Source organism: Poecilia mexicana, unplaced genomic scaffold (genome assembly GCF_051168715.1).
Source record: "Poecilia mexicana isolate PSO_F unplaced genomic scaffold, ASM5116871v1 scaffold_15, whole genome shotgun sequence".
In the NCBI taxonomy this organism is placed as follows: domain Eukaryota; kingdom Metazoa; phylum Chordata; class Actinopteri; order Cyprinodontiformes; family Poeciliidae; genus Poecilia; species Poecilia mexicana.
In genome coordinates, this window is record NW_028263384.1 from 5,096,075 (window position 1) to 5,204,515 (window position 108,441).

At 37.9% G+C, this 108,441-nt stretch overlaps 2 protein-coding genes and 1 long non-coding RNA gene across 5 annotated transcripts; 1 reads left to right on the plus strand and 2 right to left on the minus strand.

Annotated features, from left to right (window-relative positions):
• The first annotated feature begins 12,620 nt into the window (after nt 1-12,620).
• LOC148155269 (ADP-ribose glycohydrolase OARD1-like) lies at nt 12,621-13,774 on the plus strand. Its single transcript, XM_088012964.1, has 3 exons — nt 12,621-12,944; nt 13,091-13,149; nt 13,243-13,774. Exons 1-3 carry the CDS (start codon nt 12,758-12,760, stop codon nt 13,381-13,383), a joined length of 387 nt encoding a protein of 128 aa, XP_087869090.1. The 5' UTR covers nt 12,621-12,757; the 3' UTR covers nt 13,384-13,774.
• A 12,897-nt stretch (nt 13,775-26,671) lies between these two features.
• wipf1b (WAS/WASL interacting protein family, member 1b) lies at nt 26,672-79,817 on the minus strand. Of its 3 annotated transcripts, XM_014991125.2 has the most exons (10): nt 79,676-79,817; nt 52,144-52,251; nt 36,465-36,567; nt 34,483-34,612; nt 32,664-32,813; nt 31,844-32,573; nt 30,133-30,233; nt 29,790-30,008; nt 29,005-29,118; nt 26,672-27,923 (listed from the first exon to the last, which is right to left on the minus strand). In XM_014991125.2, the coding sequence occupies exons 3-10, from the start codon at nt 36,522-36,524 to the stop codon at nt 27,871-27,873; spliced, it is 1,557 nt and encodes a 518-aa protein (XP_014846611.2). In that variant the 5' UTR covers nt 36,525-36,567; nt 52,144-52,251; nt 79,676-79,817; the 3' UTR covers nt 26,672-27,870. The 3 variants fall into 3 exon arrangements, with proteins under 3 accessions (XP_014846611.2, XP_087868947.1, XP_087868946.1); XM_088012821.1 differs by lacking the exon at nt 52,144-52,251 and having other exon boundaries at nt 79,676-79,806; XM_088012820.1 differs by lacking the exon at nt 79,676-79,817 and having other exon boundaries at nt 52,144-52,436.
• Nucleotides 79,818-87,082: 7,265 nt separating this feature from the next.
• Nucleotides 87,083-89,788, minus strand: LOC148155270 (uncharacterized). The gene is made up of 2 exons (XR_015765402.1): nt 89,407-89,788; nt 87,083-89,330 (listed from the first exon to the last, which is right to left on the minus strand). It is a non-coding gene; the product is annotated as an uncharacterized LOC148155270 (long non-coding RNA).
• Nucleotides 89,789-108,441: the final 18,653 nt, after the last annotated feature.

The window sequence follows — 108,441 nt, forward strand, 5'->3', positions numbered from 1 at the left end:
AAATATTTACTTTTTTGTTCATAGAAATAGAATTAAAAAAAATCGGGGCCCTATCAATTACAAAATTAATCATATTGTATTTTCAAAGATTGTTTTTAGCAGTAAAAATTTAATGTTCCCACTCCCAGATCAAAAAACACACGTCCATATTTCCTATTTTATATTGTTTCTGAACTGTTCTTGCTTTGCTAGAGCAGCGGTGCAACAAAACATCGATCGCGGAAGGTTTTGTATCGATCTCGGCAGCAGGTAACAAATTGACGCTGGGACCAGCACGTCCTCCCCTGACTCGCTTAAAACGTTCGTAACTCTATTAAAGAACAAAAATATCAACAAAACGTGTTCAAATTAATGACCCAACAACAATTATAATCTCAGTGATTATTGTTTCAACAAGGTGTTGCGCAATTTTGTGCGTTTCGGTTCCATTACCAAAACTAGCAGAGCAGGAGTTTAAAATTTACTAATCAACCACCGCTGTGTTCAGGGGAGCGCTTATTAATGATAGCAAAATAAATATCAAGCCTGAAAACCTAATATCATAACGGACTGAATGTTTTTAACGTAATCTCTGGTCGGTTTATGGAGCGCAGGAGGTTGCCATGGCAACGGCTGTGCTTAAATGACAGAGAGACGGAGAATAAAAAGGTGCGAGTGGTTTAGAGTTGATAACCTGTTCGCGTTGTTTCACCTTTGCTGTGGCGCATCACAGCTTCTGTAATTTCTGAACGTTCAATAAACGACAAAACTTGGACTAATTACCACGAACAAACATCAAACACGGTAAATATGTTTCATTAAATGTTTAACAAACAAATGGCTTCTACCGTGATAATTATGTGAAATTAAATTAATTGTAAAAAAAAAAAATAGTTTGGTGCTGTCAGGCTCAGAGTCTGAGAGACTTTTCCTTGATCAAAATATTTATTTATTTATTTATGTATTTATTTATTTATCTATTGCCTCTTATTCAGTGGAAATATTGATGTTGATGAGACTTTCTCCTAAATAACCTTTTTTAACCTTTATAGCTCCACTGTTGAAAATGAGGCTCTAATATTCACAAATGACGGTGAAATAAAATCCAGTCCAACATCTGGTTTGAGGTGATTCCTCTGGAACCTGTTGGAGGAAAAATATCCCAACTTCAGAAGATGAGCTTTAACCTAACAGAGCTCTGTGGTTCCTCCTATTGAACCAGGGTGAGGAGGCACCATGTTAGGAAGATGAAGTGGAAGCTGCATCTTCAGAACAAAGAGGTCATGATGCAAGGTCTACTGATTATCTTTCTGTCTGGACACAGGATCAATAGAACCAGTTTGAAAGCTAAATGAATGGTTATATGCCAGACATGGAAAACTGGGATGCACTCCATGCCATGATGTTCAGAATTTAGATCTCATGGCATCTCAACGTGTCAACATTGCAGCCAGTGGGCTGAGGGAAATACAGCTCTATTCTGTAACAATGCAAGAGCTACCCAGCTTTTATCACTTCACAAAAAATTAATCAGCACAGAAACTCCAAAGAACACGAAGAAGCAATAACATTTTTTTTGTTATAGTACCCCCAAGAATTTAAAACTACTTTCACCCCTGGTTGTGACAGTATGGTATGAGAGGTAATCTGTGAAAAATGATTTCTTCTGCCTTCTCCCAGTGCTAGAAAGAACCAGTCAGTGGCAGGAGAGGTTTAGCGCTGTCAATCACAATCTCATGTGGTGCTGCTCATCCTTCCTCCACCTCGATTTGTGCTATGCTGCAGATAGCATAGCACAAAACTGTGAATGCTCAGTTTAGTTAGCATAGCTACCAATGATGGCAGACAAATGGTTTCTTGTAATGATTAGTTGTTTCTCCACCATTTAGCAGTGAGCAAATGAAGTTGATTGGCAGCACTAAGAGCGTCCTACTAATTCTGATTGGTTGTTTTGGTCAGGACTCCAGAACTCCAGTAATTGTAGTTCAGGAAGGAGGTGGAGGAGATTAATTGCTTTCACAGATTATCTGTCTCATAAATTGCTACGACATCGTGACAGCTTTAACAAATATGGAGAAAACATCGTTTTTATTAAAGTTATAGACTGCAGCTTGAATAAAATGCAACTACATAGAATTTTTGAGAAGTCTGGATTGCTTCATGTATATTTTGCATGTTGATTTTGACTGTTGCTCAAGGGGAGAGACATTTCAGTAATCTAATAGAAAAAAATTAAGCAACCTACTGGCATACTGGATGTGGACTGTTGGATGTTAAATCCATGAGCAGTAAATATTGTGCTAATTATCAGTATTGAACCAAAGAAGCAAGACAGATGCAAGCCTTTAAAATTGTGATGCTTTTTATGGATCAAATAGACTCAAAAAATTGTAACAGCAGCTGTGCAGGGGGGTCTAAACAAATTTTTTGTCAGGGGGCCCAAGATTCCTGGCGGCGTCCCTGCCCCTGCGTCTCCTCGCCACTCCGCACCGCCCAGGTGGCAAAGCATGCGTGCATGGCAAGCCGTTTTAACATAAATTCAGTTTTTACCGCCCTTACATTCCAAATATTTCAAATTGTTTTATGACTAGACTTTTTAGCGATTTAAGATATCTCCAGTTATATTTCGACTAGACAAAATACACATTTGAGATATCTCCAATTACATTCTGACTAGTCGAAAAGACATCAGATTTACCATTGACTTGTATGGAGATTTCAATTCAAGATATCTAAAATGAATTACTGACTATCTGAAATACACATTTCAGATATCTACAATTAAATTATGAATAGTCATAAAGTAAATTGAAGATATATTGATTTTGATTTTGTCTAGACATAATTTTAATTAAAGATATCTCGAATTACTCCATAATTCAAGATATCTTAAATGTATTTGTGGACAGGAGAAATGTAGTTTTGACTAGTGAAAACTAAATTATAGATATCTTAAAAGCAAATAATGACTAGACAAAACTAAATTAAAGATATCTTGAATTGTAATTTCGAATAGTCAAAATTCCTTTTAAGATATCTCTAAATGAATTTGAGATAAATTACACAGCTTTTCTATTTAAGATATCTTAAATTGACATTCTGATTAGTCAGAATGACATTACTGATATCTTTAATTAGTATTCTGTCTAGTCAAAACATCCCTGACTTACGTAGCAATTGTAAAGTTTAATAAAACAATGAAAAATAGAGAAAACGAAAAAAGATGTTTGAAAATCCACCACTTTCATGTTGAAAATGGTTTGACAATAGCAATTTTAGCATTTCAAAGCTGTTATGTGCATTCGGTGGTGGATGTAGCAATACCAAGTGATTACAACATCAGGAAAAAGGAGCACGAGAAACTGGAGAAATACCAGGGCCTCAGAGAGGAACTGGAAAAGGCCTGGAAGGTGAAGACCAAAGTGGTGCCTGTGGTCATCGGGGTCCTCAGGGCAGTCACCCCCAAACTGGAGCAGTGGCTAAATCAGATCCCAAGAACAACATCAGACATTTCAGTCCAGAAATGTGCACAGCCAAGATACTTCGCAGAACCCTCAAGCTCCCAGGCGTCTGGTAGAGGACCCGAGCTCAGAGGATGAGAGAGACCACCTGCAGAGGGTGAGAAGGGAATTTTATATATATGTGTATATACACACACACACACACACACACACACACGCACACACACACACACACACACACACACGCACGTTTGTTTTGCTATCTTTGTGGGGACTTTCCATTGACTTCCATTCATTTCTACTAATTTCTACAGCCTAACCCTTACCTTTACCCTTTTCCTAACCCTAACCATCACATACCTAACCCTAACCCTAACCAAAACTCAATTCATACCTTAGCCCTAACTCTGACCCCTGACCCAAAAACAGGGTTTCCCCTCGTGGGGACCAGGCTCAGGTCCCCACGAGGAGCGATTGGTCCCCACAACGTAGCATATGTCAGGAAAATCGTCCCCACAAGGTATTACAAACAAACGCACACACACACACACACACACACACACACACACACACAGTGTATCACACCTCACATTTCTGAAGATATTTAAGTTTATCTTTTCATGATTGGAGAGGAGCACTGACATGGACTGGTCGGGTCGCACATACCTGATGTGCGGAAACCACCTTACTGCTTGGAGGACGTTCTGACATGTATGTGATTCTGAACTTTCGCCAACTCTACTTTGGGTAATCTAATTGGCTTTGAGAATTTTGGGTATTTTCTTTTTATTCCTCTTTTGCTTATTTACTAAACATGACTGAATGTCCATTAACGGTATGCTTGACTGCATGCTTTTCACTTTAATTTTAATATCGAAATGGTTCAACTAATACAAGCCATCACTGTTAAAAGGTCATAGGCTCTTCACAGGTTAAAAGGAGAGGGTGTATCGGAAGGCTCAGGAGTTAGAAGAGCCTTCCGATATCAATACAACAAGCAGACATTTTTATTGTGAGTATTCTCAATACTCACCATAGACTGGCAGGCATAGGATATGTTTTGTTTGGGGCTAAAGGGAGATTTATTTTTATGAAGGTGTTATTGTTTTTTATGTTGTTGTTGTTTTCTATTGAACAGAGATTTCAGGGGCGGATCTAGAAAAATATTTATGGGGTGGCAAGAGGGGGGCAGGGATTTTTTCAGGGGTGGCAGCATATGCCAGTATCTATGTATCTAGCTATCTAGATAGATAGATACAGATACTGGCACATCATTCTCACATTTGGCTTACACAGACCTAACATTAGACTTAATGTACTTGTTGCAAACTGATGTTTGATAAATTCTCCATGATACAAATCTATAAACAGTTTGATTTCTGTTAGTTCTTTCAAGATGCAAAAGGGGAGGATTTGTCTTATGTTGGTCAGTCGTTTTATTTTAAAATGCTGTAGGAGCCGTAGTTTGACGACTGTTATAAATATCACCACGTTTTGAACAGAAGGGATTAGTTCAGTTTTTGTCACTTGTTTAACTTTTATTAATTGCAGCGGCTGCATCGCGCCACAATAAAGGTACAATAAAGCTGATAAACAGGTGAAGGACCAAAATAGACAGAACCACTTCGCCGCCTTTTCTCGCTCTGTGTGTCGACTTTACACGCGGACGCGTTGCCATGGCAACCGACAGACAACAGCTCAACGAACACATACAACAGAAATTACCGATCAGGGGAATCAACACCAAAACACACACACACACACGCGCGCACACACGCACACACACACACACACACACACACACACACACACACACACACAAAATTTCCCACACAAAAAAGTATCAAAAACTCCAAAATAGAACATTCAGTCTGTTACATTTTGTTGTCAGGCTTCAGTGATTCTTGAGAATAGGGACAAAACAGGTCCTATGGATAAAGCATGAAATTTGAATAAAATATACACAAAATATATTTTTTTCAAATATCTAACTAAACTAACCTGGGTCATGTGAGCACAACAATGTATATTTTCCTTTTTTTTGCTGAATATTTTTTTATTTTAAACATTGTAGTCGGTGGATGATGCCTGTAAAAGCCCTTGTCCAGGAGCAGAACTCAATACATTCTTATAGTTTAAAACAATTAAAGAAATACTAAAATTATATATTATGACAATTAAGTATAAGTAGTCATATAAATAACTATAAAAGTATTGATAAATTGAATTAAAAATAATTTTTAGATATTTTCCAACTCCGTTGAAATTTGTCCTTAGTTTTTGTCAACACCGTCAGAAATGAAAAGAATGTAAAAAAATCAGGCATTATTGGGGGGCACCAGAACTTCTGAGGACCCCATGACGTTTTCTCTTCCTTTGCTAGGAGGGCTAGTTAGCTCTGTTTTATTCCTAAGTTGCTTGTCACAACCATGATGTGTCAACTTCATAACTGACAATTTACAAAACTTTGATGAAATTTTGCGAAATAAAAGCTTAATTTTGGTATAATGTAAAGATTTCATGGAACTGACGAGCTACAATATGGCCTCCTTCAGAATAACATCATATAAATTGAGGTAGTTTGGCATTTCGTCAACTCCGTCAGATGTCAACTCCGTCAGAGTTTTTCTGACTCTTTCAGTGAAATTGTTGTCAAATCTCACTTAATTGTGCAACTAATTCATTTTAATGTATTTTACATGAATTGCATTACTTCACATGAGAGAGATATATATATACCCTTCTGTCAAATTTTAATCGGATGATTGATTGATGGCCTTAATTAATTGATATTAATTGATATCAAACCCCTCCCCCCATGGGAACTATGTGACCTCTTGACCTCCCCCCATGGGAACTATGTGACCTCTTGACCTCACCCCTCCCCCTCCTATGGAAACTATGTGACCTCTTGACCTCCCCCTCCCCCAGACATATGTCACATATATCATATGATGGGAAACTATGTGACCTTGTGACCCCCCCCACCGCCCCCCCCCAAAAAAAAAAAAAAATAAATAAATAAATAAATAAAAGTGAATATTGAATTAAATATATTCTAAACCATGTTGAATTAGATTAGGAATTTTGTAACTACCTCTGGTTTTAAACAGATTGTCTTCTTGATACACAGTGTTGGAATTAAATGCCTTTAACTCTTGTTCCAAAAGAGAGACACAGGCTGACAGAGAAACCAGAGACCTGCTGCATGTGGGTGCGTGTGTATCTGTCTTTAAAGAGGAGGGGGGCCTTGCAGAGCCGTTCTGCGTGTGCATGCATGTGTGTGCGTGTGTATCTATCCTCAAGGAGGAGAGTCTTACTGCTGCGTGTGTGCGCATGCATGTCTGTCCTCAACTATGCAAAATCCTAGATAGAACTGATCTTTGCAGTTATTTGGTATCAGACTATAGATAAATGCTGCATCATGATCTTTAACAGGACATGAGAAAAAACTTAGAGCATCTGTTCTTTGAGCCAACATACGGTGAAACCTGCCTCATACTCTTTAACAGGATATAAGATAACCCGTGGCTAGGTAAGAGGGGATGACATCTGACCCTGCAACCGTTGATGACTGCCTCAGGCAATTCTTCTGAAGGAAAACAACAGTTTAACTGTTTTACTGCAATATTTATGGTAGCACGACTAGTCAGTCCTGACTATGAGTTTGTAATTTCCTTCCTCCGTTCTGAAAACAGTCACTTAAATTTTAAACTCTACAGATACTTTTCTGTAACACCTGCTAGTGTGATATATTTCAGTAAAAGTTCCTCATCTGTAACTGTATTTCTTAAGGATATGTGTCAGGTACTAAACAGGCCTACATGAGGCTATTCAAATTTTACTTTTAGCTTTTCTACAGTTAAAGTGAAAGACAAACTCTAACATCGATCCCTTTCCAGAATTTGTCCTCACCTCATTGTGAATGCTACTTTGCTTCAGTCTTTTTTTTTTTCTGTTGTTGAATCAACACTGATCTTCTCAGTGCTTCATGGTTTCTCCAAAATAGTAAAGGTTGGTACATTTGAAACTCACAGATATTTTTTTTTTCTTCAACAATTGCTAGTGTGACACATTTCAGTAAAAGTTCCTCATCTGTAAATGTATTTCTTAAGAATATGTGACAGAGACTAAACAGGCCCAGGTGAGGCTGCTGCTCATATTTATCTTTCAGTTTTCCCCAAACTTTAAAGTTTTTTTTTTACAGTGCACAACCACACTCTTAAGAGTTGCTCCAACATGGTAAATTGTTTTGTTACCTTTAAAATTATCTACAGCTTTTGTTTCTGACTTATACGTTGTTTGCTTTTTTTTGGCCGTATTGATTATTTTACTCCACGTGTTATCTTACATGCTTAAGTGCACTAACAAAATATAGTTCACCTGTAGTTGTTAAGGTTCCATTACTAAAAAATTATAAATGATCAATGTGAACCATCAGTCTTAAAATATTTAGTACGATTTCTATTTATTTAGATTTGATGTTTTGATGTGAGCACTTGGATTTCTATCGATTTATTAAATGATGCTCTATGTAAATATTTATCAAACTGAATGGTCATTTAGGTTTTATATAGTTTTTTTTTCTTTTCATTCAATCTTTGTTGCAGAAATTCAAACGTATGCTGGCTATCGACCAACAATTCAATCAGTGAATCTTTGCTTTTTTTCTCAAGTAGCCCCTCTCACGGAGACTTACTTACATCTTCTGACACCTGGCCCAACTTATAATAACATTAGCCAAGTTTGCTGTTGGTACACTTACCTAAAGAATAAAACATGCTCGCTACACAACCAAGCTCCATGAGTTGGTCACAACATGGTAAATTGTTTTGTTACCTTTAAAATTATCTACAGCTTTATTTTTTCCTTTGTCCTAATGATGCTACCTGTTCATTAATGTTCACTAACAGACAGTACACCTCTTGTAACTGATAAGTGTATAAATGTGAAGCATCAGTATGCGTTCAAGAAGATCATATCAGTCAGATTTCGTAAAATATCATGAAACTCAAAGGAATCAAAATTATAGTTCACAGAAAGGTAATCTATCCTTTTTAGGGAGCTTTGACTGTGAAAGGAATGAATAAAATATACTATGAAAAAATTCAATTTGCAGAATCCTGATGACAAAACTTCAATTGTGAACTGAATGATTAGATTGTATCTAGACACAAAAGAATCAACTGTTAATTAGTAATAATACTGTGGAAATGACCACCAAGATCTGAACAAACAAGAAACTTGACTACCTCAAGAGATTTCACTCGTTGGAGAATGAACCGTCTGACTTTCTTTAGTCGACTAAATTTAATCTTACCAAATTTTTGCTGTAGAGCAAACAGGTACTGAGTTTGAAGTGGATCAGATGCCTCCAGCCGTCTGCTAAAGCTAGACTCCGGCCTTCCTCACTGTAAAATAAAACATTCTGCTTAATTAAAAAGTTCAAGTGAACATCACTTCATTCTCAACAACTTCTTGTTTGTACTCATCTTAAACAAGCGGCAGGAACTTTTGGATTTAAAAAAGAAAAAATAAAGATGCTTTATAAGTTAATCCATTTAAGTTGAGTCTGCAACAACTAGAATAAAATAAAAAGTGAACTATTTGAAAGTAGTGAGGATTTTGGGTGGTAAATGTTTAACATTTTAACATACACAGACACTACTCCATTTCTACTCAAGCAAACCAAAAGGTTTGGAACAGTACCACTATGTCAAGTAACGACATGCAGTAAATACATGCTGCTGCTGGCAGAAAGTAAAATTAATTTTGCAATGAATAATATTTTGGATGAGTTTAAGAATATTGTTTGCCAAAATTGCACAATGTAACTACACTTGTCTTTTACACGTTGCAGTAATTGAATCTTTTGAGACAATTGGTTTGCATAAATTTAAGTAACTACAACCTATTTTCCTGCTCCACATACTTGGCTAGCAATTTTCCAGTTAGCTTCCCAGTCTGAACTTCTGCACAACGTCTCGATTCAGTCAAATCTTCTATCCTGTATCTCCTGTACTCTGATATTCTACTACATCCACTCTGTGAATGCTTTGCTTGCTGGTCTTCTTCATGCTTTGAATGCAGCATCAGGTTTCGCTTACTTTAACCCGCCCAACATGCAGCTGATTGGCTTGTTAGCCTTTCCATTCCCTCCCAGTGAGGCGGTTCTTCACAAAGCAAACTGTTTGTCAAACTGTCGATCTCCCTCAGAAGATGAGAAGACATGGTGACTGAGTTTTAGACACTAGCAGCCAGGTCATACGGCTTTTTTTTTACTAAACGGCAGTCCTAAAAGTATATATCTTTATTTATGAATAAATACGTACAATTTCATAATTATTCGATCCAGCGGTTATAGAAGTTTGGTAATAATGCAATACAGGGATTGTTGTTTCTTAATGTCAGTGTTTCTGCTACTGGAGTGAGACAGTAAGAAGACAAGGAACAGGGTTAAACGAGGATTTAGAAATAAAACTACAAAGATGATAGTTGTATTTACTGGTAGAAAGACTATGACTAGTTATCAGGACAGAATGAGACCCGTAAAACTGTTGGGTCCAAATGATCCAATGCACGAACCGATCATCTTCTCCAACAATTTATTACCCTTTCGGAACTATGTTTGGACACCAGGAGCAGGAACATCACAACATCCTTATATCAAACATTTTTCATCCTTATATCAGTGATTTAAAACCATTTCTAATTTCTGATACCATACGGCAGGCTGCAAAGTTGTGCATGAATGTAAAAGTAATTTATTTTCTTCACTGATAGAAAAGTGTAACGTGTTTATTATGAGTAGGATTAACTGAGCTGAAGGAAAACAAAGAAAAAGGAGAAATATTCATTGATACAGAACCGAATCAGCAAATATGAACTTAGGAAACTATTGAAACCTTCAAGAACCTTATGTTGTGTAAGATATTTAAGAAAATAATAGTGAAACCGTCCCCATGAGTTACTTTATTTGGCTGTTATCTCTAAAATATGTTACTTTTTATGTTGAACACCAGACACATCTCACCTCTTTCCCACAGTTTTTCACTTAGTTCCACGACTGCAGTGGATTTTATAGTCAGTGTTAAAAGCAGCACAGAGTCTGAAGCGATGGAGGAAATTTACGTCAACATGGAACCTGTTGGACAAACTGCATCTAACCACACAGGTAAGAATAAAGTTACAGAGAAATCTAGTATGTATTTAAATAGATTTTGCTAAGGTTCAGGTTTTCGTTAAGGTTCGAACAGCTCCAAAGAGAGGCTCTGCCTCTGTGTGGCTTTGGGAATCCTGAATGTTTTACTTTTGGCTGAACTCATCGCCATCAGTGTACACAGTGAGTCTTCTTCAAGATGAGTAAATTTTAATACAGTAAATTTTATGTTTCTGTGATAAAAATGTCATCGGCTCTTCTGAAATCAAACTGACCAAATAACAAGGGTTTGAAAAGTATAAAGCTTGGTGACTCAAAGTGCTGCAGAGGTGAATCATTACACTGTGTTACGTGAGTTTGATTCATTTTGAGCATAGGATGCATTTGCAGCCATTTAGGTTAGCATGTCTTTAATATCTCCTCTTTTTCCACTATTTACCCAACAATTTATTGTTCAGTGTTACCTCAGTTTAAATTCTACAGCCATAACCAAAATCATAAAACTATTTTATAAGTCTTAAGTGAAAATTCGATGCGACTTTTATTTTTGCAAACATGCTTGTTGATTTTTTTTCCAGCTCATGACATGACAGCAGATTTTTCTGACATTAGTAACTTTCTGACTGAGCAGAACAGTGACAGCAAGTTTCCCTCCACAAACGATAACGTCACTGAAACGACTCCACGAGATGAAGAGACTTCAAGGTTTGTCAAAACTTTGAAAAAATTTGGATCTCATTAAAATGTCTAAAACCTTTTCCCCTCTGAATTGTAGAGTATAACTAATAACTTTCCTTTTGTGGCTAAATGAATATAATGTAAATGAACAACTTTTATTTTAATTTATTAAGTACTGTATCATTTGTGTGCTCTAAAAACAACAATGTAAAAGAAGCAAAACTTTTTTTTTCTTACAGAACGAACAAACATCAGTTGTTCCTGTTAATCCAGGGGCTGCAGAAGAAAAAAGGAGCAGATCCAGTAGAGATTTATGATTAGGATTTGTGTTCGGTGTGATATTATTTACCAACAATCATGTAGCTTATTATTAGTATGGTGTTACATAAAACCTAAAGATAAAATGTACACTTGTTGTGACTTATAAAGCAACAATTTTACCGGTTGTACTCTTTCTTGTTAAAAACTGACTTGATAAACAAACGTTGGAGGATGGTTGGTTGTGGGGAGAATCGGTTCAGCATGAGGCTTTCTGATTGTGTCTTAATGTGACTTTTACTACGAGACTTTATGGAACTCCATTGGTGCCCAGTAATAAAGAAACAAAGAAAGAAGGTAGCATACGTACATGTTGGTTCCCCTGAAAATATGGATAAAATCAGTCATTACAGGGTAAAAGTAATTTGAAGAGGGGGGAAGCATATAAACAAGTCAAGTCAATAACAAGTCAATAACATGATGCAATCCACATTTTTAACTCGGATAACTTAACTTTTTTTTTTACTGTCTTAAATAATACATTTAAATTGCTGCACTGATAAGTAGAATGGAAATGACTTTTTTGTAAATTGTCTTAAGATTACCTATTGTAAATTAGTGTTATATAAATCAATTTGTATTATGAAAGGTTTTAATTTGCCCAACGGACTGGACTGAAGAAAAATGATGAGCAATGGTTGATGAAAGCAAAAATTGGTATTTTTTGGTAACATCAAAAGTTCATTTTTGAGGTGAAACTAAAAATATGTACATTACTTTCCAATACATTTTTCCACATACCATGGCCTGGTGTCTGAGCAGATGAAGGTCATCCCTATTGTCAGAAACCGTGATGTTAAGTTTGACTTACGAACCAATTTTCAAAGACACTAGTCATAATATCCTGTTCGGCATAATTCACAGTACACAAAGTCTAAACAGTCTAAAAACAAACATAAGAATCACCATAAAGTCATGACCTAAAAACGCTTGTGAAAACATTCTTGCTCCTGAATCTGGCTCAGGAAAATTAAAATGTGGGGAAAAAAAATAAAAAATAAAAAAATGAGCTAAAGTGGGTGGTGCTTTAAGGTACAGAGTGACACAGCCAAGTGTTGGGGTAGATGGAGAGGAGTTAACCAAGGCTTTAGTAAGCGCTGTTACGAACTCGGTACTTTATTGTTATAGTTTTCTCCAAGTCCTGCTTGAAGAGAGTATCAACATGTGCAAAACTGAGAAACTCTATCGATCAACCAGCTGGACATTGAAGTATATCACTGGAGATTTGTTCTCCTGCCCTCGGGATGAATCCTTGGCCCACTGCATCAGTGAAGACTGTCGCATGGGAGTAGGCATAGCGGTGATGTTCAAGAAGAAGTTTGGCCGAGTCTCAGAGTTAAAGGATCAGAGTGAGTCAGACTAGTTACTCAAGTCTTTGTTTGGGAAAAAAGTGTTTCATGTTTATGCACTTCGTTGAAATGTCTGATTTCAACAGTAGGTATTAAGTCATATCCTTTTTTTTTTTTTTTTTTTTTTATTATGTATGTCCTAACAGAGAAGCTGCCAGGGCAGTGTGCTGTACTGGCACATGATCAACGTTTCATCTACTATCTGGTAAACATACCACGGTTAATTATACACTGCATAGGACCAGAGTTGGTTCATTATTCAATCTGGTAACTGTATCTTTCCTATTATGTGTCTCAGATCACAAAGAAAAAAGCCAGCCAGAAACCCACATATGACAGCCTGAGACAGAGTCTGGAAGACATGAAGTCTCACTGCTTACAAAATGGTGTCAATAGGATATCAATACCCCGGTTTGTAGGAACAACTGTGGATACATAACTGTGACATATATCCTTAAATCTTCTTCTATATTGGAAATAATTGTTTGTCTCGTGTCTACCCCTCAGAATCGGCTGTGGCCTGGACAAGCTGCAGTGGTCAGAGGTGTCAAAAATCCTGGAACAGGTCTTTAAAGACACAAATATCTCCATCACAGTGTACAGCCTGCCCATTTAACATCCCATTGATGTAAAATAAACAAATGAGGGTGGAATATGGGGGTAAATACAACATTATATATTTACAAGGTTCTAAATATAGAACCTCCTCCTGCAGCACTATTATCTAAGGAATAAAAGTTCTTCAAATAAAAGTACCATAATGACAACTCAGTTTCCTGCCATTGATTTAATGCAAAACTTATTGCAAACTTTGATGTTGCTACATGATGATCGCACTACATGATATTACTACTACTAGTACATCAAGCTACAAAAATGATCCAACAAAGAACACGGGGCAGACAGTTGATTTAATTTTCCTGAGCCAGATTCAGGAGCAAGAATGTTTTCACAAGCGTTTTTAGGTCATGACTTTATGGTGATTCTTATGTTTGTTTTTAGACTGTTTAGACTTTGTGTACTGTGAATTATGCCGAACAGGATATTATGACTAGTGTCTTTGAAAATTGGTTCGTAAGTCAAACTTAACATCACGGTTTCTGACAATAGGGATGACCTTCATCTGCTCAGACACCAGGCCATGGTATGTGGAAAAATGTATTGGAAAGTAATGTACATATTTTTAGTTTCACCTCAAAAATGAACTTTTGATGTTACCAAAAAATACCAATTTTTGCTTTCATCAACCATTGCTCATCATTTTTCTTCAGTCCAGTCCGTTGGGCAAATTAAAACCTTTCATAATACAAATTGATTTATATAACACTAATTTACAATAGGTAATCTTAAGACAATTTACAAAAAAGTCATTTCCATTCTACTTATCAGTGCAGCAATTTAAATGTATTATTTAAGACAGTAAAAAAAAAAAGTTAAGTTATCCGAGTTAAAAATGTGGATTGCATCATGTTATTGACTTGTTATTGACTTGACTTGTTTATATGCTTCCCCCCTCTTCAAATTACTTTTACCCTGTAATGACTGATTTTATCCATATTTTCAGGGGAACCAACATGTACGTATGCTACCTTCTTTCTTTGTTTCTTTATTACTGGGCACCAATGGAGTTCCATAAAGTCTCGTAGTAAAAGTCACATTAAGACACAATCAGAAAGCCTCATGCTGAACCGATTCTCCCCACAACCAACCATCCTCCAACGTTTGTTTATCAAGTCAGTTTTTAACAAGAAAGAGTACAACCGGTAAAATTGTTGCTTTATAAGTCACAACAAGTGTACATTTTATCTTTAGGTTTTATGTAACACCATACTAATAATAAGCTACATGATTGTTGGTAAATAATATCACACCGAACACAAATCCTAATCATAAATCTCTACTGGATCTGCTCCTTTTTTCTTCTGCAGCCCCTGGATTAACAGGAACAACTGATGTTTGTTCGTTCTGTAAGAAAAAAAAAGTTTTGCTTCTTTTACATTGTTGTTTTTAGAGCACACAAATGATACAGTACTTAATAAATTAAAATAAAAGTTGTTCATTTACATTATATTCATTTAGCCACAAAAGGAAAGTTATTAGTTATACTCTACAATTCAGAGGGGAAAAGGTTTTAGACATTTTAATGAGATCCAAATTTTTTCAAAGTTTTGACAAACCTTGAAGTCTCTTCATCTCGTGGAGTCGTTTCAGTGACGTTATCGTTTGTGGAGGGAAACTTGCTGTCACTGTTCTGCTCAGTCAGAAAGTTACTAATGTCAGAAAAATCTGCTGTCATGTCATGAGCTGGAAAAAAAATCAACAAGCATGTTTGCAAAAATAAAAGTCGCATCGAATTTTCACTTAAGACTTATAAAATAGTTTTATGATTTTGGTTATGGCTGTAGAATTTAAACTGAGGTAACACTGAACAATAAATTGTTGGGTAAATAGTGGAAAAAGAGGAGATATTAAAGACATGCTAACCTAAATGGCTGCAAATGCATCCTATGCTCAAAATGAATCAAACTCACGTAACACAGTGTAATGATTCACCTCTGCAGCACTTTGAGTCACCAAGCTTTATACTTTTCAAACCCTTGTTATTTGGTCAGTTTGATTTCAGAAGAGCCGATGACATTTTTATCACAGAAACATAAAATTTACTGTATTAAAATTTACTCATCTTGAAGAAGACTCACTGTGTACACTGATGGCGATGAGTTCAGCCAAAAGTAAAACATTCAGGATTCCCAAAGCCACACAGAGGCAGAGCCTCTCTTTGGAGCTGTTCGAACCTTAACGAAAACCTGAACCTTAGCAAAATCTATTTAAATACATACTAGATTTCTCTGTAACTTTATTCTTACCTGTGTGGTTAGATGCAGTTTGTCCAACAGGTTCCATGTTGACGTAAATTTCCTCCATCGCTTCAGACTCTGTGCTGCTTTTAACACTGACTATAAAATCCACTGCAGTCGTGGAACTAAGTGAAAAACTGTGGGAAAGAGGTGAGATGTGTCTGGTGTTCAACATAAAAAGTAACATATTTTAGAGATAACAGCCAAATAAAGTAACTCATGGGGACGGTTTCACTATTATTTTCTTAAATATCTTACACAACATAAGGTTCTTGAAGGTTTCAATAGTTTCCTAAGTTCATATTTGCTGATTCGGTTCTGTATCAATGAATATTTCTCCTTTTTCTTTGTTTTCCTTCAGCTCAGTTAATCCTACTCATAATAAACACGTTACACTTTTCTATCAGTGAAGAAAATAAATTACTTTTACATTCATGCACAACTTTGCAGCCTGCCGTATGGTATCAGAAATTAGAAATGGTTTTAAATCACTGATATAAGGATGAAAAATGTTTGATATAAGGATGTTGTGATGTTCCTGCTCCTGGTGTCCAAACATAGTTCCGAAAGGGTAATAAATTGTTGGAGAAGATGATCGGTTCGTGCATTGGATCATTTGGACCCAACAGTTTTACGGGTCTCATTCTGTCCTGATAACTAGTCATAGTCTTTCTACCAGTAAATACAACTATCATCTTTGTAGTTTTATTTCTAAATCCTCGTTTAACCCTGTTCCTTGTCTTCTTACTGTCTCACTCCAGTAGCAGAAACACTGACATTAAGAAACAACAATCCCTGTATTGCATTATTACCAAACTTCTATAACCGCTGGATCGAATAATTATGAAATTGTACGTATTTATTCATAAATAAAGATATATACTTTTAGGACTGCCGTTTAGTAAAAAAAAAGCCGTATGACCTGGCTGCTAGTGTCTAAAACTCAGTCACCATGTCTTCTCATCTTCTGAGGGAGATCGACAGTTTGACAAACAGTTTGCTTTGTGAAGAACCGCCTCACTGGGAGGGAATGGAAAGGCTAACAAGCCAATCAGCTGCATGTTGGGCGGGTTAAAGTAAGCGAAACCTGATGCTGCATTCAAAGCATGAAGAAGACCAGCAAGCAAAGCATTCACAGAGTGGATGTAGTAGAATATCAGAGTACAGGAGATACAGGATAGAAGATTTGACTGAATCGAGACGTTGTGCAGAAGTTCAGACTGGGAAGCTAACTGGAAAATTGCTAGCCAAGTATGTGGAGCAGGAAAATAGGTTGTAGTTACTTAAATTTATGCAAACCAATTGTCTCAAAAGATTCAATTACTGCAACGTGTAAAAGACAAGTGTAGTTACATTGTGCAATTTTGGCAAACAATATTCTTAAACTCATCCAAAATATTATTCATTGCAAAATTAATTTTACTTTCTGCCAGCAGCAGCATGTATTTACTGCATGTCGTTACTTGACATAGTGGTACTGTTCCAAACCTTTTGGTTTGCTTGAGTAGAAATGGAGTAGTGTCTGTGTATGTTAAAATGTTAAACATTTACCACCCAAAATCCTCACTACTTTCAAATAGTTCACTTTTTATTTTATTCTAGTTGTTGCAGACTCAACTTAAATGGATTAACTTATAAAGCATCTTTATTTTTTCTTTTTTAAATCCAAAAGTTCCTGCCGCTTGTTTAAGATGAGTACAAACAAGAAGTTGTTGAGAATGAAGTGATGTTCACTTGAACTTTTTAATTAAGCAGAATGTTTTATTTTACAGTGAGGAAGGCCGGAGTCTAGCTTTAGCAGACGGCTGGAGGCATCTGATCCACTTCAAACTCAGTACCTGTTTGCTCTACAGCAAAAATTTGGTAAGATTAAATTTAGTCGACTAAAGAAAGTCAGACGGTTCATTCTCCAACGAGTGAAATCTCTTGAGGTAGTCAAGTTTCTTGTTTGTTCAGATCTTGGTGGTCATTTCCACAGTATTATTACTAATTAACAGTTGATTCTTTTGTGTCTAGATACAATCTAATCATTCAGTTCACAATTGAAGTTTTGTCATCAGGATTCTGCAAATTGAATTTTTTCATAGTATATTTTATTCATTCCTTTCACAGTCAAAGCTCCCTAAAAAGGATAGATTACCTTTCTGTGAACTATAATTTTGATTCCTTTGAGTTTCATGATATTTTACGAAATCTGACTGATATGATCTTCTTGAACGCATACTGATGCTTCACATTTATACACTTATCAGTTACAAGAGGTGTACTGTCTGTTAGTGAACATTAATGAACAGGTAGCATCATTAGGACAAAGGAAAAAATAAAGCTGTAGATAATTTTAAAGGTAACAAAACAATTTACCATGTTGTGACCAACTCATGGAGCTTGGTTGTGTAGCGAGCATGTTTTATTCTTTAGGTAAGTGTACCAACAGCAAACTTGGCTAATGTTATTATAAGTTGGGCCAGGTGTCAGAAGATGTAAGTAAGTCTCCGTGAGAGGGGCTACTTGAGAAAAAAAGCAAAGATTCACTGATTGAATTGTTGGTCGATAGCCAGCATACGTTTGAATTTCTGCAACAAAGATTGAATGAAAAGAAAAAAAAACTATATAAAACCTAAATGACCATTCAGTTTGATAAATATTTACATAGAGCATCATTTAATAAATCGATAGAAATCCAAGTGCTCACATCAAAACATCAAATCTAAATAAATAGAAATCGTACTAAATATTTTAAGACTGATGGTTCACATTGATCATTTATAATTTTTTAGTAATGGAACCTTAACAACTACAGGTGAACTATATTTTGTTAGTGCACTTAAGCATGTAAGATAACACGTGGAGTAAAATAATCAATACGGCCAAAAAAAAGCAAACAACGTATAAGTCAGAAACAAAAGCTGTAGATAATTTTAAAGGTAACAAAACAATTTACCATGTTGGAGCAACTCTTAAGAGTGTGGTTGTGCACTGTAAAAAAAAAACTTTAAAGTTTGGGGAAAACTGAAAGATAAATATGAGCAGCAGCCTCACCTGGGCCTGTTTAGTCTCTGTCACATATTCTTAAGAAATACATTTACAGATGAGGAACTTTTACTGAAATGTGTCACACTAGCAATTGTTGAAGAAAAAAAAAATATCTGTGAGTTTCAAATGTACCAACCTTTACTATTTTGGAGAAACCATGAAGCACTGAGAAGATCAGTGTTGATTCAACAACAGAAAAAAAAAAAGACTGAAGCAAAGTAGCATTCACAATGAGGTGAGGACAAATTCTGGAAAGGGATCGATGTTAGAGTTTGTCTTTCACTTTAACTGTAGAAAAGCTAAAAGTAAAATTTGAATAGCCTCATGTAGGCCTGTTTAGTACCTGACACATATCCTTAAGAAATACAGTTACAGATGAGGAACTTTTACTGAAATATATCACACTAGCAGGTGTTACAGAAAAGTATCTGTAGAGTTTAAAATTTAAGTGACTGTTTTCAGAACGGAGGAAGGAAATTACAAACTCATAGTCAGGACTGACTAGTCGTGCTACCATAAATATTGCAGTAAAACAGTTAAACTGTTGTTTTCCTTCAGAAGAATTGCCTGAGGCAGTCATCAACGGTTGCAGGGTCAGATGTCATCCCCTCTTACCTAGCCACGGGTTATCTTATATCCTGTTAAAGAGTATGAGGCAGGTTTCACCGTATGTTGGCTCAAAGAACAGATGCTCTAAGTTTTTTCTCATGTCCTGTTAAAGATCATGATGCAGCATTTATCTATAGTCTGATACCAAATAACTGCAAAGATCAGTTCTATCTAGGATTTTGCATAGTTGAGGACAGACATGCATGCGCACACACGCAGCAGTAAGACTCTCCTCCTTGAGGATAGATACACACGCACACACATGCATGCACACGCAGAACGGCTCTGCAAGGCCCCCCTCCTCTTTAAAGACAGATACACACGCACCCACATGCAGCAGGTCTCTGGTTTCTCTGTCAGCCTGTGTCTCTCTTTTGGAACAAGAGTTAAAGGCATTTAATTCCAACACTGTGTATCAAGAAGACAATCTGTTTAAAACCAGAGGTAGTTACAAAATTCCTAATCTAATTCAACATGGTTTAGAATATATTTAATTCAATATTCACTTTTATTTATTTATTTATTTATTTTTTTTTTTTTTGGGGGGGGGCGGTGGGGGGGGTCACAAGGTCACATAGTTTCCCATCATATGATATATGTGACATATGTCTGGGGGAGGGGGAGGTCAAGAGGTCACATAGTTTCCATAGGAGGGGGAGGGGTGAGGTCAAGAGGTCACATAGTTCCCATGGAGGGAGGTCAAGAGGTCACATAGTTCCCATGGGGGGAGGGGTTTGATATCAATTAATATCAATTAATTAAGGCCATCAATCAATCATCCGATTAAAATTTGACAGAAGGGTATATATATATATCTCTCTCACATGTACCAAGTTTTTCATTTTACTCACTAGTTTGTCACCACCTTCAGTTCTGTGTCAACTCCGTCATGCACTGTCAACTCCATCAGATGGACTTTTTCTTGTTTTTTGTTTTAAATAATATTTATTTTATTTCTTGAGAAGCATTTGTCTGTAAATTGAGTAAAAATAACACTAATGGGGTATTTTAAAAATCATTTTAGATTTATTTTTGTCAGATGGTGATGACAAAGTTTTGGGTCAGGTCGATTAAAAATGTAATTTTTAAAAAAAAATTTGCATCTGGCAGCCTGTACCTTAGCATCTTCATATTTTCTAAACATTATTTGTCATATTTGCATACATAAGGTTGAGAAATAATAAAAAAAAAAAATATGGGAAAATTAAAACCCATTTTGTCCCTATTCTCAAGAATCATTGTCTTTATTCATAAGTTTTCGCCTGACCACCGCGGTGGTTGAACACCTGCTCTACTGATGACTTGGTGGGCGAGTTGTTTAGTGCTAACGGAACCAAAACACACCGAACTGCGCAGCACATGTTAAGGTTATCAAAATCAATAGCAGGCCAGCAACAGTTAGGCTAATATAACTCACCCATTGCTCACTTGGTCAATGTTTTCTTTAAATTAAAACTTTTTTCCTCACCTGTGAAATCTGAAGCCCTTGTTATCTATGGCTGTCATACCGTGGAATTAACCACTAAACATTCAATCAATCAATCAATCAAATTTTATTTGTATAGCACATTTCAGCAGCAAGGCATTTCAAAGTGCTTTACATAATTAAAATAAAAACACCATGTGACATTGCGCCCTTTTTTCTGATTCTTTGAGTGATTGTAGTATTTTCCTGACCACCGATATTCCTGACTCAATGGACAGCAATGACGATAAGTCACATAATGTCCAGTCCAGTAATGTATCCATCAATGCTGCCTCGCGCTCTGTCTCCCACACTTCCCGCTACTTAGCAGTGGGTGTCAGGTTAAATTGTGTTGCATTCAATGTTGTCGGAAAAAAGAGTTCCATGTGCTTAATCTCCGATTTGCCGTAACAATTTATTGAATTTATAGCCGCCAGCTGGGGTGGAAACAGGGGTGGCAAGGCTCTCGTTTGGCGTGGCAACTGCCGCCCTATGCCACCCCAGTAGATCCACCCCTGAGAGACTTTATACTGCTGTCTTATATTATTTAAGTTGTTTTTATTTGCTATCGACAGACGGGGTGCCCAACCTGCTTTTCATTTCTTAACATGTCATATGTTGCACAACATTGATAATGTCAGGGCAGATATAGGTGTAACTCCAACACGTTTCATTACCTGGAATGTGAAAGGAATGAATGGGCCTAACAAGAGAGCAAAGACTTTTTTCTCACTAAAGAGGCTAAACGCAGAAATAATATTTTTATAAGAAACCTATTTGAAAATAGCAGATCATATTAGGTTTAGGAGGAACTGGATTGGACAGAGTTTCCATTCTAGCTTTATAATAAGGCACGAGGGGCAGCCATTCTGATCCACAAAAAATATTGTTTACACCATCTCAGGCCATTTCTGACCCCCAGGGACGATTTGTGATAGTATCTGGGTCGTTGTTTAATTCTCCAGTAATTCTAGCTAGTATCCCAAACTGGGATGACGTTAGTTTTATACATAAACTCACCTCTCTTTTCCCAGACTTAAAGAGACATAGTCTTATTCTATCGGGTGACTTTAACACGGTTATGGACCCAGCTATGAACCGTTCTAGCCCTAGAACTTGGGCATGCTCTAAAATGTCACTTGCTCTTGGTGAGTTTGCTGATAAAGCAGGTTGGGTTGATCCATGGAGGTTCTTTAACCCTTGCAAAAAGGAATTCTCCTATTTTTCACATGTTCACCACACATACAGTTGCATTGATTTTTTCCTCATTGATAAGACACTTCTCCCTTTTACAAAAAGAATTGAATATAATACAATTGTCGAATTTGACCACGCACCGGTTTCCCTGGATATTTCGTTCTCTCAAAATGTCACACAACCAAGAGTTTGGAGATTAGATACATCCCTACTATCGGACAGTTACTTCTGTGAATTCATTGGTAAAGAAATAGACGAGTTTATATACTTCAACAGATCTGATTCCATATTCTCATCTACATTGTGGGAAACACTTAAAAGTAGTTATAAGAGGGAAGATCATTTCTTATTCTATTTCACGCAGTAAGGAAAGAAAACCAGAAGCAAACATGGAATCATAAGACAAATTGACCAATAATATTCTACCCCAATACCTGAGTTATATAAAGAAAGGGTTACACTTTCGACCTAATATGACCTATTGTCAACAGAAATAACTGAAAAACACCAACTTTGGTTAAAGGACAATATTATGAACATGGAGGTAAAGCAGGCCGTCTTTTGGCTTATCAGCTTAAATGTAAATCAGCATCTCATCTAATAGCCCAGATACGTAATACTTCACAATCCTTGACTGTAGACCCAATAGAGATGAACAATGCCTTTAGGGATTTCTATTCCAAACTATACACATCTTCTTCCCCGTAAGATAAATCAAAAATGATCACCTTCTTAGATAACATTGATATACCACAAGTAAATACAGTTGCCAAAGAAAGTCTTGAAGAAGCCATAAAGCTACAAGAGATTGTTGACTCCATTCATAAAATGCAGAGTGGCAAATCACCTGGACCAAAACGTTTTCTCTTCAACTTGCTCCCCTGTTACTTGAGATGTTTAATCACTCCTTTAATCAGAAACATTTGCCACAAACTCTAACAGAGGCTTCCATTTCACTTCTTTTAAAGCCAGGCAAGGAAGATATAGGCCGCTATGAGATATAGGCTCATAGCGGCCTATATCTTTGCTTAATGTTGATGTTAAAGTTTTAGCCAAACTGCTAGCATTGAAGCTAGAGAATGTTATACCCAATATCATCTCAGCAGAACAAACCAGTTTTATAAAGGGTCGTCAGTCCTTCACAAATATTCGCAAACTTTTAAATGTCATTTATTCTCCTGTGTCTGGGGAGACTCCTGAAGTAGTTGCCTATCTGGACGCGGAAAAAGCATTTGACAGAGTGAAATTTAGTTATTTATTTACTGTACTGGAAAAAATTTGGCTTCGGTTTAAATTTTATAACCTGGATACGTTTATTATATACATCACCCAAAGCATCAGTAATTACGAATAAGATATCTTCCCATCTATTTTCTCTCTCAAGAGGCACACGCCAGGGCTGCCCTCTTAGCCCACTTTTATTTGCATTAGCTCTATCAATAAAATTTAGGACAACCCCCAATATCTTTGGTATCCGTAGGTTCGAAACCGAACATAAAATCTCTTTATACGTCGACGACTTACTTTTGTATATTTCTGACCCAGTGTCATGAATTCCTAACATTGTCATTAAGGATATTTCCTTAATGACTTTGGGAGTTTCTCAGGTTACAAATTAAACTTCTCTAAGAGTGAATGTTTTCCACTTAATTATTCAGCCCTTCAGCTACCTGATAATGCGCTCCCCTTCCATATATCAAAGTCCAGATTTAAATATTTAAATCCGGACTATATTTAAATCCAGAGAAAGCACATCACCTGTGCTTTCTCCGATCTCTATGAAAAGAACTTCAAACCTCTCTTGCTTAAATTGGAGGCTGATTTTCAGAGATGGTCCAATCTCTGTTTGTCTCTCCCAGGTAGAGTCAGCTGTATGAAAATTAATATATTACCCCGTTTTTTGTATCTGTTTCAGTGTCTCCCAATATTCCTATTAGAGTTGTGCCGATGAGGTTTTTTCCCACCGATTCCGATTCCGATCACCCATGAGGGCCGATCACGGCCGATCACCGATACCGATCACATAATTCTTATTTTTTTAATCATAAGCACTAACGATTACATTATGTGGAAAAAGGAACCATGAATTCACCTTAATTTAGATAAAAACTTGTTTTTAATAACTTTTTCCAAGAAAAAAACAAAGCAGGCATTGTGAAAATTGTACTGCTATCGGTAATACTATCTTTAACAGACTGAAAACATATGAAGGTTCTGAAGAGGCTAAATAATGCAAAAAGTCAAAATAAAACCTCTCAAAATTGCCAAAAAATTCAAGTATAAAACTTTACATTCAAAGGCAAATACAAGTTCCATTATAATAAACAATCCTGAGTTACTGAATGAAAACTTCCCGATAGCATGGCGGCTAGCTAATTACTGCTTGTTCTGATTGTCTGTTTCTGACTGAGCGGAGTAATTATGCAGAACAGGGAGGAGGCAGAGGAGATCGATTATTTTTTCAGAGATTATTTGTCTCATGTTAGGACAGCAAAAGTTTTAATACGTATGTAAAAAAAAATTTAAGTTAGATGCTGCAGCTTTAAACAGAGGTTCGGTGTGAGAGTTCACTACCAGGTGGAACAGAAGCGGCGCTCCGTCTGTGAAATATTACTAGCTGTAGCGGTTCAACAGCGAGAGCAGAACCAGTGTCTTACACCGCTAGCTCTAATTTGCGGGTTATTTGTTTAGCTTTCTTACCGTCATGCTAATCCGAGTGAGTGTTTGTAGCTGTGCGCTGCTTTGCCTGCTATCTAATCGCTCCATATGTCTTTTTTACTGCAGTGAGCCTCGATGTAGCCAAACTCCGTCAAGTATGTCATTGCTTTTATGCCATATTAGATTCGTCGTGTTGATGCATTTTGACGTGCTTCACCCCACGTGCTTCAATTTTCAGCCGCAACACGCAAACTTCCCCATTCACTCAGTGCTTTATAGGATTTGTTGCTGCGCGTTTGCGCAGTGTGAAATAAAGAGGCAGGCAGCGAAACGAGAAGCAGGTGATCGGTTTGTGTGATCGGCAACATGAGACCGTGATCGGGCATCACCGATCATACACTTTTTCACGGAAATCGGCCGATTATGATCGGTGGCCGATCGATCGGCACACCTATAATTCCTATCTAAATCTTTTTTCCAGTCTTTAAATAATGTATTCTCTTCTTTTCTCTGGGCAAATAAAAATGCTAGAATTCGCAGATAATTTTTAGAAAGGCCTAGAGATAAAGGTGGCCTGGCTTTACCTAATATGAGAAACTATTACTGGGCATCTAATATTCAAAAAGTCAGATAATTTATCGGTTTAATCGTTTCTTCTTGCCGTTTTCTCTTTCTTTTAATAATACTGGATGAAAAAAGGCTCACCTCCAGTGCTCTTCATTTCCTTTCTCATTTCCTTAGCGTAAGGGAGGAGTGAACTATTGCATCATGTAGTCAGATATGCCCATCTTACCTGTCTAAATCTTGAAGGGCAATATAGTGTACTCTTTGGGTTGAATGTAGTTTTCATTTCCACTTTGGTTTTGTATTGTGTTTAGTTTTTATTCAAGTGCATTTTTTGTTAACAGAGACTGAGAGTCCATTTTATTCTTGTTTTTGGTTGTTTTATTTTGTTTACCTGTTCCAGTGTTAAGTGTTCTTTTGAAAATAAACTATTTTTGGCAGGATGTGCTTGGATTATTATGTCATTACCGTTACATCAGTTTAAAATGGTCTTCAAACGATATTATCATTTATCGCAATACTTTTTGAGACAATCACTCAGTAAAATTTGTTATTGTGACAGGCCTAAGTTTTATATATTTTTCTTTAGGCTAGAAATGCACCACAAACCTATGACATAAACTAAAACTTTCCATAAGAAGGAAAGAAGTAAAAAAAAAACAAAAAAAAACATCCAAACTATCTGGACTATTTCTGAGTTATCACATTATTCAATCAATTTTTCGTACCAAAGAGTTAAGAATAAACACGTTTTCACTGAGGCTCTTTAATGTATGTATATTTGAAATTTAAAATTGACATTTGTGACTGTATTCAAAATAGACCAACAAATATTGCAGTAAGCATATTGTGAGGGAACGCAAAAGTTTTGCGTGGTAACGCAAAAAAAAAAATCCCCATACCATCTAGAGGGCTCTGTAAGAAGCAGCTTGTAAATCAAGATATATTTGTGTTTGCATCACATATGCAATGTGAATCTTGTTTTGTGCATTTGTGGATTTCGTCCTGTGCATTTGTGAATTTTGAAACTGTTTTAGCTCCATTTTATGAAACTAAATACATTGGAACTAATATATTTAGGTCCAATAATCATTGGACCTAAATAATTATTTAGCTCCAAATTAATTATTTCAACTAAATATGTAGTTCAGAAATAACCAAGTGGAAAACCATCATAATTAACAGGAATAAAGACTGGAAAAACAAGTGTGTGTAAATAATCAACATGTCGTTTAGTGATAAAATTCCTAAAATAAGTGGACTTTTTAGTAATATTCTAAATTAAATGGATGTGTATTTTATGAGGAAATCATTTTACAATAAGTTTAAAAAAAATGCCACACTTTTGGTTACATTTATTGTCCTTTTTATTGCACATTTATGTAAATGAATAATACGGTTTATGTGGTAAAATATTGTTTATTTAATTGACTCTACAGCTCACTGTCCTTTTCTGTTCCTAAACGGTAATTGTTCAGGAATATCGGTATATAATTCAATAAAAGCGCTCCCCTTTTTCACCTAAAGTAAGCTTAAGTAAAGCATTTTAAACGCAAATAGTTTCCTTTCATATCATAGCCTCACAGAAAATATTTCTTTAAAACAAAACAAAGCAGAACATTATAGCGAACATAATACTGCAAACATAACTTATCCCATAGTTCAATGTTGGCTGATTACATCATACAGATACATACAGACTCTTTGCTGTGCATCAAGAGAATTTAACAAAACAATATTCAGTTAAATTTTTCACTCATGATGTTAAACTCTGCAGAAATGTCCATGAAAACACATCAAGCATCCTTGCAAAATTAAAACGTACCGCACCAGTGGTTGTAGCAGAAACAAACTGGTGAAAAAAAATAAGTCTACATTCATGCTGTAGAGGCATGTGTGGCTTTGGCAACATAAAGAGGCTGAGATCATTTAAACTTTGTCTTTGTCTGAATCTAAGGCACCTTGATTGATTTCCTGATGTGTTCACACAGTTACCACCTTTAATTTTACCATTTCAAGCAAAGTGAATGGGGAAGGAGGGTGGTGGGTGATGAACCAAAATGGATTTATCAATTTAAAAAAAGCCACCTGGACATAATTCCCTTTATATTTGTGATCAGAACAGAAAGACACAGCGTTCATATTCTCCTCAAAACGTTTGGCTTGTTTATAAAAATCTAAAACTTAGTTATGGCATCGACTGAAAACAGCAGAAATAGAATCATTACAAAAACAAAATTTAAGTATCAAAATCAATGAAGCCTTCTAGGAACAGTATGGTTGTAAATGTTAAAAAAAAAAATAATAATAATAATAATTTCCCCCAGAGCATAAATGTGCAACGATATAAAGAGATTTCAGGTCACCATTTCTCTACTATAGAGGCACATGGTGTGAACTCCACTGTGCTTTTATTTGAATTCCTGGAGCCTTGCCTCCTTGTGGTCCTCACATGAGGACTTCTGGTCAACTGAGAAAGAGAGAGATGAGAAGAGAGGAAGAGGTGGTAGGTCCAAGTGTTGTGGAGACAGCCATCTTTACTTCACCTGGGTATAGGGGGAAGGGGAGGAGCTCCTCGCTCTTTTTTACCAGAACCTGGAAAATACAGAATCAATTAACAGAATGTGTTTTTTAATATTACACAGAAAATGTTCTTCCACCAGATGGCACTGTGTCACAAATATGAAGACATTCATTTTTGAAAAGGTTTCATAGATTTAAAAAAATGAGACCATAATAATTCACTTCAACACTTTTTCCACATTTAATGTGACAAGTCCTGCATTATTCATATTAAAAAGAAACATCTGTTTTAGAAAGAAAAAAAAATCCTGGATGAATAAATGTACAAACCCTTAAAGTAATATTTTGATTCCATGTCAGCAGTTGGTCTTTTTGAGTTCACACCTTCCATCAGTTGTAGTGGGATTGGAACAAAGTGGAAGCAATTTGGAGTGACCATAAAGTGGCAATTTGTAAAATCAGTGAGAGGACAACACATGTTGAGAAATGTTGAGCAGAAATCACCAAATCTCTGCACTAAAAACTGTTTTCAAAAACAAGTTAAAAGGTTACATGTGTTTCTGCTGCTATGAAACTAAAGAATCCAAAAAGTGTTGCTGTTAAAAAAAACAAACTATTTTGTACCTAACATTTCTCAAAAATGTATGTGAAAACATACAAAGATATTTTGGACAATGAGAACAGTTTTGATTTTGAGTTTCCGGTCATATTTGTCTGGAAGTACCTCTTCTATGAACATGATCTCTATTTAGTTAGATATGGTGTACCTCAAGGTAAAATGTTGGGAACCTCTTGTTTTCACTGTCTACGTTACCCCCTGGGGTCAATTTTTGCACACTATAACTCCCTTTCAATGCTTTGCAGATTTATCTGCCCTTAAAAACAGGGAAAGACTTGGGCTTTTAGCTCACTGTCTTGAAGATGTTTAATAGTGAATGTCTATAATATTTTTTTACCTAAATGAAAACAAAACAGACATCATCATCATTAAGTAAGATAATTAAAGTGCATTGGGTCCTTTATCATCTTATTGCAAAAGAAATGTTTGGAACAGTCTGAAATTCGACATTATAAATTTGACATGTGACCAAGTGTTCAAATACTTTGTGAAAAACAAAAACAAAAAATATGTTTTTCGCGTTGTGTTGGTCACCTTTGCTCTCCGTCTTAGAGATCTTACTGGGGTAGGTTTTCTGCGAAGGCACATAGGGGTCGGGTGGAGGAAGGTCCGAAATGGGGTGAAAGGTGAACCTGTACTCAAAGTCATCTGTTGAAGGAAAGAAAACAGGGAAATGATCGCAATTAGACTGGATGATCTGACATGACACAAAACAAATGAAGCTGAACCAGTTTGTGTAAAGGTGTTGTGAATGGAATCAAGAACTCTCTGCTATTTTAGGCAAAACCTTTTTTGGCCCCATTGCCTTCCAAAATGAAGCCACCTCTGTGGTTGATTGACAAAAGACAATTGAATTGGAGGTCAGGGGGTTTTCTGCCTTACATGAAGCATGTGGTAAAAAAACAACAATGAGGGCAACAGGAATCAGTCTGAAAAATGCTCTAATGGACTTTTTTAAATCAGGTTTTCATAACGTGTACAGTGTCTTACAAAAGTATTCATGCCCTAAGGGTTCTGCTCACATTTTCTTACGGTTCAGCAACTAACCCTCTTCTGTCTTACCAGGACTTTAAATGAAATACCAACTCAAAGTAGCTTGTAATTGTGAAATGGACGTATGCATGCTTTTTAAGGTTTTTTGGTAAATAATCAAGAAAAAGTTATTGTGCATTGGATTTGTGACATAATATGAAGAGATTCTTGTGGTATCAGGAGTATTACACTGGAGTTATTCAACTTTGCTCTTCAATTTATGTTGCTCATTTTAATTTTTCAGTCTTTCTCCTAACTAAAGTTAGCACATTGACAGGTTTACAGACCTTGCATTTGGTTGTGGTGAGAGTTTTGGAAGCCGTTTCCCATCGGTGGTGGAGGTGGTAGTCCCCCAACGGGCCTGTCTGGTGGCAGGGGGGGCCTACCGCCAAGGCCGCCACGAGGAGGCTCCGGGCCCGGCCGACTGATGGGCGGGGCAGCTTGGGTTGCTCTTAGGCTGCCTCCACCCATGCTGCGACCTGAAGGAGGTGGTGGAGGAAGAGGACCTTTGGATGGAGAATGAATTTTATTCATTAAACATTAACAACAATTTTCTACAATATATCTTATCTATTGTTTGAAAAGAAGTGATCTATTATTTATGTAACCAAGTGACGACTGGTGGGTTACCTGTGCGTGGTGAAGACTGGTTTCTTCCAACAGATGGCGGTCTCTCGTTTGGAGGAGGAGGGAGGGGTCCTGATCGACCAGAAGGGGGTGCTGGAGTGTGGCTGTAGGAGATTAAAACGAAAAAAAGCATCCATTTTGATAATTTTTTCTTCATGGAGCAGTATTATGCGTTTCCAGGCATACAGTGACATAAAGTAACTATGCTACCTTGAGTGTTTACAAAAATGCTGTATTTATCAAATATGACTTAAAAGAAATTTGACTTCAATATTTAATACCTTGAAATTGGGTTTCTGTGTCTTTAATAACTCCTGCTCTTTCTGAAGTGCCGCCTTCAGGAAATCCTCCCAACATGGCTCCTCTATTAAACCTTTAACGTTTTTACCAGCATTGCTCTGAGAAGTAACTCAGCAGTTCCAGCAGGTGTCCGTTTATTGCAGCTGGCTAGTCTGAAGGGTAACACTTTATTTGAAGGGGGGTGAATAAGACTGTCATGACACTTTCATAAACATGACATAACACCTGTCATGAACATGAATAAGCCTTCATGAATATTTATGACTGTTGTCATAAAGCGTCATTCTGTAAATTATGACACTTTTAATACAAAGTTGACATTATTCAAAATGTCTTTGTTATGACAACTTGACATTAACCAAGAAATCATTACTGTTTAAACTTTATCTTTAATAACATAAAGTTACCTAATTTTTAAAGTGCAATCTTTTGTTACTTTTATAACAAATTTATATCAGTAATGATTTCTTGGTTAAAATTTAATTTACATGATACTGCCCCTTAAATACGAAACAAGCAAAAGTCTTTTGAATTTCTGGGATTATGACTTACACATCCAATTTTTACAAGAAGTCTAACTACTTTGTTTAAATTATTGTATGCTTAATTTATTGTTGAGAAGGTAAAGAAGGCTTTGATATCATTTTCAACTGTTTTAGACATTTCTTTCTGCAAGTAATTTTGACCCTATTTGGCCTATGTAACAAAAAGTTGGACACAACTGTGCTGTAATAGGTTTTTTTTAAATTAAATTTAAAATACTTCATTAATCCCAAAAGGAAATTAAATGTTGTTATAATGCATTAATTAAAAAAATTCAAAGAGTTATTGTAGATGACTATGGCTGTAGGCAGGAAGGATCTCCAGTAGCTGTCTGTATTGCAGTGAATCCGAAGAAGCCTCTGACTAAAGACACTTTGTTCTCCCAAGACACTCACGTGAAGAGGATGTTCAGGGTTGTCCATAATTTTTTGATCCTATGAAGAATCCTTCTTTGCATAATCATCTCCAGAGGTTCCACACTCGTCCCAGAAAAGAACCGGAACAGAACCAGCCTTTTTATCAGGCTGTTGAGCCTTTTTAGGTCCCTGGATCTGATGCTGCCACTCCAACATCTCTCTCCTCTATGCTCTTGCTCTCTATCCATAATGCCTCCTTTTCAACTCCTCTGTGATTTTATGGCTTCAGCTGTGGTACTATTTCAGCTTTTCCAAAGTTGATGAACAACATTGGAAAACAAATATTGTCCAAAAAAAACCAAGCCATTTTCCTCCAAAAAGACAGGAATGAATGTTTGAAAAAGAGAAAAATCTCAATGAGAGTACCGAGCTGCTCCAATGTGCTGCCACCCTCAGCGGCGCAATTCTAGAATTCAGTCCTAAGCATTTTCATCATCTATTTTCCCAAATCTTACCTGTTGAGTGAGCTGTTCCTCTGGGGCAGGCGGGGTGTGTTTTGGTCCTCTCCTCCTCCCTGGCCAGGCGGGATTGGAGGAGGGCCTGGTCGTCCTGGAGGCAGAGGGGGCACCCCGCTGCTGGCTGGGGAGCGACCCGTTGAGGAAGGCGAGGCAGAAGGTTTGGAGTTGACGGATGGGGGAGGAGGGGGCATGTCGCGGGGCATTGACGGTCGGTGACCTCCTACAGGAGCCGGCGGTGGCGGCGGCCGGTCGTCAGGAAGCGGAGGCCTCCCTCCTGGAGCTGGAGGTAACGGAGGTCGGCTGCTATTTGAAGGCGGAGGAGGGGGCACGGAGAAGCTCGACCGAGGCCCACCGGAGGAGCCCCCTGGTGGGGGAGGGGGGGGAAGAGACCCATGCCTCCCTGGTGGAACACTGGGGGGCACGGGGGAGCTGGCGTGACTGGGCCTGGGTCCTCCGGGGAGTGACGGCGGAGAGGGCCCCCCACGAGACGGGAGGCTCTGGGGTGGCCTGGGGCTGTTGGGTACTGGAGGAGGCGGTCCACCTGGAGTGTCCTGTCTGGAAGAGAAATTAGGACGGCTCTTTGGGAGATCAGGGGCGCCGCCACGAGGCACAGCGGGGATACCCGGCAGCTTAGGCGGACCGGATGGACTGCCACCGCCGCCAAAAGGGCTGGGTCCACCGGAACGGGAACCCGGAGGAAGAACGGGCCCACGACTGGGTCCCGAGTCTGGGAACGAAAATCAGAAACTGTTTTTGTCTTTAAACATAATGAGGACCTTTTTCTGTCATAGTTTTTGCTCTTCACATCTTTTCTTACCATTGTCTCGGTTTGCTGCAGACCTCAGTTTTGGCATTCCTCCTGCAAAGAGGCCTCCTAAACCAGCAGGAGACCCACCACCAAAACCCCCACCACCTCCACTTCCTCCTCCACCACCGCTTCCACCTCCTCCACTTCCTCCTTTGGGTTCTGAGAAGAAAGAAAAACTACCTTAATGCATGATAGTAGTGTCTGTTTCTATAAGGTTCAAACTGGACATATGGGGTAAAATAAGTGCACTAAAAGCCAACATAGGGAAGCAGTTGGTCATTTGTGCCATGCCATTGGTGATACCTTTGGGCTTTTTCAAATAAAAAGAAAGACATACTGTTTTATGCATCATAAAAGGTTGCACAAGGCTTCCTCCAGAAAACCTGCTGTGCCCAGTGGTGGGAGTGTTGGGGCAGTCCACCGTGTTTTTGTGTTGAAAAGTGTTCAAAGTTACAAAAATTTAGAGACATCATAATTTGGAATTAAGAGTTTGAGGCCAACAGGCAGCAAAGAAGAATACAGGGTGCGCAGCCCCTCATGCCCGGTTCAATGCATCAACTAGAAACCTAGCTTCATCCATGTCTCCTGTTGCTATTAATGATGCATAAAAAACTAACAAAAAAAAAAACCTATCTAAAACAAACTATGTTTAGTCTGGTGGCCCACCAAGCTTATGATGCACTGAGGGAAACTTGGTAGTTTGTCTAATTTCACTCCCAAGAACAGAAGCCAATGTCTTATCATGCAACAAAAAATGGCCACTTTTTACTTCATTGTCCTGAAGTCATTCTTAATGTGACATAAACTGCTTACTCAACACATTTTGCATGTTATTCATCTTTCTCCTGGTTCTTTATTCAGTTTCTGAGTTTTTCCATTTAATCTAGGGCTGTGCCAATAAATCAACCCTCGTTTCCTTAATTTTGGGGGATCGGTGATCAGCCGATACTTACATGTGAAGCTGATCTTTTCCTCTGATTTTATCTACCTCAGCAAAGGTCTGAACATCAGCCACTGTACTCTTCTGCTCTGCAGTGAGAAGTTTGACTGGCTGACAGACCCACCAGGTAATGTCTGCACGCTTGTAGTTAACAATAGTCACCCCACTATTACCGACTCAAGAACTTTCTTACTATATTTAGCAACATTTCAGACAAAAAAAATTGGCATCTGCCAAAATCGGAATTGGCAGGTCAGGCTTTTTAACCAGACATTGGTGCAGCCCTATTTTATACTCTTGTTTCAGGAAATGATCTATTCTAAAATAACCAATCTAGACAGCTTACCGTAGCAAATCCCAGACTGCTCTCCATGCTGAGCTCAGACACAGACAGCTGATCAGAATGCTAACATTAAAGTTTATGACGTTCAAAGAAAAGTGCTAGGTTCATGAAGTAGAAGATTGTTTTCATTATTCTTTTCTCACATACAGTTGAGCACAAAATTAGTCATACCCTGGCATGTCTTGATTTGAAATTATTTTTATTCAACCAACAAGTTTGTTTTTGATAGGAAATTATAGGAAATATGATTGGCGTCTCAAAAAATATGTTAAATGAGCATTCATTTAAAAAAAAAAAATTAAAATTACATCTGTCTAAGATCATTTATGCACTTCTCAATATGATGAATGACTAAAATGGTTCTAGGAAATGCACAAGTTAAAAAGCAATATTTGTGTTTCCATATAGAAATGCAAAGACTTTTTTTTTTACTTATTGAGCATCAGAATAAATAGTTTTTAATCTAGCAGACATGATGGAAATGAGTTGGTTTTTCCTTGGGATACAGCCATACATGTTGACGCCAATGAAATGCGCCGACTTACTTTCGAAAACAGGTCCACTGCGGTCATTTGTGACGGCTTTCTTTAGTCTGGTGCCTTTGCAAATGTCGGACAGAAGAGCACCGCGTCCCTGCTGCTCCGTTCGGCTCAGAGTTGGCTTCTCTGTGTTGGCCTGAAACACAAACAACCCAAAAGATTCAAAGGAAGAAATGACTAAAGCTGCAGAAAAAAAAATATTTAGAAAATTCTAATTAAAATTAAATTCATATCGGCATTGTTAAACTAATGGGAGTGGACAGAAGCACAAAATCTTGAAAGAGCCAGTATCAAGAGTTTTCCAGGCACAGTTACATTTTATAGGATAATCCAGCAATTATGTTGCTTTCAGTTATAAATTGCTATATGCATCAAATTGAACTTTGTGATTTAATACCCTATGATGGACTGGTGATCTTTCCAGGTGACCCCGCCCCTACCTGTTGACCTCTGGAGATATGCATCACTATCATTGTCTTCCATATAATTGTGTGGTAACACTTTATTTGAAGGGGGTGAATAAGACTGTCATGACACTGTCATAAACATGACATAACATGTCATGAACATGAATAAGCCTTCATGAATATTTATGACTGTTGTCATAAAGCGTCATTCGGTAAATTATGACACTTTTAATACACAGTTGACATTATTCAAAATATCTTTGTTATGACAACTTGACATTAACCAAAAAATCATTACTGATATAAATTTGTTATAAAAGTATTACTGATTGGACTTTAAAAATTAGGTAACTTTATGTTATTAAAGGTAAAGTTTAAACAGTAATGATTTATTGGTTAATGTCAAGTTGTCATAACAAAGACATTTTGAATAATGTCAACTTTGTATTAAAAGTGTTATAATTTACCGAATGACACTTTATGACAACAGTCAAAGTGAAGGCTTATTCATGTTCATGACAGGTGTTATGTCATGTTAATGACAGTGTTATGACAGTCTTATTCAACCCCCTTCAAATAAAGTGTTACCAATTGTGTCAAACATAATATAATAAGTTAATTAAAAATGTATATTTTCTAATTGATTTTATTCAATATTCCAATATTTTAAGAAACTGAACTTTGGATTTCTGTCCATCAGATATAATAATTCCAATTAATAGAAACCCAGAAGATACATCAGTGTGCATTTAAAATAAATCATATATGATTTCGAGTTAAATTATTATAATAAATAAACAGAACCAGACAGAAAAACACTCTCAATGTGTCACATTTTTACCGTTTTCACATCCAATCCTTGATATCGTCACCTTCATAAAATAATGGCCTTGCACATAAAAAAAAGTGTAATGGATAGTGAGCTATTTAAAATAAATGGTCTAAATTATTTACATTTGTAGACTATTTATTGTAAATTATTTAAAGTGAATTTTCTAAATTAAGGATGTTGCAGATTGTTTAATGATGTTTGTCTGTTTTGATGAGCACTGTTAGTGGTTTGTATTTTGTTTTGTTTAATTGTATTTGCACTTTGTAATGTCTGAGGTTCCTTTGTATGTACCTCACGGGATGCTGTAGCTAAAGAGGGCAGGCCCTTTAAAAGCTAGCAAAATCATTGTACCAATGAATGACTTGAACAACTGTCTAAAGATGCTTAGTGTTCCCCAGTGAAAGCAGCGAGGTACGTTTTATTTTGTTGTTTGTGTTGTAAGCTTATGTTTTGTATTCTAATGTTTGTATATGTTTTAGTTTTCACAATGACTGAGGTGACTGATGATCCACATCAAAGAAAATAAAAAACCTTGAAAATCATCCGTTGAGACTGCGCAAATTACTTCAAGTGCTGGGGAGCAGCTATACCCAGCTTCAACATTGAAGCTTTAATTTTTTTTTAGAAAATATATTTTTTTAGGATACAGCTGTTAAGTCCCAATCCATACACTGATTCTGCCATAAACTAGGTTTGTCCACTAGATGTCTCTGCTGAGCATGACATCTGAGAGGAACAGAGAAACTTACCAGAGCCAGAGTGGGAGGCGGTGGCGGCCCTGGGGGTGGAGGGGGAGGCGGGGCTGGCATCTTCTGCTCTTAGCTGGTCTCTATCTGTGTTGGATTCCTCAACCTGTCACAGAACATGCACATCGTCACCAAATGCTGCATTCAAATCACCACCAAGTTCAATTTTAAGGCGATCAAACTAGAGTTAAATCTAGAGTTAAATTCGTCTGATTAAAGAGTAGAGAGACACCTACTTCCAAGGTGCAGAAAAATGTGAAAACATCTGATAGAACAGAGGAAATCTCTTCAGACTCCACAGAATATCAGTCAGCATTTAAACAGAAACTAACTTCATTACAATATGTGGAAGTTTCCGTTCTTTACTTCTCATTTTGCTCTCATGTTTAATGGTAATGATGCATGTTTTTTTTCCCTGTTAATCCACCAAATCAACAAAAACACTGAAGGAGTTCTTCCTAAACTTAACATGTTCATTAAAGTCCTAAAAATTTGGAGAATTAGCTTTGGATTTATCTATAAATTTTATAATAATCAGGCTGGTGAAAAAAAGCAAAACACGTTCAAAAGATTGAAAAGTAAAGTGTGAATGAAGTGTGAGTGAGAACGCACATCAAGGTTTTAAAACCACTACAATGTTCCATCATACGGTTCCTCAGGTTACAATAATTTGAATGAAATGCCTGAGAAAACAATTATGTGAGCAGACTATATTACTGAGAGAAGACAGTCTTTTGTTTGTTGAACACTGAACAGCTGTTGGTTGAAAAATGGCTGCAACTGTCAGTCACTAACATGAAAGAGAACTGAAGCCATTTCAAATATTTCCACTCAACACTGATGGGCATGTTGTTACGACGGAGTACTAGGGACAGGCTGAGAAAAAAAATGTTATTATGAGAAAAAGGTCTGCTCATACTGCAATGAAGACAGAATTACATGAGAATAAACTCATAATATTACAAAAAAGAAGTCAGAATACAAGACAAAATTGTAAATGTACATGAATTTGCATGACAAAAAAAAGTAATATTACAAAAGTACATCTGTGAAAATCCAAGAAAACCCCCCCAATAATAATATGAAATATATTACTAGAATAAAGTCGTAATATAATGAGAATGAAGTTGTAATTTATAACTCCCACACAAAAAATAAAAGGTAAAATGAGGAATGCTGAGCATCTTGAGAAGCTTTGCTCTCATTAAAACAAATTTTTCTAATTTTACAACTTCTGATAGTGTCTTTCATCTATTATGACTTTATTCTTGCAATTAAAAATAAATCCATCTGACCCTAACACGTTTAAAGCTGCAGAAGGTGTTCTATAAATATTGTATATAGAATTGTGAGCAAATCACTGAGACTACAACTTAAGCAGCTGTTATATGCATCAAAATTCATGTATCAGATCAACTTATTTACGGCTACTTCAGATCAAATCAACAGTTTTAAATTGTTTTATTATTTACAGATTTTTCTGTCATTATTTTATGGTTTATTACGGTGAAGTATGCAGATGTTTTTTTTGTTTTGTTTTTTTTTTACTTTTACAGTGTTAATGTTCTGATTTGTCTGACCCATTAGCATGCCACGACTGTCATGAGACTGTCATTTAGCCACAGTCTTCAGTCACAGTGAATTTTCTGAAAGACTGACTGCTACTGGAGATTCTTCCTGCCCACAGCATCACCATCCACTACAACGCTTCAAAAAAACCAGAATGACAAATTAGACAATGTTTCATTTTCCTTTTGGTTAAACTTTTTTTTTTCACCTGAATTAACCTGCTAGAATGGAGGAAACCTGCAAGTTCTTTGCAACATCTCAGAGTTCAAGCTTGAGAACAACTTTTCTGCAGTTGTCACGACAGTTGCTTTCAGTTCCTTAAATGATTTTTAGCAACACATTAGAGGAAATGTCTGACAGAATGTAAACGAACATTTACAGGGCTTGCTGACTGACAGGAGTCCTGACAGTGGAATAGGTTCTAGGTTCCTGACAGTGGAACCTATATCACTGTCACTGAACCTAGGTTCCACTGTCAGGACTTCTGGAGATCCTTCCTGCCCACAGCAGTAGCAGTCAGCATTAAATTTATGTGACGTAGAAGCATCTTCGTTCAGCTTTTACTGTTTAATTTTACCCTCCCATTGAAAAAACAAATGATAGAATTAATTCTCAGCTGGAAAACTGCTTGCAATGCAATTCTCTTGAGATGCTTCATTCTTAGTTTCTAGTAAATTTATGGAGAAACTGCAGAGAAAAGATGTGAGCAAAGACTTTACTCAGGTAAAGTGTAAGATGACATAGGGTAATCAATGCAAACGGTTTAAAGTGGAGCTAACACAATGTAATATTCTGTTCAAGTGAGCAGGAACTTAAAGGATAAGTTCCCTAAAACCTGGTTCTCTCTACTTAGTCTGTAAATATTCTCAGTCTAGTTTCTGACAAACAGCTCTGGACTTGGATTTAAGATGAACCAATTATGTCATATTAACAATAAACATATCATATTCCTAACAAAAACCACAAATGTTAAAGTTTTAACCCCCTGTCTTTTGTCACACTAACCAGAATTGTTTAAAATTAGTTTTTAAATGATGATTTCACCTGCGGTGGTCTGGCGACCCTGCCTCTCCTCCACTGACAGCTGGAGATGGGCACCAGCACCCCTCCTGACCCCAATGGGATGAGGGTGTAAGAAAATGGATGGATGGATGATGTTTTCATTAAATGAAGTTAAAGAGCAATTTAAACCAACTTGACTGTGTGAAACAGTAATTGTTCCCTAAAGCTACTGACTAGTTGTGTCACCGTTGCTGCAACAAGTCAAGCTCTGTGATAGCTGGAAACTAGTGTCTTATATTTTTGCCCGCTCTTCCTTGCAGAGCTGCGTTAGGGTGAATTGACGTCAGCCATTTTTATTCCGCTTTAATCCAACTCTAATTTGTCTAGAAAGTCTGCTTTGTTTGGGTACGTGTGAATGCAAATCAAACTCTGATGTGGATCAAAAGAAAAGAAAAAACGATCTGCCTAAAACTCTCGGTCTGGGTTTGGCTGAAGTGAACTCTGGTTCAGTTTGAATGCATATGTGAACACTAAGGGTACCAGAGACCCCTCCAGAAGCAGAAAGAGGAGTAAATACAACCAAAACAAACACTCTAAGCTAGCACTAGGGGGAGAAATGGCTCGTGGTATTTAGCCAAAAACAAAAGAGAAATCCTCCAACCGCCAAAATCTATGATTGCTTCTCAGTCCTGGAAGAGCCTGAGACCCTCACACTACGGCTGGTTGATGGGAACAAAAAAAACGTTCCAACAATAAGCTCTGGTATTTATTGCAACAAAAATAAAATTATATATGAAAATCTAGGCCAAAACCATAATAATTAATATTAATATAATTAATATTTTTTCTATGGTTGATAACCTATATTTACCATTATAGTTATTTTATTACTCTTTTAACATCTTTAAAAAAATGACTGCACTGCTCATGATGCTGATCTGCTTCAGTAAAAATATCCCACAATCCTGTGCTACATCACTGTCACAATCACATGACCAAAAAAATCCCAGATGGCTACTCCCCCATCCCAATTCTACCTGGATTCTAAACTTCTAAATCAAACCTTTAGAATAGCGTTTCTCAACAGAGGCGTTCAGAGGACGGCAGGGGGCGCTGGCCCCAAAAAGGTTGAGAAACACTGCTTTAGAACTTACTTCTTAGACAGTTTGAAGAGAACAAAAGCAATTGAAAAAATAAAGTCTCTGACTTCAGCTTTTTATTTAATACCAAAAACAACAAAAATGAAGAAGTTAGCTATATAAGCACATGTTAGAGCTTAATGCATGCATCCATTTTCACACTTGAATCACCCTGTTCCACCAAACAAAAATACTCGCAACTCTGCTTCACACTTCAGACCATCCTCGAGGGGCCTCTTACTTCCTCTATGCAGCAACAAACAGGAAGTCACATCGCGCCTGCAGCACCGCAGCCATCCGGCTGCCAGGATAATGTTGATAGCTTCATTGCAGCGACACATCATTTTCCGATTCTTGCTCTTTGTTTTTTGCTTTTCCTGACACATTTTTCTTTAGCACTTTACTTTATTCCTTTTCCTACTCGATCTCTTTAACAAAATTGACACTTGGATGAAATGGAGATCTTATTTAACCATTTTACTCCCGTTTAATCTCACTTGCTCTTGCTCAGTTGGACCAACAAAACATTTCTGTTGCTGCTAAATTCCTGACAAACCCAGAGATTCAGAATTTCTTAAAGCAAAAGGAGAAAATAGAAGTTTTGGATGACAAAAATCTAACTTTAAATGTATTTTATGTGAGAGAAAAGATAAAGTAGAGCCTAACTGTAAAGCTCAACGGTGAACTTTGACCCCAACCTCATGTCTGCTGTACGTAAACAAATGAGATTTTAATGGTTGGAGATTTCTCTTTTCCCTTATGCAAAAGCCCACAGCCATTTCTCCCACTAGATAGATTTGTGTTTGCTTTGGTTGCATTTACTCACAATACTCTGCACTATAGTACACTTCCTGCTTTTGGAACGATCTGTCCAATTTGCGTTTGCATCAACGTTCACTTCAAACTGAGGCTGAGGTTTGTAGACGTACCAGAATTTGCTTTTTTGGTCTGTATAAGATGTTGTTTAAGCATCCTCAATCAAACCAGACTTTCTCAGGAAACAAATTAGGACTGGATTAAAGTGGACTAAACAGGGCTGTTAATGTTCTTCATATTTCTGAGAAGTTTAAATTTAACATCAGAAGTCTCTATGATACCATGAACTCCAACTTCCTCCTAAGATGTCCTGGCCTTTTAGTTGTCAATTCAAATATTCAGTCACAATCTTATGCACATGTCTTTAAGCTTGGATCTGAAATTAGATTATATTGTCTGTGTGTAGACAGGAGATTGCATTGGATGTCCATCCATCCATTTTCTGTACACTTTTGTCCCTAGCGGGGTCGGGAGGGGTGCTGGTGCTTATCCATTGAGACATTTTGGGCGAGAGGCGGGGTCACCCTGGACAGGTCACCAGTCCATCGCAGGGCAACACAGAGACAGACAGAACCCACACATGCACAGCCACAGGGAGAACATGCAAACTCCATGCAGAAAGACCCCAGGCCCTTCTTGCTGCAAGGCAACAGTGCTACCAACTGTAGCATTGTGCAGCTCATTGGATGTGCATCGGATGTGTTGAGAATAAATAATTCTGTGTTGTCCTCCATCTCTTGTAGCTATTTGCATGCTCGAATATACATGCACGCACACACACAGAGTACATGCCTGCAAACCTAAGGAGAACCCTCTTTAGGGCGCAGTTTAAAGAGAGGCCAATAAAGAGAACTAGCAACTGTTGTGACGTGCCATTTTGCTCTGCTAGCACATACAGATGGCATGAGCAATGGACCAGCTGTATTTTGGTATCATTAAATGGAATTCACGAATTCAACTCACTGACTCTTCTTCGATCTCATACATCAAAAACTTAGCTGGAGAAAGGATAATTCTCCTAACAGATGCTATTTTATAAAGTAAAGAAGACTGAATACAAACACACACCACACTTTTCCAGTTTTTCATATGGGTTAGGATTTGATGCTTACTTCATATTTAAATGTCTGGTCCATCATATAAAAGCCCAGCTACATGAATTGATGTTTGTGGTCATATGGCAAGAAGTTGAAATTTCTCTTTCAAATGCCTCATCAGGGTTTCCTGTTGTGTTTCATTAGCCTGGCTGGCTACCAGGCTTTACTGCCCCCCACCAGGCAAAGGGTTGTTTTTTATTTTAAACAGTTTTATTCACCAGTAGCAGTGACAGTGAAGACGGATTATGGTAGGTTTACAGTTGACGCATTGAACTGGGCATTACCTCCCCATTGGCCTCACACCATTATTTATGAACTATGATTGTTGCTTATGCTCCTCCAAATCTTCATAATTTTTTTCATAAACATTTTTTAACATAAAAACACAGTGAACTGCACTACTGCTGGGAAAGCTTGTTCAATCATCAAGAGGAAAAAACATGCTTTAACGCCACAAAATAAGCGTCATATGTACACACAGAGCCAAGCTTAAAAAATGTGTGCATCAGATTATGACTGAATATTTGAATTTGAAACTAAAAGGCCAGGAGATCTAAGGAGGAAGTCAGAGTTTATGGAATCATACAGACTTCTGCTGTCAAATTTATACTTCTCAGAAATAATAGGAGCACTTGATTCTGATCAAGAACAACTTCACCAAGCATAAATGTGCGTTAGTCTGAAACCCTACAATATATGACATTTAGATTATTGTTTAAGATTATTGTTTAAGAGCAGAGATACAAAATACATACAGTCACACTTCACATACTGTAAACCAAGGCTCTAAAAAACTAAAAAATACACTCAACTTATCAAGCAGCACATCAAAGGTTCCCTTGTATGGTTACAAATACGAAGTGACAATCTGTGATGCTCATGCAAATGAAAAGCAGAAGAGTAATCTGCACAAATGAAACACATTGATGAAGAGATAATATGTGGTATAATTGGGCAAAATGTGAAAAAAAAAACATTTAGCCAGCATGATGGCGCATGGCAAATGGCTTGCTTCTTAACTTTAATCAAGAAATCTTGAGTTTTCCATGCATGTATCCTAACAAGCCATAAGCAAATCACAACACAATTTCCTCTGCAAGCACCTCACCTCTTCAACTCTCATAGAAATCTGTTATATTTCAGAGACTCTGAAGCAGCGACTGAAAGTGAGGCCTTTGAGAAGTGACAAGTTTCCCCCAGTGCACCTTGGTCTAGAGTTTTGGAAATTGAATGACTTTTTTCTCTTGGTCAAATAGAAGGATAAAATATCAACAAAAATGTGATTTATTTTGCGGAATGGGTTTGTCCTAGATTGTGGTGAAACAATTATAGATGGATTTAGGATTTTCTCTGCTGGTTTATGAATGATGGTTTTGAAACCTCAGCTAACATTCTGCTGTTTCAACACCAACTTTACAAAAATGCATAATTTTCTAATCCATTATCTTTTAAGTCATGATACCGACCAGATGCAAGTACCATAAGTGACACCATAATGCCTCAGCAGAGGTGCAATGCTTGCAGTTTTTTTAATACCGAAATGGAATTAGACTTCTGTAAAATTTGGACCATTTGACAGATTCTGAGTTTCACAGATTTTCTTTAAAAATTACAGCTGACAGCATTAAATTAAAATAAAAGAAATAAAATTTTACTGTTCACAATGAAGGTATTAAGAGATCTAAGAATAATTGCAAAAAAAGTAATTTATTCATTTCAGATGGATCTAGTTAGACACAACATTTTTCTCCCAGAGCCAAATGATTTCCATTTTGCTAAATGCCACAGCAGTCCCTTTAGACTTTCTCTATAAAAGTGAATTTTCTATATATAAAAAAAGTTGTTCAAATTTGAGAGTTGAAGGCTGAAAGCTCAAGCATTTTTCTGTTACTTCTGCTAACAGATGCTAGAACAATATTACTCTGTGTAGGTGGTGGTCGTGAACAGCAGTGACTTCCCACAAAAAACTAAAAAAGTTATATTCAATGTACCATCCAACTTTCTGAAAGAAAAACCATCTTACTGATAGAATAACAGTTATGTTTCAGTGTTTTCACTCTGGTAAATACAGCTGCTTTACTAATCACCAAACTAAAAGTTAGCACTTCCTGTAGCTTTGTGCCTAAAGAAAATTGAGCCAGTACTAGAAAATATTTATACTCCAGGCAAATTTTATTGTTTTTGTAGTTTAAAGGAATTGTTTGGAGTAAAATTAATTATGCCATGTAGAACTGCACAATACACTGCAGAAATACTATTATGACAATTACATTGTGTGTAAGGACTGTTGAGTGCAGTAACGTTTGATTTATATATTCCAAGTGCTATGAACTTGCATTTCTTATGATTATGTAATATTTTGTCAGAGTTTCAAACAAATAACTTAACCCAAAATGCTAAAGGTCACACAGTGATAACATGTCTGGTATCATCATCACAACATTTACACTTATTTTTGCCATTGTAAGATTCTTTAATATCATATTCAGTTCAGCTTATATCACACTTTGTTAGAATCCAAATAAATTCTGTGAGACATTTTGCAACTACAATAAAAGATTAATTTATCTTCAAGATTTACTTTACATACCATCACCAGAGGTGAGAATAAATATATCTTCAGCTGTAATAACATTGCACTGAAGTGTTCATATTTCTCTGTGGTTTCCTGTTCTGTGAGGGGAATAATATACTTATTATTTTTAAACTGAATAAAACTGGTCAGCATCAAAGAATGATGGAGACTTGAGGCCTTTCAGCCTGAATTTAATCTGCAGTTAAAATTAGCGTTACTATGACTCACTGGCTTTCATAGTTTTACTGCAGATACTGAGGGTGACATGTCAACTCATTTCCTGTAGCAGTCATGAAATGACGCATGAAACAGCAGCAGCTTGGACTCCGGATACCAGCGTGCTCTCAGGTGAGCAGGCCTGTGGCGGAAAGCTCCTCCCTGATTTTCCACGGCTAATGACTTGCCATTTATTCATTTTAAGCAGATATCTGGAAGTCAAAGAGCGGCTGCAATTTGCAGATGAACTCCGCAGCAGTTCTGAGCGAACGCAGAAACTTGCAGAATACAAAACAGGCCAGTGTGATGAAATGACCAAAGGAAATAAACCACTTTTCTTCTCTTTCTGAGATGCAGCCTAATGTTAGTAAAGCATGAACAATGGTTTCTCTGACAGAGAGGGAAGAGGAGAAGATGTGACTAGATTAAAGCCGGTGAATCCTTTGAAGAGACAGTCATGTGACACACACACACAAACATGCACGCACACGCACACACACACACACACACGCACACACACACACACACACCCCCACTGAATATGGTTAACATATGTTTCCATTTACAAGTGGCTATAATAAGACTTCCTTAGCCTTCCACTGAATCCCTTTTGCAAAACAACGCAGAGATTCATCCAAATATTAAATTAAGTTATTAAAGTTATTCACACGATGAAATAAGACTGCTGATGATAAAGTATAATCTAAATTAAAACCACAACTGACAGACCAAAGAAGTTTACTTTGTAACTTTGATTTTTCATACTGACCATATGAGAGTTTGTGTAATTTATGAAGTTAAACAGTGTAGAAATGTGGTCATCTAGAATACATTACATTTTTTCAGAAAAAAATTATTCCAATGTGGATAAGTTTCTTTGCCAATTTCAACCCCCAGTTTGTATCAGTTCACTGTCATTTTATTTCAGTCTACTTTCAATGTGTCCCTATAAATTTAACCATCAAGTAGCTATAAATAATGAATATATCTCATTAATTATAGAGACATGTGGTCATAAAATGGTCTCAAATTAATTTAATGTTTTTTGTGTGAAAAGTTTGTATTCCACTCTATTCTCATGTATCTTAATGCTTATCACAGTTTAAGCTTTATAAAGTAAAATATTACAGTTTTGACTCAAATCAAAACAAAACTAACAGTAACAGTACAGCGAATCCTCGCCTGTTTGAGGTTCAGTATTCACAAATTCATCTATTTGTGGAACCCTAAATTCTCCTATTTACAGATTTTTAAGAGGTATTCCACTGTGACAGTATTTCATGTCCATAAAGTTTTTTATCAAATGGAAAAAAAAAAAAAAAACAGAATGGCATAGCAAAGTATTAAAATGACCAACACATCTAGTCATGAAAATATTCACAGCTCTTCACTTTTTCCAACTTCTTTTACAGACATTTTCCAAGATGGATTAAATTCACAATTTACCTTAAAACTCTAACCAAAACACCCCATAAAGACAATGTAATTCCTTTTAGTTAAAAAAAATTACCAAGAAGTGACATGTACACCAGTATTCACAGTCTTTGCCTTGAAGCTCAAAGTTGAGCTCATGTGAGCTCATCATCCCTGAAATGTTTCTACTCATCAACTAAAGTCCACATACTAATTCGGGAGGATTTGGAAAGGCAGACATGTCTAGATAAAGTGTCAGTCTACAATCTGAGCAAAAACCAAATATGAAGTCAAAGGATCAATCTGGGGACTGGTAGAAAAAAAAACAAACAAAAAAACGTTTGCTGCTTTGACAGTTCCGATGAGCAAAGTTGTCTTGATTATCTATGGAAACAGTTTGGAACCAGGACTAGAAGGAGCCAGTGAGGAGACCAACAACCTGATGGACACTGTCAGAACTCCAGCTTCGCTCTGCACAGACTTAGCCGTTTCTTAGTGAACGGCTCACCTGAAGTTGCCTAAAGGAACCTGAAGAATGCTAAATCCATGAAAATTCTAATTCTCTGATCTGCTGAGACAAAGACATGAATGTTCAGCGTTTGTGGGTAGAGAAAACCAGGCATCTGGAAAAAAAACCTCTTACAGTGAAAAAGAAAATAGTTGGACCAACTTAATTGAATTGCTTTAATTGGTAAGCAATTCAAACAAGTTTATCCAACTTAATTTATTAAGTTGGTTTAACTTGACAAATTTAGGTCAGCCTTACTCAAATTACTTAGTTTACTTCAAACAAAAAAGTAAACTAATACAGGATCTTTATTAAAAAAGTTTTTTTTTTGGCTCAGGCAGCCTTTATCTGAGAATACAGGAGTTAGTCATCAGGCTGGAACTGAACTTCCCATGGGCATGTCGAGGACTAAGATCTCCTTATGCGATTTGTGCTCTACCCCTGTGCCACCACAGCACCTGTTTGGTACAGGATCTGTCCCTAGTGAAGCCTGCATCATGGCGTCAGTCATAGGATAGCAATGCAGCATTGAACTTAATTGTTTCAAGTAAAGTCAAATTAAAAAGTTTCTTTAAATTAAAAATTTGTACCCTTTAAGTTAATTCAACACCAAAAAGTAAGTTGTCATAACTAAAGCAAAAGAATTAAGTGAGATTAATATAAATAAGTCCATAACATTAACTACAGCCCAAAAACACTTTTCAGAGTGTAAATTCTGACATGTTGCAATGGTTTGTCTTATCTGAATGACTCAAAGCCAAGAAGGGAAGCCAAGAAGGGAAAAAATTCAGGGCAACTCTGGGAATGTTCCCGTGTGGCCGAGCCAGAACCTATAATTGAATCCAATTGAACATCTCTGGAGAGATCTGAAAATGGCTGTGCATTGACCCAACCTGATGGAGCTTATAATGGTCCAGCAAAGAGGAATGGACAAAAGATTTGTTGGCAGTTATTCAAGAAAACTCGAAGGCTGTTAGTGCTGCCAAGAGTGCATGAACAAAGTGTTGAGTAAAAACAGTGAGTACTTTTGCGCGTCATTTCTTCCAGTATTTTTAGTCTCCAACATATTTTCAAATATTATACAAAACACATATACACAGTATTCCTGTTGTCATGATTGGGTATTCTGTGTAAAGATTTGAGCATAAAAACAAATCTAACTTTTAAAAAATTAGCTTGGAAACATTCTTAAATTAAAAAGTATGCTTTACTGTTGGAACTCTCTGCGGATTCCTTTGTTTTTTTTGGCAGCTTAATGCAACCAATACGATTTGCTGTCTTTTACTGCAGGATGCCGTTAGCATTGCTAAATTGACTTTGTAAACACACAACGCTGCTCAACTAGGTGACAGGATGTAGGATTTTGGTGGATTTTTTAAAGGTGTACCAATGACGGAAAACCTCTTATCACGCTTCCTCCACAGATGCCTTCAAAGGCCAAAGACGAACCGATCCAAACCTCACACAGCCCTTCATTATAGTTCACTTCTACCAAACAGGCATGTTGGTGATCAAACAGAATGCTCAGACTGACTGTCAACTTGAATTCTGGGAAACTGTAGATGTAGATGCTCTGAATGCCGTCCAGGAACGTGATGAATGTGTCAGAGGCTGTGCAGAAACTGTGCTGAGTGGCTAAGCTAACATCCTGTGGTGTGTGTGTGTGAACTCACTCACACCTCAGTTTTACCATTCAGCAGTTGCTGTTACTTTAGTACTCGATCGAGAAGGGTAATGTTGAACAGTTTCTTATGCTAGGATGCAAAACCTACATAACTGACTGCCATGTAGCCAACAAAACACAGCAATAGATGTGAACTGTGTCCTTTTGTTTGCAGATAAGATTTTCTAGAAGCTTGTACTGAGTTAGACTCAACTGCAATGTCCTTATGAAGCAACAATGCCCTTATGCAAGAAGAGAACCAGATCTGAAAAGGGAACGAAAATCTATTGCACACATTAGAATTATAACTGAAAAAAACAAAAAAATACACTGAAAATATCAAGCTGTTAGGGGTAGCAGAAGTTCATTTCAATCTTGAAGGAAAATGTCAAAGTAAAATAAGTCAAAAGAACTATCCAACGGGTATGGATACTGACTTGAATTGGACTGAATTTCTAGGATGCTTTTCTAGTCTTAGTTCCTTGGCCAGGAGGAAACTGGTATGAAACCCACAACTTTTGGGTTGGGTCATCCTGTTAGCTTTCAGAAGGACTGATTGCATCTGAGTTTGCAAATATACAAGTTTAGTGGAACAGCAGAATACTGACTAATTACTTTGATTAAAGTAAAAGAGAAATTGTGATCAATTCTGATCTTAGGTGAAATTAAACATCAAGCTCAAATCAGATGATATATTGTCTTAAGTTCATGAGAACAAGACGAGATATTAGCAAGGATTTTGGAATATCTAATGATCCCAATTTTTTTGTTTCTGTAAATAAATTAACAAATTACAAACTTTGTCTTAAATCTATAATTAGTTCAAAATATTCCAAAATAGTTTTTAAAAAACTACCAATTTCCAGTTTTATTTTGGCAAACTGGACCCTGCCGACAGATTTTTCTGTTTAATGTGACTTCAGATTCTTCACAGAAAAATCAAATTATTTGTTTTTCCCCCTTATCTAAAATATTTGAAAGAAAATCCAGTGCAGGAAGCACAAATAGCAAAGCTAGTTGAAATGTTACTGGCTGGTGTTTGCAAAGCAGCCAATCTAGTAGCACTATTAATTTTCCTTACCACTGTTGAACCTTCAAGAGTGGAAATAAGAAAGAGTGTAGGCGTTAGCTTGTAAAATAGTCTGGGCAGTTTCTACTGTGAGAATTAATTCTTAAAGTATACTTTGGGTTTGAACTATTAAAATAGACAGTTATGTTTTTCAAAAGGATCTTTATCCACATACTTTACTCATTGACTGGAAGCAGTGGTCCATAATAGAGGCTCATAAATCTCAAGCTGTGTTGCCTGTTCAGCATAACATAGCATCCACACTTCAACTTTAATTAGTTCAAGTGTAACATTTTTAAGCTAGAGTCCAGATCCCTTAAAATCTTTGAATAGTCTTTTAGTTTAGCCACTACAGGAATTTACGAAATGCTTTCTATGCCAACTTTAGTACAGTTAGCGATTAGCAAAGAACATGTCAATTGTTGTCCACAGGCCTAACAAGAAACCTTTATCAGCCAACTGTGTAAACACAACATCCCAACTCAAGAACTACTTCAATTCTTTAAAATAAGAGTCTAAATTATCAGGACAACTAGATATGAAGTATAACACACACACATGCACATCTGGGAATCATAATATCTTATACTTCCTTCTGCAGATAAATTCATGTGCAGACAGTGACTGGATCCCATCCATCCATTTATCCATCCATCTTCTTCCATTCATTCGAGGTCGGGTTGCGGGGGTAACAGCCTAAGAAGGGAGGCCCAGACTTCCCTCTCCCTAGCAACTTGTTCCAGCTCCTCTGGGGGAATCCTATGGCATTCCCAGGCCAGTCAAGAAATATAATCCCTCCAGCGTGTCCTGGGTCTTCCTAGGGGCCTCCTCCCAGTGGGACGTGCCCGGAACACCTCACCAGGGAGGCGTCCAGGAGGCATCCTAACCAGATGCCCAAGCCACCTCAACTGGCTTCTCTCAATGTAAAGGAGCAGCCTTGAACTCTTTGGCTGCACCTAGAAATTCTGTCCATGAAAGTAATGAACAGAATAGGTGATAAAGGGTAGCCTTGGTGGAGTCCAACTCTCACTGGAAACGAGCCCGACTTACTGCCAGCAATGCGGACCAGACTCTGACACTGGTCATACAGGGACCCAACAGTCTATATCAAAGGTACCTCATACTCCCGGAGTGACTGGATCCCTCTAGAAACATTGTGACATTTGAATTGGGAGATTGTGTTACACCTTACTGAGTTACTCTAATCCTTAAGCTTTTTAAAACAAATCTTCTTATGGGTGGTGTCCATTGTTGTATTTGGACATTTAAAATCAAGCATTGAACGGTTGCATCATGTGGACCCGTCATCCATTTACATCACATATCTCACTCCTCATTTCACTTCTTAAAATGACTCATAAAAGCAATTCTCAAATACAACCAGACATGCTGCCTATGGCGTATGTGCACTTAAATACAACTAGCCATTATGACACTAATAAAACAGCTAATTGTTCTGAAAGCTCTCAGAGGAAATGGCAGCCTGGCCTCTATTCCTTCTTTTGCACCAAGTATTATTGTTCAGCAGGGTAATCAAACAGCACTAAGTATCGCTTTAAAGCTTTATTTAGCAGAATTAAAGATAAAGAGTTGGAATGTTTTTCACTTGGTGAAAACATTTAAGTTAAACTGATGAATTTAGGACTGTGATGACAATTTTTGCTGGTCGATATATGTTCCCAGAAGTTGAAATAAATGATAACATTGTCATTTAAAGAATTTTCAACCAATATAATGATACTAATAATGGCATATTTATGCAAGTACACGCTCTCACAGACCAAACATTGTTTTCTAAAAAGAATATTTAAAATTCTAAATGGAAAATATTTTACATCTCTGTAACCAAAATTGCAGTTCAAAAAATAATAATCATTCAGCTTAGACAGGGAAAATAATCATTCAGCTCAGACAGGCAGTTAGTGCAAGCTAACCATTTCGTACTGGATGTCAAATGTCTGCAGCATTTCCCAAAACGATGACTTTTCAACAAATTTAAAAGAGAAGGTACTCTTTAATGACTGATGTCCAAATGGAAATGATTATGCTCGTTTTAATTTATAATGCGATTAATTAATTTATTGCTTATTGTGACAAGCTTAGATGAACAGCAGACTAAAAAAAAAAGGTGAAATGTCACAGAAATCCAATTGATGAAGAGCGTGCTGAAGTGAAGAAAGTCACAGGGTTTGTTTTTATTTTTTGCGGAAAATACACCAAAATAAAAAATGTAAATTTTGTTAAACTTCACTTGTTCCTGCTGAATGACTTCTGCAGGCCTGTCTTCTGGGAGTGCTTCTCTTAAATAGCTCCTTCTCACAGCGCAGAGATTTGGATTTTAAATGAAAGCTCCATTATTAGACTGAAACTGAACCTGCAGTGCAAATTATGCCAACGCAACTCTCCAAGTACCAGACTGGAGCAAGAATGCTTGGTAACTCTGGGAATACAGACCTGAGCTCAGCTCTTCACACTACTGCAACACACAGTTGGGCACGAGTTACAAAAAAAAAATAAATAAATAAAAAAAAAAAAAGTTGCCATGTTTGCAAGCTCGTTTTTGCATTTACAAATGACTGACCATGTGACAATGGAAGGAAATTAAGGTAACTTACTCAATCTGAGTCCATAGAAGAATAACCAGTATGTTCAGAAGACAGCAGAAGAAGCACCTCAGTTCATTCCACAGAAAAAGGCAAAAGGCGAACAGCAGCCATATGCAGCTGAAAATGGAAAGAGGCAAAAGTTAGCTGAATCCAACAAGTTTTAGAACGGCACTCAGAGTTGCAGAATTTCCTGATTCCTCTTTCTCTAATCTCACAGCATACACTTTGAAAGAACTGTCACTTCAGCAGCCACTTTATATATGCTGCGAACCACTTCCTCTTTTTCAGTTCCCTGCCTGTTGGAGGGGGAGGCGTGCTTACTAAGGACTGAAGATTAAAACAGGCGTATAGAAAAAAAACAACTAAAAAAAAACTAAAAAAGGGCCTGATGTAAAAACAGAACATACTTGATAAAAAAAGTAGAGAATAATTCAGTCAAAATTAATAATGTACATGGGAACCATTGTTGTTTTGTAGATACATCTGTAATTGAATTTTAAATGGAAATTATAACTACAGTTTTGTAGATCTAGTTACAAAGGCACAAAAAAATTGATGTTTCAAAATGAAACATACTTTAGGTTCCAAAAAAAAACACATATCTGAAAGTGAGACACAGTTGTTATTAAACTAAAAGGTGGTGCATCATTGCTAAGGTGCATCTTAGCAAATTAAAATAATATTTATTACTTTCCTTCCACTCAACTTTCTATTGATAAGCATGGACTCAATTCAATAAACAGCCAGCTTTCTTTAACATTAGGGTTTTCTGGATTAACCATCTACTGCACAACTGTTAAATCAGCACATTTTGGCATAACATTGCTGAAATACCAAACTATTTCCGTTGGTCTTTTGTAATATTTGAAATTAATTAAATAAATCTTAGGTTTTCAAGTAGTTGTAGAGCCTTATTAAAATTTACAGAAATAAAAACATGCTGAATGTAGCATTCAGCATGTTCTCTCTCTGTAAAATCCGATATGTAAAATATATAGGACATTACGAGTCCAAGAAGTTTTATAATGCCTCATGTTTTCAACTCCTAAGATTTCATGCTCGTTTGTGCACTGTCAACCTGCACTGTCAACCATGAGTCTGCCTTTCTGAAAAGCTGGAGAAGCAACTCAATGAGAACCTTTTGGGAGCAGAATGTAGAATTAAGGGAAAAATAGATTTTCTGTATTAAAGACTAACAACAAAATGTGGAAAAAAGTAATCTCCAATCTCCCAAACATTAAGTAAATGGGGCCAATGTATCAACAAGTCAACAAGAAATGTAGAAATGAATAAGGTAAAAACCTTTTTAGTTGTGTTGATTTGTTGTTTATCAGTTTAAAAACGTGTTTAAAATAACTTAGAGAAAGGACTGTGCAGTTATTCAGCATTCAGTTCCAGATTAATCTCCAAACAATCATGAAAACAATATACTCAAAAGAAATTATATTACTTCGTCATAGTCCACTTTGAAAGTAAGTTCTCATTTTGTCATATTGTAACGATTTTAATTTTAATTATTTTACTATGTATAATTTATTTATGCAGTCATATTGTTTTTAGTTTTTTATTGTGGAGCCCATATCAGACATCCATTCATCCATTTTCTATACACGCTAGTCCCTAGTAGGGTTGGGAGGGTTGCTGGTGCCTATCTGCAGCTAACGTTCCAGGCGAGAGATGGGGTACACCCTGGACAGGTCGCCAGTGTGTCGCATGGCAACATATCAGACATGTAGCATGCAATTCTCACTATATAACTACAGGTTAGCTTGAGATGGATATTACTCATGAAAGCATGTTCACATAAATCTATATAAAATGTATGTACTTTTGGAGGTGCACTGATAAATCAGCCCATTTAGCCCACGGGTACAGTTGCTATGTACTATACCCCTATTTTTTTTTCCCATCTGCACATGCACACATAATAGTCACCACACTGTTACCAACTTGCCAACTTTGCTGCTAAAATTTGCAATTTTCAGACAAAAACGTCAATCTGTGCTCCTCAAAAAACAGACACGAAAACAAACAAGCACTTTAAATGTGTAACCAGCCACATTATTCATCAGTTTTTCTTTTTTATCCACATTTTGACATCTCAAAACATGTAAACATTTGCTTCAAATGTTCGAGAAAAAGCTCTTCAGATGATCCACAGCAGATCTTCAGTTACATTATGTCATTGTTTCTGCTCTGACCATGTTGTCATCACCACTTCCCATTTTTTCCCTCTGAAATTCCCTCCACATTGACCATAAATGAGTTTGGTGCTTCGGTTGCCCTCTGTTGTCGAATACTTCACTGGTCCCAAGTCTGTCTGGATGCTCTGTATTTATCATTCTTTATTCCACCAGACAGAAAGAACAGGTTCTGTCTGAAAGTCAACGGCTTATACTCTATAATGCTGCTGGACATAAAAAGGGGAGCACAGCTCCATATCAGTCACTTCCTGTACTCTCAGTGTTACACTTCCTGCTTTGCAACATACAGTCCGAGGCAATCTGCCAAAACACTGTCGTCTTCATTTCAGTCTACTGCCTGCTGCTCCGTGTTAGCAGCCAATTCTAGCAACATTGAAGAGACACTTCGGCTTTCTCCGCCGCCCACAGCTGCTTTTCTTTACCAGAATCTGACATTTGTTGAGGGAAAAAAAATGCAGGAGCTGGTAATGTAGTTATAAAAAGACCAGTGTTCCCCACACTGCCACTGGCTAATGCACTCAGGAAAAACAACACCAGGCCTTCACAAAGATCCTTCTGACAATGTGTTTTTATCACGTGACTCTACAAAGGTTTTCAGAAACACTGCAGGTAGAGGAAGATGCAACTAAATGCTCCAATCTGGAATGGTTTTGTAACCAATTTGAACAGTGGAAGGTACGAAGATAAATTTACTGGACAAAGTGACTGACATTTGATCCAACATGATAAAACATCATGAGTCATGAAACAACTGGATCAGAGTCTGCAGGTATAGACATTGCACAAAGCGTCCTTCACTACATGAGCTCTCATTTGAACTTTTTCTGAAATGCAGGGGTTTTTTTTCTCCTGTTTGCGTATTACATTATGCTGCAGTCAACTGCAGTATCAGCATTTCACACTGTCAATACAGTAAACCAAAATTCACATGCAAGTTATATTCGGCTGAAGAGTGACTTGAAAGAAATGATAAAATCCTTAATTTAAAATGAGCAGGGCTGATGGGTAACTGATCATTTTCTGAAACAATAACACATCCTGGTTTCACTGCACATATGAAGGAAGCACCAAAGGGACATTGTGGCAGATCAGAATCCCTTTCAATAAAGGTGCAGGACTCACTTTGCAACAGTACAGTGACTATAATTTGCTATGTACTATACCCCTTTGACATCTCAAGATATAAAGGGCATTATAATAATATCTATGATTATTATTAATCTAAGTGCTCTCCCTCATTGCCTAATGAATTGTGTCCACTTTGGGGTGGAACAGGCTCTCCATAGTATATCTACTAGTGTTATGTTGGAAAAAACAAAAACAAAAAAAATATTTTACAACAATCTTATTTTTCAGACAAAGACAAACATATTAAAGCGTAGAGCTATGACAAAAATGGCATTTCCATGAAGAACAGTGGTGGACATACTTTGGCTAATTGACTAATGTGCTAGTAGCCAACCTGATTTTTCATTTAGCCCTTTTACCAACTTTGAAAACATGTCACGCACTTGGCATCCCCTAAACTGTTTTTCAGGATAAATTCTGAAGTGCTAATTTACTTGGCAGTTTTGTAAACATTTGGTTGAATAAAGTTGTACATCTGTGTTGAAGTTTTTGTTTTCAACTTAAGAATTTTTCTAGTAGTTACGCAGACAATAGAGAAAAATGTCTAAACATAAGCTCAATATCTATGGGCAGGGGCACCGCCAGGAATCTTGGGCCCCATGACAAAAAATTAAATTGGGCCACCCTGCGCAACTACTGTTACAGTTTCTTGAGTCCATCTCCATATTTGTTAAAGTTGTCACAATGTTGTGACACTTTGCTATGCGACAGATAATCTGTGAAAAAAAATCAATCTCCTCCAACTCCTCCCTGAACTTCTATTGTTGGCTAAAGTAATGCGCCGTTATGACCAAAAACAACCAATCAGAACCAGGAGGACGGTCTTCGTGCTGTCAATCAACCTCACCACCCTATATGGTGGTGGCACACATGGGTTTGTCCATTTAGTGCCCATGTAGGGCCCATGTGGGCTGTGGCCCTACATGGGCAAACCCATGTGGGGCCATCGTGGAACCCGCGGACAGACCCATATGGGACCCATATATAAGCCCTCCTTTCCCCCACATGGGGCCCACCTAGGCATGCTGGCTGGGCAGGGCCCCGATTTTTTTTTTAATTTCCCGATTCACATTTTATGTGTGTTTTTTTGTAAATGGGTGATCAAGAAGGTAATCAGCCATACATGCAATTAAAGGCACTTTTTGCAAAGAAGGCTTTATTCCAAAAATATTGCTGCATATGAAGTGCTGTTAAATAAAGCTACATTACATGCATCCCAATTTCAAAAAATTATAAAGTGCAAGGGAACAGAAATTGCACACAAGTTATTGCACAGTTAACATAATTGATATACTGTATGATCTACCACAATAGTAGTAGCACTAGCACCTAATCAGATCCGTTTAGTAATGAACTCATAAAATATAAACTAAATAAGTTGAGGACTTGATTAACTTAATGTAAACATAGCTGTTCTTGCTGTTGGAGTTCTTGTTGTGGACCCTGATGACACTTTTACCCTAAAGAGGGAAAATCTAAGCAAAAACTGAAAGAAAAGAAAATGACAAAAACTCTTGTAAACATGCCTAACTGCTTATCAAATAGGTAAACAGTGCATAACATTACTCCTTCCCTTAACAGTTTTGGGAATATTAAGAAGCCTTTGTGTTTCTCTTGTGTGTGAAGTAAAACTGAGTTTCAACACTCAACAAGTATGATACTCTTCCTCACTGAGTTACTTCTTTTTCCAAGTGTATTTGTTACTCCTTGCTGCAGTTTGTCTTTCAAAGTGGTGCTGTAAAACTCTGAACTTGTTTGCTCAAAGTTGAGAGTCCTCAGAAGCTCACTTCTGATGAGCTCAACGGAGCCCCTATACCTGCAGTCACACTATTTGTTGAACATTCTGGAAAATATTCCAGAATGTCCAGCGGGATGCTCAGGATGTGGCTGATGATAGAGAGTGTGTTAGACAGGTCAGCTTCTTTAAAGAGAGTCACACCTATCTGGCAGCCACACATTTAGACCTCCATTCATCTTCAGCATCTTCTCTGAGCCTCTTCAGAATGGGTTTTGCTGTGGAGCATTCATCATAAAGTGCATCCATACTGACTTTATGGATAAGGTTGAGGATGGTGGTCACCCTCTCAATGTCAGTGAAGGTCAAGGTGCCATTGTGTAGAGAGAGAGAGGTTGCCGTGAGAACAGCCAGGTTTCTTCAAAAAAATTTAACCACCAGAAGATAAATCTCCACTATGTCTCCATCTTCCTCAGTCGATTCCTCACTGAGCTGCAACATAGCACGATGAACAGGGGCGCCTTATAGGGGGGAAAGGTAGGACAATTTACTGACAAGGACCAAGGGCCCTTCACTGACAGGGGGCCCCCCACAAAAACATTAAAACATATTATAAAAAATATATAGACATACATATATACACACACACACGGTATATATATATATATATATATATATATATATATATATATATATATATATATATATATATATATATATATATATATATATATATACACCTCCAAAGAGGTGCAATGAAAAGACCAGTACCTAAGAAGTACAACCAGATGCCCATACCTGAAGCACTCGAAACTGCCAAACAAAGGCTCCAAGCCTTGGCCAGCCGCCTAAAGAGATACACAAGAGAGAATGAAGCCAGGAGGATTAACCGGCTCTTCTCCACCCAACCAGCTAAAGTGTACTCTCAATGGCAGGGTAATAACAACAGAGCAGACCCACCAAGGCTGGAGACTGAACAATACTGGAAAGGCATATGGGAAAGGGAGGCGTCCCACAACAGCAATGCACAGTGGCTAACCTCTCTACGAGAGGACCACAGCAACCTCCCTGAACAAGCCCCGGTAACCATCACTGTGGCAAATGTCCAAGAAAGAGTCTCAGGTATGAAAAACTGGACAGCACCAGGGCCTGACATGATCCATGCCTACTGGCTAAAGAAACTCACTGCCCTCCATGAGCGACTGGCAGTTCAACTGAACCAGCTGCTACAGAATGGGACTCACCCTGAATGGCTAACTGAAGGGCGCACAATCCTGATCCAGAAGGATCCCTCAAAGGGTTCAGTCCCATCCAACTATCGGCCGATAACCTGTCTCTCTACAACATGGAAGCTCATGTCAGGCATCATAGCAGCTAAGATAAGCGGGCACATGGATAAATACATGAACACGGCACAGAAGGGCATCGGCATAAATAGCAGAGGAGCCAAACACCAACTCCTTGTAGACCACACAGTCACCCGAGACTGCAAAACCCGACACACCAACCTGTGCACCGCTTGGATTGATTACAAGAAAGCCTATGACTCAATGCCACACACTTGGATCATTGAATGCTTAGAGATGTACAACATCAATAGGACTCTAAGAGCCTTCATTGCAAACTCGATGGGGCTGTGGAAAACCACCCTTGAAGCCAACTGCAAACCACTTGCACAAGTGTCCATCAAATGTGGCATATACCAAGGAGATGCTCTGTCCCCACTGCTGTTCTGCATAGGCCTGAACCCCCTTAGCCAAATCATCAACAAGACTGGCTACGGATACCGACTCAAGAATGGGGCCACAATCGGTCACCTCCTCTACATGGATGACATCAAGCTGTACGCCATGTCATTCGGACTAGAGAAGTGTGGCCGGATGGTTACAAAGAGAGGGAAGGTCATCCACACAGAAGGGGTCTCACTCCCAGAGGGAACAATAGCAGACATAGAGCACAGCTACAAGTACCTGGGAATACAGCAAGCAAATGGCAACCTCGATGAGGTCACAAGGAAAGGAGCCACAGCCAAATACCTCCAACGAATAAGGCAAGTCCTGAGAAGCCAGCTCAATGGCAAGAACAAGATCCGTGCAATAAACAGCTATGCCTTACCAGTAATCAGATACCCTGCCGGAATAATTAGCTGGCCAATGGAAGAGATAAAGGCCACGGACGTTAAGACTCGGAAGCTACTAACCATGCATGGAGGGTTCCACCCCAAATCCAGCACCCTGAGACTGTACACAAGCCGTAAGGAAGGAGGCAGAGGACTAGTGAGTGTGAGAGCCACTGTCCAGGATGAAACATCCAAGATCCATAAATACATCAAGGACAAAGCCTCAATGGACGATGTGCTTAGCGAATGTCTCAGACAATGGGGAACAGAGGACGAGGTGCTGGAGGAACCATCATGGGAAGACAAGCCCCTACATGGGATGTACCACCGACAAATAACTGAAGTGGCTGATATCAGGAAATCCTACCAATGGCTGGAGAAAGCTGGACTCAAGGACAGCACAGAGGCCCTCATCCTGGCCGCCCAGGAACAGGCACTAAACACCAGAGCAATAGAGGCTCAGATCTACCACACCAGACAAGACCCAAGGTGTAGGTTGTGCAAGGAGGCCTCTGAGACAGTCCAGCACATAACAGCAGGGTGCAAGATGCTGGCAGGGAAAGCATACATGGAACGACATAACCAAGTGGCGGGCATAGTGTACAGAAACATCTGTGCCGAATATGGACTGGAAGCCCCGAGGTCAAAGTGGGGAACACCCCCAAAGGTGGTGGAGAATGACCGAGCTAAGATCCTGTGGGACTTCCAGATCCAAACAGACAAGATGGTAATGGCGAACCAACCGGACATTGTGGTGGTGGATAAAGAACAGAGGAAAGCCGTTGTGGTGGATGTAGCAATACCAAGTGACCACAACATCAGGAAAAAGGAGCATGAGAAACTGGAGAAATACCAGGGCCTCAGAGAGGAACTGGAGAAGGCCTGGAAGGTGAAGACCACAGTGGTGCCTGTGGTCATAGGGGCCCTCGGGGCAGTCACCCCCAAACTGGAGCAGTGGCTCAAACAGATCCCAGGAACAACATCAGACATCTCAGTCCAGAAATGTGCAGTTCTAGGCACAGCCAAGATACTGCGCAGAACCCTCAAGCTCCCAGGCCTCTGGTAGAGGACCCGAGCTCAGAGGATGAAAGAGACCACCCGCGGAGGGTGAGAAGGGAATTTTTTTTTTATACACATACATACATACTTTTTTGTTACAGAAATAAAAAACATTTGTTTCTGTAGGGTTTATTACTGTTAGGGTTTTTAAATTGTTACCAGTAAAAATTTAATGTTACCCCTCCTAGACCAAAAAACACACATCTATACTTGTAAACACCTCACTGAATCTGCATGAAATGATTCTTTCCTGCTTAGCACACCTGATGGTGACAATGTTCAGCAGCAGTGAGTACAAGACAAGAACGACTGTGGCAGTTACTATGCCGTAAAGAAAAATAATGAAGTCAAGGTTTCAAAAACATTTGAGATAAGGGAGAGAAAAAGACAAGAGTGTGAATTGTGACACGGTTTTTCTCCAAGAGAGGTGAGTAGACTGTGTGAGATTATCAACCATTCAGCATAACTGGCTCAGCGATAGACTGCGATTTGCCTCCATAGCATTTAATGAATTAAAGAAAAGAAATACCAAGACATTCATATATTTAACTTGCCCCTGTACCTTTTACCACACTTAACAGATAAGTCAGTTAGCAGCAGCTCTATCCCCCCAATACCAGCATAACCTTTAACCCCTGTCCCAGTGAAAAAGGTGAGCAACACTGTGTCCAATGACAAGCCAGTCAGCATCATTCCAGGGAGTCTTTAGGGATTTCTCTGCATCTTTGCTCTTTTCACAATTACTCAAGAAGAAGGTCGCGGATACAAGCGGCCGATATGGGTTTTCTCCGTAGGGTGTCTGGGCTCTGCCTTAGAGATAGGGTGAGAAGCTCGGTCATCTGGGAGGGACTCAGAGTTGAGCCGCTGCTCCTTCACGTTGAGAGGAGCCAGTTGAGGTGGCTCGGGCATCTGGTTAGGACGCCTCCCTGGTGAGGTGTTCCAGAGACATCCCACCGAGAGGAGGTCCCGGGGAAGACCCAGGACACGCTGGAGGAACCATGTTTCTCGGCTGGCCTGGGAACATCATGGGATTCTCCCGGAGGAGCTGGAACAAGTGGCTGGGGAGAGGGAAGTCTGGGCCTCCCTTCTTAAGCTGCTACCCCCACAACCTGAACCCAGATAAGCGAAAGAAAATGGATGGATGAACAATTAGTCAACAAAAACAATATATTTGTTGCTGACAGAAATTCAAAAACTCTTTATAAAATAATTAAAAAAAAAAACCCTGTTACGTCCACTCTCGCATTTCAAAATATCCAAAAAACACAAAAATGCCAGAGCAGTCCAGGAGGAGGGTTTCGACTCGCTCAAAACAAATAAAGCACTCGCGGAGACTCTTTCCTGTTTCCAAAAGGTTTCTTTTACTTACAAACATAACAAAAAGTAATCTCCGAGTTGACTTCAACAAAAAACTTAATTTGCGGTACAAAATCATTTCACTCCTCACTCCTTCACCAAACAATCAGCTCAGCACCAACAGCTGTTTCTGCCTGTTAATCACTGCCCGAACCTGACTGACAAGGAGGAGGGTCTAAAAAGAACAATTAAATACATACATAATTAAATATACAAAATTGAGCTACCATTAATTTGTCATTAAATCTGTGGAAATTAATTTAGCAATGAATAAATTTATCTAATTCTTAATAGGCTCCAACAACCCCAAAAAACAGCCTCTTGTCTGGACTGGAGACGGTCCACACAGTTTTACCTTAACTTGCATTTAAATTACAGATATCAGTTACCACGTCCCTCCTGACCTGTCCTCTCCTAAGTGAAATTAAAGCTGCAGTGTGTAACTTTTATAAAAAAAAAATTTTATTTATTTTTTATGTTGTGAAAGTATGGCACAACATATCGTATTTTCCGCACTATATGGCGCACCTAAAAGCCTTCCATTTCCTCAAAAGCCGACAGTGCGCCTTATAATCTAGTGTGCCTTATATATGGACCAATATTGAGCCACAACAGGTCTAGCAACTACGGTAAGCAGCCGCCAACTTCATTTTCGCCCATAGGAGAAGAAGCACACGGTGCATGTTGGGATAGTTGTCAGAACGCTGGTTTGTAATCTATTAATAAAGTTTGACTGACCCATCTACCTACCGACCATCTACAATCAGGTCGTCTGCAGGTCATTTAGCACCACGTTCTCCACGAACATTCTGTGCGCGAACGGAGAAGGGTGACCATCGTCCAGCCACGCCCCGCCCCAGTCGCTGACGGCTCTCCTCGCCGACCGGAGTCGGACTGTTTTGTTGACATTCCGTTTAGTGCAGGTCCAGTGGATGCATAACTTAACTCCAGCCTCTACTGTAGCATCTATTCTATGCGCTTTATATTGCGGTGTGACTTATATATGAAAAAAGTTTTAAAATAGGCCATTCATTGAAGGTGCGCCTTATAGTGCGGAAAATATGGTACTTTGTATGGCACAAAGTGTGACAAATTAATTTCCTCTGCCTTCTGCCAGTGCTATCTACAAACAACCAATCAAAGAAAGGATGTGGATTTTAGCACTGTCAATCACAATCTCATGTAGCTGCTCATCCTCCCTCCCCCTCGCTCTGCTGCAACTAGCATAACCTGTTGGGAATGCTCAGTTTCATTGGCATAACTACCAATGACGGCAGATAAAGTTTTCCTGCAACAATAAGTCATTTCTACACCATTAACCCATTTAGCAGTGAGTGAATGAAGTTGATTGACAGCACCAAGACTGTCCGCCTGGTTCAGAATGGTTGTTTTTGGTCGGAACGTTGCATTACTTTAGCTAGCAATAATAGCTAAGGAAGGAGGTGGAGGAGATTGATTTTTTTCACAGGTTATCTGTGAAAAAACACAGATATTTAACAAATATGGAAAAAAACATTTTTTGTTAAAGTTAAGTACTGCAGCTTGAATAAAATGCAAATGCATAGCATTTTTTGAGAAGTCTAGATTGTTTTATGTATATTTTGCACGTTGTCTATGACTGTTGCAAGTGGGGAGAGATCTTTCAGTAAGCTAAAGCTAAAAAAATTTAATCAACCCATTTGCTATATTGTATTGCATGTAAAATTCACGCTAGTATCAGTATTGGACCAAAGAAAGCAAGGCAGTTGCAAGCCTTTAAAATTGTGACGCTTTATATGCGTCAGATAGACTCAAGAAACTGTAAAAGTAGTTGCACAAGGGAGGCCCAATTAAAATTTTTTGCCACATGACATCAGTGTTACTGATGAAGTAATACTTCACTGCAGTCCAGGATTGCAGCAGCTGGATGATGGCTGGATTTAGAAACAACCACCTGGTTGCGACATGTTGCAGAATTTCCTGGAATTCAACATCACAAAACTCCGAGTGACTTTCTTCTTCTGGCTGATGTGGAAAAGTAGCCATAGATTTTTAACACCACATTTTCCACATCTACAATGAGCTCATCAAGACCATGCTTCACTGTGTTGTGCACTATATGTGCATGACAGTTTCCTTGCAGAAGATTTTTTTTTTTGCCTCTTTCTCAAGCTGGTGAAGATGGAGTTGTGAATTCCGTAATTGACATGGGTATTGTCTGCACTGAAAGCTGTCAGTGATCAAGCAGTACACCAAATTTTTCAAGCAACTGCTCCATCAGTGCTGCAATCCTAGCAGCAGACTCATCTGGATTCTCTATGAAATCAAGCATTTTGCTGGTGATCCCACATTCTTAAGTGAAATAATGAATAGCAAGGGGAAACACCTTCCAGTTGCCTTTATTTGAGGTATCAGTCTGCACTGAAAAAGGGAATGGTTTATCCAAAGTGAGGGCCCTGGCAACATCCCCCACTGCCTTTTGAGCAAGGACATCTTTAACTATTGCCTGTAGGGCTGTTGTAAACGAATATTTTAGTAATCGAGTAATCTATCGATTATTCTTACAATTAATCGAGTAATCGGATAAAAAAAATTATAAAATGAAATATTGGTAAATCTGGCATAATACCGGTGTTACTATCAGATATCAATATCAGTCCAATTTTTCATATTTGAGCATCCCTAACAGTTGCTTTTTTGTAGTTTAGAAAACTAACCTGTAACAATAATAGCTCACTTTCTAAGTTAACCAGAAGAAAAGTTATAGAAAAATCTGAAATTATATTGAATTTAATAACAAAGAGGCAGGCTCACAAATATGCTTATAAAAAATGTCTACAATCCAGCTTTTAGTTTATGTATTCATCTTCAGTGAGTTTAATAGATTAATTAAACTCACCTTGCCACCTAACCTGTCACGCTTTGGGTTTGAAAATACGGGAAATGCCGCCTGGAGTGGGAGGAGAGGGCGAATGAACGAACTTAAGATGGGGTGGAGGGGAGGAAATAGACCAGCGGACTGACAACCGTTAGACCGGGGGACGAACACAGGGGGAAGCAATACGGGATATTTACGACACCTTCACTGGTCACACTCAGAAACTCATCTACCAGCCATGTACGATGCGCTCCGCCACCCGTTTCTTCAGACCGGGATATGAAATTTATTGTGCGGTTCGTCGGTAAAGCTACATTTACACGGTAAGCATCAGCTACTCAGCCACCCGCCCTGTTCAGGCTATCCGCTCACCTCAGCGCTCTTCCCGCCGTTCGCTTTCAACCAGCAGCCCTGGAGGAGAAATGCTGCCGTACTCCAGGCATTCCCCCAGTCATTTTAAGGATGCTTATTGGTTCCCCAAAAAACGATAAAAAGTCGGGCATTATCATCAATCAATAAAATCCCCACGGGCCAATCTTGAAGATTGGACTTTATGCCGCTGAGACTTAGCTTTTGTCAACAACTCAGAGGCGGAAGTGAGAGCTCCGCGCAACGCAAATTAAGTCCCGGCCGGAACACGGTGTGCTAACTAATAAAACATAAATTAACGAAGCTTCGAGGCAGGTAAATTTTCCTCGAGGAATTTTAGTAATCGAGGTACTCTAATCATTCGAGGAATCGTTTCAGCCCTAATTGCCTGTGCCTTTGTTCTCTCAAAGGTTATTTTCTTAATTTTTGAATCAGCTAGGCATTTTTGATTCCATTTGTGTGAACAGTCAGCACTGTTGTAGCTCAGGTTATGCCTCACTATGTGGTATACTTGCGTCAGCTCAGCTGCAGTAACGTAGAGTGAATGAGTGAGAGTAAAAATTATTTAAATACAGTCAGTGTAAATGCCCGTTCCATGTTTGTGTGCCGATTGTGGGTTGTTGCCCATGGTGCCCAGTTGGGGGCGCTGTGGTTTGGTTCACGTTGAATTGGTGTCTTCATTTGAACCATAAAGTAGGAGGAGGAGGGTATTCTTTTTTCTTTTGACTCTGGACTGCGGCAGTCAGAACAGACTGTTAAAACCAGCGCAACACGGACTTTGTGGACTTCTGCAGCCCTTGTACAGCGGAGCGAGGTGCATGTTTGGAACTGTTGGTTTGTGAAGTTGATGTTTCGTGCGATGTATTCATGTTTTGTGTCAAACAAGGGAGCTAAAGCAAATGTATTTTGTTCTTTCAGTTTTCACGGTGTATTCAGTGCATCTCAACAAACTTGGTTTGAAAGAAGTAAATGCTACCTACTGTACCCGTCGAAGCTCTCCGTTTCTTTTTTGAGTGTGAGGGACTGCTAAGTCATAACATCCAAACTGTTTAGTCACACTGATACAGAAATTTATAAAATGATCATTGAACTTTGAATTATTAATATTTTTTGACAAAAACATACACAGAAAGCTCTACAAGCAATTTAGGTCTACAAAATGTATATATAATTGAAAAAGTAAAAATTTTCTATTTAAAGTATTTCCCTGATTTTTGAGAACTAGGCAAAAACAGGTTTGAATTTAGAAAAAAATCAAATGTTTTAAATCAAAATATACTAATAGCCCTAGGGCTGAAACGATTCCTCGATTGATTTGAGTACCTCGATTATTAAAATTCCTCGAGGAAAATTTATCTGCCTCGAAGCCTCGTTAAATTATGTTTTATTATTTAGCACACCGTATTCCGGCCGGGTCGTTATTTGCGTTCCGCCGCGCTCTCACTTTCGCCTGTGTTGTTGACGAAAGCTAAGTGTTAGCAGCATAACGTCCAGTTTTCAAGTTCGGCCTTGGAGGATTTTACTGATTCATGATAACGTCCGGGTTTTTGTCGTTTTTCGGGGGACCAATACACATCCTTAAAATGACGGGAGCAATGCTTGGAGTATGGCAGCTTTTCTCCTCCCCGAGCTGCTGGTTCAGAGCGAACGGCGGGATTATTTATACAGGTGAGCGGATAGACTGAACACTGCGGGCGGCTTTGCTTTAGATGCATAGCTTTACTGAAAATACCGGGAAATAAATTTCAACAAATGGGTGGCGAAGAGCATCGTGACGTTACATACCTGGGAGATGTGTTTCTGTGTGTGAGGAATGCAGACCGTGTCAAATCCCGTCGCTAACACAAACGCTATAAATGACTGGGCAAGGTGAGAGTTCATCTATTAAACTGACAGCAGATGAATACATAAACCAAAAGCTGGACAATAGACATTTTTTATAATAGTCTCCTCACAAATAGATAGGCTATTTGTGAGGCTGCCTCTTTATTATTACATTGAATATAATTTCAGATTTTTGTACAACTTTTCTTCAGGTTAACTTAAAGTGAGCTATTATTGTTACAATTTTCTAAACTACAGAAAAGTAATTGTTAGGGAAGCTCAAATGTGGAAAAACTGGACTGATATTGATGTGCAATAGTAATATTGCTGTTATGTTAGATTTACCAATGTTTTATTTTATCTTTTTTTTAATCTGATTACCCAATTAATCGTAAGAATATTCGATAGATTACTCGATTACTAAAATATTCGTTAACAACAGCCCTAAATAGCACCATAGAAGATTACCTTGGCTGTCAGACAACATTATGGTGCAAGTTCATAATTTTGTGTTTTGCCATAAAAATCAAGAAAATACCTTGAACCATTTTGTTAACACCATTAGGCAGACAGACGTTGATGTCCGATAGTTGACAAAACACACCTTTAGAGGTATGAAAAAAAAAGAAATTGTTCACAGTAGAAACCTTTCTTTGACCTTTGCTGACAAACATCGCTAGTCTCCATTTGTAATTCATATATTTATGCAATAATTTAAATAAAGTCTTCCTGTTTGAATTAGTTGGTACTGGCACATTATGGTTTCTGCAATATAAAAAATTATAATCAAATGAATATTCTTACAGGAAGTAATTCAAAAGACAAGTCTAATAAAGGGAAATTTAAATAAAATTAAAGGTTAAATGTTTCACAAATCACAAACTTGCTTTTAGATATCTTATTTGTATTTGTTCCTTCAAAGGTCATGTATATTTACACTAATTCTACTGTATATTAAGTTAATGATCATTCAGACTTATCCTAAACAATCAAACCACAATAGTCTAATAAATGCAAAATAAGAAACTTTATCATTAAAAACAATGTTCTGTACCATATCAATCTCCAGAGATGACTGTGGTATGAAGAACTGAGACACTGATGCCTGGGTCTTCTGAGCTGTTAAGTTTCTGCAGTCAGTTTAATCTCCGTCCAGACAAAAATACTGGACGGAGATTAAATTCACCTATATGAAAATATAGTTGAGCGGAAAGTTTTGATGAGTTTGGGGGGGTGGAAAAAAGGTCAATGAAAATCTTCCAGAGTGGTCAAAGTTTACCATAAATTTTGTCTAAAGCTTGTTTCTGTTAAGAAAATAAATTTAGAATATGCTAATTTTAAAACTTAACATGTCTTGATTGAAATAGCCTAATTATAGTTTTCAGATTAATAACTTATTCTTCCCTATTGACCTTTATTTTACCTGTAGTTACAGCAGATTGTTTGCTAAGATCTTTTTGAACTGCTCTTTGTCTGTGTGGGAAAACAATCAGGAGAGGTTCCAGCTTTTACACTGATCTGTGAAAAGCCGTAAAACAGCAGGAGTTCAGGCCAGTAGAGGAGAGTCTCTGCTTCCACTTTGTTTAGACAAAGGGCACAAATGGCCTTTGATCTTGGAAATAAATTGCAGGGAGTTTCTAACTTTAGAGAGGGACAGAGACAGCTCCTGGTTGGTTGAGCAAAGATATGCCTTATTTGAATAAATTAAAAGACAAGAATACACCTCTACTATAAAACTTTCTACACAGGAGTAACAAATCAGATTTGCTCTTGCAATTCTCCAAAGACGTCTTTGCTTTTCTTTCTCTTTCTTTCCTTCTTCTTTTCCATTTGTCTCAGGTAAATGAATGTATGTCTCTGTTGTTCTGCAGTTTCTGTTGTAATTTCATACGTTGTCTTCTATTGGATTAAACTCAAATTCTGTGACGTCAACACTCATTGTTTTCTGTGTGGTTTTACTTCGGCCCACCAGGAGAACCTGGGATCCGTGAGAAGAAGATAGAGCCAGAGACTTTACAAAATTTATTATAACCTAAAATCTTCTTCAACATTACCTGGCTGAAAATTTTTGGTTACCATTGCTTTGGAAAAAGATGACCATTTTTAAATAATTTGTGAGGCAGCAATTTGTGTTCACACTAGAAAAGAAACAGTAACAAACAAGGTACAAATCATTTTCCGACATTGGAACAAACCCAGAAGTGGTAGAGAAGTTGGCATTAGCTGCTAATCAAATATGCCGTTTCACAATTTCATTGAATTTCAAGGTCAGAATCTAAAATACTTGGCCTGAACAGGATCATTCTACCATAAACAGAGATTCTATGAGAAAAAAAAATCAGAACTCATTGTTAGGACAATAGATTTAAGGGTTTCCCTCAGTGTATTATCAGCCTGGTGGGCTACCAGGCTTTACTTGCCCCCACCAGGCTAAGTATTGTTTGAGGGGTTTTTTATATTTACTTTTTCTAAGACCTTGTAGATGATGTTTAAGTATTGTCAATATCACTGATGTAATTATAAGGTGATATTTTCAAATTCCCTGTCAGTTTTAACATTTTTTTAACTCACAGCAGTAGTACACCCCACAGTAGATCACCATATCTCATCAGAAAACAAGTTTTCTGGTAGAAATCCTGGATTTTATAAAACACTGATTTGTAAAACTTTTCTTCAGCTAATGAAAAAAAACAATGTAGTTTTCCCACAAATATTGCTAAAATTTTCTCATGAACATGATTATATTCACTATTTGTTCTTCAACTAAATGTAGTATATCAGTAGCATCAAATGCTACTTAGGTTTACCAAGTAAACCTAAGTTTACTTGGTAAACCTTGCTAATTTAATAGTTTATAAATTAGCGATTTACAGTCTATGTCTGTGTACTCCAAAGCTTTGTAGAAAATAGTATGGTTGGGTGTGATGTCTGCCCAAAAATAAATAAAATCTAAAAACTTAAGTCCAAATCTTCCCAGAAATAATAAAAAGATAATTCTGTCCTCTATGATTTAGAAACAAGGTTTTGCACCCAACTTGCATTTTAAATGTATAAACAGTAAAGAGCTGTGAGTTTAGAGACATCAAATAAAGAACTTCTGCTTTTAAGCCTTGGATGTGCCATTTAGCCTTTGCCATTTTTGGTATTAATAGGCGAAAATAAAACAAAAAAAAAAAAACAAACATGAAAACTGCAAGGGCAGATTTACACCATCAGCAAAGCTTGTCAGTTACATGTGCGGAATGTTATCTTCATTTGACTCCCATATTTACACATCAGAGCATCTGCATAGACGAGATGTCCTCACACCTCAGTCATTCTGCCATGATTTAAATAGAGTGGCCTTTTACAAGCTTTGTGGATGTTGATCACAAAAGAAAGTAGAATTTTAGGTCACAGTTGGTTTATAGCCAATTTTCAAGCATGGTCCGAACATTAAGGGAACAGTTTTCTGCTAAATCAACTGCAGAAACAATTGTCCAGCCTCATATTGGCCTTTACAAGAGGTCACATCTCGTCAACTCTTTGATCTTTACTTCACAAATTATCAAAGCAAAAATTATGCGCATTCATGGGAATTATTAAAGTAACTACAGTAGTAGGGATGCAACACAAAGATCGTCAGTGGGAATACAAACTCACAGCAGCTACAGAGAAGCTCAGCATGATTCAAGTTGGTGGAAGAGTCCTCTTGGTACCTGTCTTTCTAGCTCACTGTACGAAGCTTGAATTAGAATTTTTGGCCGGAATAGATGAGGAAGCTGCCCTGTCAACTCTATACAGATAAACTAACAGAATAAGGTTGTAAATACAAGTTATTGAAGGAAACACAAAAAATACATTAATGCACGTGGTCATGAGTGTCGCTGTAGGCTGGACGGAGTGATGCAGAGCTCACATGTTCCATACAGGCAACTGAGCTCCACAACATAATTCGTTTCTACCACTACTGACACACACTGAGCAGCTATGAGAATATTTACAGACCACAAGCCAAAGTGTAATCCAAAATACTGATGGAGCTCATGTTGGATCTACTCTCCATATCGCAGTGAGAAGCTCTTAAAAGTTAAATTTAAATAAAACATAACTGAAACCGACACTCCCTTGTTGGGATGCCAACAAGTGCTGGGATCATCCCACTGTGACACACCAAGACCTTAAGCTGTTTTCACACCTAATAGTCTGGTAGACTTGGTTCAATTGGAGACAAAAATTATAACGTTTGTTACATTTTCAGCTGGTGTGGTTCACACTGCACCGTGTCAAATTAAACAAACCATTTAATAAACCTGTGGTGGCACTGTACCAAGAGCCACTGAAGGAAAAGACACAAAAACCTCTGAAGACAACACTGAACCATACCTGTCAAGTTTTGGGCTTGAGCATATGGGAAATGTCACCATCCGGTGCTACTGTTGGTGTAGGATGAAGAGACCAACATGAGAGCGGGGGATTGGACGGAACTAGTGGCAGCACAATACGAGATATTTACAGGAAAATAATGATGGAGCATGGCAAGAAAGGAAGGTAAAAAAAAAACAGTAGTTTCCCAGACAAAATGGGAGACTTGACAGGTACGCACTGAACACATTTTTTTTTTTTCAGGAAATTTTAGCAAAAAGGGAATGGCATGAGATTTTAGCGGTTGTAATCTGTGGTCCACTTGCATTCACATATGCATTTGAACCACACCAGAGTTCACGTCAACCGAATAGAGACCGAGGGGTACCACAGTTTGCTTTTTTTTGTCTGCATCAGAGTTCAATTGTGCACACACTTCAGCAAACAAACTAATGTTGGATTAAAGTGGACTAAACAGGGCTGGTGTGAATGCCCCCTTAAAGCTACAACAAGCTCAACTAATTCCATGAGAAAGCATTTAAGTTAAAGAAGCCACATGATCTCATCCATAGGAGTTTTCAATACTATTGCGTAACAACCAAAACATGACTGATGAAACCCTACCACAAACTATCTGGTGAAATAACTGGAATGCCTTTACACACCCAAAGTTCTCACTGAGTTTCAGCCAATGTAGGAACAATCTTAATTCCAAATAAACTAACTACAAAATGTGAAAGTAGACCGTTTATCACTCACAGCTCGATGAGGTCAAGTCATACTTTGATGAATTGGTGTAAACTTCCTTTTGTAGGCTGAAACTAGAACCCCAGTTAAACCTGGTGTTGGCCCCAAGAAACTTTTGTTTGAATACAGAACAGAAGCAACTTAATAAGAGTGTTATTTTTGTGATTGGGGGAAGAGGGAAAGAGGAAAGATGTCTGCTTGAAAATAGCAAACCAGAATTACAAAATCAGCTCAGCCACAAAGGCCTAACAGAGGTGGCTCCATAATGTGTCAATGTATGACTACATACTTTAAACACGCATTGCAGAATCAGCTGAACGTCATTCGTGTAAATGCTGAGCAACTTCTATCTCTACAACTAAAGGTCACAACATCTCTTGTTTTGGCCTTCAAGAAACTTAGTTTCTCGATGAAATGATCACCTGCACATAGATAGGGACCAGCAACCCTCCCGACCCCACTAGGGACAAGGGTGCACAAAAAATGGATGGATGGATGGATTTTAATGCAGTACTAAACACGTGTTACCACATTATTGGCACAAACAGAATAAATACTTTTTAAAAATCCTGGAAGATTATGTGCAATAACACTATATTTGCAATAGATTGTGCACTCCTAGCAGACTGTTATGAACCACTTAGCCCATGGCACATGAAGGTTCTTGGCTTCATAAAAATCAAAGGAATCAATTTTTAGGGCAACTAAAGGTGAATTCACACTAGCCCCATTTCATCTGCTGACTATAATTCGTCTGGTTACAAAGTCAGGTTTGTTTGGGGAAGCATGAATCCGCCATCGAACTCGGATGTGGAACAAAAAAGTTAACTGTGGTCCGCCTAAAGACTAAGTGGTTTGGTTGAAGTAAACTCTTGCTCTGCTTGAATGCATATGTGGGGATCCTTCCAAAAGCAGGACACAGACTACTCTATCAATAGACTACAGGGCATTCTGGGCAAATACATCCAAAACAAACAAGCTAGCAGGAGAATTTGCTTGTGGATTATTATCAAAGATAAAAGAGAAATCCTACAACTGCTAAAATTTCACACCTCTTCAGTTTTGTACAATCCATCCTGATCACTGAACTGGTGATAATTTTGGAAAGAACTCTGCAATTACATAACAGACTTCTAATTGTCTTCTTTAATTCCTGTTCCAATTCTAAACCATTTCACTCAGGTGTGTGACAGTGGACACATCTTAAGGGTTGGCAGGATACCAACCCTTGAGGACTGGATTTAAAGACCTCTTCTCTAGAGTTTGTAGGAACAGCTAATTCGGGGATGTCCAAAGTCAGTCATTTGGTTCTCTCCCTGGTTTAACACACATGGATCAAATAATGGCTCATTTGCAGGTCTCTGCAGAACATCAATATGCTGAGGAGGCACAAACTACCACTGGGGAGAGCACGAAAACATGCAAGATACCAGCCGCTGAGGACCAGCTCTGGAATTATCTAGATCTGTCAAAGAAACTTAACATATTCCATTTTTCATATCTACCATTTGTTGGCTGTCTGTGTTCTGTTTTGCTCAATGCTATATATACTATGTGTTGCTTTTGGTGACCAGTTAAGAAAAGATTTTTTTAAAAAGTATTAATGCAAATCATGTGGCTTTGAAGCCATTAAAACGTGAACAATGTTTGGGCTGCTCTAAGCAACAAGATACTTTCCTGTAAACAGATTCTGATACAGGGAAACCCCAAACCGCATTGTAACAGAGGTGACTTTCTGATAAAGCTTTCAATCCTTGTGCATCTTCAGGTCCAACTAAATGTTATACCATTAAGTGTTATAAGTGTTATACCATTACTTGAAACATAGTAAGTGCCACTTTCCTCAGCTGCCATATGGTGGCAGGAGCAAAGACACTTTGCCTTCTGGACAGGACTTTTCCAATTTAATAAGAAATTCCAGGAAGTCCTGATAGGTCCCTTCCACTGTCAGATTTGGTCATTGTCATAATCACATCCACTTCAAACTTATGAGCAATTTCAGTATTTGTTGAACAGGAGACGGGAACTAAAAAGTTCTGCCCGGAATGTCCCAAATCTGGCCTGAAGGAGCAGACGGATGTCATTTTTGGTCATGCGTCCCTGGGAAAGAGAAGTGATTTCTCTGCTGCTTGGAGGCTTGCTTAGGACCCAAGCCTCCATGGGGCCCTAAGCAAAATCTGGTTTTGGAGCCCTCTAGTTCTGCTAACAATGTGGACTGGCTGCAATCAGCAGCCCAATCATTAGATCATTCACACACCTGCTATAAACTTATTGCATCTCTGGCAGTGCTGTTTACATTATAAACATGTATAATAGGATACATTTATTGGCCAACCGATTTATCGACCAGTTAATTTCTGGGCGCTGATGTCCTTAATTTTGGGGGATCGTGATTGGCCGATACTTGCATATGAAGCCCATCTTATTCCCTAATCTTATCTTTGTCAGCAAAGGTTTAAAAATCAGTCTCTGTCCTCTTCTGCTCTGCAGTGAAAGGTTTGACTGACAGACCAGCCCACCAGGTCAGATCTGCACGTTTGCAGTTAACAATATTGTTCCCAACTCAGTGCTATATCAGTCACTTTCTCGCTATATTTAGCGACATTTCAGACAAAAGAAATTAATATTAACCAAAATCAAAATCGGCAGGTCAGGCTTTTAAAAGATTGGTAACCAGGGATCGGCCAGAAAACTGTAATTGGTGCAGCCCAAATTAAGATGGAATATATACACACATATTCATGATATTCTTTGATTAAATACATTTCTCTTAAGCGTAATTCCACTAGCTAAAAATTTAATTTATACCAGGTGAGTCTTTTTCCCCTGAGAATGTGGATCGGTACTGGACTGATTCTGTGCCTTCAAATGATTTTAACAGAAGTTTCACATAACTTAGAAGTTGATGTAAAAATAATGTTTGTTTCAGCCACAAAATGATTATGCTCAGCAGCAAACAACATATTCCCCAACTATAGCATAGAGTAGCTCATCGATGTAGCACCTATGGTGCCTGACCTAAAAACACTTTGCTAGACAATGTCAAATATTGAGAAGTTTTAATTATTTTTATCAAACTGTATAAAACACGGCATTGTGAAGCCAAAAATACCTCAGAAATATACAAAGCCAACCATGAGAATCAACTCATTTCAAATTTAAATTCAGTTTCACACAAACACAAAGACCCTGTTGAACTGGACCGTTCCAGGTCGGCATCAAGCTAATTCTCTATTAGCAGATTTACAACTCTTTTACATTACATTATCAAGGCACATTAAAACAAACCTTTATCTTGGTTTTTTTCTATTCTTCCTTTCTTTTCAACCCTCTCTGAAGGATAAGTCCTTTTTTGAGACATTGTTTTGCTTGCTTAACTTTTTCTGACCGGAGCTTTGGAGGTTTGGATGCGCACTGCTCATTCCACGGCAGCTCATGTTACTGGCGAAGCGTGTGGTACCTACCGCAGCCACCAGGGGCCTCCCAGAGCTTTTTTTTAATCCATAAAATAATGATTTCTACATAAATTATCAAATATATATTATTGCAAAAACAAATCACTTCATAGTGAAATTGTGTGTTTTTGATATTATAATGACATAGAAATTACTAAAAAAGAAAATCAGCTCCACTGGTCCTTAGTGGCCCTGGGGCCCTTAGCGGTTGCTTAGTTTGCTTTGCCTTGGGCCAGCCCTGCTTAAGAGTAAGAATAGATTCATTGCATTCCACAAAACTGTACTCTGCAAATGGATGAAGTTATTCATTAATCATCAGCAAACTTTATTAACAGACATTAGGTCTATAAATCAAAAAACAGGGCAGAAGAGAATAAAAACAAGATACTGAAAACATTATTTAAAAATAAAAAAGATTAATTTAAATACAAAGATTTTACATAGTGCTTCCTCAGTCAGAGTGAGTCGTGGGATTAACACAAAGTAGGTTCTTTGAGGACAAAAAAAACCTGTAATTTTTGACACAATTACCCAGGCACGTGCAGAGGGGGTGGGGGGCTGGGGGGGCTCGAGCACCTGCCCTTTTTGCTCCTTGCCCCAAAGTGCCCTTTTGGTCAATTTTTTTTTTTTTTTTGGTATTATTTTCAAAGCCCTCTTCTGACACATAATAACATGTACTAAAATTATTTTTTTGTTTTGTTTTTTTGTACAACATAAAAAGCCTTCCGGTCACCTTGTTACCTTTGACCTTTTGCCTGTGACGCATGACGCAGTTGCCTCTCGCACAGTGAGATAAGGCGGCTAACTGGAGCTCAGCATAGCAAACGTTCCAGATTACAAACAGTTTTTGGTGAATTATATATAAAAAAAAAAAAAACGTTTTTAGTGAATAAAGTGGAGTAGACTTGCTGTTTGTCAGATGACGGAAAACGTTGAAGTCTCGTTTCTGCTTCAGCACGGAGTAGCGGTTTAAGCAGAGAGGTAATGAAATACAACAGACACTGACAGGCCTCTGCGTCACTAGAGGAACAAGTCAGCGTTGGGCCGGGGGGCGGGGCCAATTACCGGGCCCCTAAGGAATCACCGGGCCCCTTACGTCACAGGTGTCAAACTCCAGTCCTCAAGGGCCACTGTCCTCCAGTTTTTAGATGTGCCAGAGGTTCAAAACGCTGGAATGAAATGGTTTAATTACCTCCTCCTTGTGTAGATTGGTTCTCCAGAGCCTGAATGACCTGATTATTCTTTTCAGGTGTGGTGCAGCAGAGGCTCATCTAAAAGTTGCAGGACACCGGCCCTTGAGGACTGGAGTTTGACACCCCTGCCTTACGTGGAGTGAAACTGAAACTGTTGAGCGAGGGGTGGGGGAGTGGGGGGAGGGGTATTTAACATTAAATACACCCTTCTCAACAGGCGAGGGCGCACTTTCTCAGTCTATAATCACATATTTCAATGACTTGAAACCATTCCTCCCTCCCTGGCACCTCCAGGCCCGGGCCCCCATCCGGCCCGGTTTGGGGGGCAGCAGCCCCCCCATGCCCCCCATATAGCTCCACGCCTGCTCTGCGTCTGCTTTTCTCTGAAGAACCACTGAACGGGAGGAGACAGCCAGGTGAGGAAAAACTGTTCTTATCTATCGATTCAGTATTTTTATCATACAGATATTAGGCTGTTGTTGTGCTACTAGCTAGCTGCTAGCTAACAACTTTGCTAGCAAAGCTAGATAACTGAAAAGCTTCTTCCCTGTGTACGAGGCACATCGCCCGTCAAAAACTTATCATCTCCATAATGTATAAATGTCCGATCTTCTAATTTCCTTTGCTGCATAATGTACATTGCATTTATTCTGGCATTAGGTAAATGTATCTTGAAGGAGAATAGCACTTAAATAAAAGTCCAACAAGGATATTCATTTAGAATTAAAAATAACTCACCCTGAATTATCATGATAGATATAATGTGTGTCATTAATGAAGGGGAAAAAACTCAACCCAGACTTTAAGTTTAGGGTCTGGTTCGCAGAGTATGTAATTACATTTTTTCCCCAATTATTCAATGGGAAAAAATAAACTAACCTCAGTTAAGTAAAATAAAATTGTAATCAAAACTTTTGGAATTGTAATGATTTCTTTTTAAAAAACAAATTGTTTTGTTTAAAAAACTTTTTTTTAATTAAATAACTAATTTTTGTCTTGTGAACTTAAAAAGTTATTTGACAAATATAAACTTTTATTTGCACACATCAGAAATCTTCTGTTGTGATTTTAGGTCCTGCCCATGATGTCATGTGAGAATCACAAGCAAAACTTTGAGTCAAACAAAAACTTAGAATATCAAGAAAAGATTTCTGACAAGCGCAAATAAGTTTGTTTTGCAAAAAAATTTCACTTCATGAGACAAATGTGTGATTTAAATGTTTAAAAAAGTTTTAAGCACAACTCAGTAGGCTTTTCTCATGGTGACATGCATTAACAATTCAATTTTTCCTTTTGTTTTTTTCTTTTTTTTCTGCAGTTCCACCTTAAAGTTTGATGCAGCTCTGCTTTCCTGAATGGAGCATCTTCATCTCCACTGCAGTAGCAAACAGGCAGCTCTTTTTTATAGATTACAGAACACTAAAAGGTTGCATTGTGCCCTTGCTTATATTTTTAATAGTGTAATTCTATGAAGACAAAATATGTAAATCAGAGCTAAACCACCAGCTCTGATTTACATATCTTGCTAAATTGCAGGTTTGAATATTGCAATACTTTCCTATAACAAAGAAGACCTGCAGAAAGAAATTACTAATAAAATATCTTACATATGCATAGTTGTATACTCTGTATAGAGATTTATCTTAGCTTTGATTGTATATTTCACAATTTTGTAATTTATCATTGTTTATTAAACTCTGAAAGCTGTGTGGCTTTGTTAATATTCTGTCCTAGAATGCGGGAAGATGTGCCCTTTTTTTTTTTTGAGCACCTGCCCCTTTACTGGTCTCTGCACGGCCCTGCAATTACCCAAAGTTAACATTAAGCTTCTCACACAGCCATAAAAATATATCAATCAAATCTATAGGTTGCATGACACTATTAATCATGCAACCCACAGATCTGGCAAGAATGGAACAAATGGAACAGCCCAAGAAGAAACCCATTAAGGAAGACAGAAATTCATTTTACAAAGCAACACAAAAAATGTGGAATAATGAACTGTGATTTTTGAGACTAAGATTCAACTTAAAAGTAAAGTGAAGCACTATGTTTCATGTAAACAAAGCACTTTTTTGTTTTTGGTTTTTAACAACAGTGACAGTAAGAGAAGGGTAAATGAATAGAATTCATATAAAAAATAAATATTAAATCATACACAATTTTAAATTAAGAAAGAAAAGTTAGCCAAATAAAAACAAACAAAAAAGCAGATGTGCCTTTATATTAAATATTGTTTTCTGTTTCTTGCTATTATTAAATTGATTAAAGCATAATTAAAATATTTAATTAGTTATGGTCAAAATAATTAAATGCTTTTATATAGGGTTTGTACATCTACTCTGGGAGTCTGTGTCTCACCAGTCATGAACCTCAGTGCACATCACTGAAGGGAACAAATGTTCTGCAAAGTAGGGGGCGCTGACCCAAATGCAAAAATCAAACTACTGACTCAGGAAACGCTCATTTAAGTATTTTATAACCTACTTTTTATGCAGTGCTGTTTGCAGCTGATGGGCAACCATTGTGCTGCAATCCATTAATGTAATGTCTTAGCATGTGATAATCAACTTCATAAATTTCATGATTACAGAACTGTACATGATTACAGAACGATTTTTCACAGCTAAAGCAGCATTTTGTCTTGGAGGTTGTGAACAAACAATGCAACTTGCATGCATTACATTTTAAAGCATTCCAAGCCGATTTATCCTAAGGACGGTTTTTAATATATACCAACCAGAAAATGTCAAAACACTGGCACCAAGTCTGACGCTTACATGGCAATTCAAAACACATGCCTTAGCCCAGCCACGTCGTTCCGAACAATCATGGAGTTTAAATGGGACCATAATCTTTATGCAGACAATATTTATGGGTGCATAAAAGCAACGACAAGCTAGATAACTCTAAGGGTTTCTAAACCCTTCTAAAAGTGACCTCAGAGTTTTTCAGTCTGAAATAAACAAGCCTCACTGACTCGCCATCACTGCTGGAATTACTCCCAGCTGCTTTCAAGAAGTTGACAACTTCTCTGGCTTGTTGAGGCGAACTCAAGTCTCGCCTTTCCGTTTCGCCGAGACTTCGTTTCGCCGCCTCCCCACACCAACACCGTCATAAAAAGTCAGAGATAATGTCTTTTTTAGCTTACCTCTGGAAGTATGAAACGCTCGGCACGGCTAATAATCCTCCATGATCGTCAGTGATGAGGAGCTCCGCGCAACCAATCCTGAGGTCTGCAGAGGAGAAGTGGCAGGCGGGCGGCCTCACCCACAGCCCCACATAAACTAGGCTGCGCGCTGTTAGCTGGGAGTTTTAATGGGAGGACACGTTCAGCCTACCCAAGATTAGGGGCAGTTATGTCAACTCCAGTATGTTCTTTACAAATAGAATCAGGAGAAATGCCATTATGTATCAGAAGACAACAGATAATGATTTTTTTTATTTCCTTTATTTAACCAGGTAAACCCCGTTGAGATCCAGATCTCATTTTCAAGAGGGACCTGGGCAGAAGTCTGCAATACACAGCAACCGGTTTATTAAAAAAACATTTAATGCATATAACAAATAATTTAGTCCAACAGTATTGTGGCCTTTGAGACCTACATGGACATGGAAATACATTAATGTAGACAGATCAGTAATATCAGTAATATTACTAAGAAAATAAATATTACAGATATTTGCCAATATATTTGCCAAGAATTTTATGATCAAATCCAGAATAAATATAATGATTATTTGCAAATTTATACTGATGGTTCAAAAGACCCCCAAAAAATTAAGCAACCAGCATATTAGTAGTGATTCCCAAATTAAACATTAATATTTCAAAAAGAATATTTAATTAACTGAGTATGTATGTAGTAGAATTATGTGCTATATTATAAGCTCTAGAATGGGTGGAGGATACTAATAATAGTTGGTAGTGATTCATTATCTGCATTGTTGAGTATTGAAATCATCAAAATATATTATATGAGGTTATGGCTGTTAATCATAGATAGTGTGAACAAAACAAAAATGTAATATGTTGGACTCCTGCTCATGTAGGTATTTTGGGTAATGAGAGGTTTAATAAGGAGGCTATTAAAAAAGAAGATATTGATATGCCAATAAAGTTATCTAAATCTGAAGGCAAAAGTATAGTTTGGACAGAAAGACGTTATGGAAAATTAGGTGGGATAATAAAATAAATGTCAGGCATTTATATAAGATATAAAATACAGTTGATGATGTAAGGATTAGAGCAGAGGTGTCATTCTTGCGGCCCGCGGGCCAATCACGGCCCGCAGGACGATGTCTCGTGGCCCCCACCGTGATATGACAGCATAATATTAGTGCGGCCTACAGGGTGAGCGGACCTCTGAAGGAAGTCCCGCCCGCCGTTCCTTGTCATGGCTGACATTTGGTGCTAGGCTAAGCTACCCTGACTTCATGCACACTAAGCTTGTAACAATAGTGCGGTGGATGATGGAACAGTCCGGTACCAGTTGCCCTTCCCTGCAGTCGCCGAAGCCACCGTATCTGATGGGGAAACGCGGATTGATGTAACACCTGTATTTTCTACCATTAACAAATGCCACGATCAAATGCAGAGAAAGATGACTGCTACCGGGCTGCTCGTCATCCGCCGCACTGTTGTGACAAGTAGAAGTGGTAATGATGTCACGCGTCGAGACGTTCTCCATACGTTGCTAGCTGGCTAAAGACTTCTATGTAACGTAGAACAAGAGTGACGCCAAGTGGAATAAACTAAATTTTGTCACACCTTCATCATGTCTTTGTCAAATCCAAAGCCTGCAGTTCTATGGAGGACCATCCTTACACATGAGTTTCCGTTAAGTAATGTATTTTCTTTTTCATTTCCTCTAAACATGCGTTTTTGTCAAGAAAAATTGATATTTTGCTTTGTCTTTTTGTTTTTGCTTCTCCCTTTTCTGCTCGCTGTATTTCTGCTTGCTGTTTTTCCATTTGCTGTTTTTCTGCTGCATCGTTATGTTAATGAGGAGAGCTGCGTTCTATGTCTACTATTGGCCAATCGAGCTTTGAAACCAACGTCACTGCATCAGACGTCTAGGTTCAGTCACTCAGTGCCATCTATGCAGGCCACAGACCAAAACAAACTTTATTCCAGTGGTTTTATTGTGTTACCAACTGCAGTGAAGTTAGTTCACTGCAGTTGCATATTCCAATATCCAACTCGTGGCCTGCAAAGATGGCACCAAGCAACTACACCTAAACGCCCCACAACATCTGACGCAGTGATGTGATGTTGGTTCCAAAGACATAGAAAAGCAGAAATACGGAGAGCAGAAATACAACGAGCAGAAAAGGGAGAAGCAAAAAAAGACAAAGTAAAATATCTATTTTTCTTGACAAAAACGCATGTTTAAGGGAAATAAAAAAGAAAACATACATTACTTGACAGAAACTCGTGTGTAAAGAAAAGGAAAAGCTAAATATATATTTATATGCTTTTATCTCTTATTATGATGGTTTTGGTCCTCCATATGCAGTTCGTGTATTGGATGACATTTGAGGATATTTTTAAATTGTTTTTTTGTGGAACCCTTTATGCGGCCCAGCCTCACCCAGACTCTGCCTCCAGCGGCCCCCGGGTAAATAGAGTTTGAGACCCCTGGATTAGAGGAATAAACAGGAGGAAGGAGATAATTATAAATAGAATAAGAACTGGTCACAGTTTTTTTTTAATGGAACTCTTTTTAAGATAGGGAAACATCTTACTGATTTATGTAATTGGTGTGATACTGTAGAAACAATGGAAAATGTTTTTATTAGTTGAAGGAAACATGTGAATCAAAGAAAAATTATTAAAAATTGAAATAGGTTTTAATAGAGAATTTAAATTGATCAGTTAAATAGTAATGAGAGAAAAGAGAAGATTTTTCATTTTTTTTAAAATAATGGGCTCATTGGGACAATTTGAGGTATAAGTATTAGGATCCAACAGATGGCAGTAGTGCAACAATGATGGATGCATGCTGCTGTTAAAATCTAAAGCAGAAGAAGCCTACCCAAGCATTCAATTCTCCAAGTTAACCACTGTGGTTCATTTCATTCACAGAACTAGATGAGAAGTTTTAAGCTAATAAACATTTCTCATATTTTAAGTAATGGTAGACAACCCCCCTAAGTGGTGGTACATAAAGTTACTGGTTCATACAAAAAAATTATATACCATTAATTTAAATAGTTAGCAGCCAAACTGTAGGTGACACCAAACAGCTTTAACAGACCTAATGTGACTGTATGGAATCATTGAACTGTCAGAAATACGGCATAAACTTAGCAATACCTTGCAAAACTTGTCAATACAAGGTCATATTTTCATTTTAATGGGACGAGTTTTACATTTTATTTTAAAAAGAAAGCTTGTTTTAACGAGATGCAGAAAAAAACAATATGTTGGTCTGACAGCAGGCACGTGCAGAGGGGGGCTGGCTGAGGAGCTGTTTCTATTTGTTTTTCATTATTGTCCTGGCAGTAGTGGGAAAAACCCTCCTCGCTCCCAAACACAGAAATGCTTCAGCTGCAGAGAAAACGTCTGACTTTAACCTCAAAACACCGGTACCATCTGCTCACTGCTCACTCTTTGTTTCACCTTTACGTTACTGCCAGGCAGTTCACACCGCTGCTGACAGGATCTGAGCTGGAGGTTAGCGGCTGTGAATACAAGTTACTGCAGAACCTCAACTGCTAAAGAAAGATTTATCCCAAAGCATTTGGAGCTCACAACATCAGTGAAAATACTTCACCAATCATTTGAGCAGCAGCAAAAACCAAATATGCCACAATTAAATAAATCAAGATGTCACCAAAGCATCGTCATCGGAATAGGGGCTACCGGGGTATTCCAAATAGATTCCAGCACAGAGATGCACTGCATACCACAGCACAGCACAGCGGCTCGCTCTTCATGCAGGGTCAGCCCAAGGTAATATGGGACCATACACATAATCATGATTTAGCCCCCGGCCTCCTCCTACTAAGAACATCAGCAACACTAACCAAGGTTCTGTCCTCTGTCCTTAACTCCTGATTTCTGCACTAGTTATTTGATTCTTTCATCAAAGTCCATTATTATGTGGAGCATATTGTTACAGTCGACAGGTGACAGGTGGGGGACAGTGTTTAAATATAGAATCAGTGGAATCTGTGATAGTGAGCCCGGGTTTAATTACCTGAGTTTAAACTCAGTCACTGATTATTGGCTATTATTTGCTGTGATGTATTTGTGAACAAACCCATCTCTAACACAAAGATTACATCATATTGTAGCCATGGTAATACAACAATCAAACTGGTAAACTTCCTAATTAAATCCTAAATGTAATTTTTTTTTCTGCTGAATGCATTAAATAAAAATTAATCACATTGTCATTTTCAATAAATGGAATTTCTACAGGATTTACTTCTATTTTCTGTTGCAATTCAACCATTTATAGGGGTTTCTGAATGTCTGGAGGGGGCCTGCCAGCAGCTACTGAGTTTTCTTTGCCTTGAAATTTGTCTTGTAATTATAGATCTGTCAGAAGTGCTTAACATCAAAAAATTATGTAGCATTAACCCCTCTGAAGTTTTTTTTATTTTTAAAGCAGTCTGCAGCCAAGCTGTTATAAAGGTTAAACAGAAGTAGTAGGGCTTACTTAGTAAAATAGCAGAAAACTTGCTTATTTTATAACATACTTCATAACCAGAGACCTTCTCTCCTATGGTCTGTTTAACAGCTACAGTCTCAGATCAGCACAGCTCCCCAGCACTACAGAAGCAGAACAGCAACATTATATCAGGGAAAACATAGTTTTCCCTGATATGATATTGCATTGTCCCTCATGATGACAATGATATAGTATGATCCGGTTAAATATTAGATTCTTGATTAATATGGGTTATTGCTATGTTGTATAGTGTTTTAAGATCTTGTTCAACGTGCCCCTTTTTAACTTTGAGCCCCTGCCTCTCCAAAAGACTCTACATGGCCCTGTCTTACAGACTTCTTAAAAAGACATTAAGGGGCAGTGGCACAAAAAGTGGGTATGCAGCGCGTGCAACACATAGGGGCGCTGCACCAGAGGGGGCATCAAAACCCCGTCTGGAGGGGGAGGCGCCCCAATGATGCCTTCGCATACACTTCACCGCGCCCTTACGCTCCTTCACCTCGCGCACATGTAAATGTAGCGAGTTTTACCTTTCACGTGTCTTCATCTCGGGAGGGGGGGGGGGTAAACATACGGTCGCTCATACGGATAGAGCGACCGTATGTTTTCGACACTCTTTCACCCTTACGTACCTTCCTTTTAGGGGGGGCCGGGGGGGGCGCCGATTTAAGTTTTCGCATCCACCTGAATAATATGTAGTTGCGCCCCTGTTAAGGGGCTCCCTCTCATTCCGTTTTTCTAAATAACACTCAGACGTCGGTGTTGCTGTTTTATTGTTATTGTTCACATTTATGTATGACAACAAAAAAAATCCTTGAATCCTTAAACAACAACATATTTTGGTTTTAATAACCTTAAACAAGAAACCTTCTTGTTTCAACGACGTATTGCTTCTGAATTCATTTCCCAGCTCTGGCAGTGGAATGCTTCCATAGCTTGGTGCCCTTGTCAGTTTTAGTTTAAAAAAAAGAAATGCTTTGTGACAAACACATTCAAATTTTTTTTGTAAACACGTATCTGGTACTAGTTCCTTACCTTATTCATTTTGGATATAAATTGGAGCAGAAAGCTGTGGCTACATGACTCCAACAAATAAAATTTGCCGGCCTACCAACCCATATAAGAATGGAAGTAAATATAAGAGAGTAATAAGTCTTTGGTAAAATAAAAAAATACAGTGAGACTTCCGCTCTATGACCAGAGTTGAAGTCTGGTCTTAACTCTGTATTCACGGCTCTGGTTTCAGCAAATGCAGCTGTGCAGACTGATTCTGTTTTCCAGTGTTTCGGTTGTGATGCAATGTTTCCAGATGTGGAACCAGAGAAAGGAGGGGTAACTACTGTGATAGCCTGGTTTCAGGAACATTTTGTTATGCTGTAATACAACGTGTTTCCATTCAGAAATACAACGGCATGCAACACAGTATGTCGGGGTTTTCTATATGTAAAAACAATACAAATAGATCTACTTTTAAATGCTATCACATATTTATTAAATGGTTGGATCAAAAATGTTTAACATAATAGATGCTCAAGCAGCAAGCACTACTGGCTTTAGACTTCAGTTAGCCAAACAACATGAAGCATGCTGTCAGTGCAGTGTATACATTGTACATTAACTAGTTGTCTGAAACTGATGAATGAAAACTGTTCAGTGGTCATGTATTCCTTATGGCTTTGTTCTGTCGGATTGAATTTCCCACACACAGAGCACCACCTAGTGGACAAATGGAAGCAATACCTGTTTTATGACAGCATATTTGGAGAATTAAGATGGGACAACATATCATGGTTATACTTGAAACACACATGAACAAAACATAGGTTAATCAGTGGCACAAAAACTGGGTGTGTACTATATGCAACGCATAGGCACCCCCCTTTCCCCCGCTATAGGCGGCGCCAGAACAATAGTGGAAGAATCATTCTAGTTGGCATTTTCTGTATTTGACTGTGCATTGAAAACAGCCCATAAAGAGCCAATAATGTGTCTGCATACACAGGCCACTTTCTTTCTCTGTTCCTTTCTTTCGCACTGTACGCTGGGGGTTGGTGGTGGAGTGAGTGGATTGAGATATTTTTCCACCTTTTTTTCTTATCTTTGTTCTTTTTAATCCTTAAATTGTTATAAGAGATTGTTTATTGGTGGCTTTGCTTGAATAATAGTTAGGGTAGGTGTCATGCTGTATGCTACTTGCTTGACCTACACGCAGAACACAAAGATAAAGTTTATTTTATGAACAGATCAATGTTTGGTGAAATGTGTGAATAAATCCTGGGACCACTGGATCCGGATTGTCAGTGATCTGAGGGCTGGGGAGATGAGAGGTAAGTGGATTGTAAGAATGAAGCAGAAGCGAGTACTGGAACAGGCTTACTGAGTGAGATGAGGTGAATCCGCCAGGGGGGAGAGGTTAGGCTACTGGAGCCTGCTTGCGAGAGTGGGAGGTGTGGTCCAGTGGGAGAAGTTGTCTCAGGGTGGCGATGGAAGGTACGTAGGAGGGCGGGCAGGAAGTCGGACAATCAGTCCATCGAGGGGTGGATCTACTCCAGTCACAGATGGGGTTCCAGATGAATTTTTAACAGAGGATCTTTGATGTGGATCTGATTATCTCGGGCAACACAATGGGGATGGCACCACGAGAGGAAACCTGCGAGGAGGTCAGAGAAAAGTTCAAGTTTGTTGGGAACCATAGGTGTAGGAACCGGGGGACGTGTACTCCCCAATATTAGAGGGAGGCGCATTTGTTCCCGCCAATAATTTCACCTTAGTTGCGAAAAACGTATGACTTTGAAAATGTCCACTCGCGTGCTTTCAAAGTGAGCCAGCTCCTAATGAGCTCACCGTACATAGAAATATGCAATCATGTTCCCCAGTGAATTAAATATATTTATTTATTTATTTATTTCGAACAGACTGAAAAGACAATCAAGAAAAAAAACAAAAAATAAAATAGAATAAAACAAGCGTAAGAAATAAAAATGTAAAACAAATTATTCTGCCCATGTGATGTAAATTTTATATTTTCTGTTTGAAAAGGAGCAGGTAGAAGATATAATATCTTATAATGTCCTGCCCCTTTCCTGCTTGTCAATTTATAATCAATTAACTTTCAGAACATCAAAAAGAGACAACTTGTTTCCATTTTACATGATGTTTGATTATGTACAATTTAGAGATGTGCCGATCAGGTTTTTTCCTCCCGATACCGATACCGATCACCCAGGAGGGCCGATCACCGATATCGATCACTGATACCGATCACATAATTTTTATTTTTTTTTTACCATAAACACTACCGGTTACATTATGTGGAAAAAGGAACCATGAATTCACCTTAATTTAGACAAAAACTTGTTTTTAATAACTTTTTTCAAGAAGAAAACTAAACAAAACAGGCATTGTGCAAATTGTACTGCTATCGGTAATACTATCTTTAACAGACTGATAACATATGAAGGCTCTGAAGAGGCTAAATAATACAAAGAGCCAAAATAAAACCTCTCAACATTGCCAAAAAATTTAAGTATAAAACTTAACATTCAAAGGCAAAAACAGGTTCCATTACAATAAACAATCCAGAGTTACTGAATGAAAACTTCCTGATAGCATGGCGGCTAGCTGATTACTGCTAGTTCTGAGTGGCTGTTTCTGACTGAGCGGAGTAATTATGCAGAACAGGGAGGAGATCGATTATTTTTTCAGAGATTATCTGTCTCATGTTAGGACAACTAAAGTTTTAATACGTATGTAAAATTTATTTTTTTTAGGTTAGATGCTGTAGCTTTAAACAGAGATTCGGTGTGAGTCACTACCAGGTGGAGCAGAAGCGGCGCTCCATCTGTCAGATATCACTACCTGTAGCGTAGCAGCGGTTCAACAGCGAGAGCAGAACCAGCGTCTTACATCGCAGCTCGAAGACTTAAATAATTTTGCGGGTTATTTGTTTAGCTTTCTGACCGTATTGCTAATCCGGGTGAGTGTTTGTAGCTGCGCTGCTTTACCTGCTATCTGATCGCTCCGTATGTCTTTTTTACTGCAGTGAACCTCGATGTAGCCAATCTCCGTCAAGTATGGCACTGTTTTTATGTCGTATTAGCTTCATTGTGTTGATGCATTTTGACTGCTTCAATTTTCCGCCGCAACACGCAAACTTCCCCATTCACTCAGTGCGTTATAGTTCCACATCGCTTAGGATTTGTTGCTGCGCGTTTGCGCAGAGTGAAGGAAAGAGGAGACCAGCTACACAGGCAGGCTGCGAAATGAGATGATCGGTATCGGCAACAAGAGCCAATGATCGCCGATCACGCACTTTTTCACGAAAATCGGCCCGATTATGATCGGTGACCGATCGGCACACCTCTAGTACAATTATTTAAATACTATTTATATAATCATTATAGACTATTAAACAATCATCTTATATATCATATTTTGAATAAGCTGTTTTAACGAGTTTTTTTAAATTGGTTTACATTTGTACTTTTAACTCATCAATCCATTCCAGACATTTACTCCACACACAGATAAAAACTCTTCCTAGTTGTTCTAATATATTGTTTAAAATATCCTTCACCTCTTAAATTATAACCACCCTCTCTGTCACCAAACATTTCCTGTATATTGTGTGGAAGTTTTAGATTTCTGACCTTAAACATGAATTGTAAAGTTTTAAATGTTACAAGGTCCCAGAATTTTAGTAGATTTGATAACCAGTTTGTGTGTTCCCAATATCCCACTTTATGAAGTATTCGGATTGATTTTTTTTGTAAGACATATAATGGCTGTAAATTTGTTTTGTATGTATTCCCCCAAATTTCCACACAATATGTTAAATGTGGTACAATGAGTGTGTTATAGAATAAACAGAGATTTATAGTCCAGGACAAAAGTAATTCCTCTTAGAACAGCAACACTTTTGGCTATTTTAGATTTTACTAGGCTGATCTGTGGTTTCCAGCTAAATTTATCGTCTAATTGCCATGCTGGGTTCTAGCCGGGTTACCCACATGCAAGAACACACTAAGAGAAGCGATATGAAAACAATATTTATTTGGGGTAAGGTGGTGGGGTTCAGGGAAAGCAGTCCTGGAACCTGGGAGCGGAGGGAAACCGGTCGTCCGACTGTAGATGAGAAAAGCGGAGTGAAAAACTGGACAGATCCAAGGAAATGATTGAGAGTCTTTCAGAGAGTGCTTACTTGAAGGCGGGATTAGGTCTTGTCGGTGGCGGCAGCTGGAGAAATGGGTTACCGTTGGAGAGCGAGCAGGTAAGCCTCGTAGCTGGTGAGGAACGCTTGTCCACCTCGAGGAGTCTCAGGATGACCACAAGGAAACCTGACGGAGAGAACACAAGGAGCGATCAAAAAAACGAGCTCAATCGTAGAAGAGACAAACACTCAGGCACTGGAGTGTCAGCTAGTCGGTCCTTATGAAGCACCTCCTCAGCTCTCGCAAATTAGACACAGGTGTGTCTACAGGTTGACCGCCACACTTCTCCAGGGGCTCTGCCCAGTGGTGACATCTGGTGGCTGTGAAGGGAAATGGCAGCTTCCCAGAAAATCCAGGACAGAACAGGAGAGGAAAAAACAGCAAAACAGAAAAAAAAACAACCTAACACTAATATGACACCTAAGAATTTTATTTCATGTACTTGTTCTAAATCAACACTGTCAACTGATATTTTAATTGGATTATTTTCCTGTTTTTTATTATTTCCAAATATCATAAATTTTGTTTTATCTAAATTTACTGATAATTTATTATTTTTGAACCAGTGTGTTAATTTTTCCATTTCTGTGTTGACCACCTCTGAGAATTGTTGAATGTTTCCTCCAGTACTATAGGAAAATATAGGAAAAGATGACACAAGTACTGCAAATACATTATATTTGCAGTACTTGTGTCATCTGCAAATATAATGTATTTTATAAGGTTTCACTGTAAAAAAAAAACGGCCTCATTTTACGGTAAAAAACTGGCAGCTGAGTTGCCAGAAGTTTACCGTCTTTATACGGTAAAATTCTGGCAACCAAAACTGCCAGTTTTTTACCGTATTTCTAAAATACGGTAAAATTCTGGCAACCACAGCTGCCAGTTTTATACCGTATTCTGTAAATGCAGGATTTTACCGTATTTTTAAAATACGGTAAAATCCTGGCAACCACAGCTGCCAGTTTTTTACCGTATTTGCTAAATGCAGGATTTTACCGTATTTTTAAAATACGGTAAAATTCTGGCAACCACAGCTGCCAGTTTTTTACCGTATTTGCTAAATGCAGGATTTTACCGTATTTTTAATATACGGTAAAATTCTGGCAACCACAGCTGCCAGTTTTTTACCGTATTGTGTAAATGCAGGATTTTACCGTATTTTCAAAATACGGTAAAATTCTGGCAACCACAGCTGCCAGTTTTTTACCGTATTTGCTAAATGCAGGATTTTACCGTATTTTCAAAATACGGTAAAATTCTGGCAACCACAGCTGCCAGTTTTTTACCGTATTTTGTAAATGCAGGATTTTACCGTATTTTTAATATACGGTAAAATTCTGGCAACCACAGCTGCCAGTTTTTTACCGTATTTGCTAAATGCAGGATTTTACCGTATTTTAAAAATACGGTAAAATTCTGGCAACCACTGCTGCCAGTTTTTTACCGTATTTGCTAAATGCAGGATTTTACCGTATTTTTAAAATACGGTAAAATTCTGGCAACCACAGCTGCCAGTTTTTTACCGTATTTTGTAAATGCAGGATTTTACCGTATTTTTAAAATACGGTAAAATTCTGGCAACCACAGCTGCCAGTTTTTTACCGTATTTTGTAAATGCAGGATTTTACCGTATTTTTTAAATACGGTAAAATACCGTACTTCCTAAAATATGTTAAAAAAAAATAAAATGTGGTTTTGCCGTAGTAAATACGGTCATGCTGACTGAGGCATAATATCTACATGAGTGAAAAACACATCCAGACTGTATTATATATTGACATTTTATTGTAAACCCTCCCCCCCAAAAAAAACTTATGCTAAATTACTGGTCACTGTTCCTACCAGAATTTTACCATACAAATTATAGTACAACAACCAAGGAAGTGTAACTTGTCAAGCATTTCTATACAGAAAGTGATAAAGAAAATAATTTCTAATTAAACAAAAATACAGATTACGAGTAATCCACTTAAAGAAACAATTTCTATTTAAAAAGTCAAGTTAAAAAAAGAACTGATTCTATTTTCTGTCCAGTTTCCTCACGGTATTACTGAGATCTGGAAAACAAAAACGAAAAAAACAGTATGTGTCCACATAAGAGATAACATATTGTAGAAGAAAAAATGGTGATAAAAGGATTCTTGTTCTGGGTTGAGAGTCACAAGTCGCTGAGATCAGACTTTGCTCAGGATGGTTGTAGTCTTCCCAGTCACAGGTTGAAATTGAGACTCACATGTTGTCAATCGGGTGTTTCCTCTCTGCTGGAAAACAAACAAAGAAAAAGTTAGAAAGATGCACTACATGAACATCTTATTCGCTTAAATGTTTGTTTCACCTTTGTTGACTTGCATATGGACACAGGTACTTCAACCAGGTGGTGTGATCATTTCTGACTGAAAATTCAGTAGTTAAACCTTTGTTTGTTGTCAACAGGTGTGATCCTCTGGTCTGGAACCAGACAAAATACACAAACAAAAAACATAAATAAAAACAAATATAACTGTTTTAGGCAATTTATGAAATAGATACTCACCATTTATCTGAGTCTCATGAAGGCCAATAGGTTGTCTTCAACCATTTATATAAGTTACATTTCCTGCAAGCTAGCAGAAACAAAGCTGTAAATGTGAACACTTTTCATACAGGCAAACAAATTGATACAGCTGAGACAATTTATGCTAGGTTAGTTTTTCTCAGTCACTTTTGGTGCATTTCTCAAGTCATTGTTGGCATTTACAAAACAGTAAGCGCATTTCTCAAAACAATTTGTAGAAACAGGAAAAATAGCATTTGGTTGCTTTCAAAATCCTTAGTTCCGCTCTTAAAATTCTGTCTGTTAACATATCAGTGACTCAAAATAATAAGTTATAGTTTCTCTATGTACAGATAAGACAGTCAAATTGATTAGTCATGGGAAGAGACTACAAAAGGATCATTTACGCCAGTGTTTCTCAACCCTGGTCCTCAGCGCCCCCCTGCTCTGCATGTTTTAGATGTGCCTCTACTCCAGAACAGCTGATTCAAATGATTGGATGACAATCAAGTACTGCAGAAGCTTGTTAATCATCCAGAGATACAATTCAGGTGTGTGGCAGAAGGGAAATACCTAAACCTGCAGGACAGGGTGACGCTGAAGACCAGGATTGAGAAACACTGATTTACGCTTTTGCTATAATTTATTCATGGACCATGCCATGGTGATTCAGAAAGAAAAAGACAGAAATGCAGAGAACAAAAAAAGTAGAAAAGGAGCCACAGGACAATCTCCTCAAGGAAAACTGTACAGTGCTGTAGAAATTACATTACATTTTAATTTCCATAGTCACTTTGTTCCTTAACTCCACTGAGGAATCTTTTTTCCTCAGTGGGGTTAAGGAATGAACAGTAGGGTGGGAGGACCTCCATCAGCATCATGTTGTGGGTCTCAGCCATGTCCTGATGTTGGACTGATGGAAACTGGCAGATGTCCTCAGCCTCTTCTGACTCTTCTGCTTTCCTCCCAACTATTTCCTCCTCAGCCTCACTCCTCTTCTTCTCTCTGGCTGTTCACTCTGTCCAGATACTTGTTCATCAGTTCTCAGACATGTAACACTGTGTTGTGTTCTGGCTATATAGAGCATATTGTTGCCAACTGATGGTTCACAAGATGCACCTCCAATCTGTTTCAGAAAACTGGTTGATCGTTGGTTGAGCTAATGGTTCATACACTGACCTGTTAGAGAAACTCAGGACTCACTTGGGAGCAATTTACCAATTCAGGACAGATTTAGAAAATAATAGAATATAAATTAATTAATATATGATTCACATTATGACAACTTTAAGACTTATGCATGTTAAGACTTACACAATAAACTGATGCTATTTTGGAAGTTGAGAATTCAACACAGACACGTTGTTGTCCTGTTGTCCTCATTTTCTGTATACACCCTTTATCCTCCGGGTCAAAATGACCCGTCTTCACTAAACCCCCAATATAAGCAGCTTAATTGAATTTTAAACACCAAATTCTATCTTGTATATTGTCACTCACCACAAAATGTGTGAATACTTGACTTTTCCTTCTCCACTTGAATTTCTATAGCTTAAGAAAAAAAATGTGCAAAATGAGTTTCAAATGCATTTTTATTCATCACAGTGACTAATTTTCTTTTACTTTTCTCCAGTGAACAAGAGGATGTACAATACAAAAATATGAAAAATAACATAACCCATTCAACTAATTGGCACATGTAGGGCAGTATGCAAGTGCACAGTCTTTGCAGATATATTTCTTACACCTGCAGCACACAGTATGTGTTTTACAGTTTGAGGGCAGAACTGACATCTCTTCCTCTTACTTGGCTTAGCTGGGGAAGTGGCTGTGGTAGATGGATCCTCATGTTGATCAGGAGCTGCTGCACTCTGAATAGCTTTCACAACTGCTGCTGAGGCTTCTGTGCGGGGGACATGCTTCCTTCTTTCAATGAGTGGAGTTACAAGTGCCTTTCCTAGCTGCTCCAGGAACACCCTCCTCTTGTTGTGCTTATGAGACATCCAGGTTGGGTTGATCTCTATCCAAATCACAAAGGCATTGTAGGAGGACACATCAATGATGTTGTGGAAGATGACCAGGGGCCAGCGGGCAGTCATTCTTCTGCAGCTATATGCTCCAATCACCTTATCTAGGTTGTCCACACCTCCTTTGTTTCGGTTTTATTCCAGGATGATGATTGGCTTCCTGTCCTCACGGTCACTAATGTCGCCGTCTTTGTGCAGTGTGCTCAGAAGAACTACATTCTTGTTTTTCTTTGGGAGGTAGGAAACTAGAGTGGTGGTGGGTGTGAAGGCAAACTTTGAGGAGAAGACCTCTCTCTCCTTTGACCCAAGCAGTGCAGGTGGGAGCTCAGGCTTGTTCTTTCGAACTGTACCAACCATGGTGATCTTCCTCTTCAGGAGCTGCTGTCTGAGTTCATAAGAGTTGAAGAAATTGTCACATGTCACATTGTGACCCCTCAGTCCCTCTGTCACATCAAGCACAACTCGCAACCCCTGGTTCTTCTCTGGGCATCCACTGGTTGACTTCCCAGTATAGACTTGCATTTTCCAAGCATAGCTTGATTCGGAAGCCACCCATGACTTGATCCCATATTTTGCTGGCTTGCTGGGCATATACTGCCGGAAAGGACAACAACCTTTGGACAAAAGACATTAGCATCAGTGATTAGTATCAGTGTCACAGAAAACAGTCAAAGAAATCAATAGTGAAAATCACTTTTATTACAAATATGAAAACAGATTACCTCTAAATGGAACCAGTTGCTCATCCACTGTTACATCAGGCTCTGGATTGTAGAGGTAGGGCAACCGCTCCACCCACTTGTCCCATACCTCTCTTATGGCTGCAAGTTTGTCTGTCATACGTCTTGCTGGTCTTGATTCACGGTCATCAAATCGTATCAGTCTTGAGTAGGTGTGAAAGAGTTTGACTGGCATTGTGGCTCGGAAAATTGGCCTTCCACTCTCTGCTTACTTCTGCTACTGATTGATCTGAGACACAACTAAAACTTTGTAACATTTTGTGGTTTGTAAATAACTCTGTGACCTTGATTTCAACTCCATTTGCCTCACGCGTCATTTTGACCTGAAGACCATCTTTGTACCTTTTTTTGTACAGCTTACATGGAAATGAGAATAAAAGCAACACTGAACTTTTTCTATTGTCTGGGCCAATCTAGGAAAAGTCTTAAAATCTCAAGTTAAAAAAATTACATTTAGGGGATTTTGGGGGGGGTTTAACACAGTGGCGGGTCATTTTGACCCGAGGACAACAGGAGGGTTAACATATTTTGATCAAGATGATAAAAGCAAATTACAACGGGGGGAAAAGCATAGAAGTGTACATAACCAGCTACATGATGTACAGAAGCAAAACTTGCAAAACTAATTTTTTTGATGTGCAGAAGTGACACAGTAATTTGAAGATTGAACAGGTAGTTTTAAGAATTTCAATTCTGTTCTGAGAGATGCACCCAAACTGAGAAAAGCTGTAAAATATTAATATTTAAATTCTCTTATCTTAAAATCCTTCAACTGTCATGGACCCAGTGACTTTAGTGCAAGTATTTTGGGGGTGAGAGTCAAGAGGTCAAAGGAAAATATTAAATATTATCTCTGATGCCAAGCTTTATACTTCTAAGTATTACCAAAGTATTGAAACAAAAGCTAACATGTTCTTCAGAGATTTAACTTGCATGCATGAACATTTCACACTCAAAGTAATTCAAATTAATTATTGAACCAAACTTGGAAAAAGTTGCTTCTGCCATTAACAATAACTTTAAGCACATGTAGTCTAAAGTAGACGAGAAATATAATCTATGCAGCCGTTCCTACAGAAACATTAATGGAAGTGTTGCATCTGTGAAAATTAAATGTTCCGTTTAGTAAAAATATATAGCGTATTTTCCGGTCTATACAACGCTACTTTTTTCCTAAGTTTTGAATCATGTGGATTGTAGCCCGGTGTGGCTTTTCTGTGTATTTTTCTTCAACCACCAGGGGGCTCTCTAGCAGGAAGTAAATCATTAGAAGTCAAAATTGTAAATCAAAGAAGAACGCGTTAATTTTCATTTAGAACAACCACATGCTAGCAGCAGGCACGACGGAGAAATGCTTTCAAACTCATATGATGCAGCTTTTAAGTTGAGGGCTATCGATCTGCCACTACAGGAGGGAAATAAAGCCGCTGCACTTAAGCTCGGTATAAAAACCGTGGTTCGACTTTGGAGACGTAGTGCTGCGTCCTTAATATATCCAGCAGATTTCATAGGACGCAGCTCTCTGCTGGGTCCTTACGGAAAAACTGAGAGCAGCTTACAGGTTGTTTTTGTTTGTTTGTTTTTTCCCCCCAAAAATTTGAAGGTGCTAAAAATACGGTAATTGGTTTTAAAAGATTTTTTTTTTAAATAAATTATCTGCAAATAATGCCATCTTCGAGTGTCTGCTGTAGTAGTGACTAGCGGCGTAATGATGTAACTTTCTTACCACTAGATGGCAGTAGGTACAGCGCATTTTACATTAAAACAAGAGAATTAGTGATGCATGAACGTTACAGGTAGCGGTGAGAGCATCGTATTTAGCAAGACTGTGACGACAGTGATGAAAAGATAGTGAAGCTCAGCAGTAGTTAGAAAGAACATGGGTCCATTTCCCACAACATGTCTGTGTGAAGTGAGCTTCTCAAGCCTGGTTACTATAAAAACTAAAACCAGAGAGAGACTGAGAGCTGTTGAGGAAGAGCTTTGTCTTTCTTCAATTTCTGCCAGGAAATCAGCTGTTTTCATCCAAACATGCACAGGTTTCACATTAGATGGGTAAAATAAACAGATATTGACATCATTTTGTACATGCAACTCTTCATATTGTAACAGTAAAATCTTTCCCAAATATTATTGCTTCTTTCAGAATAAGAATTATTTTCTGTATTCTGGCTAAAAGAATGCTTGTGGATTAGTTTGTAAAACACTGAAGTTTTCTAGAACTTCTTTAAATTTAAGCCCACAGTGTTGTGTATTTTTGAAGTGGACTCAAGACACTTTGAGAAGAATGACTATATATATAATATAGGTGGCTACAGAGTATCTTTGTTTACTGTGAGGGATTTACCCCCTCCCTAAGAGGTGCTGTTTTTCATGTTCTTTGTATATTCTGGGTTATTTGGGTGAATGTATTGTTTTGGGAGGTGATTTGATTTGTTTATTTGTTTTAATCATCTTTCTCATCTCTTTGAGGTCACCTGGTCCTGTGTTGCCGTGGAAGTGCGCCCATGAGCAACGCTGACAAGGACCTGGTGTTTCCAATTAGCCTCATTGGGAAAATCCATTTTCAGAGAGGGAGAGATGTATTTCTATTTTTGACTGGATTCCATATTGTTTGTTTCTAGTTTTGTTTTTAGTGGTGTTTAAGTTAATGGTAACTTTATAGACACTCTTTAGGTATAGTTTAGTGCACATGTTTGTTTGTTCTAGCTGAAAATGGCTCCACCCCTCTAATTAGTCCGGATGGGAGCCCATCCTTTAAAAACCAGGTGGTTGAGATGAGAGGGAGATTCTCCTTCTTGTTGTTTTGACAAATATGTTGTGCTGAACTGAAAGGTATGAAACAGAAGATAAAAGAAAAGAAATATATTGAGTACTCGACAACTGCTGACTCCAGTCTCTTTCCTCTTGAGTCGCATAACTAACATTTACATTTTTGGTCGGTGGTGTGCCTCGAGATTTTTTCAATTGAAAAAGTGTACCTTGGCTCAAAAGAGGTTGAAAAACACTGAACTAGATAATTATTTGTTTACATGACAAATAACAGTCTCCATTTACTGTAAACCCTGCTATTTATCACAATAACAAAATGAAAAACTCTCTAGACTATTCTCTACTAATAGCACAATATTTAAAACCAAGTGTGGGATTTGTGAAACTTCAATGATGGGTGACTTTACAACTTGTATGATTTTGGATAACACTAGAATTGTTCTTTATTGAAGTTTCACAAATCAGATACAGGTTTTACAAATCCCACACTTGGTTTTAAATATTCTGATATTAGTTGAGAATAATCTAGTCCAGATTTGAAGAGTCTAGGTGTTGTAGTTTTTTAGCTAGAGTAAATTAAAGATGCTGATTGTAGTGAAAAATTAGGTGGAATTGCCCTTTAGCCATTTCCCAAATTGGAAGCAGCAATTGGAAACCAATTTCAGCTTCATTCAAGCAAGAGGGGCTAACATACAGTTCTCTTAATGTTAATGATCAAATACTCTCATAAATGATGGTGGCGTTGGCTGTAGGAGTTTGCTTTGCAATCGGTGGGTCGCCAGATCGATGCCTTGTCTACTGCTGAGATTTCAGTTTGGTGTATTAAAGGCATTATTAAAAAAGAAACCAAAATATCACACCAGCATTCTGTTCTTTGTAAAAAATTCTTTTGCAGTCTTGTTTACGCTTTTACATTGTAGATCTAAATATCAGACAAAATTTGTAATTTTGGCTGATTGCTACTGTTAAGTTTAGGGTAATTAACTGCTGGCAATATTACAATTTTTTAAGAACTTTACAATTACTTATATTTTTACACTATATTTCTGTATTTTCTACATTCGTGACTGTCACAATTATTTAGGATATATGTTTATTCAGTTATGATAATGCCATGTATTTTCTACGGCAGTATAATGCTGTGAATATTATGGTCAGTAACTGCTGGTATTTTACCATTTTTTACCGTAAATTTACTGACTTTCTTTGCAGTTTCGACTTACGGTAGTTCCATGTAATTCTACGGTAATGCAATGTTTTTGGATACGACGGTCAAAAACTGTTGGTCTTTTACCATTTCTTACCGTAAATTTACTGACTTTCTTTGCAGTTTCGACTTACGGTAGTTCCATGTAATATCTACGGTAATGCAATGTTTTTGGATACGACGGTCAAAAACTGTTGGTTTTTTACCTTTTTTTACCGTAAATTTACTGACTTTTTTCATTTATATACAAATTTAACAATTTGGGTCCCAGCACTGATCCCTGCGGAACCCCACAAGTTATGTTTAGTAAGTTTGATTTCTGGCCATCTAATTCTACAAATTGTTTCCTTTCTCCAGTGTAACTCCTAATCCAGTTTAATGCCACCCCTCTAATTCCATATATTTCCAGTTTTTTTCGTAACATGTCATGATTGATGGTATCAAAAGCTTTTTTGAGATCCAGAAATACAGCAATTGCAAATTTCTTTCCATATTGTCTATAATTTCTTCTGTTAATGCCATCAGTACCATTGAAGTTGATCGGTTTTCTCTGAAACCATATTGACAATCAGTCAGAATGTTTTGCTTTTCAATGAAATTATCTAACCTTTTACTAAAAACTTTTTCTAGTATTTTTGAAAATTGACAAAGGAGATACACAGGTCTATAATTGTTAATAATATGCTTATTGCCAGATTTAAATAGAGGAATAACCTTCGCAATTTTCATTGCATTTGGAAATGTTCCAGTTATGAATGACAGGTTGCAGATGTAAGTCAGAGGGTCTGCAATATCATCGATTATCCTTGTAGTATATATGTAGTATATAAAGCGGAACCACTCCCCTAGCTACTGAGTTACCTAGAGGTTATCCGCCTGTGTATTGATATGTGTAACGTTGTAGCGTTAGAAAAGAAACATTGTAACAGTCACGTTCATGTTACTTTCGAGCTGAATTCTTCTTTTAAATATACTATGTTGGAGTAAAGACACAACAATCCTTTTTATAAGTGACATGTTAATTTCATTCCAGTCCATTGATTTTTTAGTATTACATTGATTAACTATTTCCTTAATTTCGATTTTGTCTACAGGTTTCAGGTACATAGATGATGTATTTCGTTTTATACAAATTTCCAGTGTACCCATATCCAGTGGGTTTGATATATTTATTTGTTCTGCTAACTTAGGCCCTACATTTACAAAATATTCATTAAATCCATTTATTATCTCAACTGTTTCATTCAGGGTTTATATAGTAGGCTGCCCCAGTCATTGTTGACTCATGGTTACATAAAGCTTGACCGACTGATTTTAGTGACATTGTGGGTGTAAAACATTGAATAAAATGTTATGCTACATAACTGGCATTATCGTTACTCTTACATTTCACTCTATGGCACACAAAATTACAAGAGAATCGTCCTTATTGTCTCCATGTGTATTCTGGGTAAAACTTGTCATTCGGCATTTACCAACATCATCATTAGTCTCTTGGCAACAGATGGCAAACTAACATTTTACGGACCAAGTTAACAGGAGTGGAGCTCCATGTAGCGGCAAATGAACAGGATGGGGGAAAAAGCGCAAGGAAAAGCCAAAAACTGGACCCATATTTTGTTCGTGGTCTTGGAGATGAAGCAAACTTTTTTGTTGGTAGCGATTCAGGCCCGCCAAACCTGCCAGCCCAGCCAGGGAACGAGGTAGCAACTCTAACGTTATTCACAATGTGCGAGTTAACTGTAGACTGATTGTAAGTTGTATCAGACCAGCTGCCGAGCGTATATCTCCTTTTTCCTCTCTGGAAGGCTGAGTTAAAGTCGCAGTTTTAACAGTTCGGATTGAGCGCGTTTTTGAGCCAAGACAGAGGTATGGCGTTTATAGTTAAGGTTTACATTGGAGCCGCCTGGGAGAGCGGCGCGCGTGATTCGCACCGAGTTGCGAAGATCCAGAGGCGCACGAGGCGCTGCGACACGCTGCGCATGCGGCGGGGTCGGCGTGTGCCCCTGCGTGTCCGCTTCAACGCGCACAATGAACCGAGCTCCGTGCTCATGATAAATTAAAACAAATTCAATCATTTCCATTGGCATGATTTATCGTTTCTCTTTTTATTTCTTTCTTTCTACCCAAAACTGTATGATAAAAGCTTTCAGGTTGGTGCTTTGCTCTCAACTAAACTTTTTTTGAAGGAACATTTACAAAGACTTCAAAATTCATTTTATTTGTCGTTTTGTTAATTCATTTTGGATATTTGAAATGTCTTCCAGTTGCAGTGTTAAATGTTCATTATAATTTAAAGTTTACTGATCTTTCAGATTGTGTTCTTGCATTATTATTTTTCCATTAACATTATATTACTTAAAAATGGTCTCAAATCAACAATATAATTTATAAAAAATCAAAATTTGTTATTGTGACAGGCCTACACACATATGATATATAGTGTAGTTAGTTTATTACCAGGGATTGCATAGTTACTTTGAAAGAGTAATTTGATCACTCAATGAAAAATTCATCCATCAGCGAGGGATAGGGAGAGCATAGAGAGAGCAGCGACTGGCATGGCAGGCACCTATTGTTCTACACCCAATAGGATGTCTCTTTATTCTTCATATTTGGGGCCTGCCCATAGCAATGCATAGGGAGAGCACTGACTGACATGGCAGCAAAAATTGCTCTATTGGTATGAAAGTCGGTCATTAGTACACTCAAAATATACTAATCAAGCTCTTGAATACTACATAAAGTGTACTTAAAGTATACTAAGTACTACTTGAAGTTGTTCCAAAAAAGTACATTGAAGTATGCCAAGTACACTAAAAAGTGTACATTAATACTATTTAAATACTATTAAAATATACTAGGCACAAAAAAGTTGTTTCAAAATAGTACAGTTTAAAGTATGTTAAAATTTAATATACTAAAGTATATTTTTCTTTTACTCGGGCTTAGTTTTCAAGAATAATTTGAAGCATTTCCTTAGGAAAGAATGACATACCCTCTGTTGGCCAAAGCGGAGAATAGCGTTTTAGTGACTTGTCTGAAATCTATGGAGGACCAAAACTGACATAATCAGAAATAAAAGCATAAATATATATTTAGTTTTTCCTTTTCCTTACACATGAGTTTCTGTGAAGTAATGTATATATTTTCTTTTTCATTTCCCCTTACACATGAGTTTACAAGAAAAGTAATTTTGTTTTGTCTTTTCCTTATACAAGCCCTCGTTCTTTTGTCATTGCCTCTTCTCTTGTTTTTACTTTTCCGTATGCATCATTATACTAATGATGAGAGCTGCCTTCTATGCCCAGCTCCTCTGCTATTGTTCAATAGAACTTTGGAACCAACGTCACTGTGTCAGACGTGGGGCGTTTAGGTGCAGTCGTTCAGTGCCATCTTTGCAGTCCACAGACCAAAACAAACTTTATCAAGGTGGTTTTATTGTGTTACTAGGGGCGACTGTGGCTGTGTAGCTGTGTAGGTAGAGTACTCATCTTTAACCCAGAGAAGGATTATTTTTAGTTTATTAGTAAAATTAGAAATTGTGGAGTACGCACTACTTAGATCAACATTATACAGCCCAGAAATGGAATCAGAATCAGCTTAGTTTGTATTACTTTTACCCCAGAAAACGATTTGGAACTGTGGAGTACTCACTTTAACCCAGAAAAGGAATTAGATTAGTCGCTCTTTATCTTATTTTATCAGAAATTGTCTAGTACTCACTTTAGATGCAGAGACCAGAAGCCCAGAGGAAACTTCTGGATCAACATTGTTAGACTGTTTTTCAGACTCCTGTTCACCCAACCAAGAAATGGAATTAGACCACAGAGGATACTTAGCAACCCTGAACAGGAGCTCCTAGTTTACATACTTAGATCAACATTATTCTCTTCTTCTTTCTTTCTTTCCTTTCATTTTTTATTTTGTTTGTATTTCCTTTTAATTCATGTAAAGCACTTTGAATTGCCTTGTTGCTGAAAATGTGCTATATAAATAAAATTACCTTACCCAGGGGTGCCCAAAGTTGGTCCTCGAGGGCCAGCATCCTACATGTTTTAGTTCTCTCCCTGGTGGTAGTAACAACCTTCTCAGCAAGTCAATGATCTTCTTAGGCCTCCAATGAGCCATCATTTGATCCAGGTGCGTTAAACCAGGAAGAGAACTGAAACATGCAGGATGCCAGCCCTTGAGGACCGACTTTGGACACCACTGACCTTACCTTACCTTGCGATCAGAAGGTTTGTAGGTTCAATTCCAGCTTCCTCTTGCCATGTGTCGATGTGCCCTTGGCCAAGGCACTTAACCCCAAATTGTCTCTGTATCGGTGTATAAATGCGTGTGTTTGTGAGTGTGAATGTAAGGCAAGTGTAAAGTGCTTTGAGTAGTCAAAATGATTGGAAAAGTTCTATATAAATGCAGTCCATTTGCCATTACCATTTACTGACTGCAGTGAAGTTAGTTTCGAGTTGGATATGGGATATTCCAATATCCGCTGAGCAAGCAGCATTTAGCTCAAGGTTGATCCGATTTATGAACAATAATTTCAGCCAACCGAAATTATGACTCGATAGGTCATGTGACCTAGAAGCTATTGAAGAGACATACTAAATTTAAACATAAAAAAAATAGGTAAGAAATAAAAATTTAGTTAAAATAGAATAAATATGCATGTGCCTCATATATACAGTTTAGTACAACAATTACACCCTGATTTCTAGTCAGTGTGGCACGCAATATGTAAGCTATTGAAGAAAACATATTTAACCCTCTGATGCGTAAGTGGGTCCTTTTTGACCCAGTGAGGTCATCTTTTTGCAATATCTTTGTAATGAAAAGTTTTCATCACTTCATATTCCAGGTATTCCTAAAGAAACATGTTACTGATATGCAATTCAAATTTTTAATTTACCTTTTATACATTTTAAGAAATAGCATGTTTTATGTTACTACCCCATTCTTCCGTGAGTAGGTCCAAAATGACCCGCATTCATTTACTACGGAATTTAATGGGAATCTTTGTTTCTTACCAACTGTGACTGTCAGGAAAACATTTTTTGTGAATCAAACACACTGAGACCTAAGTGTCACCCCTGAGTAATAATATTTTACATAGCAAGAACTCTTACATATAAGTATTATCTTTATTTTTTATCTCACAATTGTGTTTGTGTGTGTCAATCATGAGTACTGTGACAGCGTTATTGTCACAAATCAACATATTGGCCTTCTTCAAAGTTAGCCAACACTAGTTATCTAACCAACTAGCTAACATTACCACCTATACTTTATTGTGCATGCGTATTACTTGTGTGTGTGTCTGCGTGTGTTTGTGTGTCTCTGTGTGTGTCTGACACCCTGGATGAGAAAACCAAGAGAGAGAATGTGTTGAATGACATGCAAAACCTGTTGATCAATGTGTTCAAGGTTTATTCTTTTATCATCTCAATACATAAAATAAAAACATATATAGCTATATAAATAAATGCATAAATAAATGAGCTGGAAAAGTATAGAGTGCCTTCTCTGGGTCTGGGAGGATGTCCTGCCCCGAGTGGAGGAGTTCAAGTATCTCTGGATCTTGTTCACCAATGAGGGAAAAATGGAACAGAAGATCAACGAGCAGATTGGTGCAACGTCTGCTGTGAAGCGGCGCTGTACCGATCTGTCATGGTGACAGCTGACCCAAAAAGCGAAGCTCTTGATTTACCGGTTGATCTAAGTTCCTACCCTTGTCTATGGTCATGAGTTTTGGGTCATGTCCGAAAGAACGAGGTCACGGATACAAGCGGCCAAAATTAGTTTTCCCCATAGGGTGTCTGGGCTCTCCCTTAGAGATAGGGTGAGAAGGTCAGATATCCAGGAGAGACTCAGAGTAGAACCGCTGCTCCTTCATGTCGAGAAGAGCTAGTTGAGGTGACTCTGCGGATCTGGTTAGGATGCCTCCTGGACGCCTCTCTGGTGAGGTGTTCCGGGCACGTCCCACCAGGAGGAGGCCCCGGGGAAGACCCAAGACACGCTGACGATGCTTCTCAGCTGGTCTGGGAATGCCATGGGTTCCCCCAGAGGAGCTGGAACAAGTGGCTGGGGAGAGCGAACTTGGAGCCTCCTTACTTAGGCTGCTGACCCCAGGACCCGACCCCAGATAAACGGAAGATGGATGGATGGATCAATAAATCACACACATACACACACTCACATGCATGATACACATAGCATAATAGAATAGAGACAGTAATGTTAGTTAGCTTGGTTAGCTAGCTAATTTCAAGAAATGTGCTCTTTTGCACCCCCCATTTCATCATTGTTGTTGTAAAATTGCTGCTGTTGTCATTTTGTTTTAAAAATGTTATGGAAATTGTCAGAAATGTTCTACAAATTGTTCTAAAAACGTTTAAAACAGTGAAAAATGAAAATATTTCAAACATGAAATAACTCTTGTGTGAAATAAAACACAGTACAAAGTATTATACAAAACATTATTTTGAATCAAAATGACAAAAGTAGCATAAAAACACACTGATTGTAACCTGGGTCAAACAGGACCCACTCACGGAAGACTGTATAGTCAGTCACTCACGCATCAGTCATCACTATGTGACTTGACATTTTAATAGGGTAGTGTGTCTCATGTAAAAGCATGAATTACCACTTTTTGATATCAGTTGGTCACAAGGCAAGGCATTTATTAACATTTGTTTGACAGGAGTGTTTGGTTCGGAAATTTGTTGACAGTCCCTAAGTGAACGTCCGAGGAGAAGGACTTCATTGCAGCAAACAGAAAGGGGCGGGACGGAGCGCTGTCAGTCTCGTACCTAATTTGGAAATGGGACCATTACACTCCGGAAGTGAAGGGGGCGCTATTTCCTATTCCCTATATTATATTCCTATAATTTTTTTATTAAAAATAAAAAAAAATATTTTTATTTAAAAAAAAAAAGAATAATAAATTTATTTTTAAAAATAAAAATATTTTTATTTTTAAAATAAAATAAAAATATTCTTTTATATATTTTTATTTTAAAAATATATAACATTTGCATATATTTTTAAAATAAAAATATATAAAGATATATATTGATATTGATATCAATATCTTTATATTGATATATCTTTATATCAATATCTTTATATTGATATTGATATCAATATCTTTATATTGATAAAGATTAAAGATCTTTATCAATAAGATTTTTTATCTTATTGATAAAAGATCTTTTTGATCTTTTGATAAAAAAGATCAAATGATTTTATCTTTTGATAAAAAGATCATTTATCAAAAGATATAGTTCATTTATCTTTTGCCAGTAAAAGATAAAAGATAAATTCTTATATAACACATTTTTTCATTTTCTTAAGAATGTAGAACTAATTAAATAACAATACTTTTATACATTATAAATAATATCTATATATCTCCATCAATTATAGGAGGAACAAAGGAAATAAGGAGACCTGAAAAACAACATGATCATAATCAACTATAATAAAATGCCATTTGCAATGTATACGTAAGAAATTTAATTGAACAAAAGTCAATAACAAACAAATGAATTAGGTACAGAAGAATAACCAGGGTTGTTAAACAGATACAAGCAAAAATTCACAGTTTTGTTTTGATCGTGCCATATATATTGTTCGGAGAGACTTTTTGTTGGTAGAGTCTTATATATAGGAAAAAATAAGACAAAATTATTTAATCTATCAAGGTGGAAATTTTCCTTCGACTCTAAAACGATAAATCATATTCATAGAATCACATTATCAACATTTTGTGAATAAAGCAAAAATACTTAGCACGCTATAGGTAAATGTTATCATTTAGTTTGGTTAAAAATAATTATTGCACTGTCAGTAACTTCTAATAGATGTTCTAAGTTGCCAAAGGAACACAGTAACGCCTTCATAAGCTCAGAGGTTCAAACTGACAAAAAAATGAGGGTGGATGCTCTCTGCTAAAATATTTCTTGCTGTCTTTCGTGTTCTTTCAGCAAACATTTGAGACAGAGTTGTTTTTGGTTTCACCACTTTGGTTTCACATTTACCAGTTGTTTTACCTTCAAAGTATTCTTAAAAGATTGTCTGTTAGTCTGCAGCTCATGTGACCAAACCAGCTGAGATGAAAAGTTAAAACTTGAGTTAAAATGTTGTTTTAACTTGAGTTGAGTTGAAACTCAAGTTAGAATGTTAAGTTTTAGCATTTTAACTCACAACAACCTCTACCTAATTAGAGGGGGGGAGGGAGGGCCTGCGGCGGCAGCATGTCGGTTAGTGTGTGTTACCCAGAAAGCAGTTGGGCACAATATCGCAACACCGTGAGTCAAACAATGACTGGGGCAGCCTACTATATAAAGTACTTGGGGACCACTTCTTTTTTATTACACATACACATTTGTAGAATACGGGACTCTACATTTAGCCAATTACGGGACGGGTGGCAACCCTAGTTTAAGGGGAAATGAAAAAGAAAATATATACATTACTTCACGGAAACTCATGTGTAAGGAAAAGGAAAAACTAAATATATATTTATGCTTTTATTTCTTATGTCAGTTTTTGTCCTCCATATATTTGATACTGCAATTATTTAAGGTGCTATCACTGAATAGTAATGTAATATTTTTATAAAGTAATCAATGTCATACCAGCCACAGTTCAGCCACAAACTTTTGTTTACTCAATAATTATCATTAAATGTCATTTCAAAATACATTTTGGGTTTTTTCACATACTTACTCTAAAACCATAATCTTTATGGTGTATTGACTAGTTATGTATATTTTAGATTTAACAAGAGTAAAGAAAGAAGAGAGAGAAAATACTTTGAATAGTCATCAACATGATAATGCATGCCAATTCAAGCTACATAGAGCGGTAAGGAGAAGATGATGAGGATTATGATGAGGACTGGACTCCCCCAGCGATGCATGATGAAGGATATTCAGATACCAACTATGATGAAGACTATGATGATCAAAGTGTAACCCAGGCCAGACAACTACCCTGGACACAGTCAGAAATTAATCAGTTAAGACCAATATGAAAAGCAAATAATGGAGAAAAATACTATCAAGTTCAATATGTTGATGTCACTGCCAGGGTTTAGGAAGGCTCAAAGACCAGTTGTTGCATAATTCCATTCATATATTGAAGCACTTTGTCACTGATGAAATGATCCAGGGGATTGCAGAACACTGGTTCAATGCCAACAAATGAATAGGTTCACTACCTGTCACACTAGATCACAATTAGGTTGTTGTCCTGGTTCAATCTGAAGCCCATTCACCCTCTGTCATTCTTCAGTCCATTTCCATTCCTCATGAAGCAGTCTTCCAGCCACTCCAAAAGTCATATAAGGGTTCTCAAGCCAGATATTGTTGAAGTTCATGGGAGGTTTTGCTCTTCTTGGTATATTATCAGCATTTTTGAAGTTCGGCTTTAGATCCAGAAAATGGTGCATGTACATTTATTGGCACACTGTTACAGTAACCATCGTCAATGTTTGAAACCTCTACAGAAGAGATTAGCTGAAGCTACAACCTAAAATACTTTGGTTGGCACTTCTCCTACAAGTCCAAGAAAGATCAAAATCAAGTATGGTAGACTACTTTCCTCTCCTGAAGCAACTTCAACGGCACCCTGTAGAAGACCAAGCTGCAGTGTGCCTCTTGATGTGAGAAAGAATGGCATTGATAATTTTCCAAAATGGGAAGCCCAACAGAGACTCAAGCACTGTTCTGGAA

Coding starts and splice junctions, on each gene's coding strand:
- wipf1b (XM_014991125.2), bottom strand. CDS start 36,524: ATGCCAGCCCCGCCTCCCCCTCCACCCCCAGGGCCGCCACCGCCTCCC. Junction 34,613..36,464: donor CGCCTCCCACTCTGGCTCTG/GTAAGTTTCTCT, acceptor TTTGTGTTTCAG/GCCAACACAGAGAAGCCAAC. Junction 30,234..31,843: donor AGGAACAGCTCACTCAACAG/GTAAGATTTGGG, acceptor AATCTCCTACAG/CCACACTCCAGCACCCCCTT.
- LOC148155269 (XM_088012964.1), top strand. CDS start 12,758: ATGTGCAAAACTGAGAAACTCTATCGATCAACCAGCTGGACATTGAAG. Junction 12,945..13,090: donor CTCAGAGTTAAAGGATCAGA/GTGAGTCAGACT, acceptor ATGTCCTAACAG/AGAAGCTGCCAGGGCAGTGT. Junction 13,150..13,242: donor AACGTTTCATCTACTATCTG/GTAAACATACCA, acceptor TATGTGTCTCAG/ATCACAAAGAAAAAAGCCAG.